Raw genomic sequence first — 144,179 nt, 5'->3', positions numbered from 1 at the left:
AAATTTTAAATAAAAACAAATAAAAGATACAATGAATTATAAAATAAAATTCACTTACCATACAGTAAGGAGAAAGAAACCACCATATGAGATAGTAAGAAAAAAAGAGAGAATTATGAAGAAGAATAGGAGAGGAAAGAAAAGAGATGGAGTAAATAAATGTAGAGAAGATATGGTATTTATAGAGATCAGCGACACATTTGTAGCGGTTTTTGTAGCGTTTTTTTGCATTTTGTAGCTGTTATTCATTTTCTAGCGTATGTATAATCGCTAGTATTTTGTAGTGGTTTCATTTGTAGCGGTAATAACCGCTACAAATTAAATTTTTTTTATTTTTAAAAAGCTGAACGAATTTTAGTTTATAGTATATATTTGTAGCGGTTAATAACCGCTACAAATTTAATTTTTTTATTTTTAAATATCTGAACGAATTTTAATTTATAGATATGTATTTGTAGCGGTTAATAACCGCTACAAATTATAATTTTGTAAAATAAATTTGTAGCGGTTATTTAACCGCTACAAATTAAATTTTTTTATTTTTAAAAAAACTGTACGAATTTTAATTTATACATATGTATTTATGGACGGAAAATTTTTTTAATAATTTATTTTGGATGCTGCTATTCTCCATCATCATCCGGCCTGAAAGGACACATTTTAAAAAAATTTGTTAAATTTATAATGTATTTGGAAAAAATTAGTAATTAGTAGTTAATTATTTAAATAATTTAAGAAAAGACGTGTACCTGATAATTGGCAAATTATCATCTCCTTGAGGAAAGAAGTCTTCAAAATTCGAGGGTTGGAAGGGTTCACTGTCGTAAATAATGTCACCATCACCCATATCATAAAGATCCCGTGGCTTGAGGTGAACGACCATATTCCAGTCTTTATGTTTCTCGTCCTCGACATAGTAAATTTGGTGTGCCTCAGAAGCAAGGATATATGGCTCATCATCTTCAGATGCCCCCGTATGAATAAGTCTAGAGAAATTAACTGAGGTGATGCCCAAATGGTCAGTAGCGAGTCCCCGTGAAGTTGTCGTATTTGCCCAGGAGCACTTGAACAGTGTCACGGTGAAAAGCTGGTAACTCAACTCAATAATGTCAATTAGCTTTCCATAGTAAGTGACGCCTCCAAAGCGCATATCGCCATCACTACTGCTAGCATAACATCTCGTTCCGAATGTCCCGCAAACTCCAGAGTTTTGTGTGAGCAATCCCTGATCACGTCCAACCGTACAGAACTTGAAGCCGTTGACATTGTACGCGGTAAACCTTCGTGCATGGTCTAACGGACCGAGAGAAAGAGCTTTGAATTCATCTGTGTATGGGCTGTTGTCATTACGTATTCGACGTGTAAACCAACTGGGAAACTCTTTGTGGACTCTTTTATCAATGTCAGCAGAACGCGCACGGCCCCGTAGCTGACGCCTGAGATAACTCCTAAACTCACTATAGTAAAGTGTAATTTGTTAGAAGAGTCAGTAAGAAACAAATATAAAGTGTAAAAGCTAGTGAGCTTATATGATATATATACTTACTGCATGAAGGGTTCAACTTGGCTGCAATTTATCAAAACGTGTCTGTGTGCCTGGAGTTTCTCTGTAGGAGTGAGTCTGAAGAATTCATATCCTCCAACTGGTTTCCCAACAGGAGGAAATAAAGTTGACGTGGAAGGACCAGGAGGAGAATCATCTACGCGACGCGGGCGGTTAAAAGATGTCTCCATGTCATCAAAGTACCTCGAACAGAAAGTTAGGACCTCATCTCCGGAATAACCTTCTGCTATTGACCCCTCAGGCCATGCCTTATTCCTAACATATGATTTTAATTTTCCCAAGTACCTGTAAGTTAAAATTGCATTAATAATTACGAGTAAATGAAAGAACAATGTGAAATTTAAAGAGGCGGGAATAAAAGATAATCTCTAAGGGTACATCCATCGATAGTGAACTGGGCCAGCAACCTTTGCTTCTCGAACAAGGTGGACAGTCAAGTGAACCATAACAGTAAAGAATGATGGAGGAAATATCATCTCCAAGTGACAAAGTGTAAGAATAATTTTATTTTGCAGCTGATCAAGCTCTTCCGCTACCAAGACCTTCGCACACAACTTCTTGAAAAATGAACATAATTCTACCAAAACCACCGATACATCAGAAGGAAGTGTGTTTTTCAAGGCCAATGGAAGTAACTGTTGCATAAGAACATGAGAGTCATGACTTTTCAACCCAGTAACCTTTCGAGCCTGCAGATCGATACACCTTGAGATGTTGCTAGAATATCCATCTGGTACTTTTATGTTCTTCAACGTCGAGAGGAAGATATCCTTGTTATGCTTTGTCAAGGTGAATTTAGCTGGCTGAAACTTGTCGTTTTCATCAGGCCAAGCCTCTTCACGAATTCCCCAGGCCCGTAAATCTTTTCTAGCTGCGAGATGGTCTTTGGACTTTCCAGCTTCATTGAGCAACGTATATAGCACATTATCGCACACATTTTTTTCAATGTGCATAACATCCAAACTGTGTCGTAGCAAATTAGATTCCCAATAAGGAAGAGTGAAAAATATGCTTCTCTTCCGCCATTGCATAGGTTGCGTATCAGATGTCCCACGAGATCGTCGTCCCAATCGTTCGGGATCCACACTCTTACCAAACTCGACATGAACATCTTCTAACTGCCGCAAAATATCCATACCAGACAAAGTAACAGGAGGATCTCTCTTCTCCTGTTTCCCATCGAAGCGAATCCGTTGCAATCTAAGTCTGTGCTTGGAATCAAGGAACCGTCGATGTCCTATGAAGCACCACTTGCGACTGTGTGGAAGGCGACATGGCACAGAATCAAAATTGCACTCAGGACAGGCCAACCCAGTATGCACATTCCAGCCAGACAAAGTTCCCAAACCGGGAAAATCACTTATTGTCCACATCAAGGCTGCACGGAGATTGAATAGTTGCTTGTCATGTGAGTCATATGCCTCAACACCATTCGTCCATAGGTCGATCAATTCGTGTATCAACGGTTGCAGGTATACGTCAATATCATTTCCTGGTGCTTTCTTGCCAGGAATGATCATGGAAAGCAAAAAGGAGCTCTGCTTCATGCACATCCAAGGTGGTAGATTGTATGGAATTAACACCACCGGCCAGATACTGTAACTTGTGCTCATGTTTCCGAAGGGATTGAAACCATCGGTTGCCAATGCAAGACGTACATTCTAGGATCATTGGCAAAGTCTGGAAATTTCGCATCAAATGCTTTCCACGCCTCCGAGTCTCGTGGGTGCCTTAACCTACCATCTAGATTTTCCTCAGTCGCGTGCCACCTCATATGCTGAGCCATTTTTGATGACATATACATTCTTTGCAACCGTGGTTTCAAAGGAAAGTATCTAAGAAAATAATATATTAAAAATTTAAAATACCGAATATTTAAATACTAAATATCGACTCAATTTAAAAAAATGATGACATAATCAATTGTTTTAAGAATTTCAAATATCGAATATTTAGAGACGGAACAAGTAACACGCTGTAATAATTTGTACCTGAGAATTTTGGCCGGTTTCTTCTTTTGCTTCTTGCCCTTCCGTACCGACTTATAGCGTGACGTCTTGCATCTCGTACAAATCTCTTTGTTGGCATCATCTCCCCAGTATAGCATACAGTCGTTTGGGCATGCATCTATCTTCTTATAGTTCAAGCCAAGCTTGTTAATAATCTTTTTTGCTTCGTAAAAAGATGGAGGGAATTCAGCTTGGGGGAAAGCATCTCCCAGTAATTCCAGCAACATGGACATCGCCTTGTCAGTCATACCGCACAAGCATTTGATGTGATACAGCCTCACCAAGAATGACAACTTCGAATACTTTGTGCACCCAGAATAAAGAGGCTTGTCAGCTTCGGTCATGAGGTCAAAAAATTCCCGAGCAGTTTCGTTTCTTAGAAACTCCGGTTGAGGTCCCTCTACTTCATCTTCGTTGGGATTCGAGCTTTCATGAACACCAAAAGCATCACGCACAGCATCATTCATGGCATCGGCTTCATCTACTCGAACTCCCATCCGTGAAACTACTGGAACTGACTCAGCACCCATATCTAGCCGTTCCCCATGTAGTTGCCAAAATACGTACTCTCGCGGAAAAGGCTTAAAGATTAAATGTTCCCTAACAATATCTTTGGGATGCCACTTTTTGAAATTACATTTAGGACAGGGACACTGAATCTTACCATTTACGGCAGCATTGGCGAAAGCAAAATCCAAGAAATAGTTTAGACCAGCCAAGTATTGCGGAGTCGACCGGTGCAAGTTGATCCACGACCTATCCATCACTAATAATGCTCAAATTTCGTGAAAATATGACACAGGAAGCTCAAAGAGAAGTTAAAATGGAATTCAGTTGGAGTGCTTCAGCTTATAAAGGAGGCTGGGGGAACGGTTATTTTTTGTAGCGGTTTTAACGAAAGTTTCATTTTCCAGCGGTTATTAACCGCTAGAAATTCAAAATATCGGTTACAAACCGATAGAAATTTCTAGCGGTTTAACGGGAATTTTTTCTCCAAACGGTTTTGAAATTCTAGCGGTTTTAATGAACCGCTAGAAAAGGATTTCTAAGTTTCTAGCGGTTTTCTGTAAACGCTAGAGAAAATTCTCGATGTAATAAAATTTGTTGATATTATTTTTAATATTAAATAGAAATACTGCACAATAAATTAATAACATTACAAAAATAAATATTTATTAAATTAATAAATGATTATAGAATTATTTTGATTAATTAACATGTTTAACGTGTTTAATAAATTGTAATGTTGATGTTGTAATAAATAAATAAATATTTCAATATTAATTAATACTTGACATAAATAAAATTATAGAAAAAATATCTAAATAGTATATAAAACCGTAAATCAAAATTCTAAAATAAAATCCCATACAATGAAAGCAAGATAAATCATGGGTGAGGGGCAGAAGCAGCATCATCGTGATCATCTTCTGCTGGATCCTCCGGCTGGGGGTAGGCAGGCCGCTCAACCTGCTGGGACTGGACTAGCGGATGGGGGGGTAGGGGCGGGACTGGTGGCAGGTGTAGGTCGGGGATCTCAGGAACCGAGATGTTTGGAGCTATACTGACCACCACATGACGCAGAGCCGTAGCAGCTGCCAAGAGCTGGTCAAGCTGCCCCTGGAGCTGACGATCACGCTCCTGCAGCTGACGATCACGCTCCTGCAGCTGACGATCACGATCCACGATCCTGGCCTCCATCCTGGCCTCGAACTCTTATCTGAGCTCCTCTCGCAATTCCTCTGAGGATGAGGAACCCGGCCGCTTCGCACTTGCATGAGAGCTCCCGGCAGTATATGAAGGGCTAGCGCCACTTGAGCGGGGCAACCTAGTCGGTGTAGGTCCAAGTCCAAGCCCGCTAACTCGACCAGGGTGCTGCGGCCGGCCACGACCCGCTAAAAGTGAGGCGGTGGGATCCAAGGCAGACCCCTGAGACTCACGCAACTCGGAATCGACCTGAGTCATCCGTGCCTACCAAAATTAATATAAAGAAGTTAATTATAATATAATGATATCTACACTGTGATATTATATTAATATTTAATTTATTACTTACCGCTATCTCCTCAACCTCATCCGACGCAACGCCCGTCTCGAGGTCTATACACCATCGGCCACATCTCGCCATAAGTGGCCGTGTATCCCCGCTCCTGCCGTATCTTTTCCCTCTGTAAATGAAATCAAAGAAATAATTAGTTACAAATTAAATACACATACATATTTAATAAATTTATTTCAAGTACTCACAATCTCGTCATAAGTGATCGCAAAGCTCCTGGATCCAGCCCTATGACGTATCGTCTGATGCCTGACGCTCCCAGCATTTCTCCTAGAAAGAGCCTGAAGCAAAATGTAAAAAAATTAAATTAAATGAGTCAAGTCGGATAAAAAATAAAGAAATTATAATTAATACAATATTATCATACCATCTGGTCAGCCGTCATCCTAAAATAGACGTAACTGGACCAGTCTTGGTCCGGGACTCCACCAGGTACATCTGCCAGTATCTCCTGGAGGGGCCTCGTCCCTTCACCTTTCTTCTCCCTCCACAGGTCGGCCCTCCTGTTTTTCCATGCCATCCCAAGCCTCTTGATCGTGTCAGCCCTCAACTCCTCCCCCAGAATAAATTTACTCTATGATTAAAATAATAAATTACTAAATAACAAATTATAAACAAATAATTAAGCAATTTCAATAATAAAAAACAAATAATTAGTTTTTAACTAATTTAAAAATATTATAAATAAAATATAAATTAATCAAAAACAAATAATAATTAAACAATTAAGTAATTTAAATGAAAAAATATTTTTACTCAACTAAATTTAAAATTATTATAAGTAATAAATTAATGAAATCAATAACAAATTTTTTTCATTAACTACTTTTAAATAATTTAAATAAAAAATATATATATTCATTTAACTACTTTTAAAAATATTATCAAATAACAAACAAATTAAATAAATAAAAAATTATAATCAAACAATTAAATTATTTGAAAACAAAATATATAATCATTTATTTAAATTAAAAAAAATTATAAATAACAATTTTATATTACCTTCATCATTTCCAGCCTTGCTGCTTCTTGTCTGAGGTGATCTTCTTCCAGTCCTGTACGTAGATGGGGAACAGCGTCCACTGCTGACCAAGGAGGCGCACGTACTTGTTGTACAACTGGCCACCTTTTTTCGTCGGTTGGCCCAACTCATTGAGCGGCACAACCACTCGTCTGCTTGTCATCATAGACAGCTCTCTGGCTGTTAGCCTCCGATAGGACCTGTTCCCCTCAGTGTCTGTAAAATTTAATTAAGAAATAAATTATATATCAATCAATTAATACAATTTCTATATAAATTAAATACTGATCAAAATTTTAAAAAGTTAAATAAATACTTACCAACAAATTCCACCTCATAACCAGCCTGACGTCTCGGAGCAGGACGCTGCGCAGCCTGGGGATACTCATTCCCCTGATCCTGCTCCTCCTCCTCCTCCTCGTCAGCAGCATCAGCATCAGCATGGGGTTGCTCATCTCCAGTAAAATGAGCCTCCTCAGTCCGCTCAACATCATCCTGCTCCATAAAACTGAGGATATCCTCCTCGCTGAGATCGTAGTCATGAATGCTGGGGAATGGCTCACCAGCATCATGATGAACCTCACTGGGTCCAGCTCTCTCAGGATCAACTGGGTCTTTCCTGTGCCGACGAGTCATCCTAATAACAACAAATAGTAATTATTTATAAATAAAATAAAAAGCAAAATTATTTATAAGCTACAACATAATAAATTAAATAAAATAAAACATAAAATAAAAATTATTTATCAATAAATTACTATTTTTACCTGAAAATAAGGATTTGCAACTGAATCAGAACATGAATATGTTTGTGGAGAAAATTCAGCAGAGCTTCGCTTCCAGAACGATTGAAGAAGTGAAAGTGGGGGTGGGGGTATATATAGAGCGAGCATTTCTAGCGGTTTGGGACCGAACCGCTAGAAATTTCTAGCGGTTTCGGACCGAACCGCTAGAAATTTCTCAACTCATCGGGCAATTAAAAATATTTCTAGCGGTTCATGCATCAACCGCTAGAAATTTTCAGTGTCTAGCGGTTTATTGGCCTGAACCGCTAGAAAATAAACGCTACAAATTTGGCGCCAAGTTCCTGCCAAAACCCGAGAATTTTTCTAGCTCTAAATTTCTAGCGGTTAGGTGGTAACCGCTAGAAATGTACGGGCAATGGTTAAACCGTCTGTAATTTGCAGCGGTTTTTCTAGAAACCGCTAGTAATGTTAGAATTTCTAGCGGTTTTGTTGAACCGCTAGAAATGTTTCGCTGCTAATTCTACATTTTCTTGTAGTGATATGCTCACCTTGTATTTTAAGTCATGATTAGAAAGTCACTTTCCTTATAAGGCATTCAAAACAAGCCAGAAGAAAAGTCATGAATGAGCTTCCTACAATATTTTACTGGCCTTGGAGGTCTCTATATTTAAAAATCATCTTAGGTCATCATCTTCCTAGAACAATGTCATAACTTTGTGGCTCAACAACTTGAAGATCTGCTGTGATATCTTTGAGCCTTTCTAGGATTTTCTGCAATTCTCAATATGCATTGCAGCCCTTTTTTATTATAATATGATCGATCTACTAAGATTGGTTTCAAGGAGAACACTCATGACATAAGGACATAAAATTGCGAATTGAATAATTTAAAAAGATTAAATAAATTACTTAATTATTTAATGAACTTAAAATTCTAAACCCTAAACCATTGTCATATTTAATGAACAATTAATTAGTGATAGTTTTAGAAATAGAAAATGTGGAGGAAGAAAGTCAAGAAGGGAGTACTTCTAGCCACCGCAATGGAATAATTATTAATAATATCTATCTAATCCTAAATCTAGGAATTTAACAACTAATTTAAAAAAGAAAAAGAAAAAGAAAACGAGTTATGATAATTATTTGTATAAAGTATGTGTTAGTTTTTTCAAGATACAATTTTTAATAGTTTTCAGTGGGAGCTACCTCATATAAAAATCCTTTTTCAATATGTGCAAACAATAGAGCAGTTTGAGAAAAAAATTATAAATTTGCAAGATAAAGCGAATAATGATTTTCTGTTTAATATCAAATAAACTTATTGATTAGCTCATACATTTAAAACCAAAGGAAGTAATACTTAAAAATTATACATAAAAAAAGTTAATACAAATTTTAGTCCTTCAAGTTTACTCCCATTTTAGTTTTGGCTCTTCAAGTTTCAAATTATAGATTTTGGTTTCTCAAATTTCTTTTCATTTAAAACGTTGGTCCCTATAATCTAATAAAAACTTGAACCATTTTGCTCCTTGAGGGACTAAAACCTATGATTTAAACTTGAGGGACTAAAACCAAAATGAGAACAAACTTGAAGGATAAAAAATTATATTAACCCAAATAAAAAAAGAGGAAAATAAGGAAAAAAATTTCAATTGAATGAGTCACAACTCACAGGCGAGTTGAATACAATGACTATTCAACTTTGCAAGGCAAAAATCTTATCAGGTTGACTGATTTTCTATTCAATATCAAATAAACTTCTCGATTAGCTCATACATTTAAAACCAAAGGAAGTCATACCTAAAATAATAAATAAAAGGGTTACTACAAACTTTGGTCATTCAAGTTTCTTCCCATTTTAGTTTTGGCCCCTTAAGTTTCAAATCATAGATTTTGGTCTCTCAAATTTCTTTTCCCATTTTGGTTTTGGCCCCTTAAGTTTCAAATCATAGATTTTGGTCTCTCAAATTTCTTTTCATTTAAAACATTAGTCCTTATAATCCAATAAAAATTTAGACCATTTTGTCCATTGAGAGACTAAAACCTATGATTTAAAACTTGAGGGACTAAAACCACAATGAAGACAAACTGGAGGGATAAAAAATTATATTAACCCAAATAAAAAAGAGAAAAACAAGGAGAAAATTTTCAATTGAATGAGTCAGAACTCATATGTAACATCCTAATTTTTGAGCCTATAAGCCTAGAAAGTAGCCTAAAGAAGGTAGGCTACCAAGTCCCTTTGAGCAGAAGTCCCAAAGATGCGAAATGAAGCTAGATCAAAAATAGAGATTAAACTGCAAAGTGAGAAAGTTTCTAGAGGAAAAAGTGTAAATAAAGTCAAGGGCTTCAAGAGAGTCTCAAGGATTTAGAAATAAAAATAGGTTAGGTGCAGGCCTAAGGTTGAGGTGCAGGCCTCAAACTGATGATTCATGAGGTTAAGCCCCAGAAGGGATAATACCGTAATTTCAAAAAGTTACGGGCCAATAGGGATAATTATGGAAAGTGTACAAAAGCCTTTTAATAGAATTTCCAGTATAGTAGCTCAATTTGAGTTAATTATCTAGATGTAATTATTTGAGCCATGAGGAGGCCCAAAAATATACGTAAAAATGGAAATAAATATTTAAGAGGTTAAAAAAATTTATAAAATTAGTCTCATTCCCAGAAGGCTAGCAGAGTGGCTTTAATAAAATATAAAGTCCAATTATGCTCTTAAAAGGCATTTACAGGAAATTTAAAAAGAAATAGTTAAAGGAAGAGTTATGACCCAAGAAAATTTGTAAAATTTTCCTATAATTAAAGGAAGTTTATGGAGTAGACAGAGAAATTTTTTGAGTTCCAGAAGACTCATAAGAAAGCTAGATAAATGTAAGCTAAGTAAATTAGAAAGAAACTTAGAGTTCAAGTTTGATCCAAGGATCAAGATCTAATCTTTTCTTTCTTTTCCACGAGATTTTGCCACATGGCATGGTGAGGCAAGAAAGAAGTTTGATGATGTCAAGGGTATAATGTCATGAGGACACTTGGCAAGTTCTTGTGGAGGAAGACTTGAGTTTGGACAAGTGGCATTTGGAATTGTCATATTTTATCAAGGGCAAAGTTAGCAACCTTTGTCATAATTTTGGCTATAAATACCCCCTCTCACCATCACTTTTTCAGCCAAGAAGAGAAAGCAGGGGGAGGCTTTGTTGCTCTTGAATTTAGAGAGAGAAACAGCTAATTCTAGAGAGAGAAAGTTCACCTAAGTTTAAGGAACCACTAAAGTAAGCTCCTAAGCCTTTTGTGATTTATTGTGGACTGCTTTTATGTTATTTTATATTGATTTGGATGGCCATTTTCTAAGGGAAAATGCTGCCTAAATTTTTAGAAAATTGGAAGAATTTAGCTAAGGGTTTGAAACATTGATTGAACACTATAAAAAGAATGAAAGTTGATTGGTTTGATTGAGTTTTGGAAAGAAAATCCAACCCTTACTCCCAAATAAGTGTTTCGGCCAAAAGAAAAAATTGGGATTAGGATTGGATTCAATTCAATTTGATACTTCCAAAGTGTTTAAATGATGAAATGGTGTAGGGAAACACTAAGAAAGGAAATTTGGAAGCATCAAAATTAAAAATAAAAATTTTGAATCCCAAGGGTATAAGTTTCGGCCAAATCAAGTTCTTTAGGAAGGAATCAGATTTTCATAAATCTAAGCGGATCCAAAATTGTTTAGGATTGGCCTAAAAGAATAATTTTAGAAAAGCTAGAAAGGAAAACCTAAAATCAAGAGAAAGGACTGAAGTTTAGGAGAGCAAGTCTTGACCTTTATGTGATTTCTTGGTCCTAATGAGTTATGTGAACCTTATGGTTGTGTTTAGGACCTTGGAACATCCAAGAGGATGTTTTGATGATGTTGACTGAAAGCCCTCATGGTTGGGAAGTCAAGGGAGTCAAAGGAAAAGCAAGAGGAAAGCTTATGGCACAAGGTAGTGAACTTACCTCTCTTATGTGCTTGATGTTTATGCTTATTGTATTGATTTGCATGATTGTGATGTTATGAGCTATGTATGAATGATGTATGTTCTATCTCTTGATGATTTCATGGCCAAGCATGTAGTAGGAGACATTGAGCATAAGGTTAGATCACTAAATTGGTATAAAGATAATCAAGAAAGCATATCATACACTTGCATTCATCTCGCATGTATTGATAGTATTATTTGCTATTAAGATTGCCTCGAATCTCACTCCTTCCTTAACCAACCATGGCAGGTCAAATGATGAGGAGAAAGCATGCATGAAGGAGGGCAAGAAGATGGAAACAAAGAAGGTGGAGCATAATGTGATGCTTGAACTCGATAATAATGTAGTTATTTTGTACACATGCCTAACATGAAATGTGATTTAAAGCATAGGAATAACTGGGAAACCATAAAGCTAGTTTATGCATGCTTGAATCAAGGAAGAAGCTAATGAAAGATAAAACATAAGTCTTGGAGTAGTGAGTTTCCAGCTCTAGTTTGACCTAGCAAATGGTTGAATCTAGTCACAAAATTTGGTGATGATATAGTACACATCTCAAGCTTTAAAATCATGGGTAGTTTGCTTTAATTGGATGTGTACATTAAGAGATACGAATTTTAGAAGTTGAGACAGAGAATCTAAAAGTTCCAGAATTGACCAAATGAACAATAAAGTTCAACAAATAAACTGTACGTGTTGGTCAAGGATAAGTCTAATTTAATTTTTTTTCCTAATAGAGCATTGAAAGAGGTTTGATTAGAAATTTGGAGCAACCCCATATGATTTTTATAGAATTAGTTATGAATTTTTAAATTTAGACCTGAAATCTAGAATTTCTGCATGAACAGTACCCAAGGACCTTAATGAAAAGTTCTAAAATTTTCGGGCTCAACTAACGATTCTGCATATCTATTTTGCTTCCGAATGTGTGCTATCAGGAGTAAAAGTAAGGACGTTTCATCACAGGCAAATTGAATATGATGACTATTCAACTCTGCAAGGCAAAAATCTTATCGAGCTGACTAATTTGAAAAGATTAAATAAATAACTTAATTATAACGTATCTTACATGATCTTTCTGAAAATACTTATATGTATCATTAAATTATATTAGTCTATAAATAAGGTAAATTAGTTTGAAGAAAATAGTAACTATAAATAATTTACAGTAATTTATTTAGTTTTCTTAGTCTCTCTAAATTAATCAATTGAGTTTTATATTAAAGATCATACATACTATTTAGAATCAAAACAAATTCTTCAGTTTCTATATCTAGAACAACAAAAGAGTGCCACCTATCTTTATTTTGGGTTTTCATGAACATGTTTTACACATTTGCGTGTTTTACACAGTTGTGTGCATTGCTTGGTTGAATAAAATATCTTCTACATTTAAAAAGAAAAAAAAGGGACCGCTTGACTGTATACCACAGAAAAAGAAAGGGACCACTTGGTTTCCAACAATAAAGATGAAAGGAACCACCACATGCATGGAATGGAATTCTGGCCCCAGCCTCCAATGAAATAACACGAGTGATCAGAAACGGGTTGATGTGATATTACAAGATATGAAAACTTCTGGTTTAGAACCCAATTTAGCCTGACTAGCTGGTCCGATCCAGTTTGGTTTATTTTTGAAAAAGGAAATAGAGTTGTGGTGGAAGAGTTGAGTTTGTTGTCTATTTTTCCTCTTCTCCATTCATTTAAAGTTTGCATTTGTTTCGCTCAAATTATATTTCAAATATTTTTTTCCTTGAAATCAATAATGAAGGAGAAGGAGAAGAAGAAATTGAGTTTAATTTGTTCTCTATCTTTCCACTTCTCCATTCATTTAAAGATTGCATTTCTTCCAGTCAAATTATATTTCAAATATTCTTTCCTTGAAATCAATAATGAAACAATGATTATTATCAGCATCAATATGCTGAATATTTTTAGCCTTTCCATCACCCTTCACTCAGTGAAAGGAAAACACCCACACACATCTTACTCATAAAGGGTTGAACTCTGAATGTTATATTTAAAAAAGATTTAAGAAAGTATTTAGTGTTACTGGTTTAGAAACCCCAGACCAAGTGTTTTTCTTATTATTTTCGCACAAATGGTAATTTCTTAAATATCGCTCGGAGAAAATCATCTCCATATACTCTTGCTACGCTTCATTATCAACTATTGTAGCCATAGGTATAAGGCATTATGGGCACTATAAGCCAATACCGACTGAGTCCAAAAAAAAAAAAAAAAGCCAATACCGACAATCTTCTTTGGGAAGGAAAACTAATAATGTCTCAGTTACTACTGATTAGGACATTATTCTACTATCACTAGCCAATAATTAAATGCTTCATTCGATCCTAAATATATAAACTAAGTAACTAATTCACAGAAATTAAAAATATTATTTGAGTTAGTTATTTATAAACTTGAGAGAGACAAAATGAATTAAGATGTTATATTTATGATCAAAATAAACACTTAAATCAATTTTTACCTGATATTTAGGACAGATGAAAGTAGAGTGTAGAAATTTGAAATTCCACAATAATTGCTTCCTTTTAAGCATCTTCTTCGTCTCTCAACTTGCACGTCTGAGGGGCTTGACTGTTACACGAACCGTATTCTCATGTGGCATAGGACCCACATCGCCTGTAATTTGTTCTGTGCATTTTCCCTATTGACCATAGATTGCCCTATCAATAATCGTAAGTGACATTTTCTACAATGCCAAAATGAGGAAGTTTGGATAAAACCTAATCGAAAGATTCCCAAGAGAGATGATCCACATAATAATGAATCATGAATATTAACTCTATGATTGTGCGTGACCTCCTTTGAAGGTCTGCTGCACTTGTTTTTAGGGATTTGTAGATCACACAGTCCCTTCTCTTATTAATATAAGAGTTACTTAATTAATTTAAGTAAATTAAGAAAATTAAATAAATCAATTAATTACTGCCTCAAGTTTTTAATCTAAGAGTTAGTTGACTAATTTAAGTTAGATTAAGAAAATTAGTTAAATTAGTCATTTGTAATAAATAGGTTTTGTCTTCCATAAAATACTTTTGTTAATTATGTATATTAGCTAAGATTACCATATGATGAAACCTTTAATATGTGAAATTACTACAAGAACTACCTTAAAAAAATAGATAAATGTGAGAGAGAAAGTGGATTGAAATTTTATATTTAAGATTAAATTAAATATCAAACTAACTCTTATATTAAAGATTGATATCCTGAGGCCTCTATCTCGTGATTTATTCTTATCCATCTGATTATTTGTTGTCTTTCATTGGTGCTTATGTAATAGTCTTATCTTTTATGTATGTACTTGCTTGTTTCAGGCTTCTTGTCTTTTATGTTGTTTAATGTATAATTGATCTTTTTATTAAAAGAAATATAGATGAGCTAGCGTTTGGATTTTCAATAAAAATCTCTAATTAAATAATAATATCCATCAACTTTTCGGTATTATTGCTTAAAGGGATGCCTCTTATTTTATACTCCCTCCGTCCTTATTATAAGAGACGAATAACCGAATTACGTTGATCAAAAAAGTAGTTAAAATTAGTTAAGACTAATCAATGTGTAAAAAGTATAATTTTTTTCTCAAAAATGCCCTCATTAATAAGGAGAGAGAACATGAGAGAGAACAATTAAATTATTAAAAGAAAGAGAAGTGGGAGGGAGAGAGAGTGTGAATTGGAGACAAAATAAATATGGGTAAAATAGGAAATCAACACAAAAAAGTAGAGACAACTTTTAAGTGTCTCTTATATATAGGAACATGCCATAAGCATCAAATGTCTCTTATAATAAGGAACGGAGGGAGTATCTTCCTTAATAAAACAGCAAATCAATGCGTATCTCTAAAAATATGATGAAAATACATCTCATTTTCAGATCATACATAAACAATGTTTTATATCCTGTTTCTAATATTTTTGTTTATTGTACAGAGGGGGAGGGAGGTAGGCGTCTTAATGTCTTGTAAATAGAAGTACTGTAAATAATACTATTTGTAAACTTTGTGCAACACGCGAAACCGACATCTAGATGAAAAGAAATAGACTTTTATTAGTAACAAGTCTCCTTGGACTCAACTCTCATTTGTCTCCCTAAAATTATACAAATTATGAAAGACGATACACACCCCCTTTTAAAAAGTACTTTCACACGAGTCGCGACAATAATCTTCTCATATAGTTACCCTGTATATTGTATAATCACTTTTAAAACCATTGTTTGATTTCTACCTAAACACTTCTTAAATATAACTAGTGTGATAATAAAGTAATGCCCCATTATTTTCACAATACGAGGCTCTGATCTTTCTGCAGTATCATCTCTCTGATACCATCACCATAAAGCAAAGATTTTACATGCTCTTTTAGCCTTGATCGGCTACAGTTTTCGTAACTATACATTATAGGCACCATCCTCGCAGCATTCAGACAAACTTTAGCAAAAGACGAGGGAAATGGATTTGTTGGAGTGAAGCATTCTTTGTTGAGACATTTCCATGCATCTGAGATCTTATGTTTGATATGTTCTCTTGCGGTTTCCTCAGAAACTCCTGGGTGGTCGTTCATGTAACAAGTAAGATAGGACCCATCTTTACCAACTTGATCATTGTCCTGTACAAAGAAAAAGGTATTATATTGAGGCCTGTGGACTGGGGTCTTCTAAATTTGTGGTCCAAACGTGAAGTAGATAAATTATGTCAAACAATCATGTAGCTTCAAATTGGACATGCACCCAAATTCCCTTAAATATAATGGTATCATGGTATTCTAGTTTTCTACTTCACACGAAAATATTTTTAAATTTGTTTGTAAAATGTGTTGGAGCTCAATTAAAGAAAATAAAGCCCAAGGCTGAAGACGCTGTCACTTAGGCCCATTTAGTATTGAGTCCATTCTGATTTTGTATTGTTTATTCTAGAACATGGGGTCTAGGGCTACGTGTCTCATTACAGCTGTATTGCTTCATCTTTTCTGGGTTATAAATGCTGCACTGTATTCATCATTTTCTTCATGGCAATATATTATAATTTCTCTCTCTTAAGGTTTCAGTACCTCTTTATGGTACCAGAGCCTTAAAAGTTCCACATGTCGACGCCGCTGGATGGCTCTATTACGAGCACCACTCCTAATCCCTCCTCTCCTTCCCATTTCATCTCCATCAAATTAAATAATGACAATTACTCCATCTGGAAAGCCCAAATGATTCTTTATCTTCACGGGCAATATCTTTTCTCTCTTCTGGATGATGCTTCACCCCCTCCTCCTACTCTTTTATCTGATGGGAAGCCAAATCCTGAGTATACTAAATGGTTTCAACAGGATCAGTTTGTCCTTTCAGTTATCATCTCATCTCTTTCTGAATCTTTAATCGGCCAGGTGATTAAAAACAAGACAGCTCGTTCCATGTGGGTTGCTCTTGAGAAAATGTTCACCCAAAAATCTCAGGCCCGACTTCTGCATTTGCATAATCAGCTCACCAATTTAAAGAAAGGATCTGAAACAATTTCTGAATTTTACAAAAAGGTTGTGTTAATTTCTGCTGCTTTATGTACTGCTGGAAAAGTTATTGATGATACTGATTTTATCACCTGCTTGCTTAATGGTCTGGGATCTGAATATGAATCTATTGTTGCCTCTTTGACAACACGAGCTAGTACCTTGTCTCCAGAGGAGGTTTTAAGTTTTTTATTGATCCATGAGACTCGTTTGACTACTGTCTACTCTTCTTCCTCTCCTGAAATATTGGCTAACTCAGTAGCAAAATCCACTCCTAATCAGTCTCATTACTCTCCCCGAGCCTCATATCAGTATCGTGGTAGAGGACGGTTTGGATGTAGTGGATACAGGGGACACTTTGGAGGACGAGGCAGGGGACGTTTTGGTGGACGAAATACTTACACTGACAATGATTCCCCTTGTTTCATATGTGGCCGATCGGGACATATATTTGCCAATTGCTATTATAATCACGCTTATCAATCCCTTGCTTCAGCATCTCTTCCTCAAGCTCACTACTCAGCCTTTTCATCTACACCTGACAAGGCTTGGTACTTTGATACAAGGGGCCACCAATCACATGACCCAAGACTTGTCTAATTTGAATCTTCATTTTGAGCCATATAAAGGTCGGGAGCAAGTGCAAATCAGTGATGGAAATTCCATGGCTATTGCTAATCAAGAGGCAGGCAACTTTACCACTTCCTCTAAAACTTTCCATTTATCTGATCTTCTACATATACCCACTATCTCCAAAAATCTTTTTTCTGTTGCTCGTTTTTGCCTTGATAACTCTGTTTATTTCAAATTTTACTCATCCCATTTTCTTATGAAGGATCTTCAAACAAAGCAAGTTCTTCTACAAGGACCAACTAAAAATTTTCTTTATCCTGCTCTAAAAAGGACACCGGAAGCTAGCTTTGGAGTCAAAACATCAGTTGATCAGTGGCATGCTAGACTTGGTCATCCAGCTTATAGGATTGTTCGTAGAGTGCTCTCTCAATATTCTCTTCCTAGTCTTCCTTCGCAATCTGTGTCATGTCCCTCTTGTAATAAAGCAAAAAGTCATGTTCTCCCCCATCCTTCTTCCCCTCACCGATCCCCTCATCCCCTTTTTCTTGTATTTAGTGATGTTTGGGGCCCTGCTCCTGTGTTATCTCTAAATGGATTTCGTTATTACGTTTCCTTTGTAGATGATTTTACAAGATTCACTTGGTTGTATCCCATGAAAGCTAAGTCTGATGTCTCTAAAGTTTTTTTAATCTTCCAAAAGCAAGTTGAGAATCTTTTCAATACTACAATTAAATTCTTACAAACTGATGGTGGTGGAGAGTTTCAAGCTCTTCACTCTATTCTTCAATCCTCTGGCATAATACATCGCATCACTTGTCCTTATTCTCATGCTCAAAATGGATCAGTTGAACATAAACATAGGCATATTGTTGAATCTGGTCTTGCTCTTTTAAATCACACATCTCTCCCTCCTAAATTTTGGGCTCATGCTTTTTCTTTTGCTGTTTATCTCATTAATCGGTTGCCTTCAGCTTCCCTCAAATATAACTCTCCTTATCAACTTTTATTTAATCACAATCCTGATTACTCTTTTCTCAAAGTTTTTGGTTGTGCTTGTTGGCCTCATCTCCGTGCTTACTCATAATAAGCTTGAACCCCGGTCTACTCTCTGTATATTTCTTGGATATGCCACTGCTCATCATGGATACTTATGTTTTGAACCCAAAACTGGTAAGATTTTTATTTCACAGGATGTTGTTTTTCAAGAAAATGAATTTCCTGGTGCCCAATTATTTTCCTCTATGGCCCAGCCCACTTCTACTTCTCCCACTTTTACTTCTTTACCTATTATTACTAACATACCAGGCCCAATCTATTGCCCCATAATATTCCCACACCTCCTATAGTTCACACCGAGACCCACACTGACACTTCTGCTCCTCTACTTGACCCAGTGGCTTTATCCCCTCATCCAGCTTCAAATACTTTGTCATCTTCCCCTGCCATATCGTCTTCTCCTTCCTCATCAGATATGTCTCAGCCTTTGTCTTCACCATCATCCTCTACTCAACCTACTCATATTATTACAAGATCTCTCACTCACTCTCTCAAGCCTAAATAGTACACTATGGAACCATTCCTTGGCCTCCACTAAAAGCTCTTGCTTCCACACTTCGCACACCTCCTAATGCCCCCACCTCAGTTGCTGAAGCACTTCAATATCCTGAATGGCATGCGGCCATGGTGGATGAGCTTTGAGCTCTTCTCTCTACTCAAACATGGTGCTTGGTTCCCCCTTCTCCGTCTTAGAATGTTGTCAGTTGCAAATGGGTGCTGCGAAAAAAATTCAAGTCTGATGGCTCCTTAGACAAATATAAAGCTCGATTGGTGGCAAAAGGTTTTCATCAAGCTTCAGGTATAGATTATAACGAAACATTTTCTCTTGTGGTCAAGCCTGCTTCAATCCGTCTTCTTCTCTCTTTAGCTATAAATTTTGGTTGGAGTATAAGACAAATTGATATTCAAAATGCTTTTTTACATGGGGATTTGGAAGAAGAGGTTTTTATGACTCAACATCCTGGTTTTCGCAATGCTCAATTTCCTGTTTATGTTTGTAAGCTGTAGCGTTCCATCTATGGACTCAAACAGGCTCCTCGTGCCTGGTTTTTGAAGCTAAGTGCATGTTTGGTGAAAATGGGTTTTATCTCATCTAAGGCTGATACGTCTCTATTTATCAAACGGAATTCATCATCTGTCTTTTATGTCTTGGTTTATGTTGATGATATTTTGGTAATTGGTTCTGATTATGTGGCTGTGAAAAGGCTAATTCAAACTTTGAATACTCATTTTCTTGTCAAAGATTTGGGACAATTGAGTTATTTTCTTGGTATTGAATGTTATTTTACTCCTGAAGGATTATTTTTGTCTCAACAAGAATACATCTCTGATTTGCTTGCTAAGTCTGGTATGACTAATTGTAGTCCAGAGAATACCCCCATGTCATCAAAAACAAAGTTATCTGCTTACAATGGTACTCCTATTGAAAACCCAGAACTCTTCAGAAGTATTGTAGGCAGCTTGCAGTACTTGTCTTTCACTCGACCAGATATATCTTTTGCTGTAAACAAAGTTTGTCAATTTCTCCATCACCCTCTTGATACTCATTGGTCAGCTGTGAAAAGAATTTTAAGATACTTGTCAAAAACTATTGATCATGCTCTCATTCTCAGAAAGTCTTCTACTCCTTTTCTGGTTGCTTATACTGAAATTGAAGCCCAAGAACAATTACTGGCCTACTCTAATGCCGAATGGGGGGGAAATATTGATGACAGAAGGTCTACAGGTGGTTATTGTGTATTTTTTGGTCCTAACCTGCTCTCATGGAGTTCTAGAAAGCAACCAACTGTTGCAAGATCCTCTACTGAAGCTGAATACAAAGCTCTTACTCTTGCTACCTGTGATTTAATCTGGCTTCAGAGTTTATTAAAAGAATTTGGTATTGCTCTTCCTAGTCCTCCTATACTTTGTTGTGATAATATTGGGGCAACTTATCTGGCTGCTAATCTTGTGATGCATGCAAGGACAAAACATATCGAACTTGATTATCATTTTGTCCGTGAAAGAGTGGCTGTAAAGAATTTGCAAATTTCAATTGTTTCTTCAAAAGATCAAATTGCTGATATCTTCACCAAGCCTCTTGATGCACCAAGATTTCAATTTCTCCATACAAGTCTCACTGTGACTCAAATGCCATTCGACTTGAGGGGGGCTGTTTGAGCTCAATTAAAGAAAATAAAGCCCAAGGCTGAAGACACTGTCACTTAGGCCCATTTAGTATTGAGTACATTCTGATTTTGTATTGTTTATTCTAGCACATGGGGTCTAGGGCTACGTGTCTCATTACAGCTGTATTGCTTCATCTTTTCTGGGTTATAAATGCCGCACTGTATTCATCGTTTTCTTCATGGCAATATATTATAATTTCTCTCTCTTAAGGTTTCAATACCTCTTTAAAATGCACCGATTTAACATTATGTGTAGTATACTTCCTCTAGTTCAAAATGTAGGAGTTAGTCAGGGGATTTACTTTTGTCTTAAATATAAGATCTGAATTCACTTTATCACCTATATTTATAGTATCTTGAGCTATTGCAATTGATTGCACATACTCAGAAAATTTTCATGAAAGAGTAATTTTAATACAAATGATTAAAAAGAGTATTTTACGCAACACATATTTTTACAAATTACTAATCAACCGATTTCCTCGATCTCTATAAATAAGTTGTTTTGTTCCCATATTTAAGAGATTAGGGGGAGTATTGAGAGAAATACAAGGTTAATGATAGTTGCAATCTAGATTAATTGGTCGCCGAGGTCTTGAAAACTAAATCAAAAGTTGAATTAATGGATTTACTAAATTGTGATTTAACTGTGGCCAGTCATCCAATATAATTCTAATATATATCCCCACACAATATATTTAAATCTTAATTATAACCTCATTTTTTTTCACCGTACCTTTGCACCTTCTAAATCATGACAGAGCCTGAGAATTGTGGATGTGGAGGATACCAAAGGTGGAAAGCCATCCATGAGAACCAAAGTTTCATTGGTAATGCCTTCACCTAACATGAAGAATGCGTGCACAAGGCATACTTCCACCCCTGTGCTCACAATCCCGTTCTCTAAATACTCCTCCCTATTTGGTAACTTCCCTGAACTGAGCCATTTGGCTTCTTCCAAAAAGGCATTGCACAATCTTATCCACTGCAAAAAAAGAAATTATAAATCAATGATTTTTTTCCCTTAAAAGAGAGGTCTTTTCCTTATAAACTGAAACATGAACTTAATTTATAATTACCGATTTGATTAACGTTTTTATAGGGTTCCATCCATGTTTGTTTTGGACCCTAATGGAAAATTCATTGGTGATATCGTAGAGGGCCTTGAAGCAAGCTTTCAAGTAGTCTGGTAATTGCTCAGTTGCTCCCAAATCCCATCTGCATTAATATTCATAGATTTGTTGTGTTAAGGCCAATGAGAAACTTGTTATGTTTTTCATAATTAAATATTTATGTGTGTGAAAAATAATTTACCTATTAACAGCATCTACAAAGACAGTGAGTTCATCCAAACTTCCATAAACATCAAATATATCATCAATTATGTATACCAGAGACAGGGGCTTTGTGAGTTCGATCCTTTCTTCTGAAAAGACAGGATCCGTGAGGCATGCCATGGACCACATGTACCACTTTATTGGCTCGTCTCTAGCCAACTTAAAGTCCTTGGCTAAACCTAGCTCTTTCCACCACCTATATATATTACATATATAAAACTGTGTCAGTACGAGAATGTGACTAGGACTTGTCTTTTATAAATAGGCTAATATATAGAAGTGTTATCTGATATTATATCAGCTTAAAAAAACTCACTTAGACACTGCATATATCTCCTTCAGGCTGATTGAGTTAGCAATTTGTGTATTGATATGGGATAGGTTTTCTAGAGGCATTAACCACCCGTTGTTAAGTTGGGAATTTGAAATATGGAAATTTCTGGGGGTAAACCTGGGCAAACTTTTGTGAATTGGGTACTTGAGAGTATTTGCAATAACATTAGCTTCATGATGATCATGGAATCTCGAATTCAGAAGATGATATGTAAAGTTCCCAGCTTCATGAAGATCATCTTCTCCTTCTATACTTAACTGCGAAGCTTCGAACAGTTCAATCAACCCTTCAGTGTCTCCCCAAAATTTCTGCCTCAGCCTTCCCTTCTTGTCCATGAAGTTTCCAAACACGCCTGCATAATAAGATTCAATAATAACCACTCAGTCTTCAAGATTCAAGAACAGTACTGCTATTCCAATAATTGACATGTCTGACTTTTAAAAAGAATTACTCCTCCGGTCCTTAATATATGGCCTATTTGTTGAGTTGATTTTAGTTCTAAATACAAGACTTATTTCTTATATTTATCAATTTTTCCTAAAATACCTCTATGGATACTCTCTCAATCATAATCAAGTAGAAAACGGAGAGAGGATATTAAGGAAAATGATTATGGTGTTTGAGAAAAAATACGTCATATTTCTTATAATTAACTAATTTACCTATTTTTTTTAATCTAATCAAATTAGTTAAATAAATCTTATATTAAGGACCGGAGAAGTATTATTTATTTGGCCGTAGAAATGAAACCTTCGCGTGACAAATCTGTATCACCTGCATGCATCTTTCTTATTCTAATTATGAGTATTGACTTTCTGAAAAAGGAAAGGTATGTTTATAATTACCTGTATCTATATCACAAAGTTGTTGTCTTAACAAGCGAAATTGAAGAGCAACTTCAGAGAGCTGAAGATTATGATCTATGTTATAATAGCTGTGAGTTCCAATCTTCAGATACTGTTTTCGAACAGCTTCTTGAATCTCCTCTTCGAAGTGGTGTTCAATCCCAAGCCTTTGAATCATATCAATCATATATAAACCATCCACTGATCTCTCTTTTGCTTTTTCAATGAAGATTTTCTTAACGTTCTTCAATTCTTTTGCATGTCTGATATGAATGTCATCCTGAAAATGAGAAACAATTATACCCACAAGTATAAATTAAAGATGATATATAAATGAACAAACATGCATTGGTCACAGTGGAACGGCCATGACAGCTTAAGCACAAGGTCTCAAGTTTAAGTCCGTGTAAATGCAGAAAACACATATGAGAAAGCTCCTCTTAATTAAACCCAACAAAGAGAGTTAGTCCTAAAGGGACCCAACAATGCTCGAATCTAATTCAGTTAGATAGCTATATCAGAAATAATGATGATATAAATAAATCACATTATTTTGTTTTACACTCAATATGTGTGTATGGAAGATTGAATTAAAAGTGATAAAAAAGAATTGCCTCACATTTAATGTTGATTTTGAACGAGTGAAGTTCTGCTGCATGGAAATAATGGAAACGGCTTTATTCATGGAAGAAGAGTTTGAGAAATGAGTTCCTCTGGGGTTGGTTCTTGGAATATCTGAGATTTGCTTCAGAAAAAATGGCGACTTTAGGGTGTAAAGCCGACAGGGTGCCATGGCGAATGAGCAATACACACACACACACACACAGAATGCAGAAAGAAGGCTTGCTTTGATGTTTTAATGGTAGATTCTGCGTTGGAGGGATATCCTTGTGGTGAGGAGGAAATAAGAAGCTGCCATTTATATAGAGAAGCAGGTAGGCGAGAGAGCATAATTCAAAAAAAGGAAACAAAATTGAATTCTACAAGTCTGGCTTCTCCAGAATTTCCGGTGTTCCTTTGAAGCATAATTAATGATATGGGCCCCAGTGTCAAAGATGTTTCGTCTTGACTCCTTATTTTTACTTTTACTTTTCAAACATCAATATTGTCCTCAACCATTTACGTTTCATTCTTGAAAGAAAGACGGATAAATTCTTCTAACGTTAGGGTAGGATTTAACCCACCACATTCTAAAAAGAAAATCTAAAGGCGACTAAAACTTGTTTGTAAAATAGTGGGAAATAATATATTATCCTCTGATATAACTTGGAATTTAAATCCTGTATAAATTAAATCTTATATTAAAAACTGGAAGCATGCATGGTACTCCATTTTATCTTACATATAAGCTTCAAATTTGAAAAGCGTGCAGTCTATTTTATAAGCTTTAAGTTGGGTTTGTCTTAACATTTAACATTTAATGTATTTTTTCCAATTTCATCTTTGATTATTTATGTTTTTCCTTTGTCATGCTCTCTCTTATCACATTTTTTTACATACTCTCAGTTATCCTTTTTTCTTTTATTATAAGGGCATATATATTTCTGATATATTTATTACTTTTAACTAATTGTTCATTATCTATGAATTAGTTATTTGAAACTTATGATAAGCACTGCTAGAGGGACTACATGATAACTATGAAACTTTGACCATACCAACAACACATTAACTACCACATAATAGCTATTGATTATAATAAATAAGCGATTAGTCACTCTTTTAACTAACAAGGTTTGTTTTTGTCACACTTTTTACTAACAAGTTAACCGTCAACAACAGATGACGTATTTTTTCTCTCTTCCTTTGATTCATATTTTTAAAAGGGGTAGAATTGAAAAATTTTAATTTAAAAGAAGATTTTGATAATGTCACTACTCTCTTAATTTTATTAAAATAATTGAAAAAAGTGACTTATAAGAAGCACCTGAAACTCAAGAGAGTATATATTCTCCCTCCGTTCCTTATTATATTATAAGAAACAACTATCAAAATCATATGGTTCAAAATATTAGTTAAATTTAGTTAAAAGTAATAAATGTATGGGATATATACATATTTTTTCAGTTATACTACTTTTGTTTGTAAAGAGAGTACATGAGAGATAATGAGCGAAAATTTGTCGTAAAGAGATAATAAATAGCATGTGTTTAATGGGGGTAAAAGTAAAAAGACTAATTTAAAACTTAAGACAAAAAAATTTGTTTTTTATATTTGGTGACATGCTGACTATGAGAGAAATTGTTTCTTATATGAAAAAAAAGGACAGAGGGAGTATTATTTTGGTGCACAAAAGTGCACTTTTCAGGATTTGAGCTTGTTATTCTCCTCTTTGTAAGATGAGATCGCTTACCATTTCAACTAACAGCTTGTAGGTATAAGATATTACTTTTAATAATATCTTTCTCTTACGGATATGAAGAAGAAGAGCCCACCTAACTTGTTTTTGGATTATCAAGGAAAATGTGTGTCACATGAATGTGCAGCGTACGTTTAAAAGGGCCACTTGGAATTGTATTCCTCGACATAGTGTCAAATAAAAAAAAAAACCGTATGTGGTTCCTATGGAAGTAATTTGAGAAGATATCACTTCAAATCCAAATAATGAAAATAGTGATAATGTAGTGTGAAGACAAAATTGTCCTTCCATTTTCACCAAAAAAAAGAAAGTTGTCCTTCCATTTTTTCCTTTTTTATAAGCACGGATATAATCCTATTGAAAGTAATCTTATTCGAGAAAGTGTTTGGTATTAAATGTGTGTTCACCTTAAGGATCCGCCACCCTTGTCGCTGCCCGTCCAACTAATCCTGTGTATATTTTCTTTTGTTCTTCAAATTTGAGGAATTCTTGTCTTGGAAATTAATTGATTGTAAGATTTGAAGAACTGATTTGCAAACATATGAGGAGTTGTAAAGATGAAAAGTCAGATGACAAAGAAAACTTTTCATCATATACGTGGAGGTAAATTATTTTCAGTTATTATTAAAGGAGATTTTTATTAAAAAAAATTCAATCGTTATCACATAGAGCTTTACATTGTTACAATTTATAGTAGGATAGATTAGCCCCCAAACAAGAGGTGAACTGGATGTCTTACAAAAATTGGTAACTGAAGTTTAAAACTTGAAACAACAAAATTGAGCTGAAAAATAGAGTATATAAGACTTTTCAAGAAAAAGATAAGTGAAATAATAGAGAGAATGACAGAGAAAGATGAGAACACATGCAATGTTTTTGGTTCAGGTACTAAGCTTATATCCAGTTTCTAATTAATTACTTAAATCTTTTTGCAATAAATTACCAATCTCAACTGCATATTGTGACCATTCCCCTCAAGGATATGTACTTTACATTGAGTAATTAAATTCTAGGAGAATTACCATGAGATTTCAAAAAAAAGAATTTAATTACAATGAAATCTTAATAACAAGTTACCATTATGAACATATTGTCATTCCCTATTCTGTTGCTTATCATTGTATATTCTTCAGTTGTCAATAAACTTTAGGATAATTAAATCTCTTTAACACCTAATTGTAATTCTCTCTAAACTCTATTCAAGTATATGGTACCTCGAATTGACAAATTTAAGACAAGCTCTTTTATATGACAATCATCGGTTATTGTATATTAAATTAAATAACTAATTAAAGAAAGCTCTTGAGCAATGGAATAAACTAAAGTGACTCAAAGAGACAATATATCTTCTATCAACTTGGCATCGTTCAAATATTGAGAGTTATTTACCAATGAATTTTTTTTAAAAAAAATCAAATACCTTTTTTTTGGGAGAATTAATTGGTCAATGATAATATAATTTTATACACAGAAAGTATCAATATTAAGTATCAATATACTTGAGTTTAGGTACCATTGAGTAATTAATTCTTCAAAATTGACATTTATGGTTTTTCTATTTTCTTTTGTTTTCTTTTTTGAATGAGTCTATGATTTCAGGAAATATATAAGATTTTCTTTTCTTTGTTTTTTTGGCGGAGGGGGAAAGTGATTGGAGGGGAAGCGAAATTGTTTGGTTTTGTATGAATATTGGAGGATGATGTGACCCATCGAAGAAGATGTGATCCCAGATAGACATGTCATTTCTTTTCTTTATTTGGAACAGTATAGTTTTGTGGGTTTTTCTTTATAGAAAGTTTAGTTGGGTTTTAAACAATTAAAATGGCCAACTTAAATATTAATGAAATTCTCACGTTAACATGATCTCTTGATATTTTGTTTTAGGGAACAATAGGACACACATGGACCCTACTATTGTAAAGCTTCTAATAAAATATGTCGTCCATGACTCAAATAATTTAATTTAATTAGACTTCTAATTGACTGCATTATCCTCGTTAATGAATAAAAATTTTCTTATGACAAGTAATACAAAAATATAAAATTTATGGTAAATCACATTATCCACAAAAAATGAATAATGGAGTATCCCATTTATCTAACTCAGTGTATCGCACAAGGAAACATGCGTAATTTATAATAATAATCTCTAGAGTTTTATAATTAAACAAAAACTTGCATTATAAATTTTTAATATCAAGACTAAAAACAAAAGATAATGAGGAGTATGACATGTGATAATATTAATTATACCTCACTATATTAATTAAAAATTTGGTTGGAGGAAAGTGGGGAAGGGAAGTTAGGACATCTCAGAAAGTAGTAAACTACATCTTGTTTGGTTCCTAACTTCTCAAAAAGTTAAAGTCTCACGCGGTTTTCTCATAATTAGCCTGAGCAAAACTAAGACGAGTTCTATGCTCCCAGTCTTTTCGTCTTTCAAATAAAAAATTAATAAAATTTAGGAGAATGACAAAAAAAAAACACTAGAAATTAAAAATCCCAAATCATGATCTGTGAGAACATTCTAATAGGTTTTGACAACAATTAAATTACAAATAACAATACATTTTTGTGAAAATACATAATCTCAGATTTTTTTTTAATTTTCAAGATCTTTTTTTTTTTTTATCATTTTCTCGATATTTTATAAACAAATATATATATGTAAAATAACTTCTTGACAAGTTAATTCTATAGGAAGTGCCACCTCTTGAGAAGTTAACTTTCCAGAAAAGTGTGTAATTAAAATAATGTTAAATACTAGTCTTTAGAAAAAAAATATTAGCTCATTTTTTTCTCCTTTTAATTTCCTCCTACCTAAACCGAATCCAAATTTTATTGCCAGTGCTCTCAAAGACGGTACAGGGAGAGCTTACTTAGCTTGGTTCAAATATACGAGACCCTTTTCTTAATTGTCTAGTTCATCATCAATTGAGCTTCCCCGCTTTTTAACTCCTCACTATAAAAGATTCAAACATATATGAGAAGAGAAATCATGTACTTCTATAAATCCTATTTATAAAACAGATTAAAAAAATATCTTTTGTATGAATGTACAATATAATTTTATCTTTTTTAGCATTGTTTTCATGAGATATAATATATATGAAATAGGAACAAAGTTGAAAAGTTGTTAAATATTAACAGAGAATTAACAAAATTTAGAGTTTTTCTTAGTTTGTGTGAATAATGTAGGAAGTGACATTACTACAAAATATTTGATTTGTAAAACCTGTTTTGTAGCATTTATTAAACAAAACGTTGCAATTAGTACTCATTAATTTATTAAAAAAATGCATATTATGTATCACTTTTCTAAGAAAGTGCTACAGCTAGTATGGTGCTTCCAGTAGTGCTTTCTCAACAAAGCGCTACACAAGATCTTTTTCTTTTAAAAAAATATACATATCTGTTGTATCCCACTAGCTGTAGTGGTTTCTCAAGAAAACGCTACAGAAAGTCTTTTACTTGTTGTAATGCTTTCTCAAGAAAACACCATAGAATGTCTTCTTCTTTTTTTGAAAAAAATATCTATATATATCTCCTTATCCCACTTGCTGTAAAGAAGGTCTTTTTTTTTTAATAAAAAAATATACATATCTCCTATAGCATTTGGTTAAGAAGACGCGACAGGAGATCCCACAAGTGAGGTAAAAAAATTTTTTTTTTATTTACCTCCTTTTTTTTTTTGTTTTCCCTCTTTTTTTTTTCCCCACACCGCCACACCTCACCACTCCCACTGCTCATCTTTGCCATTTTTCTTGTTCCTTATTTACCCACAGCTCCCTCCTGTCTCCACACTCACCTCCTCCTTTTCACTAAGGATTTTTTTTTTTTGGCCTGACAGCTAACTAGGATTAAAATCACTTGAATTGTTGTATTTTCATGATATAGGGGTTGTTCAGATGATGTGACTCAGAGAATATATCAGCATTTCTCCGAAATTTGATTGATTAAATAAGGTATTATATCATTTTATAAGAAAAAGTTATTCTTTCATATTTCTCGAACTTCTTCCTCGGTTTCTATCCCCAGAGTTTAAAAATGTGAGGCAATTACCCTTAATCTCTTTTTACCAAAACATGTGGCATCATATTTAAACCTATCATATGTTTTGCCAACTACTTATTCATTTGAATAAGAAAAAGTTTATCAACCTAAACTAATAATCAATTAGTAATATTGCCACAAATTATATATGTATACATTGACTAGATAAGGTAAGTAGGCCAGAGGATAATTTTAGAAATGATGGAGAATTTTGAGGATAAACTAACTAACAAACGGATGTAGGTATAGAGAGCTCCTTAAGGTCAGGGGAAAAAAAAACAGAGAGAGAGAGAGCTCCTTATGTATCAAACTACATAGACCAACTTAAAGATAGGTGCAAAGTTTAGGGACTATCAAGTTTAATTTTGTGAAGCCTTTTACTGATACTAGTATGAGCCCTAATTAAGAATGCCTAAAATTGAGGGGGGAAAAAGAGTTACATTGTTTATATACGACGCAAAAAATGTACTACCTATGGTCATTAATATATATATATTTTAGGAGCTAGTTGAAAGTTAGATTTAGTTCTAAACATAAGACTCTAATCTACTTTGTGTTTCGCAAATTTATAATTTTTTCTTCAAAATATTCCCATTAATTGCAAGGTGTTCTCACTAGAAAGTATTTCTAACACACATCATTAAATATGGTAATTTAGAGAGACTAATATATATTTGTTACAAATAACTAATTTAACAAATATTTTTAATATATCCAAATTAATTATAAAGCTAACCCTTTAACTACGACACAGTAGCAAAGATAACGGGTAGACCCTTCCCAACTAACAATGGGGAGTAGTTAGAGCGAATGTGGGACCCCTCTCAATTAAATTATTACAGACATGAGTTGGGATTCAAACTTCCACTGCTTACTTAGTTGACGAGTGTTCCTACCATTCATACCAACCTAACTGAATAATTATATTAATAAACTTGATTTTATCTAATATATTTGTTCTTATGTTTAAGAGAAAAAAGAATAAATCAACTACTTGTTGTAAATATTATGTGTGGGTGTGTCAAAGGAAGAGTCCCATATTGCTTGGGATTGTGAGGGTCCAAGTAATAAGTGGTTTTGGGCTACCAAATGGGCCAAGAGGAGTAGTGGACTTACGCGCACAATGGGCCACCGGAGACAAATCCGGCCATTTCCCCTCACCCCCTTGTGCACGAGTCAAATGCAGTACTGGGCACTTTATTAGAAATATCTATCTAAATTTTAATTATAATTATGCCTCTTTAATATTCGTAACTGAAGACTTTATTTTTCTTAAATAGTCATTAAACAAGTTAATTACTACTTGAAACCGCTCATTTAATTATGAGTTAATTATCATTAAGTGCGTTTAAATGTGTCCAATGGTATTGTGATCTGTAGCCTATAAAAAGGGCATGAGATGAAAGTTCAAAGAGGGACTGCTGTGCTCCGAGCTTTCTGGCAACTCTCTTCCCTCCTCTGGTGTTCTGCCTTACTGAGTTCTTTTACCTTTTGCTGTTCTGCTCACCCTGTTCTTACAGGAAGAATCCGTTTAATCCTGGGGAGTGCTGCTTCTTGCTTTGCCGGTAGTTGTGGAATAGCTCTTAAGGACAGTGTCTGTAAGACACGACTCGGATTTACTGTTCTCTGCAGGTGTTGCTGTCAATAGGGTTTGCCTAGCATTATAGAGGAGGTGGAAGATCTACTGGATCTTGGAGAATTTTAGTGCTACTGCCAACAATCTTAAGAGCTAGTTGCATCAATCATTTTCGCATTCATTGGTGGCAAAGTTACCGAAGAGGGAGGCATCTGAGCCTTGTCCTATTTTAGTACTCCTATTTCTATTTTCTCTTGAATAAGAGGAATATTGAGTTGGTCTCACATTATTTGTGCCTTCTTTCAGGACATTTTTGAGACTTCATAACAGAGAAATTGGCTAAAATAAGCTGCTACTCTTCTTCTCTAATGAAGAATTGAGATGACAAGGGATGAACCTCTGGTAATGGTAGAGGCCAGGGATGATCTATGGTTTGAGTTCTAACTCACATTAGTACCTGAGCACGGTCGTCTTATGTGGTGATTTGTGACGAGGCATATGTTATACCCTTAGTTGGGTCATGGTGGTTATGAACACGAAGTGCCAATTTTGCCTCTTTGATGGGACTCACTTAAGACCTCGTAGACATTGTAGTGTGGATAGAAAGTCTTGGTATAAACATTGTGATAATGGTGAAGGTGCTTGGAGAAAACTATATGGGATTGATTAGAACCTAAAAGGAAGTCTTGCTTCACATCACACCGATCAGGTACTACTCCTCTTTAAGCAGGAACAACTTTTGTGAGTGTGATGTTGTTTCCTGTGTTCTATGGACTAGGAAAAACCTTAATAATTTTGTACCCGGCTTAATGTCTATGTGCAAATGTGCGTCTATGTGCTAATGTGTGTTTCTTTCCTGATCCTAGTTAGTGATTATAGACAAGTAGCATGTTTATATTTTAATGGATTTTCCCTCTTCCAAAAGGGAAAGGAGATTTTACATGAATTGATGAAAATTCATTGCGTTGTGTGGAAACATATATTTGAGGTTTATATACAGAATTCAACGTAGGACAAATTGGTAACATGAAACTTGAAATCTATTATCAACTGCCTGTGAATATTTGTGTGACGGTTGTATAGTAGGTGAAAATTTAGGCTTGATGCTTTGTTTACATTAACTTGCAGGAGCTGCAATGTTATGCGGTGATATATTTAGTATGAGTTATTATGAGTCAATGGTGTTGTGAATAGAATTGAATCAATTATTATCTCATTATGTAGATGTTAATGGAATCTTTATTTTGTATTTTAAAGTAAATAAATTTTGGAGTGGTTATGTAATAAGCATTCAAGTTTTACGAATATCAAGGATGAAATTTAACGTTGAGTTATTGGGTGAATGTTACTGTTGGTACTTTAAGGAATTTAACTACGCTTTCTATCACTACGCTTGTATTCAAAGTTTTCAAAGTTCATCATGACGTTGGACAATATCCAAAGTGGAGATGCAATGTATTAAAAATGATTAAAAGTGTCGCATAATTTGCAGTTTTATAATTATAAATGTATTTATGGTAGGTTTTACGGTTTTGCATTGGCATCTTTCCAAGATGTGAAAATATGCTTTATTAACAAGATATTGCTGAGACTCTTGTGGAATAAGTATTTTAACTTGGAAAACGTTATTTCCTTAGTAGATAAATGTGAGACCGTTTTGAAACTGAAGTAACGGATGTCACTGGTAGTAGTATATTTCACTTGATTGAGTTTTAAGACTAATAAACAAAAAGATAAATGCCATAACCCATGAGCTGGGGATAAATCAAATAATTATCGGTGGGCATATCATCTCACGGTGCTGGTTGTCTTATGAGGAAAATTCTAATTTAATTAGAATGGGAGGAGATATTGGTGTAAGATTATAATTAGAATTATTGTTGATAAGGTATGGAAATAATTTTCCCATAAAATTAAAAGTGTGGGGGTGCCTAAAATGTGGGGTACCTTACAGAAATAATATTGGTGGAGAAGAATATGTTTTAAGTTATGTTAGTCTCATTTTGCAAATCTCAATATGTGTGTTGTGATTTTTTTATAAAAAAAAGTGGAGGCTTTGTTATTTGCTATTGAGAACAAATTTTGTGAATTATCAAATTTTCTGTGTTGCTTAAAACAAGCATTATGTGGGTATGAAAATTTAATCATTTATCTGGTGTAGAGATAAATATGTTTTAATTTTCATAATATCATTATTTGAGAATAAATAACTTATCTTGATATAAATATGTATGAGTATGCACAACTATTATGAATACTGAATGAGGATTAAGTGTTGAAATCATAAAGGAATGAGATTTTGAGAGAAATGTTTCTAAAGCTTGGGTTTTGAGAACCAATATGTGAATATTCCTTGTGATGCTAATATTTTGTTTGAGGCAGTTGTGCAACTCAATATGTGTATGTACAAATTTTTCAGAATCTGTTTGCATTAAATTAATTAATCGTTGTGATATAATCTTTCTTGTAAGGTTAAGCATATATCTAATTATGAAGTCTTATGAGAAAAAATGAAATACTTGAGGGGTACCATAAATTTTGGCATCATGTATAGTGGATTCCCGTGATATAGAGATACACGGATGTTAACTGAATTTCAGTTTATATGAGAGAAATTCACTAGTGATCATTCACCTTTAGTGGTAATTAGAGGCTAAGATGCTGAAAATTTCTTAGCAGATGTTTTGGTGTAAAATTGACACTTGTCGATGAGTTGTGATTGCTAAATGGCAATAACCATTGTAGAGAGAACAATGGTGTAAGTGGAAATCACTTGAGATACAATGTGAATAAGCATGCTTAAAAATTGTAGAGGTATCTTAATCAATTTTGTGAGGTCAAAGTGGACCTAGAGGATATGTTAATAACCCTAGGAAGAAACAAGTTAGTCGAGGGGAATGGGACTAAAGCCACTTGAAATTGACAGCGATGGCAACCTAACCTTTGTGATTGGTGATCCCATGAAGAAGGTTCAATGGGTAAGAACAAGTCGTTTGTCAGTTCTGCTAGCACTGAAATAAAATACTGGTCCCTTCCTATGGCATGAGAAAGTGCTAGAATGCATTTTGGTGAGGCTGAGAGAAAGCTCTTAATGATTTCATAATCCTACGGAATGATGTGCTCATTGCAGGTACATTTAATGAAATCACCTCTACGAATGTGGAGTGGGGCCACTCCTATGAGATCGTGGCAAAATCTCTAAAGCATTCGTTATGCACCAGGCACGCGCATGGCCGTCTTAACACGCAAAAACGCCGTTAACAGCAGAAATGTGGGGGTATAATCTGACTAATAATGCCTCTAGTATACGCCTAAGAGGTGTTGGTTTTAAAGTTCATAGGACTACCAACATCTCTGTGTACTAAGTGTTATTGGTCTAGGTCGGGTTTTAAGTCCAAAGGACCACCAGATACAATGGTTATACTCATGTGTGTAACTCAACTAAAGGTACTTCCTTTGACACATGTGGGGGATTGTTCTAAATATTATGTGTGGGTGTGTCAAAGGAAGAGTCCCATATTGCTTGGGATTGTGAGGGTCCAAGTAATAAGTGGTCTTGGGCTACCAAATGGGCCAAGAGGAGTAGTGGACTTACGCGCACAATGGGCCACCGGAGACAAATCCGGCCATTTCCCCTCACCCCCTTGTGCACGAGTCAAATGCAGTACTGGGCACTTTATTAGAAATATCTATCTAAATTTTAATTATAATTATGCCTCTTTAATATTCGTAACTGAAGACTTTATTTTTCTTAAATAGTCATTAAACAAGTTAATTACTACTTGAAACCGCTCATTTAATTATGAGTTAATTATCATTAAGTGCGTTTAAATGTGTCCAATGGTATTGTGATCTGTAGCCTATAAAAGGGCATGAGATGAAAGTTCAAAGAGGGACTGCTGTGCTCCGAGCTTTCTGGCAACTCTCTTCCCTCCTCTGGTGTTCTGCCTTACTGAGTTCTTTTACCTTTCGCTGTTCTGCTCACCCTGTTCTTACAGGAAGAATCCGTTTAATCCTGGGGAGTGCCGCTTCTTGCTTTTCCTATAGTTGCGGAATAGCTCTTAAGGACAGTGTCTGTAAGACACGACTCGGATTTACTGTTCTCTGCAGGTGTTGCTGTCAATAGGGTTTGCCTAGCATTATAGAGTAGGTGGAAGATCTACTGGATCTTGGAGAATTTCAGTGCCACTGCCAACACTACTACCTCTGTTCTGTTTCTTTCTTGATTCGGTGTTTTTAAAGGAAGCATTTTAAGCCTGAACCTACGACGACTATGGCATACAGAGAAACGCATTAAATTGATTCAATATTCCACATCTGCGCACTGCGCTTGATAAAGAAAGGCCACCGAAAAAATTATTGTGTATTTTCTATCACCTATTTTTTTTATTGTATTTAATGAGAGTTAAATTAGAAAAAGATTATTAGTTACCATACAAGCTATTTATATTTAGGAACAAATTTTTCTCTTACAAGTAACTTACATATAATAGGGGGAGAGGGGGTCCCTCCACTTTCCTTCCTTCTATTTTCATCCGCCTCTCATCTTAATGATCAGATTGAAATTTTAAAGTTCAAGATTTCATATTTTATAAAATTATGAATAAAATGTTAAACTTTTTTAAAAACAAAGAAATAAAATTAAACTACTAAATTTCAGCCAGGATAATTCAAAACAATAATAAAATTATTTTCTAAAATATGAAATATGGATCGTAATTTCAATTTTAATGGCTGAGATGGAAGTGGATGAAAACGGAGGGAAAGGGAAGTGGAGAGAATCTTTGCCCACATATAGGAACAGAGTAGTAGGACTAGAGGAATAATACATTACAAAAGCCAATTTATTACTATAAAGAGTGGTTAACCATTTAATAAGTGTAAATGTCGAAGAAAAATAATGGTGTTTTGGTACACATTTAATGAGAAAAATTGGATTTAACAATAAAATAAGGTCCACGTGATCTCATTATACTAGCTCTCTAATTATTAGATTTTAGTAAAAACAGAACAATTCACGTTTGTATGAGGCATGTGAAATTAATGAAATAATAGGTCCTATTTATAAGCTTAAATTTTGGAAGGGATGTGGTTCATTTCATTTTATAAGCTTTAGTATGGGGTTTGTCTTAATATTTAATATATTTTTTTTTTTTCAATTTTTCTCTTAATTATTTATTCTCTCTTCTTTGTCATATTCTTATCACATTTCCATATACATTATCTTTCTTTCTTTTTCTCATTCATTCTAAGCACACATCTGAAGACAAAGGTACATTTATAACTTATTTATTACTTTTAATTAATTGTTTGTTACTCGTGAATTAGTTATTTATAATATAATTATAAAGAAGCCTTCGGCGGCATGCAACCTCGTATTGTCGTATGTACTATATGATCACTTTGAAATAAGTTACTATGGAAAATGATTTTCATGGTTTTCATTTCGTGATGACTCATACGGTGCATGTCAAAATTGAATTGTCAAAAATCTAGATTTCCTTGACCCGTTCTAAGTATCTAATCAAAATCAAAGAATTGTGGTTATAAAATTTTAAGTTTACCTATATTTAATACCATCATCAATCAATCAATTACATCCAAAAAAGCAATAAAATGTGCAACTAATGACGTTTTAAATAGAGACAATATTAAAAAATTGTAATCAGCATCACATTCATTGACTTGTAATATAATAAGATGTGACTTACGCAAAAAAGAAAACCAATCAAGAGAGTAATTTTAAAACCACATATTCAAGTAAGATGGTTAAATGCACGAGTTTAAACAAACTTATGACAATTATATAAACTTGAATCGTGAATTTTTGAGAATTTAGCAACTTCCCTTCATCAATAAACGGTTATTAAAGATATATCATTGAATGATTGAAACATAAAAATGACAACAATTTGATTCAAATATATTTTAATTTCAAGTTACTGAATTTCTTAAAAAAATAAAAGGCAATTATATTATAAAGTAAAAAATAAAATGTTCAAAGCAAAAGTTCATAGGAAATGTTCATGGAGAAAACATACCTTTAAAATTAAAGAAATATCATGAGGAAATGTCAAATTATTGAAATTAAATCTATCAATATTCATGATTTATCATAATCAACATAGAATTTTGTATCTTTTGGTTTTATTATTTTTTGAATTGGGTCCCTCTATATATTCTATAAATTAAGTTCTACTTAACATATGTTTCACTCACTCCCCTCAATAAAATGATAGACCCGTAGAATTAACTTGTGAATTTAACCAAGTTTACAAATAGTATGAATTTCAGAGTGAATTAAAAATGTAAAAAATGTTAAACTCTACTTTGATAATAGATTCAAGCACACCTAAACATGTTTTTAACAACTTCCTCAAATAATTTTCAAACCACATTCTATAACAGTGCGAAAAAATAACAAATTAGCAGCAAAATTTAGCAACAAAAACATGCAAATTCCACAGCAAAAAATATCATTACGAATTTAATTTTGTTGCTAAAATAATTAATGACAAAATTTTGCCATTTTGATATTAACAAGTTAAATTTAAGTACTGTGGAACTCAATTGAATAATGAATAATCTTGCTAACTTTCCCTGATGGCAAAAAAGTGCAAACTTTTCTAAATACTTCTTTAGTCCTATTTATAAGGTAAAAAGAGAGAATGTTTTTTTAATTCTATTTATAAGTTGCATTATTAAATTTTCAGCATGAATGTATTATTTTATTTTTTATTTATTATTGTGCAAAATATTATTTTGAAAATTTTATTAAAAAGTTGATTAGGTCTAAGGCAAAATTAATGAGGTTTAACTTTTTTTTATTATGGCAAAATATATGAAAAGTAATTTATAAACAGGACTACATGAATATTTAAGGTTGTCTTCACAAAAATTATAGCTTTATATAACCATATATCAGACTCTCCATTAGAAATAATTGGCAAAACTATCATCCTTGTCGCTTATATTTGATTAGGGAGTGAATAATTATTTTTCGTTTGACTCAATTATCATTCTTTATATAATGTAAGTCATTTGCAAGGAAAAAGTTTTAGTCCTAAATGTAAGTCATTTGTACGGAAATTTTTTTATTATAAATGTATGTCACTTATATTCCTTATTTAATTCTCATTAAAAAGAGAGAAAGAAAGGAGAAATATGAGCATTTTTTGTAAATGTGGAGAGAGACAGAAAGAAAACTTCCATAAAGGTAAAATCAAAAAATGTTGTCAATTTAACACATTCTTTGATATACAAGAATGCGTTACAATTGACTTGTATTAATTATTAAAAACTAGAGTGAATTTGCTTTGATACTAAATATAATATATTAATTCACTTTCTCTTTAAATTTATAAGTTTATTTCTAAATTCTCTCTGTTAATTTTACATGTTAATGGCATTTTCCATCAAGAGCAATGTATCTAATGCAAATGAATAAAAAAAATTATTTTGAGAAAACCAATACACATTTATTGCAAATAACTATAATTTAACTAGTTTTTTTTAATTTGTACAAATTAATTATCTAGCTCTTATATTTAGGAACTAGAATTTATAATATTTGAATAATTGATATCCTTAATATTCATACTTTGATCTATATCAAATATATTATAGTTTATTTATTATGTCTGAAATATATTTTATTTATATTCATAATATTTGTTATTTATATTCTCAGGAATTAAAAAACTCTATGTGATGTGAAGTGTATTGAGTGATCTTGAGTTTTGTATAACTAATTTGTGATATGACAAACTTAAGTCAAATGCACGCATTTCTTTGCAGCCCATCTTCATCATGAGAGGGAAAATTGGTACAGCTAAGAATGGTGTGTAAGACATTTTTCGTACTATAAAAGAATTCGTTAAAACTTGATCTAAAGATGAATCAAATCAATAGAAATTAAGAAAGAAACAAAACCAAACCCAATAACGAACGACATTAAGAACATGATCAGAAACGTATCCTAATTCGTTACGTATCCTAACTACCATTGATTTTCACGTAGAGTTAAGGCAAGGATAATGTCAAATTATGTAACATCACATAATTTTCAAAGCAATAATTCGAGAGTTATATATATAGGACAATAGAAGAGATAACGCAAATTCAAGAGTATGGGGCCAATGCAGCTATTAAAGTGCTGAGGCCTTAAAAGTTATTATTAAGTGAAATGTTCAGGTGTTGTGGGGTCACTACTAATCAACAAACTGGCAGGAAAGCACCAAGGCCAAAGCCAGGAAATAGCCAAAACCCATATGAAAAATGTCACATTTTTGTAAGGCCTTTAGGAGGTTTTAGTGACAGAAATACCGCCAGGAGCTTCGTGGCCTAATCGCAAGGAAGTTCTCCTATAGGTGGGAGATTGTAGATTTGATCATACTTATAATCCCATACTGTTAGTACCGGCTCCTCTATTTTTTTTTTTTAAAGGGCGGAAAATACCTCAAGGAAAATATAATAAATGGTATTATATCAAACATTAATTGGCCAACAATTTACATGACCCAAAGTAGGAAAAAACTGTAAGTTATTAAATATTTGTCTTGAACAATTATGATAAGTTTGGGCTAAATTATTAGGAAAAATAAATTTTTTTTAAAAAGAAGTGGAATTTAGTTAGGGAAAACTGGAAATAAAAACCCAGAAAAAAATTAACATTACGCCAAGAAGGCCGACGCCATCGCAGGCCGTACCGTTGTGAGCGGGGTCAGTCTGGCTTTTGTAACCAATTACAGTCAAGACAGTGATGTAGAGGAACAGGAGGGTGGCCACGAACTCGGCAATGACAGCCCTGTGGAAAGACCACTTGCGGAGCTCGGCGGTGTCGAAGAGGGGAGCGGGAGGGGGGTCATGGTAGTCCTTGTGAGGAGCGGCTCCCTCGAGGTCCGTGGCCATGCCGGAAACACAGAATGAGAGAAAAGAGCAGAAAGCCTGTGAGTTAGGAAGGGGGTGGCAGAGAGGATGAGGATAAGACTGTGTATTTATGTAAAGAGGGGGTTGTATTGTATCAGATTCAGTTGGGGCCTGCCCTTAAAGCCTTAACCTTGGCTTATAACCCCATTCCCAGCTCAGTAAAATCTGGAGGCGGAGGAAGGATAGAGACAGGAGACAGGATAGGTTAGAAAAGGGGGTGAAGTGAGGAGTGTGGGGTTTCAGATGCAGAGTGGATATTCCGTTGGGAGACGGACGTGGGATTAGATAGAGTGAGGGGGCAGCGATTGGTGTGGCTGCGTTGCAAGCAGTGAAGGGGCAGCGTGGGAAGGCACATGCAAAAAGGAGCATGAGTTGGCGGACACGAAGCCCGCCAGCGCCTGAAAGCTACTACTTCGACTCCAATATTTTGTATTTATTATATTATCAATAATAAGATTTAAAGATTTTAATTATTCTTTCTAAATATTGCTTTCGAAGGTAGGAGAGATATGCTGTGAAACAAAGGAGAGAGGAGGAAAATCCAAGAAGCCACGCCGCTGAACATCCCTTTCGGCGGCGACAAATTGTCGCCGCTAAAAAGTCTTCAGCGACGACAAGAATGTCGCCACTGAAAGTGTCTTCAGAGGCGACAAATATTGCCATTGAAACTTCTAAAAGTTTAAAGGTACTTTCAGCGGTGACCTTTTTAGTCACCGCTAAAAGTTTTCAGCTACGGCTGCTACGGCAACGACTTTTTAGCGGCAAAAAGTTGCCACTGAAAACTTTCAGCGGCCACTTTTGTACTTGTCGCCACTGAAAGTCAATTTTTTTGTAGTGTTTTGGGTTTTTTGAATTCAAAATTGCTGCCAAGAACTATATCTTAAATATGAATTAGCGAGTATTGTGTAAATAACCAAATTACCCTCCTATTAAAAATAACAAGTGAACTATTAGGAATAACAAGTATAATATTAAAAATTATAAGTATTGCAAATAACAAGTCCGTACTATCAAATGACAAGTACAGTATTATAAACTACAAGTGTATTTCAAATAATAAATCTACAGTTAGAAATTACGGAGGGCAATTTGGTCTTTTGCACAATATTTGTTAATTCATATTTAAGATCTGGTCCTTGACAACAATTTTTGTAATTCAAGAACTTAAAGCACAATTTTATATTTTATAAGGTTTTTATTTACGATTTTCCAATTTTGTTAAAAAATTATATATACTGGGCTTAAGAACAATTAATTTCTTCCTGGTTCCTACCATGGCCAATATCATTCAGAGCTAAAATTAGACCAAGAAGGAGAATGAAATTAGTTGACAAAGGGAAGAAATCTTTGGGACAATTATGTTACTTTTATTAGTTAGGAATTACACAAAATTTTTTGCTCAAAACATACCCAAAATAATTAATTATAGAACCTAAATTTTATTGGGCGAAGAGAATAACCATTTTTTATGCTAAAAGGGCCAAACCAAATGGAAGGACCAATGAGGGGAAGAAGGTAATGGCAGCAAGAGGAAAGTAATTTAGTCAAATGAATTAGTTTCTCACATTATAGAGAACTAAGATTCAAATTTTTATTAGAAATTATGCTCATATTTAGATTTAGTGTCGATAATGTCTCGTAGAATATTACCTTCAATGAGAGGATGTGAGCTTTTAGGAAAGTTTCTTGAATTTAGAAAGAGAAAGCAAGCTACTAGCCATTTTCAATATTTTTTTCGCCATAACTGCCACCTAAGGCTAAAAGTTTATTCTCCACACCCGCGCTTCTTTGAAATACAGAATTTGGACGAAAAACTAAGGAGGAGAAGCTAGGGAAAAAAAGAAGCACCCGCAGGAAAGAAGAGAAGGCTAATTAACTTTTATTAACTTTTTCCTCTGGGATTGGTCTGTTCTGTTTGGCGCCATACCGCATAGCTAGTATAAAAGTAGTGTTGTTGAAGTTCTATAAAAATGATATAAGATATTAGTTAGTTACTACAAATAATTAACTTAACTAATTTTTTTTAATTCTGATAAATTAATTATATATCTCTTATAATACGACATGAGAGATAGTATCTTTTTCGTTGTTCCTGCGCTTTATTTAATTTTGTGTATTGTGTTGCCAGGCCAATTGCGTACATATATAATTGATTTGAGGATTTAGAATCCAGATTGAACGAGTGAAAGACACATTATCGATTAACTAAGATCCAAACCAGGTTATTGATAGTAATGGCAAACACTACGTTAGGGTGCATAATGACTTCAAAATGTAAAAGGAATAATGTTATTGCAGAGACTTTAGAAAACTTGAGGGAAATTAAACGATATACAGTCTTAAATTCTACAATTCACAGGCATGATCTTAACATACATTATTCTTTCCGAGACTGTCACTATAGAGCAAGGATTTTACATGCTGTTCTTGCCTTGAGCGGTTATATTTGTCATCACTGTATACTATAGCGATCATTCTGGCAGCATTTTAGGCAAATTGTAGCAAAAGAAGAGGCAAATGGATTTGCTGGAGTGAAACGTTCCTTGTTGAGACATTTCCACGCACTTGAGATCTTTTGTTTGATATGTTCTCTTGCCTAGTAAACAGAAACTCTTGGGATATTGAATGTATTAGCTTTACTATATTGGGCCAGTGTTAGGTGGTCAAGGCCCATTAGGTGAGGTCCATTAGATGTGAGGCCTATAAATGTAACCCAAGACATTTTTGTATGTGTGCATTTTCTTTATAAATGAAATACATGTAGTATTCAGTTACATTGTGCAGGCTTTGTTTCTTATCATGACATCAGAGCATTGGATTGAAGATCCATCACGCTGAAGAGGCCCAAAGGTGCTAAACCCATCTCACCTCCCTGAGAATCAAGAATGGACCAGAAGCCTTCTGTTACTCGTTCATTCGCCTCGAAACCAAGAAACGCACCGTACCCCCCAAATTTGTAAACCCTAAGTCGACTACAGGAAGAACCATGGGCGATGAGAAAGTATTTAGCAACGCAACAATCAACTTGGCACATCCACTCTACCTTCATCCGTTTGACACGCAAGGTGTCTCGATCATCAATCAAGTCTTAACCAAGAGTGAGAATTACACAATTTGGAGCAAGGCAATGCTCATCGTGTTAAGAGGGAAGAATAAAATCAGATTCATAGATGGTTCTTACAAGAAATCCTATCAAGAATCTACTCTTTAGAGTCACTGGGAACATTGCAACGTGTGGTAATATCCTAGATACTGAACTCTGTTTCTAAAGATTTGGCGAATAGTTTGGTATATCTACAAGAGGCGCGCATAGCTTGGGAAGATCTCAAGGAACACTTCGACAACGTATCTGGGTCTAGAATTTTCTCTCTTCACCGAGAGATACACTCTCTGCGTCAAGGAGAGCTCTCGGTTTCTGCCTACTATTCACGACTTAAGGAGCTCTGGGAGGAACAGGCTAGTCTCACAGCAGTTCCCTCATGTAAGTGCACTACATCAAAAGCATTTAATGAAGTAATGCAGCGCTAGAAGCTACTGCAATTTCTGATGGGTCTGAACAATGCATATGATAATGCAAGGAGTCAGATACTCCTCATGTATCCTCTGTCGACAATTAATCAGTCTTACACAATGATTTTGGAAGTAGAAGCACAAAAGGGCATTGTGAGCATGGAAAAGATTAACCCCATAGAGGGAGTGGCAATGATCACCAGGGGTAGAGGAAGAGGAAGAGGAAGGGGAAGAGGAACCCCTCCCCCGGAATGTGATCACTATCATAAACGGGGTCACGTGAAAGAAAACTGTTGGGAAATAATTGGATTCCCAGCTGAGTATAAAGGGAATAAATCCAAGCAAAATCAAGAAGCCAAAGGTAGGCAGAATGTTCCAAGTCAGGAAGGAGAGGCACTTACCAATGTGTCAAGCGCATCACCGAGTTTTGCACTGGAATAGTATGAGCATCTGCTGGAGTTGTTAAAGAAGGATTCAGATGTTAATGCCCATGCACTTGGTGGTACAGGTTTGCCTATTCTTATCTCATCTGGATTAAACCGTAGTAAATGGGTTTTAGACTTAGGAGCCATTACACACATGGTTAGTGATTTAGGCTTACTAGACAATTATAAACCTTATGATGGACTGATTAAAACTATAAAAATCCCAAATAGAGGCAGATTCTTTGTAACTCATATAGGAGATGTTAAATTCCCCAATGGAATTGAATTAAAGGGCCTTCTCTATGCTACAGAACTTCAATTTAACTTAATTTCTATTTCTAGGATAACTAAAGAACTGTTCTATGTTGTTTCCTTTTATCCTGATGGATGTATATTGCAGGACCTACAGGATGGCAGAGTGAAGGGGATTGGTAGAGTAGTTCATGGATTATACTTGTTCGATTTAGAAAAGGATTACACTAGTGTAAAAATTGACAATGATACTTGTTGTTTTGTTACTCATATTGATTTGTGGCTTTTACATAAGAGACTTGGACATACTTCTATGAATGTAATGAGGCATTTGGATATTGTACAAAACAAAACAATGACTATGAATAAAAATTGTGATGTTTGCTTTCAGTCTAAGCAAACTAAACTTCTTTTTCCTTCCAGTTGCATCAAAAGTAAGAATTGTTTTGATTTACTTCACATGAATGTCTGGGGACCTTACAAAGTACCCACACATTCAGGTTTTCAGTTTTTTCTAACAATTGTAGATGATTTTTCTAGGGCAACTTGGACTTATCTCATGAGACATAACTCTAAAACTGCTTACCATATTAAGAACTTTTTTGCTTATGTTTTAAATCAATTTGGTAAATTTGTCAAAATGGTAAGGAGTGATAATGGAACTGAATTTGTTAACCATGAATTAGGAATTTTTTTCCAGGAAAAGGGAGTGATTCATCAAACTACCTGTCCATATGCCCCAGAACAAAATGGGATTGTGGAAAGAAAGCATAGGACATTAATGTAGATTGCAAGAGGTTTAATAATTCAATCTGGTATACCTATTAGGTTTTGGGGTGAGTCTGTAAAAATGGCAACTTATCTAGCTAATAGAATTCCTAGTAGAATCTTGGGTTTTAAAACTTCCTATCAACTTGTTCATGGTCAACCTCCTAGTTATGATCATTTGAGAGTTTTTGGTTGTTTGGGATATGCCACAGATTTAATAAATTCGGATAAATTCCAGCCTAGATCTCTGCCATGTGTTTTCTTAGGATATCCTAACAATCAAAAGGGTTATGTTTTATTGAATTTGAAAGATCATAGGATTTTTGTTAGCAAGCATGTAAGATTTCTGGAAGATGTTTTTCCTTTTAAAGTTAAGAATAGTATTGATCAAGGGGGAGTATCCAATGAAATTAAACAAATGTTTTATTTTGATGATCATAATGATAATGCGATACACCCCCTATAGATTATAACCGAACCTCATCAGGAAAGAAATCAAATTCAGAATGATCCTATAGCTAATATTAACGATCAGGTGTCTAATGGTGAAACTGAAGTCCCTATTCTTCCTAGTGAGCATCCTATCCGAGATAGAAGACCACCTATATGGTCTAGGGATTATATTTGTAATTCGGCACAGTCAAGTTTTGGTAAGAATTCTATTCACAAGTATGCTTGCAAGTATCCTATAGAAAATTACATATCATATGACAATGTTTCTCCTTCTTACATGTGTTATCTTTGTTCTATTGATGCTATTACTGAACCTACCTATTATAATGATGCTGTAATTAATCAGAATTGGGTTGTTGCTATGAAGAATGAAATAGATGCTCTAGAACAAAATAATACATGGGAAATAGTTCCTTCACCTAAAGGAAAGCAACCGATAGGTTGTAAGTGGGTTTATAAAGTAAAATATAGACCAGATAGAACCATTGATAAGTACAAAGCTAGATTGGTGGCCAAAGGTTACAGTCAAACTGAGGGAGTGGATTATAATGAAGCTTTTTCCCCAGTAGTAAAAATGGTTACTATTAGGACTGTTTTGAAGTTAGCTGTTGTAAATGGCTGGGCTTTGTACCAAGTGGATGTGAATAATGTGTTTTTGCAAGGAGATCTTGATGAAGAAGTTTACATAACCATACCCCAAGATTTTAAGAAACATGGGAATAATGGTGTGTAAGCTAAAGAAATCCCTCTATGGGTTTAAGCAAGCCTTAAGACAGTGGAATCAAAAATTATCACTATCCTTGATCAATAGGGGGTTTCTACAGAGTAAGCATGACTATTCTTTGTATAATAAAACATTATGATGCAGCCTTGGTGATTATTTTGGTTTATGTAGATGATTTATTAATCACTGGTAGTTTAGAACAAAGAATTAATCAGGTTAAGGATTTTCTGCATGGTCAGTTTAAAATTAAAGACTTAGGCATTATGAAATACTTCTTGGGAATTGAAGTAGCAAGGTCTAGGAAGGGTATTATGTTAACACAAAAAAAGTATACTTTAGACCTTCTTGCTAAAACAGGAATGAGTGGCTGTAAGCCTCTTACTTTGCCAATGCCGCAACACTTGAAATTAATTGCCTATGAAGAAGGAAAAAACAGAAAGGAGGATCTGTTCAAAGAGCCAGGGAAGTACAGAAGACTGATAGGAAAATTGATTTATTTAACTCTAACAAGACTTGATATCTCATTTCCTGTACAGGTCCTAAGTTAATTCATGCAGCTCCCAATGAAGTCCCATTGGTCAGCTACCATGGGAGTTCTGTGATGCCTGAAGTAGTCATTTGGTCTTGGGATTCGGCTAAGCTCAAAAGATGACCTGAGGCTTAGTTGCTTCTGTGATTCAGATTGGGGTTCATGTGAGACCACGCGTAGGTCAGTGACTGAATATCTTCTTAAGCTAGGAGATGCATTGATCATCTGGAAAACAAAGAAGCAAGCTACTGTTTCAAGGTCCTCAGCAGAAGTAGAATACAAAGCATTGGGTTCAGCCGTTTCTAAAGTTATCTGGGTGAAGGGTCTCTTGGGTGACTTAGGAATCTCTGTACAGCAACCAGTAGAAGTATATTGTGATAGCAGATCTACAATTCACATTGCTACAAATCTGGTTTTTCATGAAAGGACAAAGCACATTGAAATTGATTGTCACTTTGTGCGTGAGAAAGTGGCAGAAGGATTTATCAAATTGCAACATGTCTAGTCAGCAGAACAAGAGGCAGATATATTAACCAAAGCTGTTGGCAAAGAGACTCAATTAAAATTACTTAGCAAGTTAGGAGCTTCTGATGTATTTCAGCCCCAAACTTGAGGGGGAGTATTGAATGTATTAGCTTTACTATATTGGGCCAGTGTTAGGTGGTCACGGCCCATTAGGTGAGGTCCATGAGATGTGAGGCCTATAACTGTAACCCAAGACATTTTTGTATGTGTGCATTTTCTTCAGAAATGAAATACATGTAGTATTCAGTTACATTGCGCAGGCTCTGTTTCTTATCAGGTGGTCCTTCCGGTAACAGTTCAAGTAGGAGCCATCATTATCTACTTTATTATCATCCTGCATCAATCAAATTCAAGCTTGTTTGTTTATTTCCAATTTTGTGGTCCAAAATGTCAAATGGGTCAACCATATCCTTTTGGGATTTGGGGTGCAATTTGGAAAAGAATGTTTACATTTAGCCTTCTCTCCACTTCCCTCTATTTATTATCTTTACCATTGGTTTAATATCCAATGGTTGAGATTTAATATATTATAACAATATTATTACAATATTAAATACTAAAAAAAATATATAAATAAATTTAACCTATATATAAATAAATATCATGATATTATTATAGTCAGACGGTACAGAATAAAGAAACAAAAAAATTATGAAATCTTTTAATTAAAATCTATAGAAGTAATGCATACATATTAATTTCTGACTTCTTATATATTACAATAATATTGTTATAATATATTAAATTTCAACCATTGGATGTCATTCCAACGGTAAAAATAGTAAATGAAGAGGAAATTAAATGGAGACACTTCTCTTTACCAGCCATCACCTCTCAACTGCTACCTCTATTGCCTATAATTTTTCTCTTGCTTCCCAAATTTTTTTATTTCTTTTTATTATTAGATTCTACATTAAATGCGTGATATTTTAATGTCTTATGAGTAAAAATGTGCAATATCAATTGTTTTTTACAATTTTTCAAAAATATTGCATCCAAATTTAAAAAAAAACACAATTTTTGAGTTTTTTTGTTTTGAAAAATCACAAAATATTCAAATCTGCACCACTTTTTCGCTTATAAGATATCAAAAAATCTCTAATTTTATGTACAATTTTTTTCTTTTCTGTGATAATTTTATGTACAATCTAGTCATCAAAAAATGGGGAAAAAAATAAGGGACATGTGACACCCCAAATCTATCTTTCTGGCACCATAACTTCCACTTCATGTTTTAAATTTATAATTTTCTTCCTAAACTATCCCTATTATTCCACATATTAAAAGGGGATTTCTATCAAATAAAAATGATTAAATAAAAGGTATTTTAGGAAAAATGGCATATTTTTTAATAAAATAACTAACTTAGATAATTTCATTAATTATTATAAATTAATTATTTAAGTCATATATTCAAAACCTAAGGGACTAATAAGTGATGATCCCATAAATAAATATACTCCTTTTACACAAAAATCTTTAATAATTATTAATTTCAACGTACCTTTGCACCTTGCAAGTCATTACAAAGTCTTACAATTTTGGATGTGGAGGATATCAGTGTTGGAAAGTCATCCATGAGAACCAAAGTTTCATTGGTAATGCCTTCACCTAACATGAAGAAAGTATGAACAAGGCACATATGAACTCCCGCGCTCACTATCCCATTCTTCAAGTATTCCTCAGAATTTGGTAAATACCCTGAAGTAAACCATTTTGCTTCCTCCAAAAGTGAATTGCACAGTCTTACCCACTGCAAAAGTCAATATCTAATCAATTTTTTTTTAAAAAAAAGCTCATTTCTTTATGTAAACCAAAACAAGCACTTAATTTAATTGATTACCGATTTGATTAACGTTTTTATTGGGTCCCACCCATGTTTGTTTTGGACTTTAATGGCAAATTCATTGGTAATATCATAGAGAGCTTTGAAGCATGCTTTCATGCAGTATGGTAGTTTCTCTGCTGCTCCCAAATCCCATCTGCAAATTTCACAGAATTTATTATTTTAGGGACAATGAAGTTTTTATGATCTTTGACAAAACAAACTTTTGAAAAAAGTTATTAACTAACCTCTTTACAGCATCTACAAAGAGAGTTCACCCGTGCTTCCATAAATATCAAATATATGATCAATTATGTATAGAAGAGATAGTGGCTTTGTGATCTCAATCCTTTCTTCAGAAAAGCACGGATCTGTGATGCACGCCATGGGCCACATGTACCACATGATTGGTTTATCTCTTGCAAACTTCGAGTCCTCGGCTAAACCTAGCTCTTTCCGCCACCTATATATGTATAATCTCATTTGGTTAGTTGTCACTTAAGAAGAATTAATCTTGATATAGATATAAGCTACTACCTTCAATTCTAAATATAAGAACTAAATGAATATTTTACTCATACTAAAAAAATTAGTTAAATTAGTTACTTAAAATTATTGCATATTGGTTTTCATGAAATACTTCCTTGATCATTATCTTCCTAATGAAAGCTCCTTTTTATATGTGCAATTAATATACAAGGATAAAAAAATTATACGTTCAAGAGATAACGTGAGTTGAAGTCTCATATTTAAGACCAAAATAAATATCCTAACTAATTCTTATATTTAGGATTTGATGGAGTGTATGATAACCGTAGTATGGCAAGTTGTAGAATGATCAAATACGTATGAGAGTGAAGTTACTTGGACACTGCATATATCTCCTTCAGACGAATGGAGTTGACCATTTGGGTATCGATTTTGGATAACCTTTTGCAAAGGACTCAACCATGCTTTGCCAATTTGGGAATTTGGAAATAAAATACTTCTTGGTGTGAACTTTGACAAACTTTTGTGATTTGGGTACTTCAGGATATTTGCTATAACGTTAGCTTCATAAGGGTCATGGGATCTTAACATGCTTGCGTGAAGAAATGGTGAGTGAAGTTCCCAACTTCATCAAGTTGTTCTTCTTCTTCCATGTTTAACTGTGAAGCTTCAAACAGTTCTATCATCCCTTCGATGTTTCCCCAAATTTCTTCTTCAGCCTTCCCTTCTTGTCCATGAAGTTTTCAAACACGCCTGTACCATCAGATCCGGTACCAATTTTGAGACTCAAAGATGGTGTTCCAATAATTGACATATATGTAACTTTTCGAAAGAAGTATTAGGTTAAGTTACATTCAGCACCACAAAATAGTTTTTCAATTGCATTATAATTATCTATATAATTTTTAGTCCATCCTATATCCTAACGTATTTTTCTAGTAGCATTTAGTTTTGTAAAGTAATTTTTGGTGAATTCAAGACCTTACTATATTTTAGGTTTTCAATAATATTCAGTATCCTAAAGTCTGGGGTACTTTAAGGATAAAATTACATAAAAAATTACTTTTTGTTGTATTGGTTTCTACTAAAAAAAATACTTTAGGGTGTTGAAAGTATAAAAAATTACTTTAGGATACTGAAGGTTATTAGAAAACACCTTAAGGTATTGGATGCAATTTAACTTTTATTTAGTCTGGGGAAAAAAAAAAGAAAGAAATCTTTGGACGCGTACGAAGTCTTTAGGGTGTTGTAATGTTTTTTATTTCTTAAGTTGGCTTTTAAGAGGAGCTGAACCCTCGCTATTTATTTTCTGATAAAAAGGGAAAAGGAGCTAGCTATATTTTTTTTTTCTTTTTGCTTTCTGTATCCATTTACGTATATTATGTTATTTTCAAATATTTTTCATCTCCGAATAATTATCTGTTATGGCTTTCTTTCTTTGTCCTTTTTTCCGCCAACGGTATGCCTTTCTAACTCTTGACTATATATTGCCCTAATTTTTTTGGTTTTTGTTTCCTTTTTTTTTTTTTTTTTTTGCTCTTTTAAGGGTTTGAAAGGGGCTACCTTGGAATATCTTTTATCTTGATTGAGTTTCTTCAATATATTGTTTCAGAGGAGAGATTGATCAGAAGAGGGATGCTAATAATGATTAAGAAAATAAAGAACCAAGGGAAACAAAATATACGATTTTTTAATGAGATGTTAGAGTTTCTTTTGAAGGATAAATGCCTTTCACGTGACATAATTTAAACAAAATCTCAACCGTATGACCTTACAACGAATTTTAGGTAGAAAAACAAAATTACTTCAACACAGCTGAAGAGAAACTTTTTTTTTTTTTTTAATTTTTCTTGTTTTTCTACCTGAAAGGGAAGTTGAATTTTATTATCCAGGTTTTTATATTTTTATTAAAATAAAAAATTGTTTTGAATTCATCATTTAGTTTTAAGTTATTCTTTTATACGAACAAATTCTCACGGAAAGAAAAACGTGAGCAAATTTCTCTCGTGTGTGTGTGTGTGTAATATTATACTATAACATACCCGTGGCGCAATAAACTTAAATTCTCTAGAGTTCAAACTTTCTATTTTTTTATAAGTATAGGTATCCTCCTATTAAATATAATTATATTTAAGGTATTGTCAGACAGTGAATATACACATTTTTTTATAAAGGCATTTGAATTTTGATTTGCCGTATTAGGTGGAATTAGTCTTTAGTCTAGACCTAACTCTATTGAATGCGCGAGTACTTTTAAAAGCATAGGATTCATTGTATATTCTTTCATTGGGTTTACAAGAGATTAACTTCAAAGACCATAAATCCAAAATACTAAACTCTCTTTTTTTGTGGGGAAAAAAAAGAAAACTAGACTCTCTTCAGCTTGAAAACAATCCATACTCCCAAAATGCTTAATTTTCACTGGGTTTAATATTTGCAAAATTTAGATGAACAACTTACAATTTCCTTTTGGGCTTTTTTTTTACAATGAATAAGAAGGCGTCATGGTCGTAAAGCTTTGCATTCTTTTTACCAAAAAAATAAAAAAAAATTTGTATTCTCCCATATTTATACTCCCTTCAGTATTATTTATAACTTTCAAATTTGAAGAGGTATGTAGTTTATTTTATTCTCTCTCCTTTGCCATGTATTCTCTCATTACATTTTTTTCATATATTTCCTTTCAGCCTTTTTTTCATTTATTATAATAGTATATTTAAAACAAAAGTATATTTCTTTTTTACCTATTTATTGCTTTTAACTAATTTTAACTAATAATGTGAAAATTAGTTATTTGAAACTTATGATAAGCTATTTACATGCTTGTCTCTGTCTGACTTTCCTGACATTTTCGCTTGTAAGCATGGATTGCTGACTTAATATTGGGATATTAATTATTTATTTCTCATCCCAATTATTTCTATAGCATTTTCTTTACCTTTATATTTTTGTAAGTCATTCTTAACTTATTACATACCACTGTCCATGGTTTTAAATATCCTATCTGAGTTCATAAAAATTTGTCTTTCTCATAAAATGAATTCTTTGTATGAAGCAATATGACAGTTACTATTACAAAAAAAAAAAGTTCATTTTCGTCGCCTATTCTCGTCTAAAATTAAAAGCAGAAGAAAAAGGGCCCACACTGGTCTGGTTACGCTGACCAGATGAGCATGGGCTCATATATTGATCTAGTCACATAAACAAAATGAATATATGCTCATATACCTAGTTAATTAGCAATATGGTTGTTTGACCTCTTATTATCTTCTCTCTTACTTTTTTTTTTGCTTTTCATTCTTCTATTGTCTTTACTTTTCTTAATCTTTACCTTCTATCAACTTTTCAATCTATAAATTAAACACTTATAATTAAACAAGTTTACATAAGTTGAGACAAAAATTTTCTTATATACTTATATCATATTTCGCAAGTCACGATTAGAAAGTCACTTACCTTGTAAGGCATTCAAAACAAGCCAGAAGAAAAGTCATGAATGAGCTTCCTACAATATTTTGTTAGACTTGGAGGTCTTCATATTTAAAAATCATCTTAGGTCATCATCTTCCTAGAAAAATGTCATAACTTTGTGGGTTAACAACTTGAAGATCTACTATGATATCTTTGAGCCTTTCTAGGATTTTCTGCGATTCTCAATGTGTATTGCAACCTTTTTATTATAATAGGATCAATCTACCAAGATTGGTTTCAAGAAGAACACTCATGACTTAAGGACACAAAATTGCGAATTAAATAATTTAAAAGATTAAATAAATTAAATAAATTACTTAATTATTTAATGAATTTAAAATTCTAATTAACCCTAAACCCTAAGCTGATTGTCATATTAATGAACAATTAATTAGTGATAGTTTTAGAAATAGAAAATGGGGATGAAGAAAGTCAAGAAGGAGTACTTCTAGCCACCGCAATAGAATAATGAATAATATTCATCTAATCCTAAATGCTTGAATTTAATAACTAATTTAAAAAATTAGTTTTGATAATTATTTGTATAAAGCATGTGTTAGTTTTTTCAAGATACAATTTTCAATAGTTTTCAGTGTGAGCTACTAGGAGTGTTCATGGGATGGGACAGGAGAGGGACGACTGAGACAGCTTTTCCATCCCATCTCAATTGGGACGACACATAACTAGAACGAGACAAGGATGTCTCATCTCTTCTTTTTTTTAATTTTTTTAAATTTTTTAATTTAAAAACTAATTATGCATGAGGTGTAAGAACTTATGATAAAAACTATGTGAAGAAAATTGATAAAAATAAGAAAACAATGGCAAATAAAAATGTCTTTTTGTACTCTTGAGAGACAAAAAACAAATAAACATAAAATGTTTACTACAAGGAATATCATGTAACTCATGCAAAAAAAAAACTTATAAACAAATAAAAAATAACAATTGATAAATATCATTACCAAGATACTATTGTAGTGGTAAATAAAATAAATTTATAATAACTAAAAATAAAGATAATATATTAGGACGGGACGCGGCCGTCCCACTTTAGTCATGTCCCAAAAACTTTCGTGACGGGATTGTCCTGTCCCAAAATAACTGGGACAGGGACGAGACATCAGGACGAGGCATAGTTGAACACCCCTATGAGCTACCTCATATAAAAATCCATTTTCAACATGAGCAAAGAATAAAATAGTTTGAGAAAAATTATAAATTTACAAGACAAAGCGAATCATGATTTTCTGTTCAATATCAAATAAACTTCTTGATTAGCTCATACATTTAAAACCAAAGGAAGTAATACTTAAAAATAATAAATAAAAAAAGTTAATACAAATTTTGGTCCTTTAAGTTTACTCCCATTTTAGTTTTGGCCCTCAAGTTTTAAATAATAGATTTTGGTCTCTCAAATTTCTTTTTATTTAAAATATTGGTCCTTATAATCTAATAAAAACTTGGATCATTTTGGCCCTTGAGAAACTAAAACCTATTATTTAAACTTGAGGGACCAAAACTAAAATGAGAAAAACTTGAGAAATAAAAAATTATTTGAACCCAAATAAAAAAAAGAGAAAAATAAGGAGAAATTTTTCAATTGAATGAGTCAGAACTCAGGGGCAAGTTGAATACCATGACTATTCAACTTTGCGAGGCAAAAATCTTATCGGGTTGACTGATTTTCTGTTCAATATCAAATAAACCTCTCAATTAACTCATACATTTAAAACCAAAGGAAGTAATACTTAAAAATAATAAATAAAAAGGGCTCATACAAACTTTGATCCTTCAAGTTTACTTGCATTTTAGTTTTCACCCATCAAGTTTGAAATCGTAGATTTTGGTCTCTCAAATTTTTTTTATTTAAAACATTGATCCCAATAATCCAATAAAAACTTAGACCATTTTGTCCCTTGAGGGACTAAAACCTATGATTTGAAATTTGATGGACCAAAACTAAAATAAGGGCAAACTTGAGGGATAAAAATTATACTAATCCCAAATAAAAAAAGAGGAAAACAAGGGGAAAATTTTCAATTGAATGAGTCAAAACTCAAAGGCAAGTTGAATACGATGACTATTCAACTTTGCAAGGCAAAAATCTTATTGAGTTCACTAATTAAAAAAAGATTAAATAAATTAAATAAATAACTTAATTATAACATATCTTACATGATCTTTCTGAAAATACTTCTATGTATCATTAAATTATATATTAGTCTATAAATTAGGTAAATTAGTTTGAAGAAAGTAGTAAATATAAATAATTTACAGCAATTTATTTAGTTTTCTTAGTCTCTCTAAATTAATCAATTGAGTCTTGTATTAAAAATCATACATACTATTTAGTATCAATACAATTCTTCAGTTTCTATATCTAGAACAACAAAAGAGTGCCACCTATCTTGATTTATGGTTTTCATGAACACGCTTTACACATTTGCTTGTTTTACACAGTTTGTGCATTTAAAAGGGACCACTTGACTGCATACCACAGAAAAAGAAAGGGGCCACTTGGTTTCCAACAATAAAGATGAAAGGAACCACCACATGCATGGAATGGAATTCTGGCTCCAACCTCCAATGAAATAACACGAGTGATCACAAACGGGTTGATGTGATATTACAAAATATGAAAAATTCATTGGGACCAGATCGGACCAGACCAATTGATCTAATAACTTCGTTTAGAACCCAATTTAGCCTGACTAGCTAGTCCGATCCAGTTTGGTTTATATGTGACAAAGGAAATAGGGTTGTGTGGTGGAAGAGTTGAGTATGTTCCCTATTTTTCCTCTTCTACATTCATTTAAAGTTTGCATTTCTTTCGTTCAAATTATATTTCAAATATTTTTCCTTAAAATCAATAATGAAGAAGAAGGAGAAGAAGAAATTGAGTTTAATTTGTTCTCTATCTTTTCCCTTCTCCATTCATTTAAAGTTTGCATTTCTTTCATTTAAATTATATTTCAAATATTCTTTCCTTGAAATCAATAATGAAACAGTGATTATTATCAGCATCAATGTGCTGAATATTTTTAGTCCTTTCATCGTCCTTCACTAAATGAAAGGAAAACACCCAAACACATCTTATTCATAGAGGGTTGAACTCTGAATGTTATATTTAAAAAAAGATTTAAGAAAGTATTTAGTGTTATTGGTTTAGAAAGCCCTGACTAAGTGTGTTTCTTAGTATTTTCGCATAAATGGTAATTTCTTAAATATCGCTGGGAGAAAATCATGTCCGTTCTTGATGTGCTTCATTATCAACTATTGTAGCTATAGGTATAAGGCATTATGGGCACTATAAGCCAATACCGGCAATGTTCAGGAACACTAATTATGTCCCAATTACTACTGATTAGGACATTATTCAAGTATCACTAGCCAATGATTAAATGCTTCATTCGATCCTAAATATATAAACTAATTTACAGGAATTAAAAATATTATTTGAGTTAGTTATTTATAAATTTGATAGAGACAACGAATTATGATGTTATATTTATAATCAAAACAAACATTTAAATCAATTTTTACATGATATTTAAGACAGGAAGAAGTAGGTTGTAGAAATTTGAAATTCCACAATGATTGCTTCCTTTGAAGCATCTTCTTCATCTCTCAACTTGCACGTCTAAGGAGCTTGACTGTTGCACCACACGGTCCTTTCAAGGTCTGCTGCACTTGTTTTTAGGGATTTGTACATCACACGGTCCTTCCTCTTATTAATACAAGAGTTACCTAATTAATTTAAGTAAATTAAGAAAATTAAATTAATTGATTAATTACTATATCTGGTTTTTAATATAAGAGCTGGTTGACTAATTTGAGTAGATTAAAAAAATTTGTTAAATTAGACATTTGTAATAATTAGGTTTTGTTTTCCATAAAATACCCTTGTTGATTATGTATATTAGTTAAAACTATCATTTAATAAAATCTTTCATATGTGAAAATACCACAAGAACTACCTTATAAAAATGGATAAATATGAGAGAGAAAGTATATTGGAGTCTTATATTTAGAATCTAATTGAATATCAAACTAACTCTTATATTAAGAATCTATATCCTGAGGTCTCTATCTCGTGATTTATTCTTATCGATTCGATCAATTGTTGTCTTTCATTGGTGCTTATGTAATAGTCTTGTCTTTCATGTATGTACTTGCTTGTTTCAGACTTCTTGCCTTTTATGCTGTTTAATGTATAATTGATCCTTCTATAAAGAAAAAAAATATAGATGACGTGCGTAATCACCAACTCTTCTACCAGGAAACAATACTACCAACACGTGTGGTGCATGAAGTCTTGGCTATGACAAATTTAGAGGTGAGAATCAAGGCCGGCCCGATCCTCTAGGACCAGCACTGTAGGGTTGGCGAGCTTAAAAGGACCAACCCTACAAAGCTGAAATTTTAAAAATATCACAATTTACCAGGCTCGACCCTTAATCTAATGGGCTCAGGGCCGGGTCACAGGCTTTTCGGCCTGTTTAAGGAAAAAAATATTATTTTTATATTTCTTATATTTTTTATATTAATAAAAGACATAAATATGAATAAAATTAAATCACAAATACAAAATATCATCATATATAAATATCCATAAACATCCAAGAACATTTAAAACATTTATTAACAAGATAGCAACATTCAAAAGTTTCATTTATAGTACAAATGTGCAATAAACAAACATTATTATTAATCTTTTGAAACTTCATCATCACTATAATTAATTACTCTTCTTCATAAGTATGCTTTTCTTTTGTAACAAAAATATCAAGTTTTTTTTATAGGAATTTTACTTTTAAATTTTGCAATCTAGCTATTATTTTACTTTGGTTTGAGAAACATTGTTGTTGAAACTCATAAATTTCTAATTCAAATTATAGAATTACAAGTTATACAAGTATAAAAATACCCTCTCATCAAATATATATAGTTTAAAAATATCAACGCATATAATATAAATCAAATCATTGTTAAAGTCCAAATTAACCCATTTTTTAAAATTTAAACCCGTTTAAGCCCTCGCCCCTAGAGGGCCTATTTTCCATTTGAGGGAAAAATTTTCAAGCCTGGTCCTTGTAATTTTCGAGCCTAAACAGGCCAGCCCAACAGGCTTGACCCGTTTTCTGGACTCTAGACAAATTACACTACCTGTGCAGAAGACAATCGGAATTTACTTGCTTTGTTTTGAGCCCCTGTTTGCTTTGTACTTAGTTCTTGTCTTCTTGTAATTATTTGTTCTAATGAATAAATTTATTTCCACCCAAAAAAAAATGGATGAGCTAGCGTTTGGAATTTCAATAAAATCTGTAATCGAATAATAATATCCATCAACTTTTCGGTATTCTTGCTTAATGGGATGCCTCTTATTTTATATCTTCCTTAATAACATAGCAAATCAATGCGTATGTCTAAAAATATGGTGAAAATGCATCTCATTTTCAAATCATACATAAACAATGTTTTATATCCTATTTCTAATATTTTTTGTTTATTGTACACAGAGAGAGGGAGGGAGGTAGGTAGGTTTCGTAATGTTTTGTAAATAGTTTTGACCCAAAAAAATGTTTTGTAAATAGAAGTACTGTAAATAGTACTATTTGTAAACCTTGTACAACACGGGGAACCGACATCTAGATAAAAAGAAATAGACTTTTATTAGTAACAAGTGTTCTTGGACTCAACTCTCATCCATCTCCCTAAAATTATACATATTATAAAAGATGATAGACGGCCACTTTTAAAAAGTACTTTCTCGAAACAAAACTCCTTTCATATAGTTACTTTATATATTGTAAAATTACTTTTAGAACCATAATCTAGTTTCTACCTAGAAACTCCTTGAATATAACAAGTGTGATAATAAAAAGTAATGCCACATTATTTTCACAATACGAGGGTCTGATCTTTCTGATGTATCATCTCTCTGATACCATCAGCATAAAGCAAAGATTTTACGTGCTCTTCTAGCCTTGATGGGCTACAGTTATCGTAACTATACATTATAGGCACCATCCTCGCAGCATTCAGACAGACTTTAGCAAAAGATGAGGGAAATGGATTTGTTCGAGTGAAACATTCTTTGTTGAGACATTTCCATGCATCTGAGATCTTATGTTTGATGTGTTCTCTTGCTGTCTCCTCAGAAACTCCTGGGTGGTCCTTCATGTAACAGGCAAGATAGGACCCATCTTTTCCAACTTGATCATTGTCCTGTAATAAGAAAAAGATATTATATTGAGGCCTGTGGATCGAGGTCTTCCAAATTTGTGGTCCAAATGTGAAGTGGATGAATTATGTCAAACAATCATGTAGCTTCAAATTGGACTTGCCCAAATTTCCTTGAATATAATGGTATCATAGTATTCTAGCTTTCTACTTCACATGAAAATATTTTTGAATTTGTTTGTAAAATGTAACCAATTTAACATCATGTATGGTATACTTCCTCCGGTTCAAAATGTAGGAGTTAGTTAGGGGATTTAGTTTTGTCTTAAATGTAAGATTTGTATTTACTTTATCACCTATATTTATAATATCTTTTTCTCGAACTATTGCAATTGATTGCCTATACTCAGAAAATTTTCATCAAAGAGTAATTTTAATATAAATGATTAAAAAGAGTATTCTAGGCAACACACATTTTTTCAAATTACTAATTAACCGATTTCCTTAATCTCTGTAAATAAGTTGTTTAGTTCCCATATTTAAAAGATTAGAGGGAGTATTGAGAGAAATATAAAGTTACAGATAGTTACAATCTAGAACGATTGGTCGCTGACGTCTTGAAAACTAAATCAGAAGTTGAATTAATGGATTTACTACATCATGATTTAACTGTGGCCAGTCATCCAATATAATTCTAATATATATATCACCACACAATATATTTAAATCTTAATCATAACATCATTTTTTTTCACCGTACCTTTGCACCTTCTAAGTCATCACAGAGCCTGAGAATTGTGGATGTGGAGGATATCAAAGGTGGAAAGCCATCCATGAGAACCAAAGTTTCATTGGTAATGCCTTCACCTAACATGAAGAATGCGTGCACAAGGCACACATCCACCCCTGTGCTCACAATCCCGTTCTCTAAATACTCCTCACTATTTGGTAACTTCCCTGAACTGAGCCATTTGGCTTCTTCCAAAAAGGCATTGCACAATCTTATCCACTACAAAAAAGAAATTATAAATCAATGATTTTTTCCCTTAAAAGAGAGGTCTTTTTCTTATAAACTGAAACATGAACTTAATTTATAATTACCGATTTGATTAACGTTTTTATAGGGTTCCATCCATGTTTGTTTTGGACCCTAATGGCAAATTCATTGGTAATATCATAGAGGGCCTTGAAGCAAGCTTTCATGTAGTCTGGTAATCGCTCAGTTGCTCCCAAATCCCATCTGCATTAATATTCATACATTCATTGTGTTAACACCAATGAGAAACTTGTTATGATTTTTATAATTCATTATTTATGTGTGTGTGAAAATTAATTTACCTCTTAACAGCATTTACAAAGACACGGAGTTCGTCCAAACTTCCATAAACATCAAATATATCATCAATTATGTATACCAGAGATAGGGGTTTTGTGAGTTCGATCCTTTCTTCTGAAAAGATAGGATCCGTGAGGCATGCCATGGACCACGTGTACCACTTTATTGGCTCGTCTCTAACAAACGTCAAGTCCTTGGCTAAACCCAGCTCTTTCCACCACCTATATACATTACATGTATAAAACTGTGTCAGTACGAGAATGTAACTACGACTTGTCTTTTATAAATAGGCTAATATATAGAATGTTATCTGATATTATATCAGATTAAAATAACTCACTTAGACACTGCACGTATCTCCTTCAGGTTGATTGAGTTAGCAATTTGTGTATTGATTTGGGATAGGTTTTCTAGAGGCATTAACCATCCATTGTTAAGTTGGGAATTTGAAATATGGAAATTTCTGGGCGTAAACCTGGGCAAACTTTTGTGAATTGGGTACTTGAGAGTATTTGCAATAACATTAGCTTCATGATATTCATGGAATCTTGAACTTAGAAGATGATATGTAAAGTTCCCAGCTTCATGAAGATCATCTTCTCCTTGTATACTTAACTGCGAAGCTTCAAACAGTTCAATCAACCCTTCAGTGTCTCCCCAAAATTTCTGCCTCAGCCTTCCCTTCTTGTCCATGAAGTTTTCAAACACGCCTGCACAATAAGATTCAATAATAACCATTCATTTTTTAAGATTCAAGAACAGTACTGCTATTCCAATAATTGACATGTGTGGCTTTTAGAAAGAATTATATAATATTATATATTTGGCCATAGAAGCGAAAGCTTCGCGTGATAAATATGCATCACGTGCCTGCATCTATCTTATTCTAATTATGAGTCTTTACTTTCTGGAAAAGGAAAGACACGTTTACAATTACCTGTATCTATATCACAAAGTTGTTGTCTTAACAAGCGAAATTGAAGAGCAACTTCAGAGAGCTGAAGATTATGATCTGTGTTATAATAGCTGTGAGTTCCAAGCTTCAGATAGTGTTTTCGAACAGCCTCTTGAATCTCCTCTTCGAAGTGGTGTTCAATCCCAAGCCTTTGGATCATATCAATCATATATAAACCATCCACTGATCTCTCTCCTGCTTTTTCAAAGAAGATTTTCTTAACGTTCTTCAATTCTTTTGCATGTCTGATATGTATGTCATCCTGAAAATGAGTAACAATTATACCTACAAGTATAAATTAAAGATGATATATAAATGAACGAACATGCATTCATTATAGTGGAAAGAGCTTTGACTTCCTAAGCACAAGTCTCGTGTATGAGGCCGTGTGATGCAAAAAACACATATGAAAAAGCTACTCCTAATTAGGCCCAACAAAGAGAGAGAGTCCCAATTGGACCCAACAATGCTCGCATCTAATTCAGTCAGATAGCTATATAAGAAATAATGATGATATAAATAAATCACATTATTTTGTTTACACTCTCTTGGAATATGTATGTGTGTATAGAAGATTGAATTAAAAGTGATAAAAGGGAATTGCCTCACATTCAATGTTGATTTTGAAGGACTGATGTTCCGCTGCATGGAAATGATAGAAATGGCTTTAGTCATGGAAGCAGAGTTTGAGAAATGATTTCGTCTGGGATTGGTTCTTGGAATATCTGAGATTTGCTTCAGAAAAAATGGCGACTTTAGGGTGTAAAGCTGACAGGGTACCATGACGAATGAGCATATATATATATATATATATATATATATTATGCAGAAAGAAGGTTTGCTTTGATGCTTTAATGGTAGATTCTATGTTGGAGGGATATCATTGTAGTGAGGAGGAAATAAGAAGAAGCCATTTATATAGAGAAGCAGTTAGGCGCGAGAGAGTATCATTAAAACATAAGGAAACAAAATTGAATTCTACAAGTCTGGTTTCTCCGACATTTCTGATGTTCCTTTCAAGCACAATTAAAGATATGGGCCCCAATGTCAAACATGTTTCATGGTGACAATTGAATTCCACAAGTCTAGCTTCTCGGTTTCATTTTTGTCCTTATCATTTGTAACTGGTAGAAGGAAAACATTAATTAAATAGGTAAAATCTTTTATTTTTATCCTTATTCAGAAAAGTATTAAATACTAATATATTTTCTTTCACTCATTTCTACCTGAAGTGCAAGGAAGGAAAAAATGAGACCAGGCAAATAAGAGGGAAAATATTGACAAGGACAAATGTCTGGCATGTGTTTTTTGATAACTCAGAATATACTTAAGTCATTTTGAGTTTAAAACTAATTCCTGTTAAGTCGGAATGTTAAAGTTAAAATCCTTCCAATAAGTATACTTTTCAGAATTTGAGCTTGTATTCTCCTTTTTACAAGATAAGACTGCTTATCATTTCAACCAACAACTTGTTGGTATAAATATTTCTTTTAATAATATCTTTCTCTTACGGATATGAAGAAGAAGAGCCCACCTAACTTGTTTTTGGATTATCAAGGAAAATATGCGTCACATGAATGTGCAGCGTACGTTTAAAGGGGCCACTTGGAATTGTATTCCTTTACATAGTGTCAAATCGGGGGGAAAAAACTGTATGTGGTTCCTATGGAAGTAATTTGAGAAGATATCACTTTAAATCCAGATAATGAAAATAGTGACAATGTAGTGTGAAGACAAAATTGTCCGTCCATTCTCACCCAAAAAAAAAAAAAGTCCTTCCATTTTTTCCTTTTTTATAAGCACGGATATAATCTTATTGAAAGTTATCTTATTCAAAATAGTATTACGTATTAAATGTGTGTTCACCTTAAGGATTCCTCCAACCTTGTTGCTGCCAGCCCAACTAATCCTGTGTATATTTTCTTATGTTCTTCAAATTTGAGGAATTCTTGTCTTAGAAATTAATTGATTGTAAGATTTGAAGAACTCATCTGCAAGCATGTGAGGAGTTGTAAGAATGAAAAGTCCGAAGATTAAGAAAATTTTTCATCATATACATGCATGGACGTAAATTATTTTCAATTATTATTAAAGAAGATTTTTATTAAAAAAAATTCAATCGTTATCACATAGAGCTTTACATTGTTACAATATATAGTAGGATAGATTAATCCCCCAAAAAAGAGGTGAACTGGATGTGTTACAAAAATTGGTAACTGAAGTTTAAAACTTGAAACAACAAAATTGAGCCGAAAAATAGAGTATATAAGACTTTTCAAGATAAAGATAAGTGAAGTAATAGAGAGAATGACAGAGAAAGATGAGAACACATGCATTGTTTTTGGTTCAGGTACTAAGCTTATATCCAGTTTCTAATTAGTTACTTAAATTTTTTCACAATAAATTACCAATCTAAACTGAATAGTGTGACCATTCCCCTCAAGTATATGTACTTTATATCAAGTAATTAAATTCTAGGCAGAATTACCACGAGATTCCAAAAAGTAATTTAATTATAACAAAATCCTAACAAGAAGTTACCAGCATGAAGATATCATTTCCTATTATGTGACTTGTCATTGTATGTTTTTTAGTTGTCAATAGATTTTAGGGTAATTAAATCTCTTCTTTGAGATCTAATTGTAATTCTCTCTAAACTCTATTCAAGTATATGGTACCTCGAATTGACAAATTTAAGACAAGCTCTTCTATATGACAATCATCGGTTATTGTATATTAAATTAAATAACTAATTAAAGAAAGCTTTTGAGCAATGGAATAAATTAAAGTTTCAAAAAGACAATATATCTTCTATCAATTTGGCATCGTTCAAATATTTAGAGTTATTTACCAATGAATTTTTTTTTAAAAAATCCTCATAAATACCTTTTTTTTTTGGAGAATTAATTGGCCAATGATAATATAATTTTATACACAGAAAGTATCAATATTATGAAAGATTTCATACTTAGAAAGTATCAATGTACTTGAGTTTAGGTACCATTGAGTAATTAATTCTTCAAACTGACATTTATGGTTTTTCTATTTCCTTTGTTTTTCTTTTTTGAATGAGTCTATGATTTCAGGAAATATATAAGATTTTCTCTTTTTGGCGGAGGGGAGAATTGATTGGAGGAGAAGCGAAATTGCTTAGTTTTGTATGAATGTTGGAGGATGATGTGGTTCATCAAAAAATATGTGATCCAATATAGACATGTCATTTCTTTTAATTTCTTTATTTGGAATAGCATAGCTTTGTGGGTTTTTCTTTATAGAAAGTTTAGTTGGGTTTTAAACAATCAAAATGGCTAACTTATGTTTTAAAAGATACCAACATATTTAAATATTAATGAAATTCTCACGTTAGCATGGTGTCTTGATATTCTGTTTCAGGGAACAATAGGACACAAATGGACCCTAATATTGTAAAACTTATAATAAAAGATGTCGTCCATGACTCAAATAATTTAATTAGACTTCTAACTGCCTGCATCATCCTGATTAATGAATAAAAATTTTCTTATGATAAGTAATATAAAAATATAAAATTTATGGTAAATCACATTATCCACAAAAAATCGATAATGGAGCATCTCATTTATCTAACTCAGTGTATCGCACAAGGAAACATGCGTAATTTATAATAATAATCTCTAAAGTTTTATAATTAAAAAAAAACTTGCATTATGAATTTTTAACATCAAGACTAAAAACAAAAAGATAATAAGGAGCATGAAATGTGATAATATTAATTATACCTCACTATATTAATTAAAATTTTCGTCGGAGGAAAGTTGGGAAGGGAAGTTAGGACATCTCCGGAAGCAGAGAAGTACATCTTCTTTGGTTCTTAACTTCTCAGAAAGTGAAAAGTCTCACACAGTTTTCTCATAATTAGCCTGAGCAAAACCAAGACGAGTTCTATGCTCCCAATCTTTGTCTTTCAAATAAAAAATTAATAAAGTTTAGGAGAATGACAGAAAAAGACCCTAAAAATTATAAAATCCCAAATTAGGATTTGTAACAACATTTTAATAGGTTTTGACAATAATTAAATTACAAATAGCAACAGATTTTTGTGAAAACACATAATTTGAGATTTTGCAATTTTCAAGATCTCTTTTTTTTTTTTCGTTTTCTCTATATTTTGTAAACAGATATATGTAAAATAACTTCTTGACAAGTTAATTTTATAGGAAGTGTCACCTCTCGAGAAGTTAACTTTCTAGAAAAATGTGTAATTAAAAGAATATTAAATATTAGTCTTTAGAGAAAAAAAAATATTAGGTCATTTTTTTCTCCTTTTAATTTCCTTCTACCTAAACAGAATCCAAATTTTATTGACAGTGCTCTGAAAGACAGTGTAGGGAGAGCTTACTTAGCTTGGTTCAAGCATACGAGACACTTTTCGCATTTGTCTAGTTCATCATAAATTGAGCTTTCCCCCTTTTTAACTCCCCACTAAAATATGAGATTCAAACATATATGAGAAGAGAAATCATATACTTCTATAAATCCTATTTATAAAACAGATAAAAAAACATTTTTTGTACGAATGTACAATGTAATTTTATCCTTGTTTTAACTTTGTTTTCATGAGATTAATATATATGAAATAGGAACAAAGTTGAAAAGTTGTTAAATTTTAAGGGAAATTAATAAAATTTAGGTTTTTTCTCAGTTTGTGTGAAAAATACAGGAAGTGAATTATAAATACCACTTCGTTCTTACATGTAAGTTACTATATCTCATCTTCGTATATCAATAAATTCATTAAATTGATAAAATGTTCCACATTTGCTCCTATTAAAGAAAAAGTACTAAAAAAAATTGTTGTACATTTTCTATCGCCTATGTTCTTTATTGTATTTAATAAGATTTAAACTGGAAAAAGGTCATCAATTACCCTACAAATAATTTATATTTATTGAAAAAAAAAACTTTTCTCCTACATTTTTTGATCTATATGAAACATGTTTGAAGTGACTTTTAAATACTACTTTGTTCCTATATGTAAATTACTTGTATCATATTTTGGCATAAAAAGAAAAGCATTAAATTGATCAAATCTTCCACATACATGCACTGCGCTTGATAAAGAAAGGCCACCAAAAAAATTATTGGGTATTTTCTATCACCTATTTTTTTCATTGTATTTAATAAGAGTTAAATTAGAAAAAGATCATTAATTACCATACAAGTGATTTATATTTAGGCACAAATTTTTCTCTTACAAATAACTTACATATAATAGGGGGAGAGGGGTCTCTCCACTTCCCTTCCTCTCCATTTTTATCCACTTCTCATTTTACTGATTACATTGAAAGTTTGACATTCCAGATTTCATATTTTAAAAAATTATGAATAAAATATTAAAAAAATTTTAAAATAAAGAAATAAAATTAAACTACTAAATTTTAGACAGGATAATTCAAAACAATAATAAAAAAATATTTTATAAAATTATTTTCTAAAATATGAAATGTGGATTGTAATTTTAATTTTAATGGTTGAGATGGAAGTGGATGAAAATGGAGGGAGAGGGAAGTGGAAAGAATCTTTGCCCACATAGAGGAACAGAGTAGTAGAACTAGAGGAATAATACCTTAAAGAAGCCAATTTATTACTATAAAGAATGGTTGACCATTTAATAGGTGTAAATGTGGCAGAAAAATAATGGTGTTTTGGTACGCATTTAATGAGAAAAATTAGATTTAACAATAAATAAGGTCCACATAATCTCGTTTATACAACCAGGCTAATTATTAGATTTTACTAAAAATATGACAATTCACGTTTGTATGAGGCATTTGAAATTAATGCAATAATAGCTCCCACTTATAATCTCAAAATTTAGGAAGGGATGTGGTTCATTCCATTTTATAAGCTTTCATTTGAAATCTGTCTTAACATTTAATGTATTTTTTTTTTTTAAATTTCACCCTTAATTATTTAGTCTTTCTCCTTTGCCATATTCTCCCTTATAACATTTCCACGTACATTATCTTTCTTTCTTTTTCTCATTTATTACAAGCACATAATGAAGACAAAGATACATTTATAACTTATTTATTACTTTTAACTAATTTTAAATAATTATTTGCTATCGGTGAATTAGTTATTTATAATACAATTATAAACAAGCCTTCGGCGGCATGCAATCTCGTATTGTCGTATGTGCTATATGATCACTTTGAAGTAAGTTACCATCGAAAATGATTTTCTTGGTTTTTCATTTCGTGATGGCTCATGCGGTTCACATTGAAATTGAATTGTCAAAAATCTAGATTTCCTTGACCCTTTCTAACTATCTAATGAAAATAAAAGAATTGTGGTTATAAAATTTTAAGTTTACCTATATTTAATACCATCATCAATCAATCAATTACATCCAAAAAAGCAATACAATATGCAACTAACGACATTTTACATAAAGACAATATTAAAAAATTTTAATCAGCATCACATTCAGTGATTTGTAATATAATAAGATGTGACATATGAAAAGAAAGAAAACCAACCAAGAGAGTAATTTTAAAACCACATATTCAACTAAGATTGTTCAATGCACGAGTTCAAACAAACTTATGACAAGTATATAAATTTGAATCGTGAAGTTTTGAGAATTTACCAATTTCCCTTTATCAATAAACGGTTATTAAAAATATATCATTAAATGATTGGAATATAAAAATGACAAAAGTTTGATTCAAATATATTTTAAATTCAAGTTATTGAATTTTTTTTAAAATAAAAGGCAATTATATTATAAAGTAAAAAATAAAATCTTTAAAACAAAAGTTCCACAGGAAAGGTTCATGGAGAAAACACACCCTTAAAATTAAAGAATTATCATGAGGAAATGTCAAATTATTGAAATTAAATCTATCAATATTCATGATTTATCACAATCAACATAGAAGTTTCTATCTTTTGGTTTTATTATTCTTTGGATTGGGTGGTGCGATTGGTGAAGTTCTACTTAACATATGTTTCACTTACTCCACTCAATAAAAATGATAGACTTGTAGAATTAAACTTGTGAATTTAACCAAATTTACACATAGTATGAATTTCAGAGCGAATTAAAAATGTAAAACATGTTAAACTAAACTTTGATAACAGATTCAAGCACATCTAAACATGTTTTTAACTCCTCCCTCAAATAATTTTCAAACTACATTCTATAACGCTGCGAAAAAACAACAAATTAGTAGCAAAATTTAGCAACAAAACATGCAAATTCCACAGCAAAAACGATCATCACTAATTTAATTTTGTTGCTAAAATAATTAATGACAAAATTTGGTCACTAATTTATTTGTTTTTAAACAAATAGATAAGTCAGTAAATCAGATAAGTCATTGACTAAAGGATCAATGATCTGATCATAATTAATTTAATAATTTCTATAGATAGTGTGTGTGTGTGTGTGTGTGTGTGTGTCAACTACAAAATAATAAATTCATCCATAAGAATTTTTATATAACATATTAACAAGAAATATATTAACAATCAAGAAGAGATCATTTGGTTTAGAGATGTGGACGATTCGTGATTATGAGATTTTAACAAGAATGGCGTCAGCATTTGTGAGGTTGTTTGTTGACGCTCCGCTCCCTATTTGTAAAGTATAGAGAAGAAAATTGTTTGGTTCTATTTATAGGACAGGAAGAAAAATTTTTCATATGAATATATAACTTTACTTTTTATTTATTATTATGTTAATTTTTTTCTAAAAATATAATATACATAAATAAGGATAATATCAAAAACTTATTGAATTTTAAATAAAAATAATGAAATTTAAAGTTTTTCTTAATCTATGTAAAACATAATCAAAGTGACTTATATTAATTATTAAGCACTGCTGGAGTACTCCATAGGAGCCATCCTCCTTGTCGCTTATATATGATAACAGAGTGAATAATATTTTTTCATTTGACTCAATTATCATTCTTTATATGATACTCCCGTCTCAAATAGAAGTCATTTGCAAGTAGGAGTAGAAGTAGGCTAGGCCTTGTCTAGCCTATTTTAGGCCTAGCCTAGCCTATTTAGTAAATAGGCCATGCTCAGGTTTAGGCCTATTTAGATAAACAGGCTAAGCCTATTTTTACAAGGCTTAGCCTACAAGCCTATAGGCTTGGCCTATTTAGCTTCTTTTTTTTATATTTAAATTTACACTATTATATAATATAATCTAGATTAATTTTATAAATTATTTATAAAATCCTAAGCCTCATATCCCACCATTCACACACAAACGTGACCCTTTCATCAATCAATCTTTCACCTCTACATTTCTTTTCTTTGATCACTCAAAATGACTATGTTAGCTTATCCCTCTCCCCTAATTTATGTTGTTCACTAAAGCATAACAATTGTAGTAAGTTTGTTTTGGTGATGCCCAAATGAAATATTATAATACTGCGAGAAAAGCAAAGGGCAAAATCTAGTTTTATTTACATGCCACTTGTTGGGTTTGGTTGATTTTAAAAAATATATCTCCTTAGTCAACATATAATTAGTTGTTCTTATTCATATTTGCCAGAACAATTGTTGTCACTAAGCATTCTTTTTCCTTACTAGACTCTTATTATCTTATATTATATGTGAGAATAGATCATAAGCTTTTAAGACATAACATAGGCTTTAAAATAGGTTTGAAGAGTTATACATGAATTTGGAGGCATGTGCTTTTAAGCCTATTTAAATACCTAAATTTTAAGTAGGCTTTTAAAAAGGCTTTTAGGTTTTATCAGACCTTTTGAAGGCTCAGGTTCGAGCTTAAAAAAAAGCATACATGCAAGCTCAGGCTCAAGCCCAGGCTTTAGATCTATGATGCAGGTCCAGGCCTATTTAGCTAAAGCCTAGCCTAGTTTATTTCTACCCTTATTTGCAAGGAAAAAGTTTTGGCTAAGTCATTTATGGGGAAAATTTTAATTATAAAATTATGTCACTTATATTTAATGCTTGTTTTCTAATTTGATCCTCACTTAATTCTCATTGAAAGGAGAAAGAAAGGGGAAATATGAGCATGATTTGTAAATGTGAAGAGAGAGAGAGAGAGAGAACTTTCATAAAGGTAACATCAAAAAAATTTTCAGTTTAATACATTCCTTGATATACGAGAATATATTACAAGTGACTTATATTAATTATTAAGGACCGGAGTGAATTTGTTTTGATACTAAATATAATATATTGGTTCTGTTACCAAAAATATATATAATATATAGATTCATTTTATCTTTTAAATTTATAAGTTTATTTTCTAAATTCTCTATATTAATACATGTTAATGGCATTTTCCATCAAGAGCAATGTATCCAATGCAAATGAATAAAAAAAAATTATTTTAAACAGTGCACACTTATTAGAAATAACAATAACTTAACTAATTTTTTCAATTTGTACAAATTAATTATCTAGTTCTTATATTTAGGAAATAGAATTTATAATATCTGAATAATTGATATCCTTAATATTCATACTTTGATATATATATATATATATACACAAATATGTTATATTTTATTTATTATGTCTGAAATGTATTTTATTTATATTCATAATAGTTGTTATTTATACTCCCAGGAATTAAAAAACTCTGTGATGTGAAGTGTATTGAGCGACCTTGACTTTTCTATAACTAATTTGTGATTATGACAAATTTATGTCAAATGCACGCATTTCTTTACAGCCCATCGTCATCATGCTAGGGAAAATTGGTACACTAGTTAAGAATAGTGTGTAAAATAGTTTTCGTACTATAAAAGAATTCGTTGAAACTTGATCTAAAGATGAACCAAATCGATATAAATTAAGAAAGAAACAAAACCAAACCCAATTAACGAACAACATTAATAAATTGATCAGAAAACGTATCCTAATTCGTTACGTATCCTCACGGCCATCGATATTCACGTCGACTTAAGGCAAGGATAATGTCAAATTATGTATACAGGACAATAGAAGAGAGAACGCCAATTCAAGAGTATGGGGCCAATATAGCTATTAAAGTGCTGAGTCCTTAAAATTTACTATTAAGTGCAATGTTCAAGTGTTGTGGGGTCACTAATAGTACTTTTTTTTTTAGGCCTTTAGGAGGTTTTAAGTGACACAAATACCGCCAAGAGCTTCGTGGCCTAGTCGCAAGGAAGTGCTCCTATAAGCGGGAGATTGTAGATTTGATCATACTCATAATCCCATACTGTTGGTACTGGCTCCTCTATTTTTTTTTTTTAAAGGTGGAAAATACCTCAAGCAAAATATAATAAACGGTATTATAGCAAAACATTAATTGGGGCAACAATTTACATGACCCAAAGTAAGAAGAAAGGCGTCGAGTTGTTAAATATTTGTCTTGAACAATTATGATAAGTTTGGGCTAAATTATTAGGAAAATAAAATTTTCTAAAAAGAAATGGAATTTGGTTAGGTGAGATCATTAATGATTGGGTTGAATCCGTTAGCTGCCTGCTAGCATGAAACTTCGTATTAAATTTGAAATTCGAAATGTGCTAATCTGAACAATGAGAAATGTTTTCCATCGAATGATGGGTCGTTGGGCGTTTGCCAAAGGAAAAATTAATCTGTAGGTCCTTATAATTTTATTAAATTTAAAATCAGGTCCTTACGAATTTTGTACAATTCTTAGTATTTGCCTAATTTTAATGTCAATCCTTCTGTTACAGCGCTATTAATTCATGGGTGATGTGGGTTACGTTCGACCATCTACTCCTTCCGTTCCTCCCTCCCCCTCCTCGATTCAGTCTCACAGTTCATGCATCCTCTCTCTCCACCATCATCCTCCTCATCTCCTTTTGCATAAGTTTCACTATATGTTTCAGATTCATCATTTTAATGCCAATCCATTTCACGTTATAATAGAAGGATTGGCATTAAAATTAGGCAAACAATAAGAATTGCATAAAAAGAAAAAAAATCTATAGAGATCTGATTCAAAACTTGATAAAACTATAAAGATCTACAGATTAGTTTTTTTCTTGGCAAAAACAAAAATGAAATTTCAGACCGTCCATATTTTACATTTAGAAAAATTAATTTTTTAATACTTCAACTTTCAACTCACTTATAATTCAAAACCTCAAATATGACTTGGCGCGATTCATTCCTAAACTTTTGACTCATTTAAAATTCATTCTTTTTTTTTCTCAAAGAAAATGATCCTTATCAATCCAACTCATATTTGGGTCATCCTATTAACTGCTTATGTGGATACCCAGTCACCGTCCCATCATCTTCAGCCTCCCACCGTCTCTCATTGGCTTACTTACTGGTGCTGACAACAATCCTTTTCCATTCCACTCTGACTCGGTCTCCATACCAGTAAGTGAAATGGAAATGATTCTTATCAACACCCGTAAGTGAGCCAGCAAGAGACGGTAGGGAGGTTGAAAATGATGGTGACTTGGCAGCCACATAACCACTTAATATGATGACTCAAGTATGAGTTACATTTGATGAGGATCATTTTCTTATGAAAAAAGGAAAAAGATAATGAATGAGTTTCAAGCAGGTCAAAAGTTGAGGATTGAGCAGCGCCAAATCATATTTAAGAAACTATGTTATAGAAGTGGAAGGACCAAAAAAATAATTTTCTCTTTAAATTTTATTCAATTCTTATTTCTTTTACTCTTAATATTTTATTTTCATTATATGCATAGTTTTAAAATAAATATAGTTTTCAGTTGTGTCATCTTTTCAAAATTAATTATTAATTATTACTCTCTCTGGTTTTATTTATGAGTTTCCAATTTTGAAAAGGGTGTCGTCCATTTTGTAAGCTTCAATTTAGATTTGTCTTAACATTTAATGTATTTTTTTAATGTTATTTTTAATTTTTTTCTCTCTTATCACATATTTCACACATTTTCTTTTTTTTTTTCTCATTTATTATAAAGACATATTTAGAAATAAAAGTCTAGTTTAAATCTATTTATTTATTTTAACTAATTTTAATTAATTGTTTGTTATTTAAAATTTATAATAAGAATTGGAGTGAGTATTTAAATAATATTAATGAAAAATTTGGCCAGTTTGTTTTAACGCAGACAGGACAGGGCACGTAGCAAGTATAGATCAAATAATGTCTCTAAGTTGTCTTTGGTACTTTTTTTTTCCCCGGGGGGGGGGGGGATTAGAACGGATCTCTTAATACATTAATTTTAACATATAGATGGTCGGTTGGTTCATATATTTGGTGCGAAGGAATTAGAAGGGAGAAAATTTTTTTTTAATAGCCTCATTTAAAAATTAAAAATATTAGATTGTAAAATTTTGATAAAAAAATGTATAAAATAAAATTTTAATCAAATAAATTTATTAAAATTTTTCTTCCCTGTCTCACTTGTACCAAAACAAGCCTAAGTAAACTTGTTGGATTGTTCCATTGGACCAAGCGTTATTTACAGTCATATTCTCATTCATTATAGATGAAGGAATATACACACACATATATGTGCGCATATATATATATATATATATATATGTTCGTATGAACTCTAATATGAAAAGCATAGATAAAGTTAGTTAAATATCAAAGATTTGAGCTACTTTAATTTTAGGGGGGGAAAATAAGGCTGAAACTGTAATTTTTTAAATTTAGGAAGCTAAAGGTTGAAAATAATAGAGAGGGCAGTAAATTCAAATTAAAATTTTAAAATTTAAGAGAAATGATAAAAATGGATCTCTATTTTTTTAAAAAAAAAAATTCAACACCTCGCCGAAGACTGGCCACTGCCAACTAGCAGGGTTTTTTTTTTTTTTTTGTTGTCATGAAAAATTATTTCAGGAAGGGGATGGGGTAGGATTTGATCCCGATCAATAAAAAGATAGGTGACTATTGGACCACTAATAATTTCTTAATATTGTAATGCAAAAAATATAAGTTAACTCCTTCACTCTAACTTTAGCTTGTGACAACAATTTATCTAAAAATAATAGTCTTGATTGAAAAATGATAAGTCTAAACTTGATATTAACAAAACATTTTTTCCCTTAAAATATAACATGAAGCAACAAGTGAATTAATTAAAAATGATAACAATTTATTTGAGAATGACACGTTTTGATTGGGAAATGACAAATCTAAACTTAAAATTAATAATGTGTTTTTTTTATATATAACGAAAAATAACATGTGAGTTAATTAAAAATGACAACAATTTATTTAGGAACGACAGGTCTAAACTTGTATTAATAAGGTGTTTTTTTCCCCTAATACATCATAGGAAATAAAATGTGAGTCAATTAAAAATGACAATAATTTATCTGAGAAAGACAAGTCTTGATTAGAAAATAATAAATCTAAACATAAATCAATTAAAAATGTATTATTAATCTTAAATCTAGACTTGTCGTTTCACAATCAAGACTTGTCATTCCTATATAAATTATTGTCATTTTTTTATTAATTCACATGTTATTTCACATTATATATCAGGTAAAAAACACATTAATAATATCAAGTTTAAACTTGTCATTTCACAATCAAGACTTGTCATTCTCAGATAAATTGTTATCCTTTTTAATTAATTCATATACTATTTTACGTTATGTATCATAAAAAAACACCTTGTTAATTTTAAGTTTAAACTTATTATTTTCTTATCAATACTTATCATTTTTAGATAAATTGTTGTCACAAGTTGGAGTTAGAGTAAAAAAGTTAACTTATTTTCCCTTTTTTTATTTATTTTAAGGCTAATAAATCATTAGTGGCTCAATGGTCACTTTTTTTTTTCCCTTGTTAGCCCAAATGACCTTGGGATGATAGGATTAAATTCCACCCAACTACTTTTCTCAAATAATTGTTCATAGCCAAAAAAATTCTGACACAAAAAAAAAAAACTCTGTCAGTTGGCAACAGCCACCACGCCGGTGGCCGTTGTTGGCGTTTGCAGCCTGCTGCGGGTGGTGGCACCAGGAAAGGGATTGAAGCTTTTTTTGAAAAAAAAACAAAAGAACATTTTTGTTATTTCTTTTCAATTTCAAAATTTTAATTTGGATTTACTTCTCTCCCTGTCATTTTCAACCCTAGCTTCATGAATTAGGAATTAACAATTTCATATTTCTTTTTTTAATCATTTTCCTTAATTTTAATCAAATTAAATCCATTATTCAAAGTAAAAGTGTAAAAAATAAATAAATTTTTAAAAAGATGTAATTACTTAATTGGATTTTATAAATACTCCTTCCAGTTTTTCTCACAAGTTACAATAAGTTACATTTTTAAAATGTTTAACATCTTATTAATGTACGCTTTTTTTTTAAATTTTTTTTATTCCCAATTGATTATATGCCTTTATATTATTTTTACCCTACTAATTATTGGCATTTTTCCTACTTGTTCTCTCTCTAATTCTTTTTTTTCATAAACTAGAGTATATTTGAAGAAAAATATATTTCTTATATATTTACTGTCATCAATAAATTTTACTTGATTTTTTAATTTACGTAATTTAATTAATTATAACTTATTAACAAAAGCACTGAAAGGAGTAGGCCTGCGTGTTGAAATGTTGGACCAGTTGGAAAATGATGAGGCGTGCTTCATACGACTAGTTAATTGGATTTAGACCTCTGAGATGTGGCTCCATTCCAACATGCAAGACGCTGTCAATCAGTTCATGAGTCACGGAATGCGTCTTAAGTTGATAAAATTTAGAAAAAGTTACAAACAAAGACCCTAAAAAAATATAGAATTATAATTTAGTTCTTCAATTTACAAAATTACTGTCAGAGGCCGGGTCTTTAATATAAATTATGAAATATTATTGAAAAGACGGAAATGCCCTTCTTCTTCTTCTCTTTCTTCCATCTCATGATCTCTTTCCCTTTCCTTCTTCTCTCACTTTCCCTCTCTTCCTCCTCCCCTTCAGAGGCATTACTGACTCTTCAAAAAAGATCGCACCACCTCTAGTTTAGCCTCCAATCCACTCCAGGTCTTTCACAAGCCTTCCGTTGATGGTGGTTCTATCTCGAAGCTCTTCAAGAATGCGGCTGCTAAGGTGCGGACTGGTATGTTGTCACAATAATGGACAGGAGCTGGACTTGTCTCGGCATGCTGAACAGTTTTTGCTTTATTTTGTCTTTGTTTTGCATAGTTATTAGCTATTTTGTCTCTCTCCATACTTTTTACTCCCTGGGTCTCTTATTATAAGATCATTTTAATTAAATTACGTGATTTAAAAAAACAGTTAAAATTAGTTAAAAACAATTAATATATAGTAATTAAATATAATTTTTTCTCAAATATACCTCCATATATAAATAAATAAATGTGAGAGAGTACCAGTGAGATAAATAAATAAATAAAGAGAATGTATTAAATGTATTAAATTAGAGATAAAAAAGGTAATAATATATTAAATATTCAGACAAACTAAAAAATGATCTTATAAAAATAAACATACCTACTTAAAAATTGGATCTTATAATAAAAGACGGAGAGTATATATTTTACCATTCTTGTAATCATTTTGTTTTTGGGTCTCACAGTGCATTATTTTGGCTCTCTTTGGGTGTTCATTCTGTTATATATTTGTTGCACTGCTGCTGATAATTCATTTGTAACTTTAGTTTCTCTGAGTGTTGAGTATCTAAGTTATTTCCTCACTTTTTCTTTGGGCATGAGAATAGATAAATTAAGTAGTTTGTCTTGTTACCTATTTATTCTTCAATATGTATTATGGTAAAGGAAACCATGAATTTTGTCTTCTTAAGTTCTTTTGTTTGTAGAGGTCGTGAAAATGAACACCGCATGAGCTTGTGCAAAACTGCAAATGAGTATTGGTCTCGGAACAAGAACACTAAATGTGTTGCTTTTTGGTCTTCACTAATTAAGATTTGTGCAGATGAATATATTGCCCCTTTTTGAAATGAGCATTGGTCTCGGAACAAGAACACTAAATTTGTTGCTTTTGGGTCTTCACTAATTAAGATTTGTGCAAATGAATATATTGCCCTTTTTTTTTTTTTAGTTTTAGTGGTGATTTCGGACATTATTACACAACAATAAATCGGAAATATCAATTGCGAGAGGAAAAGGATGGATTGATTAATGAGTCCAGGGTTGAATGGAAAGAGTTGTTATTTCTACTTAAAGACTTGTTATTTATAAATAAGGAGTTGTTATTTGAAGAAAGTTTAGTTGTTAGGTGACAATCCAAGAGTTATATATACAGGACAATAGAAGAGAAAACGCCAATTCAAGAGTATGAGGCCAATATAGCTATTAAAGTGCTGAGTCCTTAAAATTTACTATTAAGTGAAATGTTCCAAGCGTTGTGGGGTCACTACTAATCAACAAACTGGTAGGAAAGCACCAAGGCCAAAGCCAGGAAAATACCCAAAACCCCCTATGAAAAATATTACTCCTCCAGTCCTAAATATAAGACTTTTATACTAATATTTATAAGAGTCTTATATTTAGAACAGAACAAGTATATTTTTTATAAGTTCTTTATGAGGTTTTAAGTGACAGAAATACCGCCAAGAGCTTCATGGCCTAATCGCAAGGAAGTTCTCCTATAAGTGGGAGATTTTAGATTTGATCATACTTATAATCCCATACTGTTGGTACTGGCTCCTCTATTTTTTTTTTAATTTAAAAGAGGTGGAAAATACCTCAAGCAAAATATAATAAATGGTATTATATCACAACATTAATTGGGCCAACAATTTACATGACCCAAAGTAGGAAAAAAGGCTTAGAGTTATTGACTACTTGTCTTGAACAATTATAACAAGTTTGGGCTAAATTATTAGGAAAATAAAATTTTCTAAAAAGAAATGGAATTTAGTTAGAGAAACTTGCAAATAAAGACCCTGAAAAGAATAACATTATACTTTGGGTTTTTGAATTCAAAAAATTGCTGCCAAGGGCCATATCTTAAATATGAATTAGCAAATATTGTGTATTAAAAATAACCAATGAACTATTAGGAATAACAAGTACATTATTAAACATTATAAGTTAAATATTGCAAATAACAAGTCCATACTATCAAATGACAAGTACAGTATTATAAACTCCAAGTATTTCAAATAATAAATCTGCAATTGGAAATGATGGAGGGCAATTTGGTCTTTTATATAATATTTGCTAATTCATATTTAAGATCTGGTCCTTGACAACAGTTTTTTTAATTCAAGAATTTAAAGCACAATTTTATATTTTATAAGGTTTTTATTTACGATTTTCCCATTTTGTTCAAAAATTATATACATTGGGCTAAAGAACAATTAATTTCTTCCTAGTTCCTACCATGGCCTGTATCATTGAGAGCGAAAATAAGACCAAGAAGGAGAATGAAATTAGTTGAAAGGGAAGAAATCTTGGGACAATTATGTTACTTTTATTAGTTGGAAATTACTCAAAAAATTTTGCTCAAAACATATCCAAAATAATTAATTATAGAACATAAATTTTATTGGGCGAAGAGAATGTCCATTTCTTTTGCTAAAAGGCCCAAACCAAATGGAAGGGCCAATGAGGGGAAGAAGGTAATGGCAGCAAGGAGAAAGTAATTTAGTCAAATTGAGTTAGTTTCTCCTAATATAGAGAATTAAGATTCAAATTTTTATTAGAAAATATGCTCATATTTAATATCGATAATGTCTCGTAGAATATTACCTTCAATGAGAGGATGTGAGCTTTGAGGAAAGTTTCATGAATTTAGAAAGAGAAAGCAAGCTAGACGCCATTTTCAACATTTTTTCGCCATAACTACTACCTAAGGCTAAAAGTTATTTTCCACACCCAGAGTTTCTTTGAAATACAGAATTTGGACAAAAAACTAAGGAGGAGAAGCTAAGGAAAGAAAGAACCGCCCGCAGGAAGGAAGAGAAGGCTAATTATGTTTTATTAACTTTTTCCTCTGGCATTGGTCTGTTTTGTTCTGCTTGGCGCCACACCGCATAGCTAGTATAAAAGTAGTGTTGTTGAGGTTCTATGAAGATGATATAAGGGCTTGTTTGGGTGTCATCCCAAATCATGGTTTGGGGAAAGAGACTGCCAAATATGGAGAAATATGGAGAAACCATGGTTTGAGCTAAAATCATAATTTTGAGCTTAAAACCATGGTTTCAGAAGAAGTAAATTCATTATGCTTCTGGCTCAAATTAGAGAGTATGATTATGCCTGTCAGAGTAGACCTCAACGATAATATGACTTTAACACCTCAATTATTTTTTTATAAACATATGTCATCTTATATTTTATAAATATATATATGCTTATTAATTATTTATTAATTATATTATCTTATATATTATTAATTATGTTGGTAAAAAATATATTATTAACAATTTTATTCCTTCAAATTAAAATATATTATAAACTTTATCTTTTATATAATTATCATATTAACTTATGCCTTTTTTAGTAATTTACACATGTAAAAAGTGTTTCTGAACAGCTATCTAAACACTCTCACTTTTTCAGAATCATTTTTTCACAAAATCTATTCTTCGCAAAATTTATTTTCCCAAAAATCTATTCTCCATAAGTCATTATTCAAACCATGGTTTGGTTCAATCTAAACACCCCCTAAGATATTACTTATTTATTACAAATAACTAACTTAACTAATTTTTTAAATTTTGATAAATTAGTTATATATCTCTCATAATACGACATGAGAGGTAGTATCTTTTACGTTGTTACTGTGCTTTATTTAATTTTGTATATTGTGTGGCCAGGCCAATTGCGTACATGTATAATTGATTTGAGGATTTAGAATCCTGATTGAACGATTGAAAGACACATCATCAATTAACTTAGATCCAAGCCAGGTTAAATTAATAGTAATGGTAAACATTACGTTAGGGTGCATAATGGCTTCAAAATGTAAAAGGAATAATGTTATTGCAGAGACTTTAGAAAACTTGAGGGAAATTAAACGATATACAGTCTTAAATTCTACAATTCACGGACATGATCTTAATATACATTATTCTTTCCGAGACCGTCACTATAGAGCAAGGATTTTACATGCTGTTCTGGCCTTCAGTGCTTATATTTGTCATCACTGTACACTATAGGGATCATTCTGGCAGCATTTACTCAAATTGTAGCAAAAGAAGAGGGAAATGAATTTGCTGGAGTGAAACATTCCTTGTTGAGACATTTCCACGCATTTGAGATCTTTTGATTGATATGTTCTCTTGCCTGGTCAACAGAAACTCCGGGGTGGTCCTTCAGGTAACAATTCAGATAGGAGCCATCATATCTACTTTATTATCATCCTGCATCAATCAAATTCAAGCTTGTTTGTTTATTTCCAATTTCGTGGTCCAAAATGTCAAAAGGGTAAACCCTATCCTTTTGGGATTTGGGGGTCAATTTGGAAAAGAATGTTTACATTTAGCCTTCTCTCCACTTCCCTCTATTTATTATCTTTACCATTGGGTTAATATCTAATGGTTGAGATTTAATATATTATAACAATATTATTATAACATTAAATAATAAAAAATATATAAAATAAATTTAACCTGTATATAAATAAATATTATGATATTATTATAATCAGACGGTACAGAATGAAAAACAAAAAAAAATTATAAAATATTTTAAGAAAAAATCTATAGAAGTAATGTATGCATATTAATTTCTGACTGCTTATATATTTGTTATTTAATTAATATTATAATAATGCTGTTATAATATATTAAATTTCAACCATTGGATGTCAATCCAACGGTAAAAATAGTAAATGGAGAGGAAGTGGAGAGAGAATTAAATGGAGACATTTCTCTCTACCAGCCCTCACCTCTCAACTACTGCCTCTATTGCCTCTTATTTTTCTCTTGCTTCGCAAATTTTTTTCATTTCTTTTTATCATTAGATTCTACATTAAAAGCATGATATTTTAATATCTTATGAGTAAAAAAAATGTGCAATCTTAATTGTGTTTACAATTTTCCAAAAATATTGCATCTAAATTTTAAAAAAACACAATTTTTGAGTTTTTTTATTTGAAAAATCATAAAATATTTAAATCTGCACCATTTTTCACTTATAAGATATAAAAAAATCTCTAATTTTATGTACAATCTTTTTTTTGTGATAATTTTATGTACAATCCAGTCATAAAAAAAAAAAAGAAAAAATAGTTCAAAAGTGGGGGAAAACATAAGGGACATCTGACACCCCAAATCTATCTTTCTGCCACTATAACTTCCATTTTGTGTTTTAAATTTATAATTTTCTTCCTAAACTATCCCTATTATTCCGCATATTAAAAGGGGATTTCTATCAAATAAAAATGATTAAATAAAAGGTATTTTAAGAAAACTGACATATTTTTTAATAAATAACTAACTTGAATAATTTCATTAATTACTATAAATTAATTATTTAACTCATATTTAAAACCTAAGGGAGTAATAAGTGATGATACCATAAATAAATGCACTCCTTTTACACAAAAATCTTTAATAATTATTAATTTCAACGTACCTTTGCACCTTGCAAGTCATTACAAAGTCTAACAATTTTGGATGTTGAGGATATCAGTGTTGGAAAGTCATCCATGAGAGCCACAGTTTCATTGGTAATATCTTCAACCAACATATCATTGTAAGAACAATATATGTTCATCATTGAAAGTTTTAGAAAGAAAACTGAAAACAAAAACGAGAAGAAAGATCTTTGAAACAAAACTGAACTCCAAATATCCCACAAAATCAGAAAGCAAACTGGCTAAATGGCTAAATACCAGAAAACAAATTAAACTTTGACAGCCAATGAGGCATAATATCTCAACAATCTTGATATGGACATTGAAACCAACAGCACCGGGGAGATTCACCTTTTGCTAGATCAATTGTATTCCCATAATTGACGTCTTTGATTTTTTTAAAAAAGAATTAGGGAGAATTGCTAGAAAGTCTCAAGTAAGAAACATAATTAGAAAGCTCCTATTTATAAAACATATATGAGAAGAGAAATCATATACTTCTATATGAGAAGAGAAATCATATACTTCTATAAATCCTATTTATAAAACAGATTAAAAAAAATATCTTTTGTATGAATGTACAATATAATTTTATCTTTTTAGCATTGTTTTCATGAGATATAATATATATGAAATAAGAACAAAGTTGAAAATTGTTAAATATTAACAAAGAATTAGCAAAATTTAGGGTTTTTCTTAGTTTGTGTGAACAACATAGGAAGTGACACTATTACAAAATATTTGATTTGTAACACCTGTTTTGTAGCATTTATTAAACAAAACGCTACAATTAGTACTCATTAATTTATTAAAAATGCATATTATGTAGCATTTTCTAAGAAAGTGCTACAGCTAGTGTGGTGCTTCCTGTAGTGCTTTCTCAACAAAGCGCTACACAAGATCTTTTTTCTTTTTTAAAAAATATTCATATTTGCTGTATCCTACTTGTTGTAGTGCTTTCTTAAGAAAACACCATAGAAGGTCTTTTACTTGTTGTAATGCTTTCTCAAGAAAACACCATAGAATGTCTTTTTTTTTTTAATATATACACACACACATATCTCCTTATCTCACTTGCTGTACAGAAGGTCTTTTTTTTTTAAAAAAAAAAAATACACATATCGCTATAGGAGATCCCACAAGTGAGGTAAAAAATTTTCTTTTTTAATTTCCCTCCTTTTTTTTCATTTTCTCTCTCTTTTTTTTTCTCACACCGTTACACCTCACCACTCCCACTGCTCATCTTCACCATTTTTTCTTGTTCCTTATTTACCCACAGCTCCCTCCTGTCTCCACACTCACCTCCTCCTTTTCACCAAGGATTTCTTTTTTTTGGCCTGACAGCTAACTAGGATTAAAATCACTTGAATTGTTGTATTTTCATGATATAGGGGTTGTTCAGATGATGTGACTCAGAGAATATATCAGCATTTCTCCGAAACTTGATTGATTAAGTAAGATATTATATCATTTTATAAGAAAAAGTTATTCATTCATATTTCTCGAACTTCTTCCTCGGTTTCTATCCCCAGAGTTTAAAAATGTGAGGCAATTACCCTTACTCTTTTTTTACCTAAACATGTGGCATCATATTTAAACCTATCACATGTTTTGCCAACTACTAATTCATTTGAATAAGAAAAAGTTTATCAACCTAAACTAATAATCAATTAGTAATATTGCCACAAATTATATATGTATACATTGACTAGATAAGGTAACTAGGCCAGAGGATAATTTTAGAATGATGGAGAATTTTGAGGATAAACTAACTAACAAACGGATGTAGGTACAGAGAGCTCCTTAAGGTCAGGATAAAAAAAAAAACAGAGAGAGAGAGAGAGAGAGAGAGAGAGAGAGAGAGAGAGAGAGAGAGAGAGAGAGTGAGCTGCTTATGTATCAAACTACATAGACCAACTTAAAGATAGATGCAAAGTTTAGGGACTACCAAGTTTAATTTTGTGAAGCCTTTTACTGATACTAGTATGAGCCCTAATTAAGAATGCCTAAAATTGAGGGGGAACAAAGAGTTACATTGTTTATATACGACTCAAAAGATGTACTACCTATGGTCATTAATATATATATTTTAGGAGCTAGTTGAAAGTTAGATTTAGTTCTAAACATAAGACCCTAATCTACTTTGTGTTTCGCAAATTTATAATTTTTTCTTCAAAATATTCCCATTAATTGCAAGGTGTTCTCACTAGAAAGTATTTCCAATACACATCATTAAATATGGTAGTTTATAGAAGCTAATATATATTTGTTACAAACAACTAATTTAATAAATATTTTTAATATATTCAAATTAATTATGTAGCTAACCCTTTAACTACGCCACAGTAGCAAAGATAAAGGGTAGACCCTTCCCAACTAACAATGGGGAGTAGTTATAGCGAATGTGGGACCCCTTTCAATTAAATTGTTACAGACATGAGTTGGGATTCAAACTTCCACTGCTTACTTAGTTGACGAGTGTTCCTACCATTCATGCCAACCCAACTTAATAATCATATTAATAAACTTGATTTTATTTGATATATTTGTTCTTATGTTTAAGAGAAAAAAGAATAAATCAACTATTACCTCTGTTCTGTTTCTTTCTTGATTCGGTGTTTTTAAAGGAACCATTTTAAGCCTGAACCTACGACGACCATGGCATACAGAGAAACGCATTAAATTGATTCAATATTCCACGTCTGCGCACTGCGTTTGATAAAGAAAGGCCACCGAAAAAATTATTGTGTATTTTCTATCACCTATTTTTTTATTGTATTTAATAAGAGTTAAATTAGAAAAAGATTATTAGTTACTATACAAGTTATTTATATTTAGCAACAAATTTTTCTCTTACAAGTAACTGGCATATAATAGGGGGAGAGGGGGTCCCTCCACTTTCCTTCCTTCTATTTTCATCCGCCTCTCATCTTAATGATCAGATTGAAATTTTAAAGTTCAAGATTTCATATTTTATAAAATTATGAATAAATGTTAAAGTTTTTTAAAAACAAAGAAATAAAATTAAACTACTAGATTTTAGCCAGTATAATTCAAAACAATAATAAAATTATTTTCTAAAATATGAAATATGGATCATAATTTCAATTTTAATAGCTGAGATGGAGGGGGATGAAAATTGAGGGAAAGGGAAGTGGAGAGAATCTTTGCCCACATATAGGAACAGAGTAGTAGGACTAGAGGAATAATACATTACAAAAGCCAATTTATTACTATAAAGAGTGGTTAACCATCTAATAAGTGTAAATGTCGAAGAAAAATAATGGTGTTTTCGTATACATTTAATGAGAAAAATTAGATTTAACAATAAAATAAGGTCCACATGACCTCATTATACAAGCTCTCTAATTATTAGATTTTAGTAAAAACAAGAACAATTCACGTTTGTATGAGGCACGTGAAATTAATGCAATAATAGGTCCTATTTATAAGCTTATATTTTGGAAGGGATGTGGTTCATTTCATTTTATAAGCCTTAGTATGGGGTTTGTCTTAATATTTAATATTTTTTTAATTTTGCTCTTAATTATTTATTCTCTCTTCTTTGTCATGTTCTTATCACATTTCCATATACATGATCTTTCTTTCTTTTTCTCATTCATTCTAAGCACATATTTGAAGACAAAAGTACATTTATAACTTATTTATTACTTTTAATTAATTTTAATTAATTGTTTGTTATTCGTAAATTAGTTATTTATAACATAATTATAAAGAAGCCTTCGGCGGCATGCAACCTCGTATTGTCGTATGTACTATATGATCACTTTGAAGTAAGTTACTATGGAAAATGATTTTCATGGTTTTCATTTCGTGATGACTCATACGGTGCATATTAAAATTGAATTGTCAAATATCTAGATTTCCTTGACCCGTTCTAACTATCTAATCAAAATCAAAGAATTGTGGTTATAAAATTTTAAGTTTACCTATATTTAATACCATCATCAATCAATCAATTACATCCAAAAAAGCAATAAAATGTGCAACTAATGACGTTTTAAATAGAGACAATATTAAAAAATTGTAATCAGCATCACATTCATTGACTTGTAATATAGTAAGATGTGACTTACGAAAAAAAGAAAACCAATCAAGAGAGTAATTTTAAAACCACATATTCAAGTAAGATGGTTAAATGCACGAGTTTAAACAAACTTATGACAATTATATAAACTTGAATCGTGAATTTTTGAGAATTTAGCAATTTCCCTTTATCAATAAACGGTTATTAAAGATGTATCATTGAATGATTGAAATAAAAAAATGACAACAATTTGATTCAAATATATTTTAATTTCAAGTTACTGAATTTCTTTAAAAAACAAAAGGCAATTATATTATAACGTAAAAAATAAAATGTTCAAAGCAAAAGTTCATAGGAAATTCATGGATAAAACATACCTTTAAAATTAAAGAAATATCATGAGGAAATGTCAAATTATTGAAATTAAATCTATCAATATTCATGATTTATCATAATCAACATAGAATTTTGTATCTTTTGGTTTTATTATTTTTTGAATTGGGTCCCTCTATATATTCTATAAACTAAGTTCTACTTAACATATGTTTCACTCACTCCCCTCAATAAAAATGATAGACTCGCAGAATTAACTTGTGAATTTAACCAAGTTTACAAATAGTATGAATTTCAGAGTGAATTAAAAATGTAAAAAATGTTAAACTCTACTTTGATAATAGATTCAAGCACATCTAAACATGCTTTTAACAACTTCCTCAAATAATTTTCAAACTACATTCTATAACAGTGCAAAAAAAAAAAACAAATTAGTAGCAAAATTTAGCAACAAAAACATGCAAATTCCACAGCAAAAAAGATAATCACTAATTTAATTTTGTTGCTAAAATGATTAATGACAAAATTTTGCCATTTTGATATTAACAAGTTAAATTTAAGTACTGTGGAACTCAATTGAATAATGAATAATCTTGCTAACTTTCCCTGATGGCAAAAAAGTGCAAACTTTTCTAATACTTCTTTAGTCCTATTTATAAGGTAAAAAGAGAGAATTTTTTTTTTTAATTCTATTTATAAGTTACATTATTAAATTTTCAGCATGAATGTATTATTTTATTTTTTATTTATTATTGTGCAGAATATTATTTTGAAAATTTTATTAAAAAGTTGATTAGGTTTAAGGCAAAATTAATGAGGTTTAACTTTTTTTTATTATGGCAAAATATATGAAAAGTAATTTATAAACAGGACTACATGAATATTTAAGGTTGTCTTCACAAAAATTATAGCCTTATATAGCCATATATCAGACTCTCCATTAGAAATAATTGGCGAAACTATCATCCTTGGCGCTTATATTTGATTACGGAGTGAATAATTATTTTTCGTTTGACTCAATTATCATTCTTTATATAATGTAAGTCATTTGCAAGGAAAAAGTTTTAGTCCTAAATGTAAGTCATTTGTACGGGAAGTTTTGATTATAAATGTATGTCACTTATAAGTTATACGTTAAGCTGAGAACCTTTTTCTCTCCTCTGTGGGAGTTTTCTCTCTCCCGAGTGAGAGGTGGTTTTTTCGACGGTTATCGTCGTAGTTGTGAGAGCCCTTCGCTGCCCACTGCGACGGAGGTAAAGAGAGTTTCAGGCTATAACGCATCGTGATAGTCCTGAAGTGGTGAGGTTCAGAAGGCATAAGGTGGAGTTTCGAAGGAAATGGAAGGAAGTTCAAGGGAATTTCTCCGAGGTTCGAGAAGTTGCAATCAGAAGGAAGAGTTGGCTGTGAACTTGACTTGGCGGAATAACAATCAGAGGAAGGTGTGTGGTGGTGTGCTGGTAGGGAAATTGATGACCGATAGGCACCTTAATCGCTTGGTCACGATTCAGATGATTCGCAAGGGTTGGAACCTTGAGAGGACTTCAGATCTAGAGATAATAGATGCAGATCGGAACGCTTTTATCTTTGAATTTAGAAGACATGATGACTATTTGAGGATCTTGAGAGGGAGGCCATGGTCAATCCAAGGAATCTTGCTGAATGTTCAGTTGTGGCAGGAATTTACAATCTATAAGGAGGTCGACTTCCATTACTGTCCTTTCTGGATTCAGTTTCAAGATATGCTGTTGGGAGCAATAGATGAGGAAAACGCAGTCACATTGGGATCGATGATCGGTGAGGTGGTAATGGTGGAGAATCCTCGGAGGAATAATCTGTTGATACGGAGCTTCTTACGTGCTCGAGTGGTTATTGATTTAAGAAAGCCACTGATTACTGGAATGTGGACTCCAAGACCAAATAAGGATCCAGTGTGGGTCAAGGCTAGATATGAGAGGTTGCAGAATTTCTGCTATAAGTGTGGAAGAATTGGGCACGATAAGAGGAATTGTACGTATGTGGAGGATGAGGAGTCTGAGGCTGAATTGAAATATGGAGGATGGTTGAGTACTCAAGCTGCTAGACCAATTGAGAATACTGTGAGATGCTGTAGGAGTGATTGGATGGAGTGTTCAGAGAAGGGGAAGGATGCTGATGTGAGAAATGCTGGAAGAAGTGAAGATGTAATCAGGGGAGGTGTAGCGAAAACTAATGTGAGACCTGCTAAGAGTGATCGTGTAGAGGAGGCTTTGAAGGAGGGAACAATAATAAGGGAAGGGGAGGTGGAAAACGATGTTTCTATTAATGAGAAGAGTAGTGAAGTTGCAAAAAGTAACAAAAGGATTGAACCTGCGGTGGAAACTCCTCTGGTTAATGATAAGGAGGTCAAGTCTCCATTGGTGAAGAGGGAAGACTTATCAAAGGCCATTGTGATATATGGTACTCAATCTCCAATGTCTGAGGTTGTAGCAGGTCTTAAGAAAGTAAAGCTGAAGAGGCCGTTGGAGGAAGACAGTGAGAGAGAGGAGATTAAGAAGAGAAGGATTGATTTTAATGTAGTAGAAAATTGTGAAAATTCACCCATTGAATCTATACGGAGGAATGAGGGCAGGAGATGTGTGCGGGTTCTAAAAGGGAGGATAAGGAGAGGGGCTAGAAGGAAGGGAGGCATCAGTAGTGATAGTAAGGGGAATATGGCGAGAAGTAAGGAGGAAGTAGGGAGTGGAGAGGAGGTAAGTGGGGGTTTGCTGAAGGAGATTAATGAGGGTTGTGGTGGCTGTCCTTTAACAGCCACCAAGAGGCAATGATGTTATTATCATGGAACTGTCAGGGCTTAGGAAGGGCTCTGACAGTTAGAAAGTTTAGGGAGGAGTGTTTCAAGAACAAGCCCTCAATTGTCTTCCTAATGGAAACAAGAATGAAGGATGGAAAGATGCAGAGGTTGAGAAATAGGTGTCAGTTGGATGAGGAATTTTATGTTGGGCCAAGAGGGAGGAGTGGAGGATTGGCCTTGTGGTGGCAGAAGGAAGTGGTGATTAACGTTTGGTACAATTCGAAGAATCTGATCCATGTGAGTGTTACCTCTACTACTATTAAAGCTCCTAAGTTCATTACCTTTGTGTATGGGGCTCCAACAGTGGAGGAGAAATTAGCAGTGTGGAACAAACTCAGGAACATTGCTGACAACATTAATGGCCCGTGGCTCTGTATTGGTGACTTTAATGACATTGCTTCTATTGATGAGAAGTGGGGATGCAGGCCTGCAGATGTTAGAAGAATCTTGAATTTTCAAAGAATGCTGTCTGATTGCCAGTTGGTAGATGTGGGGTTTAAGGGGTCTTCCTACACTTGGTGTAATAAAAGGATGGGGGATGATCATGTGAAGGAACGTCTGGATAGAGCTGTGGCAAACTATGAATTTATAGATGAGTTTCAATATGCTACGGTGACTCACATTGAGCCAGTTGGATCTGACCATCACGTGCTTCTGTTGAACTGTGATTTTAAATACGAAAGGGTGCCTAAACCGTTCAGATTTGAGGTATTCTGGGCAGAACATGAAGAGTTTCTTTCAGTAGTAAGGAGGGGATGGAGGATTGGTGGAGGGGATGCAGAGAATAAGGTCTACGAAATTCTGTGTAGACTTTTGAAGTGCAGGAAAGAGCTGGTTAAGTGGGGAAGAGTAACTTTTCCGAATGCGAAGAAATTAGTGGAGGAACTGACTAAGAAACTCGGTGACTGCAATAAGGGCATCTTGAATGAAGAAAGGAAGGCTAGAATGGAAGAAATCACTAGACAAATTGAAGAAGCTTGGGACCGGGAAGAGAAGTATTGGTGGCAGAGGTCCAGAGTAAGCTGGCTTAACGATGGTGACAGAAACACTAGATTCTTTCACTCCAGTACCGTGCAGAGAAGGGTGAGGAATAAAGTGTGCAAGTTAAGAGATGATAATGGTGATTGGTTGGTAAGGCAGGAGGACATTAATCAAGCTTTTATCAACTTTTACTCTGAGTTATTTGCGACTGATGGAAGAGGAGGAATGGAGGAGGTGCTGAGTTTTGTTAACAAAAATGTTGATGATGCAGATAGTTTGGCTTTAGAAAGAATGGTAACAGTTGAAGAAATAAAGATTGCAGCTTTTCAGTTGAATGGAATGAAAGCTCCGGGGCCCGACGGTTTTTCTGGAATTTTTTATCAGACAGCTTGGGGGGAGATTAGTAAAGAGGTAATAGAGATGGTGGTAGATTTTTTCCAGAACGGTGTTAGCTTGGGCCCCATAAATACTACCAATGTAGTTTTAATTCCTAAAGTGGTGAATGCTGAACAGGTTGGCCAGTATAGACCTATTGGCTTGTGCAATTTTGTCTATAAGATAATATCCAAGATTTTAGCCAATAGATTGAGGCCTATTATGATGAAAGTGATTTCAGAAAACCAGAGGGCTTTCGTGGCTGGAAGACTAATTCAAGATAATATATTGGTTGCTCATGAAGCCTACCATTACCTGAAAAACAAGAAGAAAGGAGGAAAGGTAGAAATAGCAATAAAGATAGATATGAATAAAGCCTATGATAGGCTTGAGTGGAAATTTATAAAGGAGGTCATGAGGAGGATGGGCTTTGGGGAAAGGTGGATTGGATGGGTAATGGAGTGTATCTCCTCGGCTAGCTTGAATTTGGTAGTGGCAGGAAGGAAGGTTGCAGACTTGGGCATGTCAAGGGGTATTAGGCAAGGTGACCCTTTATCCCCTTACTTGTTTATCATTGCAGCTGATGTGTTGTCAAAGATGATTCAGTGGCATGTGGATCACAAAAGGTTAAGGGGAATCAGACTAGCTAGAAGATGTCCGATTTTGTCACATTGCTTCTTTGCAGACGATGCTCTCTTTTTCATCAATGCAAGGCGGCAAAATTGTAGAGTTTTGAAGAGGATTATTGATTGCTACTGCAGTGCTTCTGGTCAGGCTGTGAACTTTGACAAGTCATGCATTTTCTTTTCAAAGAATGCAAGTACCGAGGCTAAGGCAACAGTGTTTGAAGTTCTGGGGATTAGGGACACTGATAACCCAGGCAAATATCTGGGTATGCTGATGATTTGGGGAAAGGCAAAATCAGATGCTTTAGCCTTTGTTAAGTGCAAAATGGGGATGAAACTACAGGGGTGGAAGCAAAAGCTCCTTACTTTTTCAGGTAGGGAGGTCTTGGTTAAAGCTGTTGCAAATGCCATTCCAATCTTTCCAATGTCATGCTTCAAGTTCCCTAAGAAGGTCTGTGCAGAGCTAGATGGTATGGTGTCAAGGTTCTGGTGGGGACAGAAAGGGAGTGAGAGGCGTATACATTGGAAGGCTTGGCAATCTCTGAGTAGCTCTAAAGGGGAAGGAGGTATGGGCTTTAGAGATCTTGAATTATTCAACAAGGCCCTTTTGGCTAAGACAGCCTGGAGATTGATTCAAGATCCAGAGGCTCTTTGGTGTAGGATATTCAAGGGTCTTTATTTTCCTGATGACGACTTTCTGCACGCGAAGAGAGGTAGCAAGGCATCTTGGGGGTGGATTAGCATTTTAGAAGGAAGAGAACTGCTAATAAATGATTTGTGTTGGAAAGTAGGAAACGGCGAGAAGATCAAGATCTTTACTGATAAATGGTTGCCTGCTTGTGATGACTTTAAGTTGAAAAGCAGAAATTTGAGCGAAGAAATGAAGGAGTTATATGTTAAAGACTTGATCAGAAATGGTGAGTGGAGTTTAGAGGATGGAAATGGATGGTTAGACGAGGATGACAGGGAGAAGATTAGTAAAGTGCGGCTCCCTCTAATTCAATCTGCTGACAAAATTGTTTGGTTAAAGAGCAGAGATGGAGAGTATGCGGTTAAGCTCGGATATAAGGTAGCTTGGGAGAAGGAGAGAAGAAAGGATCAAGTTGGTCCCAGTAGCTCTTTTCGGCCTTCTAAGCTATTTTGGGATGGAATATGGAGGATTAGAGTCCCTCCAAAGGTTAATAATTTTCTTTGGAGGGCAGTAAATGGGGCTTTGGCAACAAAGGATGCTCTGTTCAAGAGGAAGTGTGCTAATAATCCGATTTGTGAGATTTGCAAGGTAGAGGCAGAAACAGTGGAGCATTTGCTATTCTTTTGTCCTTGGGCATCTCAGTGTTGGTTTGGGTCTCCTCTTTCACTGAGGTTCGATAGATATAAGGTGGGAAGGTTTGACAAGTGGCTGGAGGAGTGGATGATGTTGAAGGAAGGTCCTGATGACTTTGCTCTAGCTCTTTTCGCTTGCATATGCTGGGGAATTTGGAACTCCAGGTGTAAATTCCTGTATGAACACATTGATGTAGATGCCTTTTTCTGCGTTACTGGTGCTATGAGGTTAGTGAGGGACTACTGGGATGCAGGTGAAAGAAGGGGTCGAATCTCTATGGTAAACCACAGCTGTGATCGAAAGCTGAAGTGGGAGAGACCTGAGTGGGGAGATGTGAAGGTAAATGTAGTGCTGCTTTCTGTAAAAACTCTATGAAGGCAGCGATTGGGGTAGTGGGTAGAGACTGGGAAGGAAGGTTTTTGGGAGGAATAGGCAAGTTGATTGATGCTGAGTCTGCATTCCAAGCTGAGTGCTATGCTATGCTTGAGGCTCTTAATTGTCGTGATCTATGGGGTGGTAATAAGGTGACTGTGGAAACAGATTGTCAGGGTCTTTTTGACAGACTAAAGATAGCAAATGCGGATGGCTGTGAATGGGGTAGTGTAGATATTGTGCAAAAGTGCTTGCATATTCTGAAGTCGGAAGAGTGTAGATATTGGGATATTTCTCTTGTTGCTCGGACGGGCAATAAAGCTGCAGACTGTGTGGCAGCTAATGTTATGAGGGGGCTGGTACCGCAAGGATGGCTATTCAGGCCACCACCCTCTCTGAATTTCTTGATGTTACAGGACATTGAGATTTTACAGGCTGAAGTACACAATAGGACTGGCATAGGCTGATTCTTTTATTGTTGAGTATAGTTCTCTCTTTTACTGCAATTATGCTTGGACGTCTTGGTCCTTTTCAGTTTCGTTACTGTTTCTCTTTTTGGTTTCTTGCTTAGAGGTTGTACTCTCTTTCGTCTTTTAATAGAAGTATTATTCAGTGCTCAAAAAAAAAATGTATGTCACTTATATTCCTTATTTAATTCTCATTAAAAAGAGTGAAAGAAAGGAGAAATATGAGCATTTTTTGTAAATCTGGAGAGAGACAGAAAGAAAACTTCCATAAAGGTAAAATCAAAAAATTTTGTCAATTTAACACATTCTTTGATATACAAGAATGCGTTACAATTGCCTTGTATTAATTATTAAAAACTAGAGTGAATTTGCTTTGATACTAAATATAATATATTAATTCACTTTCTCTTTTAAATTTATAAGTTTATTTTCTAAATTCTCTCTATTAATTTTACATGTTAATGGCATTTTCCATCAAGAGCAATGTATCTAATGCAAATGAATAAAAAAAATTATTTTAAGAAAACCAATACACATTTATTGCAAATAACTATAATTTAACTAGTTTTTTTTAAAATTTGTACAAATTAATTATCTAGCTCTTATATTTAGGAACTAGAATTTATAATATTTGAATAATTGATATCCTTAATATTCATACTTTGATCTATATCCAAATATATTATATTTTATTTATTATGTCTGAAATATATTTTATTTATATTCATAATATTTGTTATTTATATTCCCAGGAATTAAAAAACTCTATGTGATGTGAAGTGTATTGAGTGATCTTGAGTTTTGTATAACTAATTTGTGGTATGACAAACTTAAGTCAAATGCACGCATTTCTTTGCAGCCCATTTTCATCATGCGAGGGAAAATTGGTACAGCTAAGAATGGTGTGTAAGACATTTTTCGTACTATAAAAGAATTCGTTGAAACTTGATCTAAATATGAATCAAATCAATAGAAATTAAGAAAGAAACAAAACCAAACCCAATTAACGAACAACATTAAGAACATGATCAGAAAACGTATCCTAATTCGTTACGTATCCTAACTACCATTGATTTTCACGCAGAGTTAAGGCAAGGATAATGTCAAATTATGTAACATCACATAATTTTCAAAGCAATAATTCGAGAGTTATATATATAGGACAATAGAAGAGATAACGCAAATTCAAGAGTATGGGGCCAATGCAGCTATTAAAGTGCTGAGTCCTTAAAAGTTATTGTTAAGTGAAATGTTCAAGTGTTGTGGGTTCACTGCTAATAAAAAAACTGGTAGGAAAGCACCAAGGCCAAAGCCAGGAAAATAGCCAAAACCCATATGAAAAATGTCACATTTTTTGTAAGGCCTTTAGGAGGTTTTAAGCGACAGAAATACCGCCAACAGCTTCGTGGCCTAATCGCAAGGAAGTTCTCCGATTAGTGGGAGATCATGTAGATTTGATCATACTTATAATCCCATACTGTTAGTACCGGCTCCCCTAATTTTTTTTTTAAAGGGCGGAAAATACCTAAAGCAAAATATATAAATGGTATCATATCAAAACATTAATTGGGCCAACAATTTACATGACCCAAAGGAGGAAAAAAGGCTTTGAGTTATTAAATATTTGTCTCGAACAATTATGATAAGTTTGGGCTAAATTATTAGGAAAATAAAATTTTCTAAAAAGAAATGGAATTTAGTTAGGGAAAACTGCAAATAAAAACCCAGAAAAAAATTAACATTACGCTTGGGTTTTTGAATTAAAAAATTGCTGCCAAGAACTATATCTTAAATATGAATTAGCGAGTATTGTGTAAATAACCAAATTACCCTCCTGTTAAAAATAACAAGTGAACTATTAAGAATAAAAAGTATAATTAATATTAAAAATTATAAGTTAAGTATTGCAAATAACAAGTCCGTACTATTAAATAACAAGTACAGTATTATAAACTACAAGTGTATTTCAAATAATAAATCTGCAGTTGGAAATGATGGAAGGCAATTTGGTCTTTTACACAATACTTGTTAATTCATATTTAAGATCTGGTCCTTGACAACAATTTTTTTAATTCAAGAACTTAAAGCACAATTTTATATTTTATAAGGTTTTTATTTACGATCTTCCCATTTTGTTAAAAAATTATATATATTGGGCTTAAGAACAATTAATTTCTTCCTGGTTCCTACCATGGCCAATATCATTGAGCGCTAAAATTAGACCAAGAAGGAGAATGAAATTAGTTGATAAAGGGAAGAAATCTTTGGGACAATTATGTTACTTTTATTAGTTAGAATTACTAAAAAAATTTTGCCCAAAACATACCTGAAATAATTAATTATAGAACCTAAATTTTATTGGGCGAAGATAATACCCATTTTTTATGCTAAAAGGGCCAAACCAAACGGAAGGGCCAATGAGGGGAAGAAGGTAATGGCAGCAAGAGGAAAGTAATTTAGTCAAATGAATTAGTTTCTCACAATACAGAGAACTAAGATTCAAATTTTTATTAGAAAATATGCTCATATTTAGTGTCCATCATGTCTTGTAGAATATTACCTTCAATGAGAGGATGTGAGCCTTTAGGAAAATTTCTTGAATTTAGAAAGATAAAGCAAGCTACAAGCCATTTTCAACATTTTTTTCGCCATAACTACTACCTAAGGCTATAAGTTATTCTCCACACCCAGAGCTTCTTTGAAATACAGAATTTGGACTAAAAACTAAGGAGGAGAAGCTAAGGAAACAAAGAAGCACCTGCATGAAGGAAGAGAAGGCTAATTAAGTTTTATTAACCTTTTCCTCTGGATTGGTCTGTTCTGTTGGCGTCACACCGCATAGCTAATATAAAAGTAGTGTTGCTGAAGTGTTGTTGAAGTTGTATAAAAATGATATAAGATATTACTTATTTATTACAAATAACTAACTTAACTAATTTTTTTAATTTTGATAAATTAGTTATATATCTCTTATAATACGACATGAGAGATAGTATCTTTTTCGTTATTACTGCATTTTATTTAATTTTGTGTATGGTGTGGCCAGGCCAATTGCATACACATATAATTGATTTGAGGATTTAGAATCCAGATTGAACGAGTGAAAGACACATTATCAATTAACTTAGATCCAAGCCAGGTTAAATTAGTAGTAATGGTAAACATTACATTAGGGTGCATAATGACTTCAAAATGTAAAAGGAATAATGTTATTGCAGAGACTTTAGAAAACTTGAGGGAAATTAAACGATGTACAGTCTCAAATTCTACAATTCACAGGCATGATCTTAATATACATTATTCTTTCCGAGACCGTCACTATAGAGCAAGGATTTTACATGCTGTTCTAGCCTCGAGGGGTTATATTTGTCATCACTGTACACTATGGGATCATTCTGGTAGCATTTAGGCAAATTGTCGCAAAAGAAGAGGGAAATGCATTTGCTAGAGTCAAACATTCCTTGTTGAGACATTTCCACGCATTAGAGATCTTGTGTTTGATATGTTCTCTTTGCCTGGTCAACAGAAACTCCTGGGTGGTGTCATATCCCGAATTTTGAGCCTAAAAGTACTGAAATTAGCTTGAATTGGGCAGGCTATTAGATCCTTTTTGGCAGAGGTCCCAAAGATTCCCTAGAAGGACAGAGAGATTTTTAGGGACTAAATCACAAAGAGAAAGTTTTTTGGGAATGAGAAAAGAGAAAGTTAGAGACTCTAGTGAAGTCTCGAGTCCCAGGAATGAGAAATAGAGATAAATGTAGGCCAAAGGTTATGTTGAAAGCCTCAATGAGGTGAATGTTGAGGTTAAACCAAACCAGGGGCAAAATCATAATTTTGTAAAGTTTTGGGTTTTTAAGGGCAAAAATAAAAATTATGCCCGAAAATCCCAGGAAAATCCCTGAAAATGGGAAATGATAGGTTAAGACTTGAATACTTCAAAAAAAAAATTCTAGAAAAATAGGAATAGGGTCCAGAGGCCCGTATGAGGCAAAACATAATGAAAATACCCCTGGAAGGAAATTGTAGAATTCCCAGGGTTTTGACTGATTTTGAAGATTTTCAAAAAGGAAATATTTAAAGTATAGGGAGGCCTCAGATAATTGGAAGAAAATGAAAAAAAATACACGAGCAATTATCACAAGTTTTAAAAATAATTCCGTCTTCAAAAAGCGAAGAGGTTGGCTTTAATGGAATTTAAAGCCTATTTACATAATATTCGAGAAAATTCAAAGTCAAATGTCTAGATGTTGACTTTTGACTTAAGAAAAATTAGAGGAATTCTCCGTGATGAATAAATAGTATTGGTACCTAGAGATAGATTCTCGGAGTTGTGGACTGGTAGAAAAAATTCAGTCAAAATCACTCTGAAATAAATATTGTCAATTATTTTAATTATTTTAATAGAAGATCAAGGGAAGGGCATCACTCTCTCTTTAGACATGTTATATAATGCCATGTGAATTTATTTGAGGTGAGAAAATGGTGCCAAAATATGTCTCAATGGTCCCGGGTAAGTCAGGGCCCGAAAAAAGACCCTATACGGTGTAGAATGGCAAGATAGGTGGAGGAATGTCTAAAGATTGTATTTTGCACGAATTTTATATTAATTTCCTTCCTATTTTAATGCCTTAATGATGAAGGAATATGGAGGAGATAAGTGTACGGTTAGATGGGAAAAGAAGGCATTACGTGCACAGCTGGATGCAAGACATGTTTATGATCGGATTAAAGGCATGTGGATTGATGATATAAGCAAGATGTCATCAAGATGATGTAAGTATGATGTCATGGGACACTTGTCACCATAAGATTAAAAGAGAAAATGGCCAGTCCGATCAAGCCATAGATTTTTAAGATCAACAGCCGAGATTCAGTCTTGTTTTCCATAAATACCCCCTCCTCTCCCTCATTTTCATCCTAGCCTCATGGAAACCTTGGGGAAGCTCTGGAAAAATAGTTTCTAGAGAGAGAAAAAAGAGGGAGAAAGAAAGGCCAAGTGGTCTCATGCAAGATCAAGCTCTAAAATAAGGTATGTTCATGGTTTTTGATGTAGTTTTCACTGCCCTTATTGTTGTTGAGCTTGGTTATGGATTTTAATGATTTTTGAGAGCTTGAAACCCTAGGGGATGATGCATGAAATTTTTAAGGATAGCGGAAGATGAAATTGATGTTAGAATAATGTTTGAAGGCTTGAAAGGAACACGAATCAAGTGGTTTTATGCTGAAATTGGTTGAATTTCATGACTGTGTAACCACAGGAAATGTTTTGGTCAGGCCTGAGTCTTGTGCCTAGAATGTGATTTTGATGATTTTGATGCTTTCAATGTATTTAAAATGAAAAATTGTGTAGGGATAAGATGAAAGAATGAAGTTGGAAGCATTGGAATCAAAACTGAAAATTAAGTAGCAGATTTCAATTTTGGCCTGGAACCAAGGGAAGGAATTGGATTTTGATGAACCTAAGTTCATATTTGGATTCCTTGGGTAAAACTGTGCAGGATTGGCCTAACGAAACAACTTTTATAAAGCTTGAACACTACATTATAAATTAAGGAAAAAGGGATTAAGTTTAAGGACATAAATCTTCCATGTTATGTAATTCTTGGTCCTAATGAGTAATGTGACCCTTGTGGCTATGATTATGACCTTGAGGCATCTAAGAGAAGGTTTGGATGTGGTTGAGCAAGTAACCTTAATGGTTGGAAGCAAAAGGGAGTAAGAAGAAAGCTTAATGACACAAGGTAGCAAACTTTACCCTACTCTTATGTGCTTGGTATTTGCTTACATATATGACATGTTCTGTGTTTATATGCTTTTATAAACTCAAGCATGGTGATTGTGAATATGTTTGAAATGTATCATAGGCCTATGTATTTTATGGCTAATGCATGATGATTACTAAACATGTCACTATATTATAGAGATGTTAAGTTGCAAACATGTTATAAATGCCAAGCTTACCATGTATGTTTGGGTGGTTATTGTTTGCTACTGAGATTCTCCCAAATCTTACCCTCTCTTAACCAACCATAGTAGGTCAAATGATAAAGAGAAGGCGTGCATGAAGAAGAGCAAAAAGATGGAAGCAAAGAAAGTGGAGAATTTACATGCGATTCAATGCAATGATTGACATCACTAATTATGTAATTAATTGTGGATATGTCAAGCATGAAATGTGATGTAATGTTTAATGTATAATGTAATGGCATGCAAATCAAAGTATATAAATGAATGGGAATCCATAAAGCTAGTTGTTGCATGTTCAAATGAAAGGAGAATTAGAGTAAGAATTGTTTGATGGATAAAACATAGGTCCTAGAGCAGTCAGTTTCTAACATCAGTTTGATCTATCAAATGAATGAGTTAGGGCATGAAATTTGACATGATTAAAGTACACATCTTAAGCTTTAAAACAAGTGGTGGATCACTTAAAACGGATGTGTGTACTAAGAGTTATGCCCTCTCAAAGTTAGACTGAAAATCTGGAATTTAACCAGTAAACAGTAACCCGAGAATCAATGGCAAATTTCCAATCTACGGGCTTGTTTTGTGAATCGCTCAAACTATAACATTTCCAAACATGTACTCTAAGAGGTTAAAGGTAGGATGTTTTAGGTGGTCCTTCAGGTAACAAATCAAATAGGAGCCATCATTATCTGCTTTATTATCATCCTGCATCAATCAAATTCAAGTTTGTTTGTTTATTTCCAATTTTGTAGTCCAAAATGTCAAATGGGTAAACCCTATTCTTTTGGCATCTGGGGTGCAATTGAGAAAAGAATGTTTACATTTAGCTTTCTCTCCACTTCCCTCCGTTTATTATCTTTACAATTGGGTGAATATCCAATGTTTGAGATTTAATATATTATAACAATATTATTATAATATTAAATAATAAAAATATATAAATAACGTTAACCCATATATAAATAAATATTATGATATTAATATAATCAGATAGCACAGGATAAAAAAAAATTTTTGAAATATTTTAAGAAAAATCTATTGAAGTAATGTATGCATATTAATTTTTGGCTGCTTATATATATTTGTTGTTTATTTAATGTTATAATAATATTGTTATGATATATTAAATTTCAACCATTGGATGTCAAACCAATGGTAAAAATAGTAAATGGAGAGAAAGTGGAGTGGAAATTAAATGGAGACATTCCTCTCCGCTAGCCCTCACCTCTCAACTGCTACCTCTATTGCCTCTTATTTTTCTCAAGCTTCCCAAATTTTTTCTTGTTTTTTTTATCATGAGATTCTACATTAAATGAGTGACATTTTGATATCTTATGAGTAAAAAAAATGTGCAATCTTAATTTTTTTTTTTACAATTTTTCAAAAATATTGCATCTAAATTTTAAAAAACCATAATTTTTGAGTTTTTTGCTTTGAAAAATCGTAAAATATTCAAATCTGCACCATTTTTTTGGCTAATAAGATATCAAAAAATCTCTAATTTTTTGTACAATCTTTTTATTTTTGTGATAATTTATGTACAATCTAGTCATTAAAAAAAAGAACAAATATTTCGAAAGTGGGGGAAAAAATAAGGGACATCTGACACCTCAAATCTATCTTTCTGCCACTGTAACTTCCATTTTTTGTTTTAAATTTATAATTTTCTTCCTAAACTATACCTATTATTCCACATATTAAAAGGGGATTTCTATCAAATAAAAGTGATTAAATCAAAAGTATTTTAAGAAAAGTGACATATTTTTTAATAAATAACTAACTTAACTAATTTTATTAATTATTATTAATTAATTATCTAACTCATATGTTTAAAACATGAGGGAGTAATAAGTGATGATCCGATAAATAAATATACTCCTTTTACACAAAAATCTTTAATAATTATTAATTTCAACGTACCCTTGCACCTTGCAAGTCATTACAAAGTCTAACAATTGCGGATGTGGAGAACATCAGTGTTGGAAAGTCATCCATGAGAGCCACAGTTTCATTGGTAATGCCTTCACCTAACATGAAGAAAGTATGAACAAGGCACATATGAACTCCTGCGCTCACTATCCCATTCTTCAAGTACTCCTCAGAATTTGGTAAATTCCCCGAATTAAACCATTTTGATTCCTCCAAAAATGAATTGCACAGTCTTACCCATTGTAAAAGTCAGTACATAATCAACTTTTTCTTTTTAAAAAAAGCTCATTTCTTTATATAAACCAAAACAAGAACTTAATTTAATTGATTGCCGATTTGATTAACGTTTTTATAGGGTTCCACCCATTTTTGTTTTGGACTTTAATGGCAAATTTATTGGTAATATCATAGAGAGCCTTGATGCACGCTTTCATGCAATATGGTAGTTTCTCTGTTGCTCCCAAATCCCATGTGCGAATTTCACAGAATTTATTATGTTAGGGACAATGAACAAGTTTTTATGATCTTTGCCAAAATAAACTTGTGAAGGAAGCTATTAACCAACCTGTTTACGGCATCCACAAAGAGAATCAGTTCATCCATGCTTCCATAAATGTCAAATATATCATCAATTATGTATAGAAGAGATATCGGCTTTGTGATCTCAATCCTTTCTTCAGAAAAGCACGGATGTGTGATGCATGCCATGGGCCACATGTACCACATGATTGGTTTATCTCTTGCAAACTTCAAGTCCTTGGCTAAACCTAGCTCTTTCCACCACCTATATATGTATAATCTCATTAGGTTAGTTGTCACTCAAGAAGTGTTAATCTTGATATATAAGCTACTACTTTTGATTCTAAATATAAGAACTAAATAAATATTTTACTGATATTAAAAAAATCAGTTAAATTAGTTATTTGAAAGTAATGCTTGTTGGTTTTCTTAAAATACTTCCTTGATCATTACCTTACTAATGAAGGTCCTTTTTATATGTGCAATTAATATATAGGGATAGCTTTAGAAAAAAAATTATAAATTGGGAAGGTAACGTGAGTTGGAGTCTTATATTTAAAACTAAAACAATACCCTAACTAATTCTTATATCTAGGATTTGATAGAGTGTATGATAACCATAGTATGGCAAGTTGTAGAATGATCAAATACGTATGAGAGTGAAGTAACTCACTTGGACACTGCATATATCTCCTTCAAATGAATGGAGTTGACCGTTTGGGTATTGATTTTGGATAACTTTTGCAAAGGACTCAACCATGCTTTGCCAATTTGGGAATTTGGAAATAAAATACTTCTAGATGTGAACCTTGACAAACTTTTTGATTTGGGTGCTTCGGGGTACTTGCTATAACATTTAGCTTCATAAGGGTCATGGGATCTTAGCATGCTTGTGTGGAGAAGATGGTAAGTGAAGTTCCCAACTTCATCAAGTTCTTCTTCTCCTTCCATGTTTATGAAACATCCTTCCTTTAGCCTCTCAGAGTATGTGTTCGGAAGCGTTATGGTTCAAGCAAATCACGAAAGAAGCCCGTAGATTGAAGATTTACAATTGGTTCTCAGGTTACTATTCATTGATTAAGTTCCAGATTTTTGGTCTAACTTTAAAAATTCATATATCTTAGTGTACACATCCAATTGAGATAATCTACCTATTTAAAGCTTGGGATGTGTATAATATGTCTGCCAAGTTTCATGACTTAACTCATACATTTGATAGGTTAAACTGGAGCTGGAAGTTGACTGCTCTAGAACCTACGTTTTATCCATTAGACAATTCTTGCTTGAATTCCTTTTTATTGTTTTGGCATGCATAGCTTGGCTTTATTCTTTCCCATTCATTCTTATACCTTTTCATTCATGCCATAAACATTCTAAACAAATACATTGCATCATTGGCATTCATATACATAATTTACATAATAGGAGAATTATATATAAATCCTTAACCAATCATTAACATCAATAATTCTCCACTTTCTTCTCCTTGCCTATCATGCTTTCCTTCATGCAATCATTGTCCATCTTACTTGACCTAAATGGTTAGTTTGGAGGGGATGAGATTCGGGAGAATTTTAGAAGCAAACAATAACCACCCAAACATCCATAGCAAGCTTGGAATTTATAACATGCTTGCAATTTAACATCTTTATAACATAATGACATGTTTGGCAATCATCATGCATTAACCATAAAACACATAAGCCTATGACACATTTCAAACATATTCATAATCACAATGCATGAGTTCAAAAAACCATATAACATAGAATATGTCATACATGCAAACAAATGCCAAGCACATAAGAGTAGGGTAAAATTTGCTACCTTATGTCTTTAAACTTTCTCCTTACTCCCTTTTGCTTCCAACCATTAAGGTTGCTTGCCCAACCACATCCAAACCTTCTCTTGGATGCCTCAAGATCCTAATCACAACCACAAGGGTCACATTACTCATTAGGACCAAGAATCACACAATGTGGAAGACTTATGTCCTTAAACTTAAACCCTTTTTTCTTAATTTATAATGTAGTGTTCTAGCTTTGTAAAAATTGTTTCCTTAGGCCAATCCTACACAATTTTATCCAAGAAATTCAAATATGATCTTAGATTTATCAAAATCCAACTCCTTCCCCTGGTCCTAGGCCAAAAATGAAATCTGCCACTTAATTGCTAGTTTTGATTCCAATACTTCCAACTTCATTCTCTCATCTTATCCCTATAAAATTTTTCATTTTAAACACATTGGAAGCATCAAAATCATCAAAATCACATCCTAGGAATAAGAACCAGGTCTGGCCAAAATTTCCTTAAGTTACACAATCATGAAGTTCAACCAATTTTAACATAAAACCACTTGATTCGTGTTCCTTTCAAGCCTTTGAACATTATTTTGACATCAATTTCATCTTCCCCTATTCTTAATAATTTCGTGAAGCACCTCCCCCAGGGTTCCAAGCTACTAAAAATCATTAAAATTCATAACCAAGCTCAATAACAACAAGGGTAGTGCAAACTACATCAAAAATCATGGACATATCTTGTTTTAGAGCTTGATCTTGCATATGACCACTTGGCCTTTCTTTCTCATTCTTCTTTCTCTCTCTAGAAACTATTTTGCAAGATTTTCCCCATAGGTTCCATGGCTTGCACGAAAATGAGGGGTGGGGAGGGGGTATTTATAGAAAACAAGACTAAATCTGGGCCATTGATCTTAAAAATATGTGGCTTGATCTGGACCGTCCTTTTCTCTTTTAATCTTATGGTGACAAGTGTCTTATGACATCATGCTTACCTCATCATGATGACATCATGCTTACATCATCAATTCACATGCTTTTAATCTAACCGTACATGTGTCTTGCATCTGACCGTACAGGTGTCTTGCATCCAACTGTACACAGAATACCTTCTTTTCCCATCTAGTTGCACACTTGCCTCCTCCATATTCCTTCATAGTTTTGGCATAAAAATAGGGAGGAAATTAATATAAAATTTGTGCAAAATATAGCTGTTAGGTATTCCTCCACCTATCTTATCATTCTACACCTATAAGGTACTTTTTCAGGCCCTAACTTACTCGAGACCATTGGGATATGTTCTAGTGTCATTTTCTCACCTCAAATAAATCCACATGGCATTATATATCATGCCTAAAGAGGGAGTGATGTTCTTCCCTTGTTCTTCTATTAAAATAATTAAACAATTAATAATATTTATTTCGGAGTGAACTTGACTGAATTATTTCTACCGGTCTACGGCTCCGAGAATCTGTCTCTAGGTACCAATACTATTTATTCATCACAGGAAATTCTTCTAATTTTTCTTAAGTCCAAAGTCAACCTCTAGACCTTTGACTTTAACTTTCCTCGGATAGTGTATAAATAGACTTTAAATTCCATTAAAGCCAACCTCTTTGCTTTCTGGGGACAAAATTATTTTTAAAACTTGTGATAATTCTCAAGTATTTTCTCTCATCTTTTTCCAATTATTTGAGGCATCCCTATACTTTAAATAATTTATTTTTAATAATATTCAAAGTCAGTCAAAACCCTGGGAATTCCACAATTTCCTTCCAAGGGCATTTTTGTCATTTTTAGCCTCATACAGGCCTCTGAACCTTATTCCTATTTTTTTAAAATTTTTATGAAGTGTTCGGGCCTTGACCTACCATTTCTCATTTTCTGGGATTTTTCTGGTATTTTCAGGCATAATTTCCATTTTTGGCCCTTACTAGCCCAAAACTTTACAAAATTACGAGTTTGCCTCTGGTTTGGCTTAACCTCAAAATTCACCTCATTGAGACCTCCAACATAACCTTTGGCCTACATTTATCTCTATTTCTCATTCCTAGACCCTGAGATTTCTTCTAAGTCTTTAACTTCCTCTTTTCTCAGTCTCAGAAAACTTTCCCTTTGCGATTTAATCCTTAGGAATCCTGCTGTCCTTCTAGGGAATCTCTGGGACCTTTGCCAAAAAGGGTATGGTAGCCTACCTATTTCGGGCTAATTTTAGTACTTCTAGGCCCAAAATTCAGGATGTGACAGTTTAGCTATGAAGCTTTAAACAGTTCTATCAACCCTTCGATGTTCCCCCAAAATTTCCTCTTCAGCCTTCCCTTCTTGTCCATGAAGTTTTCAAACATGCCTGTATTATTAGAATCAGTACCAATTTTTAGACTCAAAGATGGTGTTCCAACAATTGACATATATGTAACTTTTAGAAAGAAGTATTGTGTTAACTCACATTCAACACCATAAAAATAGTTTTTCAATAGCACTATAACCATCTAATTTTCAATAGCACAGCACTGGGGAGATTTAGCTTTTGCTAGATCAATTATATTCCCATAATTGACGTATTTGATTTTTTTAAAAAAAGAATTAGAGAGAATTGCTACAAAGTCTCAAGTAAGAAACATAATTATTAGAAAGCTCCAGTGACAACAGAGCAGTCTATGATGACAAGTTGCAGGGTAGTAAATGATAGCTTTTCACTTATCATTGGAACTTACTGGTTTTCTTTTCTTGGCTATAATTCTCCCATAGAATTATTCTTGGTTGGCTATATCTTATGCTAATTATTTATTGTTACCTGCGTCGTGGATGAGGATTCGTATGTTTACGTACCTATATCTATATGACAACGTTGTTGTCTTAACAATCAAAATTGAAGTGCTACTTCGGAGAGCTTGTAGTCATCATCATGATCTATGCTCCCATAGCTGTGATTTCCAAGTTTCAGATAGTTTTTTCGAACTGCTTCTTCAATCTCCTCTTGGAAGTGGTGTTCAATCCCTAACCTTTGAACCATATCAATCATATATAAACCTTCCACTGAATCTTCTCTTGCCTTTTCAACGAGAAGTTTCTTAACATTGTTCAATTCTTTTGCGTGGTTGATATGAATTTCATCCTGAAAATGGGAAACAATCGTCATGGATGATATTAACCTCAAATTCTCATCCATATATTTTACAAACAATAAAAGAACATGCAAAAAACTACGTGCATGAAACATTTAAAGAATAATAGACAAGGAGAAAGAGATGATAAGTATAAAGTGATATATGAATCTTACACAACCACATCACCTCGTTTAATTTAAAACTCTCTTTTAAACACATAAATATATGTATGCATAGAAGATTGAATTAAAAAGTGATAGTAGAGAAATTACCTCACATTGAATGTTGATAGGGATTTTGCAGGAGCGATGCTTTATTGGTTGGAAATAATGGAATTAATGGCTTTACTCTGGCAAGCAGAGTTTGAGACTTGAACTCCTCTGGGGTTGGCTCTTGGAATATCTGAGATTTGCTTCAGAAAAAATGGCAATTTTAGGGTGTAAAGCTAAGAGAGTGACATGGCAAATGAGCTATGCGCACGCTTGTGTGTGTGTGTATTATGTAGAAAGAAGGCTTTCTTTGATGCTTTAGTGGTAGATTCTATGTTGTTGGGAGAAAATTAAACAAGAAGAAGCCATATATATAGAGAAGCATGTTAAATGAAGCCCAGGAAAATTGAGAGAACAAAAAACTCTATTTCTCTTAATCTAGAAACTCATACACGTTCAAAATGTTCTACAAGCCATACGGTCTACATATATAGACCTCATAACAGACACAGGAAAAATAGGCTCTTAGAATAAGCCCAACAACAATAACTTAAGCCCAATACAGAACAAAAAAGGGAATTCTAACATTTCCCCTCAAGTTTGGAACAGCATATATTTATAGTTCCTAACTCGCTCAACATTCTTCGCTGACTTTCTTGTCCTATTGCCTTAGTCAGAATATCTACCTCTTGACTGGTAGTGTTTACATGATACAAGCTGATTAATCCATTATGCAACTTCTCTTGAACGAAATGACAGTCAATCTCGATATGCTTAGTCCCTCTTATGAAATATTGGATTTGATGCTATATGTATAGTAGCTTTGCTGTCACAAAAGACTCTCACTGGTTAAGGATGACACACCTTTAAATCTCCAAGAAGTCCTTTGACCCAAACAATTTCTAACACAGCAGCTCTAAGAGCTCTATACTCAGCCTCTACTGAGCACCTTGATATTGTAGAGTGCTTCTTAGTCTTCCAAGTAACCAGAGAATCTCCCATTTTCAGTAAATACCCGGTCACTGATCTCCTTGTGGTAGCACAAGCTCCCCAGTCAGAATCACAAAAGCAACTAATCATCAAGTCTTCATTGGAGCTAAGCAAAATGCCCAAACCAGGATTCTGTTTCAAGTATTTCACTACTCCCAACGCTGCTGCCATATGCGCTTTGGTTGGAGTTTGCATAAATTGGCTGAGAACCTACACAGAAAAACTTGATGTCAGGCCTAGTTATTATTAGATATATTAATCTGCCTATTAATCTCTTGTAACGCTTAGGTTCTTTTAATAAATCATTCTCATCATCCTTTCCTTTCTCATAGGCTCGTAGCTTGAGATTCTGTCCCATTGGGACTGATAGTGGCTTGCATCCACTTAATCCTGCATCAGCAATTAAATCAAGCACATACTTTCTTTGTGACAAAATTATTCCTTTTTGGTACCTTGCTATCTCTATCCCTAAAAGGTATTTTATTTCCCTAAGATCCTTAATCTTAAACTATTTATGTAAATAATCTTTTACTTCCCTTATTCTGTCCTCAGAATTGCCAGTCACAAGTAAATCATCAACATAAACTAGAATCAAAACAAATTCTGTGTCAAATCCCTTAATGAACAAAGAGTAATCATGTTTGCTTTGAACAAAGCCACCAAGCTTTATAGCAGTGGTTAACTTAAAGTTCCACTACCTTGAAGCTTGTTTATGTCCATACAAAGATTTTTTTTAGTTTACAAACCATGTTCTCCCCCTTACGCTCAAAACCCTGTGGAATTGACATATAAACTTCTTCATCTAAGTCTCCCTGCAAGAATGCATTATGAACATCCATTTGAAATAAATTCCAATTATTTACAGCAGCTAGTTTAAGCATAATTCTCACAGTTATCATTTTTACCACAGGAGAGAAGGTCTCATGGTAGTCAATTCCTTCTCTTTGGTTGAATCCTTTAGCTACAAGTCTTGCCTTATATTTATCTATGCTTCCATTAGCTTTATACTTAATTTTATACACCCATTTACATCCAATAGGCTTCTTCCCTTTGGGAAGAGGCACTATATCCCAAGTTTTTATTGTCTTCTACAGCATTCATCTCATCTTTCATAGCCTTAAACCAATTGGCACTCTTCACAGCATCAATATAAGTAGTAGGCTCAATATTAGAATCAATGGCACATAAAAAAATAAAGATGAGAAGCAAAAACATGCTTATAAGACATATATTTCTCAATGGGGTATATACATTTCCTATTGAATTGATGCTGTCTTTTAGTATTGTCTCCCATCAACATATTACAGACATAATCTTTGGCCTAAATAGGTGGCCTTCTTTCTCTAACAGGCCTAAATTGGCTCTGCTCAATCATGTCCTGGTTGAGAGTATCACCTTCAAATGCATCCGGGTCAAGTGACTGTTCATTTAACACACTATCTTTTACTACATGTTCCTCATTTATCTCAGGCTCAAACATAAATAGTTCTGTACATTTAAACACTCCCCTTGGATCAGTGCTCACAGCTTCATGAAATGGAAATTTATCTTCTATGAACTTAACATGTCTACTTGTAAAAATTCTTTTGTTAAAGATGTCAAGCAAGACAAAGCCCTTTTGATTTTAGGGTATAACCAAGGAAAACACAAGGCACTGACCTAGGTTTGAGTTTATCCGTGACAGTTAAATCAGATGCATAAGCTAAACAACCAAAAATTCTAATAAGATCATAATCAGGGAGCTTGTGATAAACTATTTCATAAGGGGTTTTATAGGATAACATCTTAGAAGGAATTCTATTCACCAAGTAAGTGGCTATTTTTACACATTCCCCCTAATATTTGACAGGCATATTAGATTGTATCATTAAGCTCCTAGAAATCTGCATTAGAGTTCTATGTTTTTGTTTAACTATACCATTTTGTTTTGGAGTGTAAGCATAAGATTTTTCATGTATAATCCCTTTGTTTTTGAGAAAACGCTGCAGATCATGACACAAATTCTAAACCATTATTTGTATGAATCCTCTTAACATGAATAGAGAACTGATTTAAAACATATGCTATAAATTCTTGGATATGCAACACACTTCAAATTTATGTCTCATCAGAAACATCCAGGTACTTCTAGAAAAATCATCAACAACAGTCAAGAAATATTGATGCCCATTATGTGTTGGGGTTCGATAAGGCCCCCATATATCTAAGTGAAACAATTCAAAGCAAGTAAGAGTTTTAATGCAGTTAGAAGAAAAAGGTAACTTTGTTTGCTTAGACTGTATGCAAACTTCACAAACTTTATTGCTATAGATTTGTTTATCAAAAACAATATTCAAATGCCTCAAAACAGATACAGGGGCATGACCAAGTCTTTTGTGCAACAAGGAAACATCAATGTTTTCAAAACTCTTTCCTACATCATGAACAAAACTAACAAATTCTTGATTTGTGATCTGTAATATGTAAAGTCCATCTACCAATCTACCAGTCGTCCTCAATTTGCCAGCCTGAAGGCCTTGCATAATGCAGATATTAGGAAAGAAAGCTACGACACAGTTATGTTCCTTGGTGAGCCTAGATGCAGAGATTAAATTGAATTTTAATCTAGAGGCATATAACACATTAGTCAATCTAATCCCATTTGAAAAGGTTATTGATCCCACGTGAGTTACAGAGACTCTATCACCATCAGGTAGTTTAATTGTTTTGATAAACCCAGTGTATATTTCATTAGTGAAGAAAGATCGCTTACTAAATGGGTGGTGGTACCCGAGTCTAAGACCCATTTAGTGTGTGGCTGTGTATAAGAAGGGGAATTAGCCAAACCTGTACCAATAAGAGCATGAACAGTTTCTTCTGCATCTTTCTTCAGAAGTTTGAGGACTTTCTCATACTCGTCTTTGGTGAATGAAGGTATAATGGTATTAGCCGAATGGGATTCAATTTCAGACTCTGGACTTGTCTGTTTCATAGTGCCTTCCTGATTTCCTTTGCCTTTCAATCCCTTGAAATCTAGAGGATATCCGATTAGCTAGAAACAGTTCTCTCTCATATGGCCCTTCTTGTGACAGTGGCCACACTCTGGAGGAGGACCTCTTCCCCTCCCCTTGCCTTGGCCTCTTCCTCTAGCCGCCATGGCAATTCCTTCCACTGGGGAATTTTTAGATGACTGTTGAGCTATGGTCCTTTGTGCTTCATCTTTAGCAACCATGGCAAATGCTTGATTGATTGTGGGTAAGGGACTCATCAAAAGAATCTAACTTCTGGCTCCCGCGTACGAATCGTTCATGCCCATAAGAAACTGAAGCAGTTTCTGTTACTGATTGATATCATCTACCTTTTTGAAGCCCCACACTTGCAACAAGTGTAGGACGGTGCCGCCATCAACGCCGATTGTTCGTCCCAGAACTCTTTTAATTTGGAGTAATAGACCGAGACTGACATACCTCCTTGGTGCAGTGAATTGATTTCACGATAGATAGAGAAGATTCTTGATCTGGTGATTTTGTCATATTGTTCTTTAAGATCGGTCCAAACAAGATGGGTGCTCTAGTAGAAAACAACTCCATTGGCAAGCTCCTTAGAGAGTGAGTTCAAGATCCATGAGAGCACTACCACATTACATCGCTCCCATTGATCCTGAAGTTCTGGCTCTTATGATTCTTTGAGGCAGGTTCCGTCGATAAACCCCAATTTTTACTTCCCACTAAGTGTGATTTGCATAGCCCGACTCCAAACATTGTAATCCTCACTGTCGGTGAGTATTTGAGGGATAATAGCCGCACCCTGTGTATCTGATGGATGAAGATGTAATGGGTGGGTAAAACTCAGATTGGCGGCCGGTGATTCACTCGTCTTACTCTCCATCATGTCTTCGATGATGAGACGGAAGGGAACAGTTTCTCAGATGCTCCAGAACATTTGACACTATCAATATGGTCGAACTACTCGCATGACCTAGACCCTGAAACTCCTTCTTGGGCTAATGTTCTTGGGCTGGATGACCAGGCTCTAGATACCATGTTAAATGAAGCCCAGGAAAATTGAGAGAACAAAAAACTCTATTTCTCTTAATCTGGAAACTCATACACGTTCAAAACGTTCTGCAAGCCATACGGTCTACATATATAGACCTCATAACAGACACAAGAAAAATGGGCTCTGAGAATAAGCCCAACAACAATAACTTAAGCCCAATACAGAACAAAAAAGGGAATTCTAACAAAGCAGGCCGGAGGAGTATCATTCAAAAAGAAGGGCAAAAAAGAAAAGAAAACGAAACAAGATTGAATACTGCAAGCGTGGGTTCTTCTGCACTTCTGGTGTTCCTTTCAATCACAAATGCACATTTATTTTTTGACATGGACAATGCCAAAGACGTTTCGTGCTGACTACACTATTTCTCTTCTTATTTTCTTCGAACATTTATACTACTCTATCTCATCCACAAAAAGGTTTTATTTGTTTGCCGCTTCTATAGTAGAAATTAAAGTCTGAGAGATCCTCGGATATTCATGATGAAGAAGTAACAACCCATCTACATAGCAAATTAAACTTAACATCTTAGCATTTGAATTTGTTTTCTCAATATTTAATATTTCAATGTCATTATTTTTCGTCAACAGTTTTAGAGTTAAAGGACTAAAAATATATTTTTTAAAGGCAAAACTTCCCATAAAATTAAAAGTCTAAAAGTATCCTTTTGTCATTGTAATTCAAAATTTACGCAAAAAGAGAATCATTAATTGCTGTCTTTACTAATGTAACAAATCCATTATAAATAATTTTCCACAATAAATCTGATCCTCAGCGTATGAAGGAGATACCACCTAACATGTATTTGGATTGTAGCGTAAGACGCGTTCCACATGTATGAACATCGCACGCACGCGCGTCTCAAAGGGACCATTTGGTACAGTGTGAATTCCAGACTTTTCCCATGAAGAAAATTGAAAGATCGGGTCAATGAAAAAGTACGAAATTAAATTATTAAAATGACTTAGCACCAAAGGAACCTCACGGAGTTCTGTTGCATCTTTTCCTTTCTTTTTTTGGTGACACGCTTCTTTTTCTTATTATAGAACACTTACGTGATTTATACATGTTTAGACTTTAGAGTCTTAAGACGTCACCGTGGCAAACCCGCATTATAAAATTAAAAAGAAAATACTTGCAAATATATATAATACTCTTAGATGTGTATATATATGTCTAATAGGATCCTAACCTCTTGTGAATTTACAATATATAAAAAGTATAACAAATTATTTATTTACAACTTATACAATGTTTCTGAGCCAACAAATTTGTTATGATGAGTGATATAAAATATAATAGGAAAAATTAATTTTTTTGACCACTATATAGTTTTGACTTAGTGGTGGCCTTGTGGAACTTGAAAATCATGGTTGGATGTGCTAATTTGTATACGACAAGCTTATGCAAAATTTTCACATGATTTGGACGTGATTTTCACTAATTCATAATGGTGTTCATGAAAGGTTTTGTGTAGTCATCGTTAAATTATGGGATGCAATGTGTAACTGTGTGGAACTAGTTTCAATTTCCATCATAATAATGATGGGATCTGTACCGTTTAACTACAGTTTTAATAGTTTAGACACTACTAATTTTTGAATAAAAGAATTATTTTTTGAAAAAATAATGGTTAATAAGTTATTTTTATTTCAGTTTTTAAAATAAAAATAAAAAATAAAGATTGGGTATTTAAGTTGGGGTTTTATTGTAGGTGGGTCGGGTGATTATAAAAAATCGCTTGAGTTTTTGGCTTGGTATGTGTTTGGTTATTTAAGTTGGGGTTTTATTATAAGTGGGCAGGGTGATTATGAGTATTCTGTTTCTCGGTATATTGTGGGTGGGTTGAAAGTGGGCTTGCTTTGTCTGAACATGGTTTAGGGGCAATTGATGAGAAAGGTAAAGGTTGGTGTGGCTAGAAACCTTTACTGCGAAATAGGAAAATATGTTGTTAATATGGGTCGCAATAGTTGTCAACATAGCTTCTTAACTTGTCAATAGTAACATTGTTGTCTAGATTTATATTAACTAATTTTTTAAATTTTTTTACACTAAGGCCATGACCTTCTGTACCCTTGACTTAGTGGTAGAGGTTACAAAAAGAGGAAGAAGAGGCAATGAAGAAGGGTGAGTAGTCACATGAGGCAAAAGAAAAAATGGCAAAAAGAAAGGCTACTTTGAACCTAAACAAATGATGGCAAAAGATTTTTTTTTTTGGTAAATAGAAGTGATGTGAATGTTTTTTAAATGTCACAATACATGCAAATAGTTAGTTTGATATTGGATACATGTAATTGTTTTTTTTTTTTAGTGGGTTTTGAAATTGGTATAATTACATAAATATGAAGTTGTAAATGAAAGTTAGCTGTGTACTACATTCTGATGCATAATTAGCTATCATTATCTGGACCCTTCATTGTCAACATATTCTTCGTTACTTGTCACTCGCTGCACCATCAGTTGTCAATTAATGTACTGAATAAATTTGAAAAAAAAATATGATTTTACATTACATAATACTATACAACGTTATATAGTATCACTAATTCTTCAAAACTAATTCATTTTGTTATAATGTGATATAGAATCATTATTAAAAATCAATCATCACTGATATGAAATTATGAAATCAATTGTCATGAACAACACATTCATTTGTTAACAGTGGTATTATGACTTGTCAATGATGTCATTGTGAATCTGCTTAAGTTTTGAAAAAAATATCATTTAATTAACATAAATTTTAATAATATATTTTGATTATAATATGATATAAGTTGATATAATAATTCTATTTTTAAGTGAAATATAATAGAATTGCAAATTTGAATTAATGTTCCTTGCATCAATTGTTAATGTCTGCATCTTGACTTATTAATAGTGGTACTATAACTCGACAATTTTCCTACTGACATATATGATTTTGAGAATTGGTTTTCTTTTTGTTTTTTAAGAAATAAACAATATAACCCCGAGGAGACATGAACACCATAAGAATCATTATAAAAAATATTCAATATGTAAGGATCAAGTAATCGTCATTATAAACCATAACAAAGAAAGTAACTTAGGTCAGTAAAAAAACCTCATGTATCAGTATAGACATTAAATAACTTCAATTCATATTTTTTCCAAACTTATATCAGCAAATAAATTAATGAGTGATAGTGCAACCATTAACAAGTCAAACTAAAACCATTAACAAGAGAATACGCTGTTCATAACAAGTGATTTTATGACTTCATATCAGTAATGATTGACTTTTAATAATGATTCCATATCACATTACAAAAAAATGAATTAGTTTTGTAGAATTAGTGATATTGTATGACGTTATATAGTATTATGTAACATAAAATCATATTTTTTTCAAATTTATATCAGCATATTAATTGACAACTGATGGTGTAGCAAGGGACAAGTGACGAAGAATATATTGATAATGAAGGGTGCAAATAATGATAACTAACTATGCATCAGAATGTAATACATAGCTAACTTTCATTTACAACTTTATATACATGTAATTACACTAATTTTATGACCCATTAAAAAAAAACATATAACTGCATGTATCTAATATTAAACTAATTATTTCTGTGTATTGTGACATTTACCAAAGAAAAAAAATTCATGTCACTTCTATTTACAAAATTTTTTTTTTTGCAATCATTTGTCTAGGTTCAAAGTAGCTTTTTTTTTTGTTGCCATTTTTTTTCTTTTGTCTTATGTGACTGCTCACCCTTCTTCATTGCTTCTTCTTCCTCTTTTTGTAACCTTTGCCAATAAGTCAAGGATACATAAGGTGATGGCCTTTTTGTAAAAAATTTAAAAAATCAGTTAATGTAAATTTGGACAACAGTGTTATTATTGACAAATTAAGGAGCTATATTGATAACTATCACAGCCCATATTGACAATATATTTTCTTATTTGACAGTAAGGGTTTCCAACCACATCAACCTTTATCTTTCTCGTCAATTCCCCATGAACCATGCTTAGACAGAGTAAACCCATTTTCAACTTACCCACAATATACCCAGAAACAGAACACCCATAATCACCCTACCCACCTATAATAAAGTCCCAACTCGAATGACCAAACACACACCAAACTAAAAACACAAATGATTTTTGCTAATGATTGACATGAATGGAGTGGATGAGATTTCTAGATGGCAATGGGGGGAGAAGCAGAATGAAGTTTAGGTTTTCTTTCCTCTTGCTTCCTACATATTGAGTGTCGATTTTCAGACTGAAAAACAGGGTAACTTTTAGTTACTATGGGTGTATCTCACTAGGGGCAGAGATGTCTTTTACAATTCACCAAATTGCACTCAAGTCTATTTGGGACTTTAGAATTATTACCAAATTTTCTAGGGCTTTTTTACAATATTTTGTGTTGCATGGGACCTCAATGTCATTTTCCCCTAATGCATCTGCCTTTGTCTATAATGTGTACCTACACATATGACTGCAATAAATGCTGATGAGGTCAAAAAACAGGTGGGTGAGACATGGGAAGTGGGAACAACTACGAAAATTTTGCAATGCAAATGGAAATTTTTATTCCAAAAAAAATGAAAATTTTTTATTTTCTATCCGCGGCAAGTTTTTGGTGGCAACAAATTTTTCCTTATATACTCCTTCCAATTTTTATTATAAGTTTCAAATAACTAATTCATACATAATAAGTAATTATTTAAAATTATTTAAAATAATAAATAAGTTAGAAATAGATTTTTATTTCCAAATGTGCCCTTATGATATATGAGAAAAAGATAAAAGAGAATGTGTGGAAAATGTGACAAAAGAAAAATAATCAAGGGCAGCATTGAAAAAATATATTAAATATTAAGACAAACTCTAATTAAAACATATAAAATGGATCACATTAGTTTTTAAATTTAAAACTTAAAAATAAAAGAGGAGGGAGTACATTGAGAAGGTAAAGAATCTCTCCACTTTTCTTCATCTCCATTTCCATATACTTTTCATATCAACCATTGAGCTTGAAAGCTTAATGGTTCAGATTTCATGTATTTTAAAATAATTTTATAAAGTATTTTTTTATAATTGTTTTGAATTATACTGACTAAAATTTAGTATTTTTATATGATTTTATTTATTTATTTTAAAAAATTTAACATTTTATTTATAATTTTATAAATATGAAATTCGAACCATTAAAATTTTAACCTAGCAGTTAAAGTAAAAAGTTGACGAAAATGGAGAGAAAAAGAAGAGAGACACCATTGCCTACATTGAGAGTACGCCTCCCGCATTTTTGTTTTTTTTTGTTTTCCGGTGGGAATCGATTTCAATGGCAGGCAGGAAAATTTGAAAAAAAAACAAATTTACCTACAGAAAGTAACTCAAATTTGTTGGGTAATTGCGTCCTTGAACTTCAGCTGCCTCTAGTAGTTCTTCTTTCTTAGGCCTCTGGTTCTTAAGTATCGCCGAACTCTGAGACTTTCAACCCAAGAAGCTGTTTCTTTTTTTCTTTTTTTTTTTTTAACTTGTGCTATATTTTATATTTAATTTCATATTATATATTAATTAATATTTATATACGATAATATATTTTATGATATATTATTTTGATCTATTAATCTTGTTACTATTAAGTGACTTATTTAATATTTATATTTATCTAATAGTTTATCTTAATTGATTAATAAATATTCATTAAGGCTGATATGATCATTTGCATATTTTTCCTATCTAGTTTATAATAATTTTTATCAACAAATTTACTATCATTTTCAACCTACCAAATATAATTTTTTTATCAAATTATTTTTTATTTTAGTATATACCAAACATAATTTTAATAATGCTCCCTACACTTGTAAGATAATCATCACTTGTACCAGGCTAACAGAAAACTCCAAGGTGGTCCTTCACGTAGCATCAATCAAAATCAAACGTTGCGTCAACAAAGACGTGCAGGCAAGCTAACTAGATTCCACATTCAAATTTTGTGGTCTGATCGTAAAGTTGATAAACATTTTCAATATTTACTTCAACTCAATTAGCAAAGATTCATTAATACTTTTATTATATTATTCTGAATTTGCTCCTATAGAACTGAACGTTTTGGAATTTAAATGTGAATACAAGCAGCACAAACAACCCATTATATCTCATGCTTGAAAGTTAATTCTAACTAAAAGGTGTGTAAAATAAATGACATCTTCAATTTTTATATTGTAAGTTACTCCCGCCTTTCCTAAATGTAAGAGCTAGTCAAAAAGTTTATTTTAGTTTTAAATATAGGTTATCAATCTACTTTGTCTCCTAAACTTTTAATTTTTTTTCTAAGTTATCTTTATTGATTGCATATATTAAGGGAATTTTCATTAAGGGGAGGTTGCAATGAAAATTATTAAATATGACATTTTAGATAAACCAACATATATGATTTTTATAAATAACTAATTTAATTAATTTCTGCAAGTTGATTATTAATTGCACATAGTTATTATGCTCTATCAACTACACATATGACATAATTTATAGCAAATCACATTATCCCCAAGTCACGAATATTGAATGAGAAACAAGTCAATTTTATTTAATTTCTATTTTTTTTTTCCTTCTCTCTGTGCCTTTGCACATTTAGGTCATCATATCACAAAGCCTGAAAATTAGTTGTGGCCGTGGAGGACATCATGGTAATTACTGCCATGATATCATGGGAGAATTACTGCCAGGTTCTAAAGAAAGTAATTACTAAAAGGTTTTAATGGAAAGTAAGTAGCTAAAATGTCAATTCCTGCTTTGGAAACTATTATTATAAGTTGCTCAGTTGTTATGAGAATTTTTTTTTTTAATGAATTATGTTCCTTCTTTAGAATGTTATTGCAATTCTGCCTAATATCGTTACAGAGATCATGGAAGCAATTCCTTCTGATCTATAGTACAGTTGCATTTGGTCCATTTTCTCTTAGGAGGAAAAGCCCTAGAGAAGGGCCACTTCAATGAAAAATGTACGCTGGTTGGTGTCACAGTTACCTAATGAATAGAATGACCGCATCATATAAATATCTTTAAGGTAATGCACACGGTTTAAGAAATCGTTGAATAATATTCTAGGATTATAGTAAAATTTAGTATTCCCTCAGCTCATTATTATAAGAACTAGTTAGTTTAAATAGATTAAGAAAGTAAAATTAATTAATCATTATAAATGTGACATGGTCTACCTAAAATATGCCTATATTAATATTAGATTATATATTAGTTTATAAGTTGGGTAAGGCAAAGAATTTTTAGCCATGTAGAACTTATTTGGAAGCCACATAGAATGGTTATGTGATGACTCAATATGAATTATATAGGATAATTATTAATTTATTAAAAGAAAAAAGATTAGTGTCTGAGTTTTAACTGAGCTAAAAGTTTAGTGATTGAATCATGCTAAGTCATAGTTGAAGGATTGAGTTAAAACTTGAAGGATCAAAATATTAATTTTCTTAAAAATCTACTTTTCTTATGTTCTGATTATTTTTAAAAGTTCAAACAAATGTTGTAAAATTTTTTTTAGAAAAAATCCCTTAAAAAGACAGTTAAATAACCTAAATTCTTATTTAGGTTGCTCAACTTGTCAAACTCCGATTCAAGTAACATGGCCTAAAGAGCTATTTTAAAATTTTATGAAATGACTCTAATCCCCATTTCATTAAAAATTAAAGAGAATTCTAAATTAGTATATTTCATTTTACAATTAATACATTTCAATTCTAAATTAAAGAAGAAGAGATTATCATGGTAAAAGAAGGACTTGACTTGCTGCTCAAGCCTTGGAAAGCTATGATTATGATCATAACCATACATCAAAGGCACCATTCTTGCGAGGTTGAGAGAGGCGCTCCTCACTTGTTTAGGAAATGAACACTCCAAGAAGCACTCTTTGTTCAGTTTCTTCCATGCTCCCCTTATCTTCCTCATTACTTCCTCTCTTGCCCTTTTCATTGATGTTCCTTCAGTTCCATTATCAAACAATGCACATATGATCCATCATTCCCTTCTTGATTCTCATCCTGCACGCATATATTATTAGTCAAATATCTCGTTTTTTTTTTTAAATTTCAGTTTCCCTTAAATAAAGGCTTATCATACATGGGAACCAATTTTGTTGCTTATTACAGGGATGGGTACAATGCTGCTCATCGCTGTAGTGAGATCTGCACCGAACAGTTGAAATTTAAAAATTTTAATTAATTATTTTTAAATAAAAAATTTACTTTTTAAAAAAACTGGCAGTTAAGAAATTTTTTTATTTTAGATTTCGTACATATCAAAATATTTCTTCCAAAAAAAAATAATCCAAGCCATTCAAATTATATTTTGACGTTCATCTTGATAAGCACAGAAACCAACTCCATGTGATCATGCGAGAGGTTTAGATATGAAGAATAAGCAAGTGACTTTGATATCACTCAAAATAATAATAAAATATTCCTTCTTTTTTATTGTAACTAAAAAAGGTGCAGACATTAGCACGTGATTGTATGGAATATTATTAGGTACCTGTGAACTTCCCAAGTCATCCCACAGCCTAAGAATTGTTGCCGAGGAAGAAATAATGCCTGGGTTTGAGTCTATCATCTGAACTTTGTGTTGAGTTATTCCTTCACCTAAGAGAAAGAATACATGAACTATCACTACGTGCACTCCTGAGCTCACTATCCCATTCCCCAAATACTCTTCAGATTTTGGCATCTTCCCTTTTGCAAACCATTTTGCTTCTACCAGAAACGCTTCGCACAAACTCTTCCACTGCACATTTACAATGTTCACTAATGATATTCCTAATAATAATAAACTTCTCAAAATCTCTCTAATTAACCAGCCTATGTCAGTATTTCATATATGATGAGATATTAAATTATAATAATGAGATTGATTTTGCCCATCTACATATGAATTAATTTACCACACCGCATTATGAAGAGAGTCGATGGGATTCCAGCAATGTTTCTCATAAACCTTGTTGCTGATTTTATTTGTAAGATCATAAAGAGCTTTGAAGAAGAAATTCATGTGATCTGGTAGCTTGTCACTAAATATACAATGCCATCTGCATATTCAACAATAATATATAATTGATAAACTTTTTCCCTTTAATTTCTCAAAATCTCTAATGGGTTTTTTGGGACACTCTTAATTGATGTACCTAGTAACAGCTTTTGTGAAAAGAGTCAACTCATCAAGGGTCCCACCAACGTCAAAAATATCATCCAACAAGTATATAAAAGATATCACTTTTGTGAGTTCAACTCTTTCCTCTGATAAAGAAGGATCACTGAGACATGCCAAGGACCAGACGTACCATTTCAATGGTTGGTCCCTTTGCAAACCTTAACTCATTAGCTAGACCAAGACTTGTCCACCATCTACAATCAAACAGATTAAAAGATGTCAAATATTCAAAGTTTAAGTGTTAAACAGACCAAGAGTATTCTTAAAAAAATAAATAATAATGTTGACTGATTTACTGACTTGGAAACTTGAAGAATCTCTTGCTGGTATAAGAATTGCACCAATTTGAAATCCACGTTTGCTACATCATGTAAAGATCCTAGCCATCCATTTATGACGCTGCAGTGATCTCCAAGGAAGTTTCTAGCAGTGAACATTGGCAAGCTTTTGTGAAAAGGGTACTCTAAGGAATACCTCGAAGGCTTGATTTCATGAACATCAAGAAGAGCTGCTTTTTTCTTTAGAACTTCTGCACTAAGTAGCCCAGCTTCCTCAAGTCTATCTTCAAGTCTATCCTGTCCTTCTATTCTTAGATGTGAAGTGACAAACTCAATTATTTTTATATATTTTGATATCTTTTATATGGGTTTTGTCAACTTAATTAGTCCTTTTGGCCTTAATTGATTATTAATTGATTTAATATGTTTTATTTTGAATTATTATTTTGTAGGGGCAAAATTGTCATATTTTGGTTTAATTGTGACTAATTGATTTTTTAGGACAATTAATGCTACCTTATTCTTGAATTTTACTTGCAGGTTTTTGGAAGATTTAAAAATAAAAATGAAAAAAATAAATAAATAAAAAATAAAAAATAATATAATATAATAAAAAGAGGGAGCAAAACGTCCCCAACCTAATATCCTATAATTCTATTCATCATCATCAGCACACACGAAAAGGCGGACACACACCCACGAGTTGGAGGCGGCGAGAAATCAGAGAGCAAGACGCGAGAAGCAGAGGGCCGACAGCGCAAGACGAAGGACCATTCATCATCTTCTCGGTTGAACCTCCCTTCGGCTCCATCCATCATCTTCTTCCTCTCCTTCTCGGTGTCAACAGAACAGAGGCACGAACAGTGAAGTAGACGAGCAGGGGCGAACAGAGTGACAGCAGCGTGAACAGAGAAGCTCGACGGTTCTCTTCACTCCTCCTTCAATATTCTTCATGCCTGGACATGGTAGACTGCTGGAGGGGGCATTTTTTATGGCAATCCGTGGCTAAGGTTCTATAATTCTCTAATTCAACAACAATGGCAGGAGCTTGATCATCAAAGGGGAGTTTAGTTACTTTAATTTCCTCTCTAATAGTTGTTTAGCAATTCCTAGATGTTAGGATAGTTATTCTGATTATTAGAAAATTTTTATTGTTAAATCTAATTATCTGTGGAGATTATTGTGGCTGGATTATTGTTTAGCATTTGACATTGGGTTGTTTATAGCTTTGATTTCAATTATGATGTTGTGGTTATGACATTTGTATTGATTTTGGAGTTAATATATTGTGATTTTCTGAGGTGGCTTGGAATCTTGGATCATATTGTCTCCTGCTAGCTTTAATTCTGTTGTTTTGGATTTAAGAATTCTAATTAAGCATTAGTTTTTAGTATCCTTAATCCCATTTTATTATTCTGGTTGCAGTTAGTAAGTTGGGATTTTAGGAAAATATTTTGTGGCAATTCGAGGTGGCTCGGTTGTTGGATTAAAAGCTTAATTATAATTCTAAATTCATTATTTTAACTCCTGTATCTTTTGGAGTGAGGGTTGCCTGCATTGTTGAATTGGATGATTGATTATTATTAGTGTTATTTGTGTTTCTCATTTTCATTTCTTTAATCTTCATTCATTTTAATCATTTTATATAAAAACAAAAAAAAGTATTTTAATTTCAATTTAATTCAAGGTGTTTACTTAGCAATTATCAAATTAAAAATCCCTTTTTATTGTTTAGGTTACTTGCATTTATTTACTAGGATTTAATTTCATTTTCGACTCCTCAAAGTGAATACAACCCGGATTGTGCACTATATTGCATTAATTCGGTTAATTTTTGGAGTAACCCCAAAGCAATAAATTAAGAACAAGTTAACTTCATGAAGCATCATACAAATTCTTCATTCCCTTAATATCTTCACGGAGCTCTCCCTTAAGATTCCCTCCCTGTCTGTGAACTTATCAAACACTTCTTCTATATGTTCCCAATGAACAAACCTATTAGAAGGATACAAAAATGCAAAACCTTAATTAGTATGAAAGATCAAAATACTCACTTGCAGGCACAGTGTCCTTGCTGCCTCAGGAGCCTAAACCGAAGAGAAGTCTCATGAAGATCTTCATCACCATTGAAGTCAACATTATTAGAGCTGAAATCCGCATATTGACTCCATAGGAATGATTCAATCTCTTCTTGTAAATGATAATCTATGTTCAGACGCTGCAATGCATCGATCATGTATAAACCTTTCAACGAGTTTTCATTGACACTCCTAAGTCCATTCTCAACCACCTTCAAGATTTCTGAATGATTAACGCAGAGATCATCATGCTGCGGAAAGAAAAAGAAAAACACAGTTCATGATATGTTATAAGTTTGAAGAAGAAAAGGTTTTTGTATTTAAGACTGTGTGTATAGAGAAAAGAAAGGGTTAATCGTTTACAATATTTTTGTCCCAAAGAGTGGACTTGAATTCTTCAGCAATCCTCCATTTGACAGCGGAAGCTTGATAGAACCGTGCTTTTGGTACAGATAGCTGAGGTTTGAAGGCGGTGGGAATACATGATCTGTGTAAAGCCGTGGAAAGAAATTAATGTATGTGTCTCTCTTCAAGTGGATGACGCAGCTTATGTATTTTTAGGAAAGACTGTAGGGTGTCTGGATATCCCAAAAGAGATTTTTAAAAGCATTTTTCTGTAAATTGAAACAAACTTCTCTACATATTTACTTTGTATGCCATAAAATTAATTTTAAAACCATGATTTGGTTTCCTTTCAAACACCCCTTAAAGTACCAATTTGCCTCATTTAAACCACAACACTTATGTAGCCCTGTAACATATGTTGGTTGAAGATATTAATAATTAATAATGACAATATTGATACCACCGAGCGCTTGGATCAACTGGTTAGGGGGTTGTTCCCGCTTAACCAAAGGTCACAGGTTCGATCTTTTGGGCACCCAGTGCAAGTGGTAGTAATGACAATATTGATGAATGACGGTGATGAGGATGGAATGCTCATCTTAATTTGAACTATTGAGATTGATTTTGAATGGTCTAGTAGAATATATTTTATATATATGTTTTAATTAATTTTTTATTTTAATATATACAAAATTCAAAATAAAATTAATCTTATAAGTGACAATTATTTAAAAAATAAATTTATTATAAAAAAATTACATATTAAAAATTTTAAATCTAAATAATTAATATTAGATTTTGAATGATACAATGAGCACTGAATGAGTAGCCTACAATACACACCAATAATACACAGAACTTTTAACATTGATGAATAAATTCCGCGCTATCCTTGCCCAAAACGCTTTTGCATTTGGATGCAGAGCGAACGCCTTATGGTCCTAAAATATTAGCCTGCTGTTATGAATATTGTGTGGATGTCCATTTACCCCTTCCTCTTCATCTTCTCCAAGTAACTTCCACTACCTCCACCACCCATTACTCCTCCACTACCCATTCACTATTGTAACTCACCTCCATTCACATTCATAGGATTGATTATCCACTATTTGTCATTTAAGAACAATTGTAACCTATTTGTAAGTCTATGCCTATAAATAGGGCATGTCATTTGTGTTGTAATGCAAGTGAAGAAATACAAAAAAGTTCTCTCATTCTCTTGTCTTCATCTTTCTACTTTTGTGGTTTCATTTTGGTTCTATTTCATAAGACGTTATCAGCATGAGGCGCTCTTGTAATCGGAAGGTGTTGTAGTAAGGCTAATCAACTAGAAGGTAAATTTCTATATCACTTCTATAATGGTTTGTTTTATAATTATTCCATCTTCTTATTCATATTGATTTGTTTCATAACTATTCTATTCTCTTAATATTAATTTTCATTTAACTTTTATATGATAGTATCATCATGTCAAATTTCACGAAACTTGAGTTTGTGGCTCTTGACATTACTGGAAAGAATTATTTATCATGGATATTAGATGCGGAAATCCATCTAAGTGCCAATAGTCTAAGAGACACAATCAAGGAAGGCAACCAAGCATCCAACCAAGATAAAGCTAAAGCCATAATCTTTTTATGTCACCATTTGCATGAGGGGCTCAAGATTGAATATTTGACCATAAAAGATCCACTTGTTCTTTGGAACAATTTAAAGGAGAGGTATGACCACCAGAAAACTATAATCCTTCCTAAAGCTCGTTATGACTGGATGCATTTACGTTTACAAGACTTTAAATCTATGATCAAATATAATTCTGCAATTTTTAAAATCAGTTCTCAACTGAAATTATGTGGAGAAAAGATCATTGATGAAGATATGTTAGAAAAAACATTCTCCACATTTCATGCATCCAATGTGCTCCTGCAGCAACAATACCGTGAGAAAGGTTTCAAAAAATATTCTTAATTACTTTCTTGCTTGCTTGTGGCTGTGCAAAATAATGAGCTTTTAATGAGGAATTATGAATCTCGTCCTACTGGCTCCACTCCATTCCTAGAAGCGAATGTAGTGGCAACTGAATCAACCCGTGGCCATGGTCGTGTACGTGGACGGGGTCGTGGCTATAGGCGTGGCCGTGGTTGTGGAGGTGGTCGTTCCCACCAGAAGTGGGCAAATAATGATGAGCATCACCAAAAAGAATCTAGTGGAAATAATAATCATGTTGAAAATCTTTGTTATCGTTGTGGTGGCAAGGGTCATTGGTCTCGTACCTATCGTACGCAAAAGCATTTGGTTGACCTCTACCAAGAATCGCTGAAAAATAAGAATAAGAATAAAAATAAAGGCAAAGAGCCAAAGGTGGAAACAAATTTTATGGGAGAAGAAGACGATTCTGATTATGGCAACATGGATGTTACTCATTTGGATGTTGCTAATTTCTTTGCCGATCCTGATGGAAGAATTGATCACTTAATTGGTGATGGAAGTGTCAAAAAATGAGTCATCTTGATGTGATTGAGTTTCTATAATTAAGTATATTTTCATGTTTTGCTTATAAGTGTGCTCTTTCACCTACCACAATAAATTCTGTACTTGTAAGGTTATTATCTCCAAAATAAATATAATTATGAGTTTTTATTCATGATAAAATTATGTTTTCTTTTATTAATCATGTTTCTTTTAATCTTTTCCTATTTTTTTCATGAAGAATGACCATTATTGACATCAATAATGAAGATTTGTGTCTCGTTGATAGTGCAACAACTCACAATACTAAAAATGAGAAATATTTCTCTTCTCTGGTAATACGAGAAGCCAATGTTCAGACTATATCTGGAAGTATAAACCTCATTGAAGGCTCTGGAAGAGCTGATGTATTACTACCTGAAAGAACAAAATTACATATTGATAATGCATTTTACTCTACCAAGTCTAATAGAAATTTATTGAGCTTCAAGGATATCCGCAGAAATGGAATCATGTTGAAACAATAAATGAAGGAAATCAAGAATACTTGGTTATCACACACTTAATTTCTGATAAGAAATGCATTCTAGAAAAATTACTTGCCTTTTCTTCAGGCTTGTACTACACACGTATTAGTACAATTGAAACACATGCTATTGTAAACCAGAAGTTTACAAGTGAGAATAAATTTAACATTTGACATGACCGGTTAGGCCATCCTGGGACTATTATGATGTGAAAAATAATTGAGAATTCATGTGGACATTCACTGAAAAGTCAACAGATTCCACAATCACATGTTTTCTCATGTGCTGCATGTTCTAAAGGAAAGTTAATCATTCGACCATCACCAGCAAAAATAGAAAGTGAGTCTCTCACATTTATAGAACATATACAAGGGGATATATGTGGACCGATACACCCACCATGTGGACCATTTAGATATTCATGGTTTTAATTGATGCATCAACAAGGTGGTCACATGTTTGCTTATTATCCTCTCATAACCTAGCATTTGTAAGGTTGCTTGCTCAACTAATTAGATTAAGAGCACATTTTCCTGATTATCCAATCAAAAGAATACGTTTGGATAATGCTGGTGAATTTACTTCGCAAGCTTTCAACGAGTATCATATGTCTCTTGGAATTGATATTAAACATCCTGTAGCACATGTTCATACACAAAATGGACTTGCAGAATCATTAATTAAACGACTACAATTAATTGCAAGACCATTACTGATGAGATCAAATCTCCCAAATTCTGCTTGGGGACATGCAATTTTGCATGCAGCGACATTAATTCATATCAGGCCAACAAGTTATCTCAAGTCCTCCCCTTTACAATTGGTTTTTGGTCAGGAACCTAATATCTCCCATCTAAGAATTTTTGGAAGTGTAGTATATGTTCTTATTGCTCCACCACAATGTACTAAGATGGGTCCCCAAAGAAGGATGGGAATATATGTTGGATATGAATCTCCTTCTATAATAAAATATCTAGAACCATCAACAGGAGATTTATTTATGGCTCGATTTGCTAATTGTCATTTTGATGAATCAAAATTTCCAACATTAGGGGGAGAAAAGAAGCAGTTGGAAAAAGAGATTAGTTGGAAGAAAGTTTCATTATCTCAACTTGATCCTTGTACAAAACAATGTGAACTAGAAGTTCAAAAGATAATTCATTTACAAAGGTTAGCTAATCAGTTGCCAGACGCATTTACTGACCCAAAGAAAGTGACCAAATCACATGTTCTAGCTGCTAATGCTCCTATCAAAATTGATGTCCTTGTTGGACAACCTGCTATTGTAAATGAATCTAAAGCATGCATGAAGCGTGGCAGGCCCATTGGTTCCAAAGATAAAAATCCTCGAAAGAGAAAAGGAGCTAAAAATGTAGATGGCCAAGTCGAGGATAATCAAGAAAGAATTGCAATTCAAGAGGAGTCATTAGATAATGCTAATGTCTCAATTCCAAAAGAAAATCAACTACCTGAAATGTGCGAAAATGATGAGATCTCAATAAATTATGTTATGAATGGAATACAATGGGATCGAAATAAAGTCAATGTTGACGATATTTTTGCATATAATATAGCGCTTAATGTGATGAATGATGATGAGGATCATGAACCAAAGTCTATTAGTGAATGTAAATAAAGAAAAGATTGGCCAAATGGAAAGATGCAATTGAGGCTGAATTGAATTCACTGGAAAAGTGAAAAGTGTTTGGACTTGTAGTCCATACACCTGCAGATTTAAAACCAGTCGGATACAAATGGGTTTTTGTGCAAAAAAGAAATGAAAATGGTGAAATTGTAAGACATGAGGCACGGCTTGTTGCCCAAGGATTTACACAAAGACGTAGTATTGATTTTGAAGAAACATACTCACCAGTGGTGGATGCAACTACTTTTCGATATTTAATTAGTCTGGCAGCAAAAGAAGGACTCGATTTGCATCTGATGGATGTTGTTATAGTCTATTTATATGGCTCACTTAACAATGATATTTATATGAAACTCCCTGAAGGATTCAAATTTCCGGAGGCATACAATTCAAGTTCTCGAGAGCAATACTCAATTAAGTTAAATAAATCTCTGTATGGATTGAAGCAATTAGGGCGTATGTGGTATAACTGTTTAAGCAAATATTTGTTAGATGAGGGATACAAGAATGATCTAATTTGCCCATGTATTTTTATGAAAAGATCTGGAAATGAGTTTGCGATAATTGCGGTTTATGTTGATGACATAAATATTATTGGAACTCTTGAAGAGCTTGCAAAAGCTATGGGTTGCTTAAAGAAAGAATTTGAAATGAAGGACTTGGGAAGAACACAATTTTGTCTTGGATTGCAAATTGAATGTTCAAGAAATGGGATCTTTTTGTATCAAGAAACCTATACAAGAAAGGTCTTAAAGCGTTTTTATATAGATAAATCACATCCATTATGTACTCTGATGGCTGTAAGGTCTTTGGAGAAAGATAAAGATCCTTTTAGACCTCAAGAAAATGATGAAGAACTACTTGGTCCAGAAGTACCATACCTTAGTGCAATTTGTACACTCATGTATCTTGCTAGTCACACACGACTTGATATATCATTTGCTGTTAACCTACTAGCAAGATATAGCTCGTCACCAACACGAAGACATTGGAATGGAGTTAAGCATGTTCTTCCTTACCTCAGGGGTACTATGGACATGGGGTTATTTTACTCAAATGTACCCAAAACTAACCTCATTGGTTATGCAGATGTTGGATTCTTGTCTGATCCACATGTCGGTAGATCACAAATAGGCTATTTGTTCACATATGGTGGTACAGCCATTTCATGGCGTTCTATGAAACAAACCATATCAGCCACATCTGATCATGCAGAAATTCTTGCAATACATGAAGCAAGTAGAGAATGTGTATGGTTAAGATCGATAATACATCACATACAAACCACTTGTGGCTTGTCTTCCAGCAAAATGATCCCGACAATTCTATATGAAGATAATACTGCACGTATTGCGCAACTAAAGAAAGGGTACATCAAAGGAGATAGAACAAAACATATTTCACCAAAATTCTTCTTCACTCATGATCTTCAAAAGGATGGTGAAATCGACGTCTGACAAATCCGTTCCAATGAAAATCTAGCAGATTTGTTCAGCAAGTCACTTCCTTGTACAACATTTGAAAAGCTTGTTCATGATATCGGATGCCGTAGACTCAGAGATATCAACTGATATTACCAAGAGGGGGAGTTAACACATGCTATACTCTTTTTCCTTGACTATAGTTTTTATCCCATTGGGTTTTTCCTAGTAAGATTTTTAATGAGGCAGCACTGAATAGCATATTAATAAATGTGTACTCTTTTTCTTCTTCTAGGTTTTTATCCCACAGAGTTTTTCCTAGTTAAAGTTTTTTAACGAGGCACATATTTGTATAATGGACATCCAAGGGGGAGTGTTATGAATATTGTGTGGATGTCCATTTACCCCTTTCTCTTCATCTTCTCCAAGTAACTTCCACTACCTCCATCACCCATTACTCCTTCACTACCCATTCACTCTTGTAACTCACATCCATTCACATTCATGGGATTGATTATCCACTATTTGTTATTTAAGAACAATTGTAACCTATTTGTAAGATTATGCCTATAAATAGGACATGTCATTTGTGTTGTAATGCAAGTGAAGAAATACAAAAAGTTCTCTCATTCTCTTATCTTCATCTTTTTACTTTTGTGGTTTCATTTTAGTTCTATTTCATAAGACCTGCCACATTTATGAGTCTACTTTATTCGATTCTTGTGCTTTGCAGAAAAAACTGAAGAAAAAAAAATACTCCATCAGGCCGTATGTATTAACTTTAAAATTCAGAGAGAGTATTATTTATTTTATAAGTTATAATTTGGACTGATTTTAATATTTATTATATTTTTTTAATATTGACTTTGATTATTTTTTTGGGTCATATTTTCCACAAATTCTCTTTTTTTCCTCATTTATTATAAGAACATATTAGGAAATAAAAGGATGCTCTATTTATAACTTATTTATTGTTTTTAACTAATTTTAATTAATTGATCATTATCCGTGAATTAAATATTTGAAGCTTATATTAAGGACTGGAGGGAGTAAAACACACTTACCACCTTTTTATTTTAACCAAATTACAAAAAATCACTTTCTTTATTTGAAAATATATAAGTCTCTTTTAAAATTAAAATATGTGTTATATAAATCTCTTTCAAATCATTAATTGACCATTAAGTTTATTATTAAACTTATATTTTGACCAAATTACTTGAAACTTTTGTTCTGATGTGAATTAAAAAAACAAATAATTATTTGTAAAAATAAAAAATAAAGTGAAAGAAATGAAAAAGAAACTCTTAAATCACTACTACAGAAAACATAAAATTGAGGGTTATTTTTGCCCATATTTCACAATTAAAAATTGTTAAGTATGCTAGCGTCATATATTTGGATGGATAATATTTAACAATTAATAACCGGTAAATATTTTGGGTAATATTTGATGGTTCTAAAGTTAAAGCCGTCAAGTATTGATTACCAAGTTAACGGTTACTGGCCCTTATTAATTGATGGTTACTCTTAAAACCGTCAAGTATTTCAGATTTTTTTTAATATGGGTACTGCTTTTCTAGCAACTCCCTGTATTATGAAATTTCAAACAAAGCAGCATTATTCAATAAACAAAACCAAATTAGCATTCAAACCAATATACAACAATCAATAATTCAATCATATGAATCTAATTAACCACGTACCAAATAGAAATTTACATTATATACATCTTAATAACAAACCAAATGTCATACAATATGTTGTCTTAAGCATGATCAAAATTTTGGACAAGTACAAAAACCAAAAGCAAAAGACCAACCAAAACAAAAATTAGCAAATTACCAAAAACCACAACGAAATAGTCAATGCCAAAAGTAACAGCATAATATTGAAACTAAAGCAGTCTTCTACTTCCCTATCTATTTTGTGCCCACTAACAGTACAAAACCATTGCTAGCTCTTCAACAATTTCTTCCATCTGAGTGGATGAATACATTGTGTAATATATGTCAGCACAGTACTGTATGCAAAAGCAAATTGAAGTTAGATGTAAATGTAAAGCTACACTACATGTAATTCTAAAATATATAAATTGGACTTTAACAAATGCATATTACCTTCATGGGGATTGCGTTGGAATTGTGCATAATTATCTCCTTCATGAATTTCATCACACAATACCCACAATTAGAGCTTTTGTTTGGCTAACATGGGCACTATAAAGAATGGGAAAGGAAATTATATTAGTTAATCACATAAATAAATTATATTTAGTAGAATAGTAAATAATGGTAATAAATATCTTCACTTTCTTCTACGAGAAGGCTTCGTTGAATTGGCTGTTTTTTATGGGGGGCACGATAAGGCTTAATCTATGCGGTGTAGCCATAAAGCCCTGAGAAGACCATAAAATTGAATATTAATGATTGTCAAAAATTATATTGAAATAAGAAATTAAATTAAATATGAATAATAGATATAAATGTTACTTATTAAACAATTAAACCATAAACAGAGATATCAAATCCTTGGCTTTGTGGGATTGACCACAACCAGCATCCAGTGTCCCCTAAGTATAAGAAAGATAATTAGAACAGTTACAAAATATTTGAAAATAAAAGAATTTAAGGAAGTTCAGTATACTACCATTGACAGTAAGGCGCCAAAAACAAAGTCTCCCTCGTCTTTGGTGCCCTAGAAATGAAGATATTTGCCGAATATTTGGATAAGTTGTTCTTCTTCATATTAGGGCTGCGACCAGCAAAAGTATGGGGGTTGATAATCTTGAACTTGTCATCGAGGCCACTAGGGATTATAAAATTCTTGTATAGATGCCTAAATTAATAAACAAACAGATCAATGGTATAGGTACCTTACCTTCTTCTGAATTCCCATTGAAATATTTTTGAAATCGCTAGTAAGGATGATCACGATGCAACCATCTATGATGGCCCATATATGAATTTTTCATACCATGCTTCAACCTTAGTGAATCTGTGCTCTCTTCACAAATGGGACAACCAAGTTGCCCTTTAATACTATACCCTGAGAGATTACCATATGCAGGGAAGTCGTTAATTGTGCCAAACAAAATGGCTCTCAACTTGAATGTTTCTTCCTTACATGCATCGTATACATCGACTCCACTGTCCCACAATAGTTTCAAGTCTTCAATTAATAGAGCTAGGTATATATCTATATCATTTCCCAGTTGCTTCACCCCAGAGATTATCATAGACATCATAGAATACTTGTGCTTCATGCATAGCCATGGAGGAAGGTTATATATAAACAAAAGCACTGGCCATGTGTTGTGGGTGCTACTTTGCATCCCATATGGGTTCATCCCATTGGTGGCTACTGCAAGGCGTAGATTTCTATCTTCTCCCCTGAATTTAGAATACTCGATATCAAACTTCTTCCATTATGGAAAATCAACAAGATGCCAAAGCATGCCATCTTTAATCCTTTCATCCACATGCCACCCTAAATTTCTCAATTTTCTACATTACTATACAAGCGTCTAAATCTTGGCACAATGGGAAAATATCATAATGCCTTTTTAGAACTCTTCCCATTCTCTTGGTAGCACAACACATTACACTTAGGACACTTGGTTAGTGACTTATATTCCTTTCTAAAGAAAATGCAATCGTTGGGGCAAGCATGTATCTTCTCATAGCTGAGGCCGACAGAGTGCAACACTTGCTTTGTGTCATATATTTCGCTTAGAAGCTCATTTTCTTTCAGTAACATCTGTTTAACAAGTGAAAGCAGTTTTGTGAAGCTTGTGTCGCTCCACCTATTTTTTGCCTTCAGATTATACAGTTTTAAAACTACAGACAATTTTGTGAAGTCAATACAACCTTCATATAAAGCTGTCTCAGCATCACACTTCAATCTGTCAAACATTTCTAGACAATCCTCAAGTTTTTGTTCAATCGCATTAGCCATATCCTCAGGATGGTCAGCTTTATATGTACTTGTATCAAAATTAGATGATTCACAGCTTTCACTATGCCCTTAACTACTATTACTTGTACCTCTTATCTCTTCATGCTTTATCCAACACTTATAACTTTGATCGATTTCATTGATAATTAAGTGGTTCTCAGAAACGGATGGCAAAACCCACTTCAAAAGGCAACACTTAAGGTAAAGGCAAAGAATCCTATTGTGATCATTGGCATGCTCAACAGTAAACTTAATAAATTCTATCCCATCCCATTATTCCTTTAATAGACGATTGGCGGACATCCATTCCTTGTCTATGGTCACAACTATGATGAACCATTTAGAGAACAATGTGATCAGTGACTCAAAGATATTGTGAAAATTAAACAAAAACAGGAAGTCAATGCATGAGGCACTATTGATCACATTTATTCCTCTTTAATTCTAATTGCTAACAACTAATAATTCTAGTAGTTAACAGCTAGTAATTGTCACATCTCATAAAATTTTACCTGGATATAGGGAATTAAAAATTAGAATGAGGGTCAATGTAGGAACTAGACGAGGGAATGAAACAACTTTTTGATGTGAAACCCTGATAAGGTCCGGGCTGGCATTTTCGTAATTATCAATCTAGGAAGGGCAAAAAGGAAAAATTTGAGGAAAATTCTGGAAAATTCTCAAAAAAATAGGAAAGAGTGAATTAGAGGTTTTGAAAACTCAATTGAGGCCCAGAAGGTAGAATTATGGAGAAAATAAATTGTTACAGAATTTCCAGTAAACGGAAGTTTTTCAGGAAATTATTGAGAAATCAGAAGAAAATAATTATTTTAATTAATTAGAGGCCTCAATAAATTTGGAAAAAGGATGGATAAATCATATAAATATTTATTTGAATTTATAAAAAAATTTTAGGTCTTGGGAGCTCAAAAATTAATTTCAGGAAATTTATTTTCTCGCAGTGACACCAGTAAACGCCTTATCGGAGAAAATTCAAAATAAATATCTACAGAGGGAAAAAATTTTTGAAAATTTTCAGATCATGTTCCCATATTAGTAGGTGAATTATCATGGAGAGAAATAAATTTTTTGAGGTCTGAAAAAATTATAAAATATTACTAGTGAATAGTAACTGATAAAGTTTCAATTTGGTTCGGGATTTTGTTTTGGATTGTGGGCTAACTTTTTGAATCAGCCCAAACCATTTGTGGGGTCCACATTGAGCCCAATAAGGGCCCAATTTCGTTGCTTGCTGGCCACTCCACATAATTAATTAAATAAAAGGTAAAATTAAGATATAATTGTGTGGAAAAGTCTAAAAATTCCACTTGGATTAATCTGATTTATTTTGCTCTAAATGGCTGCCACATAACCACCTTGAGGTGTCCCATTTTCGGCCAACAAGAAGAAGGGAGGGGCTGATTTTAATTTTCTATATATACCCCTTTGGAAAATACAAATAAATGTTGGAAAATTGAAAAAATAAAAGGAGACTCTGCCACTGTAGCTCTAGCTCCATTTGGCTGAAATTCTCAAGTGTTTTAGGCAAGGAATCACTCAAATTACATCAAGAAGCATCAAGGTATGTTTAAGCATCCCTATTCCTATGTTTCAAGCTTGGTTAGTAAGGGTTTTGGCTTGAATATTCCAAGTGTGATGCTGCCAAATTTTGGTCTGATTATGGAAGGTTTAGGAAAGGATAGAAACCTTACCAAGTGTGTATGGATTGATGTTTGGAAGAAAATCCACCTAGGGTTATATATGTGTATTTTGGCCTAGCACTGTTCATGCTGAAGGAAATTATTTTGGCTTGATTTGATGATTCTAATCGGTTTAGAATGTGTTTTTGTGTAGGGAATTTTTGATGTAATTTTCCCTCCCCTCCATCCTCCAAAATTGAAAGGATTTGGAGGGAAAAGATAATATTTTATCATATTGTGACTATTATGCCCATATTTATTTTTAATATCCCTATACTACCCTAAATCCTTTTCTTTTTTGTCTCCAGGCATTGCTCTCTCCTTTGCATGACCAAATATTTCATTTAAAGATGGGATACAGTACAAGTTGTGGCTGAACATTACTTCAATCTTCTTTTCAATAATACTTCACGCTCTAGAGTATATTAGAATTTTGGTATAAATATTGCTCAATATATTAAATATTATTTACAATTCTATTTAACATTCTATAAAATTTGAAAAAATAATCTTAAATAAAATAAGTGCAAAATTGTCCATGTAAAAATATTTTTCCCTCCCCTCCCCTCATGAATCAAACAAAGTGATATTAAAACTCCTCCCCTCCCCTCTCTTTTAATAAATCCAAACAAGATAATATTAAAATTTTTACACTCTCCTTCCCTCCCTGCTCGTCTATTAAAATTCCTTCCCTCCTCCTCCCTTTCCTCTCATTGAGGCAAACAGACCCTTAAGTTTGCCTCTCATCCAAATCCTATTTCAATATTTTTTCCTTGAAATCAATAATGAAACTATTAACTATTATTAGCATAATAAGCTGAAATTACTAGTAAAAGACATAAATATGAATAAAATTAAGTCGCAAATATAAAAGATCATGATATCTAAATGTCCATCAGCATACAAAAAATATAAAACATCCATTAGACATAACAAGTCAATGACATTAACATCTAAAAGTTCCTTTAAAAGTAGACAAACGTTTTCACTAGAAAAAAGTGGACAAACACTATCATCACCATCATTGATTGTAAGAATATTTGATTGTGCTTCACTAGTAATAGGCTCTTCTTAACTTCTAAAAATATCAATGATTTCTCAGGAATTAATTGTGAAAATCACTTTACTGTACAATCTCATAGGAAGTTTGAAATATCTTGGCATTTTGGATTGATCCATAGAATACTTTTAATGAGATAACTATGTCATCTTTTTTTTGCTTTTGTTCAGGTTGGTCTTCTTTGGTTTTGTCTAACTCGCTTGTCTAACTCTATTTAAATATACAGTAAAGATTATGATATAGTCACTATAGAAAAAGTGTTAACTTATTTATTAAAATTTTATAATATATATACAAATTGATACGTATACGTTGGTTCAATCATTAAAATTTTTGTTTTAATAAGGGAAATATATTTTGTTTACTTTAATATATAACTATTGGTTCAAATAAATACAAATTTGAAATCTGATTTAGGATATGAAGAATATATTTTTATTTATTTTAATATCATTAGACATTAAGGTGTGAGCTAAGAGTGAGTGGAAAACTGAAAGTGAAACTTAGAGAGGGAGAGTATGTAAAATGTTAGGGACTTAGGTTAGAGTCAAGAAAAAAATATAAATTAAAAAATTATTTTTGGCAGGCTTAAACAGGTTGGCCCGCGGCCCTACAGGGCCAGCTTTTTTATTTTTGAGCCCAACAAGACTGGCCCTTTTAAGTCCAAGTTCTCTTTGAAAACCCCAAATTACAAGCTCAGCTCTCAACTTAAACAGGCTTAAATAGGCTGGCCTGACAGGCTTGACCCGTTTTTTCGGCTCTAGCCCCTCATCCAAATCCTATTTCAAAAATCTTTTCCTTGAAATCAATAACGAAACTATTAACTATTATCAGCATCATAAGCTGAATATTTTTTTTAGGTTTTTCTTCCCTTTTTATCATCTTCATATCCAATGAAAGGAACACCTACACAGCCAACAATGTTCTTTGGGGAGGACCATTAATAATGGCATAACTACTGATTAGGACATTAGATTCTAATATGACCTCCTAATTATAAAATATTTCATTTGATTCTAAATATAGGAGTTAAATAACTAATTTATGGAGATTAAACAAATTATTCGAATGGTTATGCATAAATTTTAGATAGATAAGATGAATTAAAATCTTATATTTAATTTATATTAAAACAAGAATATAAATAAACTTTTACATGATACTTGGAGCAGGAAGAAGCATGGGTCTGATCTTTCTACTGTATCATCTCTTTGGTACCATCACCATAAAGCAAAGATTTCACATGCTCTTCTAGCCTTGATAGGCTACAGTTATCGTAACTATACATTATAGGCACCATCCTCGCAGCATTCAGACATACTTTAGCAAAAGACGAGGGAAATGAATTTGTTGGAGTGAAGCATTCATTGTTGAGACATTTCCATGCATCCGAGATCTTATGTTTGATATGTTCTCTTGCCGCTTCCTCAGAAACTCCTGGGTGGTCCTTCATGTAACAGGCGAGATAGGACCCATCTTTTCCAACTTGATCATTGTCCTGTAATGAGAAAAAGATATTATATTGAGGCCTGTGGATTGGGGTCTTCCAAATTTATGGTTCAAATGTGAAGTGGATAAATTATATATGTCAAACAATCATGTAGCCTCAACTAGGACTTGCACCCTAATTTCCTTAAATATAATCGTATCATAGTATTCTAGTTTTCTACTTCACACAAAAATATTTTTGAATTTTGTTGTAAACAAAGTACCAATTTAACATCATGGTAGTATATTTCTTCCAGTTTTAAATGCAGAAGCTAGTTAGGGAGTTTATTTTTGGCTTATATATAAGAGATGAGTTCACTTTATCATCCTAAATTTATAATGTTTTTCCCATACTACTATGATTGATTGCACATGCTCAGAAGGTTTTTATCAAGAAGTAATTCTAATGCAAATTATTATAGAGAGTATTTTAGGCAACAAACATTTTTACAAATTACTAAGGTAACTGATTCCCTAGCTTGATCTTTGCAAATAAGTTGTTTAGTTCGTATATTTAAGAGACTAGAGGGAGTATTAAGAGAAGTATAAGGTTACACATAGTTACAATCTAGATCAACTGGTCGCCGAGGTCTTGAAAACTAAATCAAAAGTTGAATTAATGGATTTAACAAATCATGATTTATCAATTTGATGATTAATTGCTTAAACGGTACCTTTGCACCTTGTAAGTCATCACAAAGACTGAGAATTGCGGATGTGGAGGATACCAAAGTTCGTAAGCCGTCCATTAGAGCCAAAGTTTCATTGGTAAAGCCCTAACCTAACAAGAAGAATGCGTGCACAAGGCACCCATGTGCTCACAATCCCATTCTCTAAATACTCCTCACTATTTGGTAACTTCCCTGATGAACTGAGCCATTTTGCTTCTTCCAAAAATGCATTACACAATCTTATCCACGGCCAAAAAATTTATAAATCAATGATTTTTTCCCTTAAAAGAGAGATCTTAATTTCCTTATAAACTGAAACATGAACTTAAATTATAGTTACCGATTTGATTAACTTTTTTATAGGGTTCCACATGTTTGTTTCGGACCCTAATGGCAAATTCATTGGTAATATCATAGAGAGCCTTGAAGCATGCTTTCATGGAGTCTGGTAATTGCTCAGTTGCTCCCAAATCCCATCTGCATTAATATTCATAGATTTATTTGTGTTATGGCCTATAAGAAACTAGGAAAATTGGGGAAAAGACCCTCGTTGACAATTTTATTGATGAAAAGGACCTGATAAATTTTTTATACACATAAAGTACATGTGCTCTCAATTTTTGTTCACACAGCGTATTGACACTTTAATTTAAGTCATTCTCACCAGTATAATTTTTAATGGAGAATTTTTCCCCAATTTTCCCAAAGAAATGTGTTATGATAATTATATTTATAAATATATGAAAAAAAGTTACCTGTTGACAGCATCTACAAAGGAGTGAGTTCATCCAAGCTTCCATAAACATCAAATATATCATCAATTATGTATACCGGGGATATAGGCTTTGTGAGTTCGATCCTTTCTTCTGAAATGAAAGGATCCGTGAGGCACGCCATGGACCACATGTACCACTTTATTGGCTCATCTCTTGCAAACTTCAAGTCCTTGGCTAATCCTAGGCCTTCCCACCACCTGTGTGTGTGTGTGTGTAATACATAAAACTCTGTCAGTACGAGAAAGTAACTATGACGTGTTTCTTATAACTAGGCTAATAATCAATTGTATGTTAATTGGAGTGTTATGGTATTTTATATCAGATAAAAAAACTCACTTAGACACTGCATATGTCTCCTTCAGGTTGAGGGAGTTAGCAATCTGTGTATTGATTTGGGATAGGTTTTCTTGAGGCATTAACCATCCATTGTTAATTTGGGAATTTGAAATATGAAAATTTCTGGGCATAAACCTGGGCAAACTTTTGTGAATTGGGCATTTGAGAGTAGTTGCAATAACATTAGCTTCATGATGATCATGGAATCTTGAGCTTAGAAGATGACATGTAAAGTTCCCAGCTTCATGAAGATCATCTTCTCCTTCAATACTTAACTGTGAAGCTTCGAACAGTTCAATCAATCCTTCAGTGTCTCCCCAAAATTTCTGCCTCAGCCTTCCCTTCGTGTCCATGAAGTTTCCAAACACCCCTGCATAATAAGATTCAATAATAACCACCCAGTTTTTAAGATTCAAGAACAGTACTGCTATTCCAATAATTGACATGTCTGACTTTTAAAAAGAATTATTATTTATTTAGCCGTAGAAACGAAACCTTCGCGTGATAAATATGTATCACCTGCATGCATCTTTCACAAAGTTGTTGTCTTAACAAGCGAAATTGAAGAGCAACTTCAGAGAGCTGAAGATTATGATCTGTGTTATAATAGCTGAGTTCCAAGCTTCAGATAGTGTTTTCGAACAGCTTCTTGAATCTCCTCTTCGAAGTGGTGTTCAATCCCAAGCCTTTGAATCATATATAAACCATCAACTGATCTCTCTTTTGCTTTTTCAAAGAAGATTTTCTTAACGTTCTTCAATTCTTTTGCATGTCTGATATGGATGTCATCCTGAAAATGAGAAACAATTATACCCACAAGTATAAATTAAAGATGATATGTAAATGAACAAACATGCATTGATCACAGTGGAAGGGCTATGACTGCTTAAGCACAAGGTCTCGAGTTTAAGTCCGTGTAAATGCAGAAAACACATATGAGAAAGCTACTCTTAATTAAGCCCAAGAGAGTTAGTCCTAAAGGGACCCAGCAATGCTCGAATCCAATTCAGTGAGATAGCTATATCAGAAATAATGATGACATAAATGAATCACATTATGTTGTTTTACACTCTCTTGGAATATGTGCGCTTGTATAGAAGATTGAATTAAAAGTGATAAAGTGATAAAGAGAATTGCCTCACATTGAATGTTGATTTTGAAGGAGTGATGTTCTGCTGCATGGAAATAATAGAAATAGCTTTATTCATGGAAGCAGAGTTTGAGAAATGATTTCCTCTGGTGTTGGTTCTTGGAATATCTGAGATTTGCTTCAGAAAAAATGGCGACTTTAGGGTGTAAAGCTGACAGGGTGCCATGGTGAATGAGCAAGTATCATTAAAGAATAAGGAAACAAAATTGAATTCTACAAGGCTGGTTTCTCTGGCATTTCTGGTGTTCCTTTCAAGCATAATTAAAGACACGGGCCCCAATGTTAAACATGTTTCATGGTGACTATTGAATTCTACTAGTCTTGCTTCTCCAGTGTCACTTTTGCCCTTATTATTTGTCACTGGTAGAAGGAAAACAATAAATAGGTAAAATCTTTCATTTTTATCCTTATTAAGGAAACTGTTAAATACTACTATATTTGCTTTTACTTATTTCTTCCCTCTTCACCTTTACTATAATTAATAAGAGCAGAATTAGAAATGAAACATTAAAAAAAATACAAGTGACGAATAAAAAGGACTAAAATCCCTCCGACAAAGTGAGTAGCAGTGTTATTTTGACACGCATTGTGCTTTTTGAGGAATTCTTGGGTACTTACCACTTCATTCAAACTCTGTATGTATTCCTACTGGAGGCATTTTAATCTGACATGGAATTGGTAAAAAATTCAGAGAACATAGCTGTGGGTCCCACCATTTTTTTTTCCCTAAAATCACCCTCTCCTCCCTGCAATTTCTTTCCCGTCTCCTTCCCTATGGCCCCTCTCCTTTTCACTCCATGTTATCTCTCTCCCCTTGCTACCAAAATCTAGTCTCAGCTTCTAACAATGGAATCCAAAGCTAAAATATTTTTGAATGATCTATTCAAGCAAGCAGAGCTAGATCTCCTCCAAGTATAAGAACATCGAGAAGCTAGTTCCAATAACAGAGGCGTCGCTGCCAGATGTGGAGGCCGCAGAGATCTGTGCAATGGAGGAATGACAGAGCGGAGCATTTAGGAGGAGGTTGGGCTCAGGCAGAGGGAACTTGGTGAAGATGAGAGTTGTTACATCATAAGATGGAATACCACCATAATATTTGTCACTATGCTTCCCTAAAAGACCTATTCCCTATCCTATCAAAATATAGGAGTTAATTTCGGAGTTTTTTATGATTCTGTAAGAAAGATTCAAATCCCGTTACTTGTTTCCCTTTTTTTTTTTTTTTGGGTAAGAACTTGGTTCCCTTATTTATTGTTTTTTATGTTATCCTTATTGATTGTGAAACCATTTTATTTTGTCATGAGAATGATTGTCAAAACTAAACCTAAAAGGGTGGTTCGATTGGGAACCAGCTTATGGTCCAACCTTGATATGTAGCTACCATAACCAAGGCAAAAGTGAACTAGTCAAGAACGAGTAAAAAACAGTGAAAACAAATCAAAACCGTTTTTTTTAGAATTATTTTTAAATTTTCCAATACCCAAAATCATGTTACTTTTTGTTTTAATCCATTTTTCAATGGGTTTTTCTTTAATGTTGTATATTTGATGATTTATTGGTGGTTCTGAACTTCTGATTAATCATAGAATATTACAAGTTTAATAAGTTGGATAATTAATCTGACATACTTGATAATTTTTGTGATTTGTAATAGACAATAAATATTTTTATTGTAATGTTAGTGTGATTGACTATAATTTTAGCATGCAAAGAAGGGTATAGGTAAAATTATTTAAGATATTTTTATTGTTTAAACATATTCTTTAAAATATATTTCAGTAGTTGAAATCAGTTTGACCGGTTCAGCAACTGAACGTGGACTCAGTGTCTTGGTAAGTTTAATATCCATTCCTGTTCTAACAACATTTGCTTTTATTGAAATGAAATACAAAGATAAATTTTGTTTTTGTGATATCTAAATAATAAATGGGAAAATGAATTATTGCTACTTAGGACGGAACGAATGTAATTATTTTTATTTCTTGAGTTGGCTTTTGATAGCAGTCGAACCCTCAGTGTCTATTTTTTGGTAAAAAGAAAAAAAAATATGGTTAGCTGTTTTTTTTTCTTTTTACTTTTTGTATCCATTTATGTATATTATGTTATCTTCAAATATTTTTCATCTCCGACTAATTATCTGGCATGGCTTTCTTTCTTTGTCTTTTTTTGCGCCAACGGTATGCCTATCTAATGCTTGACCATATATTAAGAATTTCTACCTAAGTGCGAGGAAGGAAAAAACGAGACCAGGCAAATAAGAGGGAAAATATTAATTCTTGCCCTAATTTTTTTTGGTTTTGGTTTTGGTTTTTTTTTTGTTGGGCTCTTTCAAGGATTTGAAAAGGGCTACTTTGGAATATCTGTTATCTTAATTGAGTTTCTTCAATATATTGTTTCAAAGGAGAGATTGATCATAAGAGGGATGCTAATAATGATTAAGAAAATAAAGGACTAAGGGAAACAAAACATACGATCTTTTATAAGATGTTAGGGTTTCTTTTGAAGGATAAATGTCTGTCACATGATATAATTTAAACAAAATGTCAATTGCATGACTTTACGACGAATTTTAGGTAGGAAAACAGAAGTGATTTAGCACAGCCGAAGAGAAGTTGATTTTTTTTTTCTTGTTTTTTTCACCTGAAATGGAAGTTGAATTTTATTAACCAGGTTTTTATATTTTTATTAAAATAAAAAATTGTTTTGAATTCATCATTTAGTTCTAAATTATTCCTTTATAGGAACAAATTCTCACGGAAAGAAAAACGTGAGCAAGTTTCTCATATATATATATATATATATATATATAATATTATACTGTACCATACCCGTGGCCCAATTGAATTCAAACTTTCCATTTTTTATAAGTGTAGGCATCCTCCTATAAAAGATAATTATATTTAAGATATTGTCAGACACTGAATATATGCATCTTTCTTAAAGATATTTAAATTTTGATTTGCCACATTATGTGGAATTAGTCTCTAGTCTAGACTTAACTCTATTGGCTGAGCTAATACTTTTAAAAACATAAGATTCATTATTTATTCTTTCAT

At 32.9% G+C, this 144,179-nt stretch overlaps 2 protein-coding genes and 4 pseudogenes across 3 annotated transcripts; all 6 read right to left on the bottom strand.

Annotated features, from left to right (window-relative positions):
• Window positions 1-15,717: 15,717 nt before the first annotated feature.
• On the bottom strand, window positions 15,718-24,041 carry LOC114734515 ((3S,6E)-nerolidol synthase 1-like). Of its 2 annotated transcripts, none has more exons than XM_028922131.1 (7): window positions 23,865-24,041; window positions 23,246-23,525; window positions 22,383-22,752; window positions 22,044-22,262; window positions 21,809-21,947; window positions 21,466-21,714; window positions 15,718-16,047 (listed from the first exon to the last, which is right to left on the bottom strand). In XM_028922131.1, the coding sequence occupies exons 1-7, from the start codon at window positions 24,036-24,038 to the stop codon at window positions 15,721-15,723; spliced, it is 1,758 nt and encodes a 585-aa protein (XP_028777964.1). In that variant the 5' UTR covers window positions 24,039-24,041; the 3' UTR covers window positions 15,718-15,720. The 2 variants fall into 2 exon arrangements, with proteins under 2 accessions (XP_028777964.1, XP_028777965.1); XM_028922132.1 differs by having other exon boundaries at window positions 22,518-22,752.
• An 18,487-nt stretch (window positions 24,042-42,528) lies between these two features.
• LOC114734512 ((3S,6E)-nerolidol synthase 1-like) lies at window positions 42,529-50,475 on the bottom strand (annotated as a pseudogene).
• An 8,561-nt stretch (window positions 50,476-59,036) lies between these two features.
• LOC114734510 ((3S,6E)-nerolidol synthase 1-like) lies at window positions 59,037-72,960 on the bottom strand. The gene is made up of 7 exons (XM_028922129.1): window positions 72,913-72,960; window positions 61,592-61,871; window positions 60,995-61,364; window positions 60,657-60,875; window positions 60,420-60,558; window positions 60,079-60,327; window positions 59,037-59,363 (listed from the first exon to the last, which is right to left on the bottom strand). Exons 1-7 carry the CDS (start codon window positions 72,958-72,960, stop codon window positions 59,037-59,039), a joined length of 1,632 nt encoding a protein of 543 aa, XP_028777962.1.
• A 7,622-nt stretch (window positions 72,961-80,582) lies between these two features.
• Window positions 80,583-102,826, bottom strand: LOC114734509 ((3S,6E)-nerolidol synthase 1-like; annotated as a pseudogene).
• A 16,153-nt stretch (window positions 102,827-118,979) lies between these two features.
• Window positions 118,980-125,003, bottom strand: LOC114734508 ((3S,6E)-nerolidol synthase 1-like; annotated as a pseudogene).
• A 12,894-nt stretch (window positions 125,004-137,897) lies between these two features.
• LOC114734507 ((3S,6E)-nerolidol synthase 1-like) lies at window positions 137,898-141,192 on the bottom strand (annotated as a pseudogene).
• Between the last annotated feature and the right edge of the window lie 2,987 nt (window positions 141,193-144,179).

This window comes from Neltuma alba, unplaced genomic scaffold (genome assembly GCF_004799145.2).
Source record: "Neltuma alba isolate B1F8T4 unplaced genomic scaffold, ASM479914v2 tig00013107_pilon, whole genome shotgun sequence".
Taxonomy (NCBI): domain Eukaryota; kingdom Viridiplantae; phylum Streptophyta; class Magnoliopsida; order Fabales; family Fabaceae; genus Neltuma; species Neltuma alba.
This window is presented reverse-complemented; position numbering and strand designations above follow the sequence as displayed.

Excerpts from the sequence above, each read along its gene's own strand:
- LOC114734515 (XM_028922131.1), bottom strand. The coding sequence starts at position 24,038 with ATGGCACCCTGTCGGCTTTACACCCTAAAGTCGCCATTTTTTCTGAAG. Across the intron at positions 22,263-22,382 it reads GAGATATATGCAGTGTCTAA|GTGGTGGAAAGAGCTAGGTT; the intron begins GTGAGTTTTTTT and ends TAATATATATAG. Across the intron at positions 21,715-21,808 it reads TAAAAACGTTAATCAAATCG|TGGATAAGATTGTGCAATGC; the intron begins GTAATTATAAAT and ends CTTTTTTTGCAG.
- LOC114734510 (XM_028922129.1), bottom strand. The coding sequence starts at position 72,960 with ATGGAGACCGAGTCAGAGTGGAATGGAAAAGGATTGTTGTCAGCACCA. Across the intron at positions 61,365-61,591 it reads ACTTTGTGATATAGATACAG|GCGTGTTTGAAAACTTCATG; the intron begins GTAATTGTAAAC and ends CTTATTGTGCAG. Across the intron at positions 60,876-60,994 it reads GAGATACGTGCAGTGTCTAA|GTGGTGGAAAGAGCTGGGTT; the intron begins GTGAGTTATTTT and ends TAATGTATATAG.